The sequence below is a fragment of the Phodopus roborovskii genome, unplaced genomic scaffold, assembly GCF_943737965.1.
Source record: "Phodopus roborovskii unplaced genomic scaffold, PHOROB, whole genome shotgun sequence".
In the NCBI taxonomy this organism is placed as follows: domain Eukaryota; kingdom Metazoa; phylum Chordata; class Mammalia; order Rodentia; family Cricetidae; genus Phodopus; species Phodopus roborovskii.
In genome coordinates this window covers 36,839,386-36,983,564 of record NW_026126407.1, presented here as the reverse complement: position 1 = coordinate 36,983,564, position 144,179 = coordinate 36,839,386, and the positions used below count along the sequence as shown (strand labels likewise).

General features: G+C 35.5%; 1 protein-coding gene across 2 annotated transcripts; it reads right to left on the bottom strand.

Moving 5' to 3' along the window:
- Nucleotides 1-31,851: 31,851 nt before the first annotated feature.
- Gabrg2 (gamma-aminobutyric acid type A receptor subunit gamma2) lies at nt 31,852-111,134 on the bottom strand. Of its 2 annotated transcripts, XM_051180933.1 has the most exons (10): nt 111,021-111,134; nt 87,186-87,337; nt 85,646-85,713; nt 83,176-83,396; nt 80,847-80,929; nt 78,198-78,335; nt 40,817-40,969; nt 35,704-35,909; nt 33,543-33,566; nt 31,852-32,188 (listed from the first exon to the last, which is right to left on the bottom strand). In XM_051180933.1, the coding sequence occupies exons 1-10, from the start codon at nt 111,122-111,124 to the stop codon at nt 31,913-31,915; spliced, it is 1,425 nt and encodes a 474-aa protein (XP_051036890.1). In that variant the 5' UTR covers nt 111,125-111,134; the 3' UTR covers nt 31,852-31,912. The 2 variants fall into 2 exon arrangements, with proteins under 2 accessions (XP_051036890.1, XP_051036891.1); XM_051180934.1 differs by lacking the exon at nt 33,543-33,566.
- Between the last annotated feature and the right edge of the window lie 33,045 nt (nt 111,135-144,179).

The following is a 144,179-nucleotide window of genomic DNA, read 5'->3' as shown; positions in this document are numbered from 1 at the left end:
AGTCAACAAAACACCAAATAACTCTGTAAAAAAATGGGGTACAGAACTGAAGAAATAATTCTCAATAGAGGAAATCAAAAAGGCTGAAAGACACTTAAGAAAGTGCTCCACATCCTTAGCTGTCAGGGAAATGCAAATCAAAACAACTTTGAGATATCATCTTACTCCTGCCAGAATGGCTAAAATTAGAAACACCAATGACAACTCATGCTGGAGATGATATGGAGAAAGGGGAACATTCCTCCACTGCTGGTAGGAGTGCAAACTCATACAGCCATTTTGGAGATCAGTATGGCGGTTCCTCAGGAAAATGGGAATTTGTTTACCATAGGAACCAGCAATCCCCCTGTTAGGCATACACCCAAATGAGCCACATGCAACAAAGACATCTGTTCAACTATGTTCATAGCAGCACTATTTTTAATAGCAAGAACCTGGAAGCAACCTAGATGTCCCTCAATTGCAGAATGGATAATGAAGATGTGGCACATCTACACAATGGAATACTACTCTGCATAAAAAAATAATGGTATCTTGAAATTCGCAGGCAAGTGGATGGCACTTGAAGAAACCATCCTGAATGAGGTAACCCAGTCACAAAAAGAGGAACATAGTAGTCACTCCTATATGGATTTTAGACCTAGATCAAAGGATCACCAGCCTATAATTCACACCACTAGAGGAACTAGGATACAAGGTGTATTCTAAGAGATTCATATAAAGTCCCTCACAGAACCAGGAAGGGACAAGTCCCCGAGAGTACAGGGGAAGTGGGGGGGGCAGTGAATGGAGAGAAGTAGGAGAAAACGAGGGGGAGGAAAAGAAAACATGTGTGACCAGGAAGATTGAGCCCGGTTAGGAATAGAAGACAGGAGAGAGAGAGAGACAGAGAGAGGGCGGGGGCATAAACGAGGGAGCAAATATTGGTTTGAAGATAAAATTGAACACAAAGAAAGGTCTAGAGAACTACAAGACTGCTGCAAAATAACAATTTGAGTTTCTGTGGAAAGGCTACCATAAATGCCCTTCCTGGATAGTGAGATCAACAACTAACTTATCCATGGAGCCCTCAAATAATGCCTGTTGGAAACAGGACCAAACACCCATATATAAACCCTGAATCGAAGTAGAACCCAGATGCAGATGGAGAGGACAAGACCAGGCGGCAGAAACCATAGAGACAGCTTACCTGAACAAGGAGGAGCTAACAGGCCCCCAGGCTGATAGCTGGGAAGCCAGCATGGGACTGACTCAGGCCACTCTGAATATGGGTCTCAGCAAGAAGGACTGAGCTGTCTAAGGGGCCTCAGACAGTGGATCCAGGATGTATACCTGGTGCACAAAAGGACCTTGCAAACACATTCCCCATGGAGGGATAACTGCCTTAACCTAGAGACAGGAGAGAAGCCCTAGTCCCTACTTCACATGACCTGTCAGATCTACATGCCCCCAACTGGATGGCATTGCCATACATATGGAATTGGTGTGGGGGGATGGGAGGGGAGTGTGGTTAGGGTGCATGTGAGAGGGCAGAGAGTATAAAAGAGAGGGAGGGAGAGGGAACAGGGATCAACATGTAAAATAATAAATTAAATAAAAAAAATGCTTTGACTCCAAAATTTAAGTTCAAGAACAAGTTAATGGGGAAAAGGATTTCTATTTTTATTTCCACAGAAAATGAAAAGCTGTGGATTCCTTCCAGACTAATGTGGTTTGATCAAACCAGACCTCCTGAAACAGAGTACCGGGTGATCCTACATTCAAAACTTCTGGACAAAGCAGCCTTGCAGACTACAGCCAGGATTTCTGCATCTTCTTAGAATCCCCCATGACAGCGCCCCTTACCAGCAGGAAGAAGTTTGGAAAGAACAACGCCCAAATTCCCAAATATTGTCTATAAATATTTGTTTTCATTTAAATGGACATATATATATATATATATATATATATATATATATATATATATATACTCTGTAAAAGCTAGTAGCTAGTAATTAGATTTGGGTTTATAGTAATAATTTAAGTTGTTGCTGAAAAGTCAAGAGGAAGTGGCTATTAACAATATGCAAGGGAACCTCTGGCATAGAAAATGGAAGGCAACAGTAATTGTAGCTATTACAGTACCTGTAAGAGCAACTTGTTTCATGGTCTCAATGTGTGTTAAGAGCATAGTACACAGAAGCAGCTACACTAACTTAGAAGGTAACACACAGTTATCTAATGAGATAAATGCTTATGAGTTGGAAAAAAGCTAATTTCAGCACAGCCAACACATGGAGTGGTTCCTTGGAGGCACTACAGGTTGGAGCAAAAGAATCCTGGCTCATCGTTCACTGGTAAAAGTTGCCCTTTGAGGGGATCATTATTTTTCAAAGCCACTGGCCTAAGTTACAGTGATTTTCTGTGAGGGCTGGTAGATAATACATGAGCTAACAGAGTGTGGAATAAATATATTCTTTCATTTTGAAGAAATTCTTTTCACAGAATCCACCAAGATGTAACGGGAGCTAAGACCTTAGTCTTAGCTTTTCCTAGTACACTGGGAAATATGGGAGCTTATTCCAATGTATTCAGTGAAATAATGAGGATTAAATCTAGAAAACCTCATGTCCCCTCATATCAAACTTAATTCACATACTTACATTGCCATTAGTGATGGAGAGGATTGTATAATATCATGGATTAGATATTTTCTCACTCTCAAAGAGTGCTAAAATTAAAGGTTATCCTAAAGTTAAGATTGAAACCATCAAGAGGTGGCAAATATAACCTGACACTCAAGGTAGGGTAAGAGGTGAAAGCCAGTAGACACAAGAAATAGAGACTCACAAGCCTGGGGTCTACTCTTCAAAAAAGCTTCTTTCCCTGGGAGTATCACTTCAGTCCCAAAATCTTGAAAAGAATAGGGTTTGCATTTTGTGCTTAAAGAAGAGTCAGGTCAGTTGAAGCTTTCTTATTCCTAAATGAGAATCACTGAAAAAATTCCTTCACTAAACTTGGAAATTTTTTCTGGTTCCTGTGTTACCATCTTTCTGGCTTTGAATTACTTTTGCAATATCTTCTTTTGTCTGTGATAAAGAATGGTTAGCTTCACAGCAAACACAGGATGAAATGAAAGTTTTAATGTTCAATTTCTTCCACAGTGCTATGAGTCACCAAACTTGAAATCTCTTCCTGATTTCTTCTTGTTGCTATTAACATTGAGCCAGCTGTGTGTCTTCAAGAATATTGTTTCTAGAGGTACTTGCTGTATGGTGTGGTGGTATGTGCTTTGCATCCTATTCCCCATTCTGAGTCTGTCTTGTCTTCTCTCCTCCTCTGTTTTTCTTTCCTCCAATCTTTTTTAAAACTCATTTCACATGTATATGACTACAGTAACATTACAAAACCTCTGTGTGTCTCCATTAATATCTACAATGAAGAGATTAATAACAATTTTACTTTTTCTAGCGTGTCATTATTAAGATCAAATGAAATCATAAGTGCATGTTTATTTATAAATTGTGACATGTGATCACAAGACTGGATAGCATCAACATCATTCTAACAGAGACTACTGTAGCAACCAGGAAGCACAATTTGTACTTGATTAATTCACATGTCATTGTGATAAAGCAACTTTGTTAAAAAAATGTTTTTCTGTGATTGTTCTCACATACTAGCAAAGAGTGAGAAAATATCATGTTCAAAAGAATAAAAGAAAAATGACATAAGCAAACAAAAACAAGGCATTTTTCTTAACTAACATATTTAGATTTCCCCCTGGCTATGACAGCAAAAGCTAAAATTTTTACAAGTATTTAGTGTGAAAAATATCTTTTGGTATGTGTTGGTTTTCCTCGGGGAATTTTAAAAACTACTTGGAGAATGCAGGAATGAACAAGTCGAGGGCTTGAGGATAACCTCATCATATTTATAAATTTCATGAATGCTATTGAAACCATCCATAATATGGAAATCTATGTCTGTGGCCCATAGACCATCTCTGCATTCAGCAGGGCCTTCACAGGTGCATCCATGGATATACTTCCATGCTATCAGCTGAGCCAGAATGGAGTATCTTGGACCTGGTGATAAGACAAGTGAATGGCTTTTACAGCTAGATGACAGTATAGTCCAATTGTCATGAGTCAAAAGGGTCCATTGGCTAGTTCTCTGATCATCCTCATTGGAGCTTTAATAGATAGAATAGAGACTGATTTGCTTCTATTAAGGAGGGCAAAATGGAATTAATGGGATGTGACTCTCAGATGATCCATAAACACACTGTTACTATTCTCTTTCCCTCCTTCTCTATCAGTCTCCTCCTTTCCCTCTTCTTCCTCCTTCTACACACCCCCTCTTTTTCCTTTACTCTGAGGAAAATAAGTCTCCATGATATAAGCAAGCTTGTAAAAGTGTCATGGAAGGAACCGATGCTCCCGGGTTGCAAAGATAACAATACTGTGTGCAAGATTAGTGTAGCCCAGTGTAGACACAAGCTTTGAATGAGAACCATTCCCATAAGTTAACTCTGACTGCTAATAATGACAGGCTTTGTGATTCTTAAGCTTCCTGCACTAAATGACTACATTTGGGGAAAATGTTTTGTGTAGAGACAGATAATTAAAAAGATATTGTTATAGGTACATAACTGTCTATGTAAAAGTCACATTGAAGTAGGCAAACAGAAGTCATTTCATCATAGTCAGATATCAACATACCACTGAATCCATCACTCCCACAAAGATGAACTTTTGTTATTTCCACCATTGCCTAACTACTAACTCAGCACAAAAAATAGCTATAATTCCAGTCGAAAACAATATTCTGTATCCATATGTAGTAACATACATCAAAGAGAAAGAAAATAGCTTACTATCCTTGGATTTTACTAGACATGGTATCAAAAACCACTTGGTCTTCTATGAGAAGGAACATATTGCCTTTGAGAAGATACAGTGCATTCCAGGGAAATGCACTCACACCATATGCAGACTCTGGGGACAGGAATGGAATTGAACTGCTGCCTCAGATTTGACCAGCAGCATTACAAATCACAGCAGCCTTTTTCTAGAAGCATGCTGGAAAAACAGTGGAAGGAATTCTAGACCTTTGGAGCCACATATGTTGTCTTCTGAGGACACGTGGTGCATTTCATGTCAGTGCTGCTGCCTACGGGTGACATAGAGCAGAAAAACTGTGACTTCCCAATATTTACTTGACAAGAAAGCTATTTCCAAGATCATCTCAGTGCTGATTGCTCAGTCACTCATCCGTACCCAGCAGAACATCTGTCAGAACTTGTCACTTTTATTTAAGAAAGGATTTGACACAAAGACATCCTATTTTAATCATGCTTATGTCTGATTTGACAGTTTTAGAATATCTCATCCATGTGTCCACTACACCTGTTCAGAGAGATCACTTATCAGCAGGCTTTTTTCCTTGGCCAACTTAGATAGACTCACACCTTCTTTTACCCCAATTTCTAAAGAACTAAAAAGTGTGCATTGAAACATCACAGTTTTTTAATTCTCTGAGGATTGTGTGAGAAAACACATTATAGAAACAAATGTAATTTACTGCTGGAAAGGAAAAAGATGTCAATGTAATGTAACACAAAGAGATGCAGAATCACAGAGAACTGAACCTTGAATGGCTTATTTCCTCTTGAAAATAATTTCTTATTGTCTAAGAAATGAATAGTATTCATTCAGTTTTGCCCACATTTACACACCACACTACAATGTAAATTAAATGGTATATGGCTGATGATGTGTAAATTGGATCTCCTCGCCTAACAACATAGTCACCATTTGTAACTAATGACTATCATTTGTGATTCAAGGTAATAGTATCTTAATAGCCCTGCCAACATGTCTAACACATTACAGTGTGCATATGGCTCCAAGATTTTACTTATTTTATATACATTACTACATATAACACATTCAACACATGAGATGTTAACTCTTTTGCATAAGTAACGAACATGTCTCAAAACAAACATCTTACTCACATTTATATTAAATAAAGTTGTGTTGGGAAGGTAGTCATTTACAAGACAAGTAGGTAATTATGAACAAGTGTCTTTGGGTTATGGAAGCAAAACAATGTGCTTCATTATGGTGAAGAATAATGACCAGAAAAAAATAATACAAATGACATCAGCTCACAAAGTCTCAAGGAGCTGCATTCTCAGTGTCTAAAGAAAGATGAAATGACTGACATCCAAGTGTAGGAACACCTACACCTGGTTTAAACATTTTCCTGAAATCTAACTACCTGGAAATCCTGAAGAAATTAATTTTATTATAATCATCTACGAACTGAAAGGAAGATGTTATTTGTTCTCAACACTCTTTTGTAGTTTCATCTCATTTTTTATTCTTCTTTATAATTGTGAGATGGAGCTGTGTTAACTTCAGTCCAAGGGAGTTATAGTAAAGGACACCAGTGGCAAAACCGGTGTTTCTCTAATATTTTGTTTACTTTAACTGATAGTAGAATATCAGTGTAGCTTCTGTGTAAGCTGACTGTACAAAGCTGTCCAAGAATGGAATTTTGCCCAATATCAATTTTTCAGCTTTCCTGTATGTTTGAAATTGACTCATAACAAAAAGTTCAAAAGCAAATAGAGTGTTTTTTCTTTCCATCCACTTTCAAATGAAACTGCAAGACATGGAAGAAATCCCAGCACCAATAAAAGACTTCTGGAGAAGGAGAAGAAGCACTTTCATAGTGTTAAGATAAAGAATTTAGGGTTTTGCATCAAACACTAATTACTCTAGTATAGATGGAAGATAAAACATCATTTACTTATTACAGTAGTCTTCCATTTGTCATCCCCATGCTAATGTGACCATTGGGCATCCTGGTGTGTTTCATGTATGTTGGACCCACTCCACACCCCATAGCAATAGAAAATGACTTCTGCTGAACAACTAAAAACAGAGGTAATTCTCTTGTATTCTTCAGAAGCAGTGGTCAACATATACACTCTTCAATCACAGGCAATTTGTCAATGTCTAGAGCAGTTTCAGGTTTCATAAAGGGGAAAATAACAAAAGGGATTTCTTTTGCTAAACAAATTTCAATGCAGGCACAACCACTCAACGTTATTCAATCCAAAACACTGATAGTACAGAGGTTAAAAATTTTTGTTTTTTTAAAAAATGGTAATATGACAGATGTAAAATATTGATCTGTATTTTATGTAAAAGGGCCCAGAAATTGTACCAAGTCTAAGAGTGGGAGAAAGATGGACATAAAAAATGGGTTCCCTTATAAAAGAATTTCCTTTATTCTTGGGAATATATATGTATTGTATTTTATCCACCCTCACTTCACACTACCAATTCCTCCAGTGTCTGCCTCCAGCACATGTTCCTCACAACTTTTAAGCTTGAGATGGGGTACTGTGAAAGAAAATGTTTCTTGATGTATCTCTGGATACATGAAGTGAAGGACACTTCACACTTTCCATTTTATTGTTGGGATAGCCTGTGGCAATAAGAAGTTAGCAGGTAGAAAAAAAATCTCTTTATATTTATCAACTGTGAACATATGATACTAGTCATATTAGAATGATAGTAGTGACCATTATTGTTTGATTAATAGTGGCAACCTGTGTATGCACTGAATTTCAGAAAGAAAACAGTATGAAATTGATACTATATTGTTGGATGACTTGGAATTTGTGAGAAACATCTCATTGTTTTAAGGAAGAGATCATAAAACAATTTGTGACTCATGCTAACCCTCTAAAGGTACTACCACCATGTGTGAATCATTGTAAGGCTTTCTGAGTTTCTGTACACAGTGTTGGTGTACTGTTTCCTGGTGTTTGGGGTTGTTGGTTTGGGTAGCATGAAACTTCTTTTATCTCATTTGTTAAATTAGTAAGCTAGACAGAGTTAAAACTTTCTTACAGAACTAAGTCCTATATAATTATATGGAATGTGTGAGTGAGTGAGTGAGTGTGGGTGTGTGTGTCTGTGTGTCTGTCTGTCTGTCTGTCTGTCTGTTGTCAGGATAGTTGGCATGCAGGAGTATATTTATGATCACATGCTTTTGAAAGTAGCAACTGCTATGCATACCAATTCATGACAGTTATTGAAAATTTTATTTTTTGATTGATTGGAGGGGTGAGACTATTTGTAAAATCAGATATTTCTTCATGTAAATATACCAAAAAGATGAAATTTTATGAAGTCTTTGGCAGCATCTTAGTCATAGTGAAATAAAGTATTACAATGATGTCATGATCAAAGTTACTATCAATTGGCATCTTTATATGGAAATAGGCTTTACTGCACAATTTTTGTGTGCTGCTTAAGTGTGACCACTTTGAACTTTTTGATTCTTGAAGTAAGGGACATAAAAAGAGATTACAAAGGCACACTGGATACCCATATCCTTAGATAGCATACATGCCATTTTCTGGGATATTTTTATTCTTACTTATTTTGGGTAAAGGGTATAACCCAAGACACTTAAAATAGAAGTAATAATTTGATTTTGGGCAGTTTTCAAATACAAATTAAGGCTTCATAAACAGTTAATATATTAGATAAATATCACTTTTGTTTTTTTTTTTTTTCATGTAAATGGTACATGAACATTCTTTAGTTCCCAGAATTCCAGGTGATGTTTTTGTAGAAATCAATTGTTTATAAAAAAAAATTAAATGCACTAAATCTTTAGAAAATCTGATGAGCAAATAATAGGACTCGGCAGTTGTATGATTTTTTTTTCTTTCTTTTAAAGTGTTAGGCAGTAATATATCAAATACAAAATACTGACCTTCTGTATCTGTTGGCAAAGAGCCCAGAATTGATACCAAAATTAAGACTGGCATAAAGAGGTGAAGATAAAATAGCAAGGTTTTACACTGTGCCCATAAGAACTCCTCTTTAAAACTCCAGCTAATTTTGTATTTTATTAAATGGAAACTATTTATTTCAATCTTTCTTTTCATTGACACTCTACATGAAAACACTCCTTAGGAACAAAAATGTTAATACTTGTACTACTTTCTTAAAACCATTCAGAAAATTATTATGTACACAGAAATTATGAAATATTATATAGGGTCTCACTATATAACCAAAGACTGTATATAGACTTGGCTGAATTGAACTCACAGAGATAGGCCTTCCTAAATGCTGGGATTGAAGGCATGTACCACCCTTCACGGATTATACAGTGTTCATTGCTAAATTTTAAATCAACATAAAATTTACATAATTTCCCCCTCACCTCAACCCCTTCCACATTTACTCCCTCTCCTTCTCTCATAAATTTACAACCTCTATTAACTAGTTTTCACTAAGTAATCAACCCTGAAATAATCAATATACAAATAACATACATACTGAGCATCTTATATTTATATATTACGAATATAGGTATATATGCATTTTTATATTCTTAAACAGATATTTCATTGGAAAGCATTTAATAATGGTATAAAACAGAAAGCCCTTGAAGGAGTGAAGATATTCTTAATAATACATTCAAAATAGGGCAACGTGTACATTACAGTTTTTATAAGGTACAACTTAGAAACTCTTATGGAGGAGTGATAAGAAAATGGGGGCAAAACCAGGCTACAGAAACACACAGAGACAGATGACCTGAACAAGGGGGAGCTAACAGAACACCCCCAGACTGATAGCTGGGAAACCAGCATTGGACCAACTCAGAACACCCCTGAACATGGGTCTCAGTTAGAAGGCCTGGACAGTCTAAGGGACCTCTGACAGCAGAACCAGGATGTATCCCTGGTGCACAAAATGAATTTGGGAGCACATTCCCCATGGAGGGAGGCTCCCTTAGCCAAGAGGCAGGAGGGAGGGCCTAGTCCCTACTCCAAATGACTTGGCAGATATTGTTGATCCCCCCAGGAAGGTATCACCCTCCCTGTGGAGTGCAGGGTGGAAATGGGATGGGAGGTGGGTAGGGAGGGGCATGGGAGGAAGAGTAGTAAGGAGAGGGAACTGGGATCGATATGTAAAATTAGAAAAAAAATAACAAAAAACTTCTTAAGCCATTGAGTCAATGTTGTTGAATGAGTTACAATTCCAAATAAAACAACTCCTTCAATATAGTGTTAAAAACATGAAAGAGCAGACTGGTAAACAGAAATTGTCTCTTCCTTATTCATCTAACATTGTTAATGTATCCATGTTTATTAATAAAAGATTGTGTACTCTGGGCCCTGATCCAGCTGCTCCTGTCTCCTGACCCCATCGAGAGCACCCTTGGAGCTCTTATACACCCCCACCCATCCCCACCGCGAGCCTGCCACCCCTACCCTTTTCCCTATGCTACGCAAGGGCCTGTCACTCTGGTTGAGCACTGGGACAGAGAGTGGAGCCAACAGTCCACACTCCTTTGGAGACTTCTCAGAGCAACTCTGAAAAAAGGAGACCTGCCTTATCCACATGAGACCACCCGTAATTTCCACCAGCTTGGTCTCTGACACCCACCTCCAGTCCCCTGCTGGAGTCCCAGGCCCCTCCCTCTGCAGGACCTATCTCTACAGGACCACTGTGAGTTCCTGCTGGCATCTTCTACTGGATCCTCATCCTTGACTGGGTCCCTGTCTGCAGAGAGACCTCCTATAGAGCTTGGACTACACAGAGCTCTGACCCACAAAAGCCCACCGGGGAAGTACCATAGAGAGAAGGGGAGACCCTAACAACACCTACTGGAAGAAGCTATGGGAAGAAGATAATACAAGAAAACACTGAACAACAGAAACACAAGCATGACACCACCAGAATCTAGGGAATCTATACCAACTAGAACAGAACACAACAATAAAGCAGAGGAAGCAAAAGGGAACGACTTAAAAAATTACCATCATAAAAATGATAGAGGCCCTCAAAGAAGATGTGAGAAAATCCCTTAAAGAAATGGAGGAAAAAACAAACAAAAAAGTGGAAGAAATGAACAAATTCCTTAAGGAAAGTACAGAAAGCCAAGAAATAACAATTAAGCAGGTGAAGGAAATGGTTCAAGACTTGAAAACTCAAATAGAGAAAATAAAGGTAACACAAACTGAAGGAATGCTGGAAATAGAAAAGCTGGGCAAAAAATTGGGAACTACATACGCAAGCATAACAAACAGAATTCAAGAAATGGAAGAGAGAATCTCAGGCACAGAAGATAAACTAGAAGAAAAAGATTCATCGACCAAAGAAAATCATAAATCCAACAAATCCCTACCACAAAACATCCAAGAAATGTGGGACACCATGAAAAGGCCAAACCTAAGAATAATAAGCATAGAGGAAGGTGAGGAAGTCCAGCTCAAAGGTGATGAAAACATATTAAACAAAATAATTGAGGAAATCTTTCAAAATCTGAAGAAGGACATGCCCATGAAAGTACCAGAAGCATACCGAACCACAAATAGGCTGAACCAAAAAAAAAAACACCCCTCGACACATAATAATCAAAACACCTAGCATACAGAATAAAGAACGAATATTAAGAGCAGCGAAGGAAAAAGACATGTAACATATAAATACAGACCTATCAAAATTACACCTGACTTCTCCATGGAAACCCTCAAGGCCAGAAGGTCCTGGATAGATGTTCTTAAGAGAAAAAGGATGCCAGCCTAGGCTACTATATCCAGCAAAACACTCAATCACTATAGATGGAGAAATCAAGATATTTAATGATAAAACAAGATTTTCCCAATACATATCGACAAATCCAGGCCTACAGAAAGTATTGGAAGGACAACTCCAACCCAACGAAGGTAACTATGCCCACAAAAATGTAGGCAACAGATAATCCAACTACACCAGAAACCAAGGATAAAGCAGAACTAATACATTCACAATACCATTGCCAACAAAAAACCTAAATCAAACAAGCATCAACAATCAATGGTCCTTACTCACCCTCAACATTAATGGTTGTAACACACCTATAAAAAGACACAGGCTAACAGAATGGATACGAAGACAGAATCCATCCTTCTGCTGCATACAAGAAACACATCTAAGATTCAAAGGTAGACATTACCTTAGGGTAAAGGGTTGGGAAAAGGTTTTCAAATCAAATGGAACCAAGAAGCAAGCAGGCATAGCTATCCTAATATCTAACAAGTTAGACTTCAAACCAAAATTAATCAAAAGAGATGAAGACGGTCACTTCATATTCATCGCAGGAGAAATCTATCAACAAAAAGTCTCAGTTCTGAACATCTATGCCTCCAATACAAAGTCAACCACATTCGTAAAAGAAACACTACTAAAACTCAAAGCTCATATAAAACCTCACACACTTATAGTGGGAAACTTCAATACACCACTCTCAACTCTAGACAGGACCACAATCAGAAACTCAACAAAGAAACAAAAGAACTAACAGAAGTTATGTCTCAACTGGGATTAACAGACCTCTATAGAACATTCCATCCAAACACAAAAGAATATACATTCTTCTCTGCTCCACATGGAACTTTCTCTAAAATTGACCACATAATAAGTGGCATAACAAACCTCAACAAAAACAGAAGAATAGGAATAGTCCCCATGTATCTTATCAGACCACCATGCTTTAAAATTGGAATTCAACAACACCACAAATAGCACAAAACCTGCAAACTCATGGAAACTGAACAATGTGCAATTGCACCACACCTGAGTCAAAAAAGAAATAAAGAAAGAAATTTAGACTTTCTAATATTCAATGAGAATGAAGACACAACATACCTAAACTTAGGGGACACCTTGAAAACAGTGCTACAAGGGAAGTTCATTGCACTAAGTGCCCATATGAAGAAAACAGAGGATAGTCACATAAGAGAATTAACAGCCAACTGAAAACCTTAGAACAGAGAGAAGCGAATTTACCCTGCAGGAGTAGACACCAGGAAAAAATCAACTTGAGGGCTAAAATCAACAAAATAGAAACCAGGAAAACAATACAAAAAATCAATTCAACGAAGAGTTGGTTTTTTGAGAAAATCAACAAGATAGACAAACCTTTATCCAAATTAACTAAAAAGCAGAGAGAGAACATGCACATTAAAAAAAATCATAAATGAAAAGGGGAACATAACAACAGACACAGAGGAAATCCAGACAATTTTCATGTCATACTTTGAAAATCTGTATTCCACAAAAATTGAAAATTCAAAGGAAATGGACAAATTTCTGGATGACTATCACCAAATTTAAATCAAGAACAGACAAACAACTTGAATAGACCTATAACCCACAATGAAATAGAAGCAGTCATCAAAAGCCTTCCAACCAAAAAAAAAATCCAGGGCCAGATGGATTCAATGAAGAATTCTACCAGAAATTCAAAGAAGACCTAATACCAATACTCCTCAAACTGTTCCACAAGATAGAAACAGAAAGTTGATTGCCAAACTCTTTTTATGAGGGTACAATAACCTTGGTACCCAAGCCTCACAAAGACACAACTAAGAAAGAAAACTACAGACCAATATACCTGATGAACACCAATGCAAAAATACTCAATAAAATACTGGCAAACCAAATTCAAGAATTCATCAGAGAAATCATCCACCATGACCAAGTAGGCTTCATCCCTGGATTGCGAGGATGGTTTAACATACAAAAATCTATCAACGTGATCCACCATATAAACAAACTGAAAGAGAAAAACCACATGATTATCTCCCTAGATACAGAAAAAGCCTTCGACAAAATTCAACACCCTTTCATGATAAAGGTCTTGGAGAGGTCAGGGATAACAGGAACATACTGAAACTTTATAAGAGCAATATACAGCAACCCAACTGCCAACATCAAACTGAATGAAGAGAAACTTAAGCCAATTCCTCGAAAATCAGGAACAAGACAAGGCTGCCATCTCTCTCCATATCTCTTCAAGATCATACTAGAAGTTATAGCTAATGTTGTAAGACAACAAAAAGAGATCAAGGGGATGCAAATTGGAAAGGAAGAAGTCAAACTGTCTCTATTTGCAGATGATATGATAGTTTACATAAGCGACCCAATAAACTCTACCAGGGAACTCTACCAGCTGATGAACACCTTCACCAATCTAGTAGGATACAAGATAAACTCAAAAAAATTAGTAGCCCTACTTTTTTCAGAAGACAAAGAGACAGAGAAAGAAATCAAAGAAACATCACCCTTTACAATAGCCACAAGCAACATAAAGTATCTGGGTGTAACGCTTACCAAACAAGTAAAAGACTTATATAATAAGGAATTTTTGGCTCTAAAGAAAGAAATTAAAGAAGATACCAAAAAATGGAAAGATCTCCCATGCTCTTGGATAGGTAGGATAAACATAGTAAAAATGGCAATCTTGCCAAATCAATCTACAGATTCAATGCAATCCCCATTAAAATCCCACCACAATTCTTCACCGACCTTGAAAGGATAATAATCAACTTTATATGGAAAAACAAAAGACCCAGGATAGCCCATATACAATAAAAGAATTTCAGGAGGCATCACCATTCCTGACTTTAAGCTCTACTACAGAGCTATGAAAGAGTTCTGAAAACAGCCTGGTTTTGGCATAAAAATAGACAGGTAGACCAATGGAATCGAATTGAAAATCCTGATATTAACCCACACACCTATAAACACCTGATTTTTGACAAAACAGCTAAAATTATACAATGGGGCTAGGATAGCATCTTCAACAAATGGTGCTGGCACAATTGGATGACGGTGTGTAGAAGAGTACAGATAGACCATGTCTGTCGCCATGCAGAAATCTCAAGTCCAAATGGATCAAAGACTTCAACATCAATCCAGCCACATTGAACCTCTTAGAAGAGAAATAGGAGGTACCCTTGAACAAATTGGTATAGGAGACCACTTCCTGACCATAACTCCAGGGGCACAGACACTGAGAGAAATAATTAATAAATGGGACCTCTTCAAACTTAGAAGCTTCTGTAAGGCAAAGGACACAGTGGACAAGACCAATCAGCAACCCACAGACTGTGAAAAGATTTTCACCAATCCTATATCTGACAAAGGGCTGATCTCCAAAATATACAAAGAACTGAAGAATATAGTCAATAAACATCAAATAACCCTATTTAAAAATGGGGTACAAAACTGAAGAAATAATTCTCAATAGAAGAAATCAAAAAGGCTGAAAGACACTTAAGAAAGTGCTCCACATCCTTAGCTGTCAGGGAAATGCAAATCAAAACAACTTTGAGATATCATCTTACTCCCGCCAGAATGGCTAAAATTAGAAACACCAATATTGACTCATGTTGGAGAGGATGTGGAGAAAGGGGAACATTCCTCCACTGCTGGTGGGAGTGCAAACTCATACAGCCATTTTGGAGATCAGTATGGCAGTTCCTCAGGAAAATGGGAATTAGTTTACCACAGGACCCCGCAATCCCCCTGTTAGGCATACACCCAAATGATCCACAACCACGCAACAAAGACATCTTTTCAACTATGTTCATACCAGCAGTATTTGTAATAGCAAGAACCTGGAAGCAACCTAGATGCTCCTCAAATGAAGAATGGTTAATGAAGATGTGGCATATCTACACAATGGAATACTACTCTGCATAAAAAAATAATGGTATCTTGAAATTCGCAGGCAAGTGGATGGCACTTGAAGAAACCATCCTGAATGAGGTAACCCAGTCACAAAACGAGGAGCACAGTATGTACTCACTCCTATATGGATTTTAGACCTAGATCAAAAGATCACCAGCTTATAATTCACACCACCAGAGGAAATAGGATACAAGGTTTATTCTAAGAGATTCATATAAAGTCAGTCAGAGAACTGGTAAGGGACAAGTCCGGCAGAGCTCAGGGGAAGTGGGGGAGGGCAGAGAATGGAGAGAGAAGTTGGAGAAAACAAGGGGGAGGAAATGAAAGCATGTGCGACCAGGAAGATTGATCCTGGTTAGGAATAGAAGACAGTAAAGAGAGCGAGAGAGACAGAGAGAGAGAGAGAGAGAGAGAGAGAGAGAGAGAGAGAGAGAGAGAGAACATAAAAGAGGGAGCCAATATTGGTTTGAAGATAAAATTGAACACAAAGAAAAGTCTAGAGAACTATAAGACTGCTGCCAAATAACAATTTGAGCTTCCGTGGAAAGGCTACCATAAATGTCCTTCCCAGAGAGTGAGATCAACAACTAACTTATCCATGGAGCTCTCAACTAATGCCTGTTGGAAACAGGAGCAAACACCCACACATAAATACATAAACTGCCTTAATCTAGAGACAGGAGAGAAGCCCTAGTCCCTACTTCACATGACCTGTCAGACCTACTTGACCCCAACTGGATGGCATTTCCCTTCATATAGAATTAGGGTGGGAGGGGAGGGTTGTTAGAATGCATGTGAGAGGGTAGAGAGATTAAAAGGGAGGGAAGGAGGGAGGGATGGAGGGAGGGAGGGAGGGAGAGGGAACTGGGATCGACATGTAAAATAATAAATTAAATAAAAAAAATGCTTTGACTCCAAATTTAAGTTCAAGGACAAGTTACTGGGGAAAAGGATTTCTATTTTTGTTTCTACAGAAAATGCAAAGATGTGGATTCCTTCCAGACTAATGTGGTTTGATCAAGCCAGACCACCTGAAACAGAGTACCAGGTGATCCTACATTCAAAACAGCTGGACAAAGCAGCCTTACAGACTACAGCCAGGATTTCTGAATCTTCTTCAAATTCCGCATGACAGAGCCCCTTACCAGCAGGAAGTAGTTTGGAAAGAATAATGCCCAAACTCCCAAATATTGTCTATAAATGTTTGTTTTCATTTAAATGGACTTGGTTATATAAAATAGATAAATAAATAATTTAAAAAAAGATGTGTACTCTGGTTAAAGTAAAACCAATAGCTTTAACTCTGATGAAAGCAGTTGAAATGTGATTTCACTCCTGAACTCTAGTCTGAAATGGCTTTACTCAGTGGAATTACATTTAAGCAACACTTTAATGGCTTAGATCATCTGGTATTGTATTATTTGTACTAGAACAAATTCAGTCATCTTCCAGCAGTTAGCCTTTGGTGCAACACTCTCAATAAAAGAATAGTTCTCTTAAATAGGTGGTTCTTGCAGACTCTACAAGCATCAAAAGACAGGCAAACAAAACACAGATAGTCTTGCACATCCTCACGGGGGTTTCAATTCCATTTAGGCATTTTTAACAGATAAATAACTGAAACAGTGGAACTCATCTCTCTAGGTGACTAAGGCAAACAAAGATGAGAATGGAAACTGTTTTGTGGATGTGTAGCAACTGGAATGATTACACATTCCTACAGGGGCTGTAAAATTCTACACTGTAATAAGCTAAGTTATAGTGGTTTGTTGTAAAACTAAACATGCCTCTATTTTGTGAGTTCCATCACTACCTGCCTATCCAAGATACCTGAAATGTTATACCCACAAACAACACAAAATCAATACTCACAGCGGATTTGTTAGCAATTGTCTTAACACAGAAAAAGAAAGTTTAGGTAGCTGTCACAGCAGCATGGATAAACAAACAGAATTTTATTTACACATGAATATTTTATTCATAAATATAAAGGAAAATGTACATAACAATAAAGTTAAATATCAGATGTATTTTACCTTTTGAAAGAAATTCATAATAAAGAATTCATGTTTCCATTTGGAGAACATTCTAGAACAGACACCACTTACCTATGCATACAAATTTAGAACAATGATTTCTTTGGGGCTATTGATGAGAAGGTCCTGTGAAGAATCATTGGTAAAGTCTGTGGGAGCAGTTAAAATGGTGTTGTTAGTTCCCATTTATTTGAGAATCAGGAATGTTATTGCTTAAACTTGCCTCTATTCCTTGGTGATTTTTGCATATTTTCTTGGTGCTCATTTACAAAATAATTAAACACCTTACACATGATCTTTTTCTTAACACTAAATCTTATAATGAATATCAGCTTTATCAATATCTCTGTAGATATTGATTAATCTCTCAATTCTTTTTGTTAAATATAATTTTACTATTAATTCTTTAGTAATTTCATACAATGTATTTTGTACATATATTTTGGTAGTATTCACCTCTAACTCCTCCTGCTACCTCCTTCCAGATCCACTACTCCTTTCACAACTTTGTGGTCTCTTTTTAATTTTCTTAAACAACTTGTCAAGCCTAATTTCTGTTGCCCATCTACTCATAAGTCATAGATAAAATATTACCCACCAGAACATGGTTGACCAACCTACAGCTAGACCCTTAATGAAATCTGACTCTCTTTCCCACAAAAGCCACCAATGTCAACAGCTTTATTAAGGAGTTAGTGCTTGAGAATGATGCCCAATTACTATGAGCATACTGACTAGTTTGATCTTGTTCAGGAAACCATAGCTGCTGAGTTCTTGACTACAGCAATCCAGTCATAGTATGTGTAGAAGAGACTGCCTCAATCAAGTCTTCCTAAACAGCTGGTTCTTTTGTTCTTTCTTATACTTTTTACCCTATGAGCCCTAAGCATCCGTTAGAAGAGGGATGATACAGGTGTCTCATTTGTGGCTGAGTATGTCATAGTCACCTTTTCTCTGCCAAGAAAGGTGACCACTTCTTAGTCCCACCATTGCTGCACAAAGAAACATCTCTGGTGAGGTTTTGAACTGCACAGATTTATGAGTATAAAGATACAAATTCTGACAGATGTATGATACTACAAAATAATAGTAATAGACTCACCCCTAGGGCCTCTGAGTTCTGTACCTCTAGGTTCTTGGCCCAATTTGTAGTACCAGACATTTAATTTTGTAGTTCTTTCACTCAGTTAGTTAAGTTTATTCCACAGTATTTAAGTTTGAGGTTGTTGTATGTGGGACTGTTTCCTTGATTTATATCTAGGTCTGCTTGGTTTTGGTGTATAGAAAGATTACTCATTTGGGTATGTTAATATTGTATCCTGCTAATTTGTTGAGAATGTTTATTGGTTCTAGGTGTTTCTTGGTAGAATTTTTGGGAGTATATCATATGCAGACTCACATTGACTTAGGGTTTCTATTGCTGTGAAGAGACACCATGATGACAGCAATTCTTATTCAGGAAAAATATATAATTGGCACTAGGTTACAGTTTCAAAGGTTTAGTCCATTATGGTGAGAAACACGGTGTACTGCAGGCAGGCATGGTATTGCAGAAGGACCTGAGAATTCTTTGTCTTTTTCTACAGGCAGCAAACAGGGAGTGAACTGTCTCCCACACTGGGCATAACTTGCACATAAAGGAAACATAAAAGTCTACTCTCACAGTGATACACTTCCTCCAACAAGGTCACTCCTACTGTAACAATGCTACATCTCCTAGCAGTGGCACTTCCAATAGGCCAAATATTCAAACACCGGAGTCTATGTCGGCCTTAGCTATTCAAACCACCACACATGTCATCAATAAATAAGGGTACTTTGGTTTCTTTCTTTTATGCTTATAACCCTTTTATTTTTCCAGTCTTATTGCTTTAACTAAAATCTCAGGTACTATATTAAATATGAGTGGTGAGAGTGGACATTCCCACCTTAAAAGGAATGCTTTGCGTTAATTTTTTTTTCCTCCCATTTAACATCATGACAGGTATCGGTTTGTCATAAGTAGCCTTGTTAAATTGAGGTAATTCCTCACAAATAGAAGTAATCCCTTTATAGAAAGAGGCACATCCCTCTATCCTAGCCTTTCTAAGATTTGAGTGTGATTTCTTCTTTGAAGATCTGATAGAATTTAGTGTTGAGTCCATCTGGAATTTATAGTTGGATATTTTATTACTGCTTCTGCCATATTGTTTGTTATGAGTCTGTTTAAAATATTTACTTCATCATGACTTAACTGTGGTACATAATATGTAACCAGTAATTCAATATTTTCAGATGTACAGTGGAATATTAAATTTTAAATTATGAACATATGATTATTATGAGTTTCCTAATTGTTTGTTGTAATGTTTCTCTGTTCATCTCTTAATTTTATCGGTTTGTTTTCTCTGTCTTTTGGTTAATGTTATTAAGGTTTTGCCTATTTCGCTTTTCTTTTCACACACATACACATAGTTAAAAATACAGTATCTACAATTTAAGTAAACTGGGGTTTTAATACTTTTACTAAGTCATTCAATATATCCTATTAAAACCCAAATGAGTAAACCCCACCCAGTTTCATGTAGTCAAACACCTACCATACCATATAGCCTCAATGAAAAAAACAACATCAATAACAAAAGATTCACTACAAATGCTGAAATAAAAGAGTTTCCAACTGAAATCCCCCTTATGACTTGCTATTGGATGATATCCCAGTTCTGAAGTAATATATTCACTTAAAATGAAAGGCATTTTCTTATACAAACTCTTCAATAAATCACAACTCTTGTACATTCTGCCTTTTAATACCACAAGAATACAGCTCTCTCTCTCTCTCTCTCTGTCTCTCTCTGTCTCTCTCTCTCTCTCTCTCTATATATATATATATATATATATATATATATATATATATATATATTGTTCACATCAGTAACTCTCCTTTGACGGCCTGTAGCATTTTCTTAACTGGTGTTCCTATTTTAGGTCATGGCCTCTCCAATCCATTTTTCACAATTCAGTCTCAGTGAATTTCAGAAGTCAAATCTGATCATGTCACTTTTTTAGCTTATTTAAAACCTGCCAATATCATTCTACTGCCTTGAGGATAAAGTCTTACTGCTTAGTAGGGCATGCAAGGTCACTCATGAAAGAGAATCTGCTTAAATTCCTGGCTGATTCTGTCAAAAGGATTTCACTTTATTCTAAGCTCCAAAGATAGGATACTTGAGGTCCTCAAACATGCTGCATTTTATTTTAGTTTTAAAAAAAAAAATTAAAAGAAAGTAATTTTCTATTCCATTGCTTTGTGCTCCCAGGAAGATACATATGTTCCTCTCCCGGAAAATTTGCACCCTCCTTGTTACTTATCCTGTCTGAGTCTGTGTATTATAGCATGATTACCCTTTGCTAAGCAAGTAAACTATTTATATGTGAGCATATACCAGAGAACTGGGGAAAGATAGGGACTAGAACAGGAGTAATGGAAGAGATATAAGGAGGAAGTACTGTGAGACCCCATTACAATTAGAAGGCACTTGGGGAGCAATGTAGAAACCTAGTGCAGTGAAAATTGCCTGAACTATACCAGGGTGACCCTAGCTAGGACTCTCACTATTTAGGAATACTCAGACTGAAGTGGCCAACTTTTATAACAAGGCAAGTCTTCCAATGGTGGTATTGGGATATCAACCCAGCCATAAAACCTTCAATCCACAATGTGTCCTGCCTGAACGATATGCTGGGATAATGGTATAGAACTCTTGGGAGTGACCAACCAATGACTGTTCTAACTTGAGACCCACACCTCATGAGAGGAAGCTCGTGTACAACACTGCCAGGATAGCCAGGAACTGAAAATTGGATGGTCCAGAGACCTAGATACGGTAGAACCAAATACAACTGGCAAGAAAAGAGAAGAAAGAAAGATGAATGAAATGATTCATAATGTTATTTTGCTATGCTCCTAGATCAATGCCTTCCCCAATTATCATTAGAGGCCTCCTCTGGTAGCTGATGGGAGCAGAGACCCAAAGCCATACATTAGGCAGAGCTCAGGGAACCCTGCGGAAAAGTAGAGAAAGAATTGTAGGATACATTGAGGTCAAGGATACCAGGAGAACACAGCCCACAGAAGCAACAAGCAGAGTTCATAGGTGCTCACAGAAACTAAAGTGGGATACAGGGTGCATACATGAGTCTGTGCTAGGTTCTCTGCAAATATGTTGTGATTGTTTAGGTTAGGGTTTTTGTGGGACTCCTAATAGTGGGAATGGAGGTGTCTCTGGATCTGTTCCTTGCTCTAAGGAATGCTTTTTTCCCATTGGTTGCTTTGTTTAACCTTAATATGGGGGTTTGGGTCTAGTACTATTGCATTTTGCTACACTGTGTTGAAGCGGTATCCCTGAATCCTCTTTTCTGAGGGAAGAAGAGGAGCAGTGTATCTCAGAGAGCAGAAGTGGGAAGTGCACTGAGAAGAATGGAGAGAGGGGAGCCCGAAGCAGGGATATAATGAATGAGAGAAGAATAAATAAAAAGAAAACAGGGGAAATCAGATAATTTTCTCCTGCTTAATAATTTTAATTTCTTCCCATACGTAATCTCATCTTTCACAAGTTGGCTCTCAGGTAAGTTCCTGTTGTGGTTTATTCTCCTACCATGAAGTTCCTCTTCTTTTCTTCAAGAAGGACATGAGCATTACAATTATCATAAAGTTGACTGCTCATATTATTTACTGACTTTTACCACAGTTAATAATTCAAAGGTAGATAACTTGATTCCTTTTAGCTTAGTTTTCTCAGAGTGAAAATATAAGGGATGGAATCAATGTGAATATTTTGAATGTGATTACAGGAAACACTAGCAACAGTATAGAGACAGAGAAGAAATAGTTGCCAATAAAGAAGTGTTTGGGTGTGTTTTAAGCCCAGGTATGTGAAGCTTAGTATATTGGGGCATGACTGGAGTATTTGTAAAATGTGTGTCTCAGAGTTGCTCCAGCTTAAATAGGGTTAAAAGTTCAAAATAACACAAGTGAACAATTTTCTACACCTAACTGTAGCAGCCTCAGCTTACTGGTTGGAAACAGGTTAACTGTGTAGGTAAATAGCTATTAACTCCGAGACACATTGAGCTTAGGGTATCAGCAGACTGATATGAGCTCCTGCTGCATTAGCAGTGCTAACCTGTGCAATTACAGGTATTCAAAACCATTTAATAAATAAGGGAAAATTTAAATTAAAAAAAGACAAATTTTATTTTATTTTATTTTTATTCTTACTACAAGCATTATTCTAGCACCTGATGGTACATAGGTATTTTCAAGTGAATAATTAAGTAGTACATCACTTAATAAGGCACAGAGCCTTGAAGGCTCATATATATATGTGTGTGTGTGTGTGTGTGTGTGTGTGTGTGTGTGTGTGTGTATTATAGACACACACACTAACATCCCCCTTCCTCAAACATAAGGATTTACTATCTCCCAGAGGCACCTTGATAAGGAAAACACTGGTTTTAATCCTTGATTGCCAGCCCACATTAGTGAAGAACACTTTTGGAGCACTCTTTCTTCAGCTTCACAGACGAGTGGCTGTGAGTAATCGCAAGAGGGCTGCCATGATGCGATTTGAGGGCACTGCTCCTAAGGGAAGTTTAAAATCACACTGTGTGGTGGTGGAACACAGATTAGCTGGTGTCACATGGGATCCACCAATGATGGAAATGAAACACAGCTCCAGTCGCCAGAGCTATTACCCTCTGTATTCCCATGAGTTCTTTCTGTATTTTTAAAAAGAACAAGAACTAAAAATAGAGGCTTAGGTGTGGGAGAAGTTAAGTCTTCAAATAGTTTCTTGAATGTCATGTAAAATGAGGACTCCTGTGGTAGGACAAAGGAATTGTGTTCAAACACCAGCAGAAAAGTGACTTTGGAGAATTAATATGTGGTCTATTTTTAGTGCTTTTTTTTGTTTGTTTGTTTGTTTTTTGGTACACTTTCCATTTCTCGAATACTTATTTCTAGAGTGACCATTTATATAACATATTTTTAGATTTTTATTTATCATAGGAATTTCTAACCTAGTTCCATACTTCTATTTTAAAGATAAAATTAATATCTTATATGGTTGTGAGCCTATCCTTTAACGGCTGAGCTATCCTATTTTTTTAATATTGTGCTTGCCTGAAAACTATTAAATTTTTATGATTCACTGATGAAAAGGGGGAAAACAATCTTTTTAAAATTTTTCTTATTATTTTTTTCTATATCACATATCAAATCCAGTTTCCTCTCCTATCCTCCCATGCCACCCCACCACCCCCCACCCATCTCATTCTCCATGCACTCCACAGGGAGAGTAAGACCTTCCAGAAGGGATCATCAAAATCTGTCGTCATTTGTAGTAAGGATAGGCCCTCCCTTCTGTCACTAGGTTAAGGGAGTATCCCTCCATGGGGAATGTGCTCCCAATGTCCTTTCATGCACAAGGGATAAGTCCTGGATCCACTGTCAGAGGCCTGTTAGACTGCCCAGGCCTTCTAAGTAAGACCCACGTTCAGGGGATCTGGGTTGTTAACATGCTGGTTTCCTAGCTATCAGACTGGGGTCCGTGAACTCCCATTTGTTCAGGTCAGCTGTTTCTATGGGTTACCTTAGCCTGGTATTTTTTTTCTTTTTTTCTTATTTTATCCTTCCCATGCCCCCTGACCCCTCCTCCCATCCTATCCTACCTGTTCCCCACTCCACAGGGAAGATGATACCTTCCAGGAGGGATTATCAAAATCTGTCTAGTTATTTGGAGTAGGGACTAGGCCACTCCTTCCTGCCTCTAGGCTAAGGGAGTATCCCTACATGGGGAATGTGCTCCCAAATGCATTTTGTGCACCAGGAATACATCCTGGTTTCACTGCCAACAGTTCCGTTAGACTGTGCAGGCCTAACTTTGACCTATGTTCAGGGGGTCTGAGTCAGTCCAATGCTGGTTCCCAGCTATCAGTCTGGGGGTCCATTAGCTCCCCCTTGTTCAGGTCTGCTGTCTCTGTGGGTTACATAGCCTTTTAAGAAAGCCTTGGTTCCTATATATTGTGTATATATTCTCTGTGGTATACATTTATCCTGTCAGTCTCACTCTGAAAATATTAAAGACACAGAACAAGCTGCTTACTTCAAATGACTCAGCTGTTGTCACTTTAAGATAGCGTGTGCCAGTTAAAATGCAATTGTCTTTATATTTAATTGCATTTGTAAAAATAGGATTTTGCTTTTGCTATTTTTAGCCTTGAACTCATATAGAGTTGTGCTCTTAGACTCCCAATGACTCAGAAGCTCTGTCTTTCTTAAGTCTTGTGATAAAAAATGAGAAATGTTGGCTCAAAAGGTCCATGACTGGCTAAAACAGCTCAAGGCTGTGTTGGCCTGCAAACCTCTGACTGAATTGGCTGCCTTGCTGTGGGACTAGCTAGAGAGCTGTGGCTATTAACCCACATTAAATACATTTATTTCCTGTCTGAAGCTACTTGGAACTTTTTCATGTTGAACAGAAAACTCAAAATATAGCATAATGATGTCTTATAAAATTTTTTCATAAAGATGTCTTTGTCTGTATTTTATATGTTGGCATTTTGCATGTGTATGTGCCAGTGCATCAGGTATTTGGTGCCCAGAAGGCCAGAAGAGGGAAGCAGATATCTTGGAGTCAGAGCTACAGATGGTTTGGAGCTGCCTTATGGATGCTGGGAATCTAACTCAGGGGGTTCTAGAAGAGCAGCCAATACTCTCCATTGCAGAGTTCCAGTATTTTAATACTTGTTTAACTTTAGAGTTCTATTGTGCAACATGGAGGGACTCACCCTTGCTTACTGGTCTGTATCCAACTTGACAATCCCCCTTTTTTTATATATTGTAGAGTTTTGAAGACCGTATACATATGAGATACTTTCTAAAAGCCATAATTCTTGATGCAGTAACAGTAAAATTGAAAATGCCATATATACATATACATACATACATATATATGCCAGAAAGTGAAAATAAAAATTATCTATTTTTATTTTACATATGGTAAGTTTTGGAGAGGTTTGCAGGGTGATTTCCATTTTCTTCTCTGGATATTCCTGGAATCAATCCTCACCATGTAGCAATAAGAAGACTGAGTCTGACCCCTCTGGGAATTATTTCCCTGCTTAAAAATGGCTGCCTTTATCTAGAGCTAATGCTCCTAGTGCATGGCTTCTGTTCTTTTTAATCACATCTAGGACTCTTTTACATAAGTTTTCAATATTTATTCAGTATTTTTAACTAATTTGTGTGGCACGCACGTGTGTGTGTTTGTGTGTGTGTGTGTTCATTCACATTTGTGTATATGTTTTTGCATATGAGAAAAATATGTAGATGTCATAGGAAAACTTACAAAACTTAGTTTTCTCCTTCCACCAACTGGGTCCTGGGTTTAAATTTAGATTGTCAATTTGTCAGCATTAGACTTTACCCACTAAGCCAACTCACTGGTCTATATGTGTATTCCATTCTAGTGATTTTTCATCACTAGGGTGCTGCGATAGGCAGAAGAGTGGTCCCCAATAAATGTTGATATTTTAATGTCTAAAAAATGGTAACTCTGAAACTATATGTGCTAAAATTCCAGTTTTTAAGCATAAGGAAGAATTCGGGGAAGAGGAAATTATTTTGGATTTTCAGTGTGGGGTTATAAAATCACAAGTATTCTTCTAAGTAGGAGCCATGGTGTCAGACTGAGGGATAAAACAAAGGCATCATTTATATGACATGTTTTTTCTCTGACTTCAAAGAGGAACACTAGGCAATATATAGCAGAGGACCTAGAGAAAGGAAGGAAAGTTTCCAGAATAAATGTAGCCCTGTTTACTCATCTCCACATTAGCCAACAAGACTGCTAACCATCAAACATGACCACTTGAATTGGGTTAAGTCAATTTGAAACAATACATTAGGAAATCAATGTATTTTTACAATTGAACTCATGATAGTGTACCATCTCTTTATTGGTTGCCTTCATCTTAAAAAGTAATCCCTCCATTGATTTTCTTAATATCCATTGGAGTTACCTATTTTCTGTCAGGTCTGTAATTAAGAAATGATCATAATTTTTGTTTAACAAAACTCATGTTCATAAATATATTCTAAGGAATAGAGTCTATGGGAAGCACACATAATGCCTGACAAATGTGTTTCATGTAGCATACTTTAATTATAATGACAAATAAATATGCCAAATTTCCCATGGTAGAACTGAATAATAACAACAGAAATTCAGAAACTGTCTTTTACATGAACTCATATATGCATGTAAAATTATACAAAACTACATATATGCATGGTGCCCACCCCATATATATAGATATTCATATTTTGATCTAGGGTTTTATCACTTTATCTACTTATTTAAACACATGCAGAGAGAAGATAAAATACATGTTCTGTGGAGAGATTACCTGTAGCTAGTGAATCAGTAATACTTCTTCACATTTTGTAAATTTGCTATAATTCCTCAATAATAATAAGAAAGGAAGTTCTAAAATGAGTGATAAAGCCTCACAAATAACAAAAATGTGTTCAACAAATACTTTGGTGCATTTATTCACAGACAGAATATTGACTTCTTCTACTGTAACTATTGTGCATAGTTCCATTAGGATTATTTGTGTTTTACTATTTATTCCCTCTGTCATATTCTTGATGTTTCAAGGCAAGGCATACCTGTAATTGTTCCCTTCCTGAACCCAGTGCCTGGAATGAAGCTTGTGGTTGTGTATATACTGAAAGCTTTCTGCTGAACTCAACCAACTTCTACTTCCAAATTCAGGAACAACATTAGACACAATGGAAAGAGTAAGGCATGTGATCTCAGTAGTTCACTGAAAATAATGAAGTGACCATGGTATAGATCAGTATTCTACCTTCTACACCTTTGATAAAAATCCATAGTGACAGAACATAGAGACAGCGCTCCTCCCTCCCTCCCTCCCTATCTATCTATATATCTATATCTATATCTATATCTATATCTATATCTATATATATGGGTGTGTGTGTGTGTGTGTGTGTGTATGAATGAATGTATTCATATCATACCGTACAGACTGTACCACTTGGTAAATTTAATTTGATATTCACCTATAAAGTTTACTGCTGCTAGTCAGTAGGTAACACTGAGACAAAAGAGAAATGCAGACTTTATAAAGAAATATGTCCTTAGTTGAAGATAAGGCATTGGGTAAATATCAGAGAAGACCTCCATGAAAACAATCCTGCCATGACCCAAATATGAGAAATGGATATTTAAATCAGATGCAGGAAGACACAGCAGGGCAAGACAATGACATGTGGAGTAAGTTAGTGCATATCATCAGTGAATGCTTCCATTATTTTATTCTCTGAATTTCAAAGACCTCTGAGAAAATAGGACACTGTCAGTCACTGAATCACGGATCATCAGGTCCTATGTTCCTATGTTTTAAAATTTGGAACCATGAATCTTCAACCTATATTTCATCATTGTGTGTGTGTGTGTGTGTGTGGGTGTTCTCAAGTGTGTGTGTATGGGGAGCACATGTATCATGGTGTACATGTAGAAGCCATAGATGACAATGTCATTCAATCCCCACTCCCCACTTTCAACATTTTATGACACAGAATCTCTTTATAACACCACTGAATATACTGGAATAACTGTTCCATAACTTTCCAAATATTCTGTCTCTCTTCTCTCTCACCATAGTATCCCTAGGATACGAAATGTGACAGCTACTGCATCCAGCTTTACATGGATTCTAGGGCTATGAATTGAAGTGCTCATAGCAGTTGTTTTCTCCACTTAGCTAAATTTCTGACCTCCAACATGTGCTTTATTAAAAAGAATTGTATATCATATCCCCGTTAAAGAGAACCACACTATACAGCCTCACCTTAAGGCAGACTGGATAGCTCTCTCTTATAAAAGGGCTGATTTGATTGGAGTGGAAGGAATTGAACTACATGTGTACATTGGAAGTGAGAAAAAAATGTTTGACTACCCATTAGGTATCATTAATTGAGGTGGCATTATTATGTCTAATTCATAGTTTATAAAATAATGGCTTCCAACAGGGGTCTGACTCGGACCCCCCTGAATATGGGTCTCAGCCAGAAGGTCTGAGCAGCCTAAGAGACCTCAGACAGTGGAGCCAGGATGTATCCCTGGTGCACAAAAGGACTTTGCAAACATATCCCCCATGGAGGGATAACTGCCTTATTCTAGAGATAGGAGAGAAGCCCTAGTCCCTACTTCACAGGACCTGTCAGATCTACATGACCCCAACTGGATGGCATTCCCCTACATATTGTATTGTGGTGGGGGGTTGGGAGGGGAGGGTGTTTAGAGTGCATGGGAGAGGGTAGAGAGGGCAAAAGGGAGGGAAGGAGGGAGGGAGGGCTTGGGGGGAGGGAGGGAGGGAGGGAGAGGGAACTGGGATCGACATGTAAAATAATAATAATAATAAAAAAAAAAAAAAAAAAAAAAAAAAAACGCTTTGACTCCAAAATTTAAGTTGAAGAACAAGTTACTGGGGAAAAGTATTTCTATTTTTGTTTCCACAGAAAATGAAAACATGTGGATTCCTTCCAGACTAATGTGGTTTGATCACACCAGACCGCCTGAAACAGAGTACAAGCTGATCCTACATTCCAAACAGCTGGACAAAACAGCCCTACAGACTACAGCTAGAATATCTGAATCTTCTTCGAATCCCCCAAGACAGCGCCCCTTACCAGCAGGAAGTAGTTTGGAAAGAACGACGCCCAAATTCCCAAATATTGTGTATAAATGTTTGTTTTCATTTAATTGGACTTTGTTATATAAAATTAAATAAAAAATACTCTATATGCATAAAAAAAATAAAATAATGGCTTCCAAATGCTAACTTATTAAGCAGTGTGTCAGTGATACTCTAACCCCAACTTGGAGAACAGTTTTTTACTTCAAAAGTACTGCAGTGTAGATGAGCTTTACCAACTTAACACTTTTGTCTTCCTTCTTCACTCTATCTAAAACATGCTTATCTCAGTTTTTTTTTTTTCAGTGTCAACATAACAAAACACTTTCTCAGCACTAGCAACACTGTTCACAAATAAAGCTCATTGGAATTGTATTTACAGAAATGAAATTGGAAAGAGACGATAACCCTTGAGAGAAACAGGAAATAGTTCAACCAGACAACTGAGATGCCACCATGGATTAGAATGCAACATATTTATTGGAAAAGTCCATATGTTAGTCAATTCTCTTGTGAAAAGGTTTCCAAATACATAGACAGGGAGCAGCTGATGATTAAGATTTGGATGATGTATGATACATATCCATATTGCCAATATTATACACATGTTGGAAAGCTAGCTTTATGTTTTTTTTTCTCAGTATCCCTACTGCAGAATACATTTCAAGTTGACAATAATAACGTGTTTTTCACAACTGGATTTTGCCAACAACTCTTCCAAAGAGTCAACAATGACTATTTTGACATTTTGAAACAAGAAAATAACCATCTATTTACATCTGGTTGAGGTTAAATACTAAATCACTGGTATATTAAAGTTTTGCAAAACCAGCAGCAGAATGTTTTCAAGATTCATCCAGATGAATTTTAATGACTTCTTGTGGTTTTATATTAACAACGACACTCACTTTGTCTTTTTATCACCTATAAAGTTACACTAACTATGATTTAACTTTGATTCAAGTCAGTGTTTTCCTTAAAGAACTGACCCTATGGTACTACATCTTTTAGAAAACTAATGATTCAGCATTATCATATTGAAGTCTAACTCATGTCTAAAGCCAGGCCATCATTCCACTTAGTTGTTATGGAGCAAAATGAGCCTACATTCAGAGACATAATGTCCTGCATGTCAGCAATTCAGTGCCATTACAGTTTTTAATTTAACCTTCAGTACATTGTTTCCAAGCACAGGATACTACATACTGTATACCAGTCAGGTATGAATTTTGCTCATACTGTCATAGGTTCACAAGCAGAAATTTTATAACATGTTAAATTGATTCTTTAAAAAAAAAAAGCTGGATAACCAAGAAACTATATGCTCAAGTCAATTGCATACATATGTGTAGAAGGTAGATATTATTTTAAAATGAATACAGACTTTGCCTAAAACAAAATTTTGAAGATGGATAGAAAGGCTGCAATTTTTTAGATTGTCTATTTCTACAGATAATTCATCACTTGCCAAAAGCAATGTGAGAAGATGAATTGGTTGTCTTGGGTTAGAAAAGTATTCACCAGACTAGAGGAGGGTGTGTTGCTTGCAGCCATATTTGATGAGCACTAACTATGTGCCAGGCAAAATGTAAGATGTTGAGAATCTAAAGAAGAAATGACAAGTACTCCTCCCACAAGGCGTTAGCAATCACTAAAGCAGATATTGAGATGGAGAAATATTTCTTTTAAGAATCCACATCTTCAAAGAAAGGAAAAACAGCAGCAAGCACATATATTTACTTTATAGGCTAGTGATGAAGTTGGGCATATTTAGAGCTGTCAAAATTAATCAGCCTAAATTTTACTCAAAGTTTTAATGTCTTATAAGACTAACATAATTTGGAAACCTGAATTTTCATGCATGAGGGAGAAGACAGTGAACCCCCTCCAATTCCAAGCCCCAATCCTTGTAATTATATTAATATATTCTCATATAGCCCAAAGACACAAAATAAAAGACAATACTATATAATGATCATTTAGTTCATTTACTTTGGCTCTAAAGAGATGCATGCACTAACCTTGAAGCATTCTATACTACTAAAATATTTACATCATTGTACATATAATATGCAGGATATTTTCCTACCTTTGATAAAGGTATAATAGAATTCTAATCTAGACTTTTCTATTGTGAATGTTCACAAATGAGGGAGGTATTCTAATTTGTTCCAATTTACCACAGCTTGACCTCAAGTGAACACAGCATACAGCTTTGCCCATTTTGTACTAAACCGTATGGGAATCAAAGACTGAACACTGATAAACACTCAGAGATTTCATCGTTTCCATCGCTCTTGCTCAAAGTATTCCGCTTGGTGTAATAGTCTGTGTTCTAACTTTACTTTGCCTTGCAGGTTGAAAGACAGTGCACACCGAAGTTCAAATTACAATAACCAAAGGAGAGTTGGCACAGATAGTATGGCGTTATACATACTACTAGGACAGAAAGAACAAATTAAATGACCACGTAGGGGATTATTTCATTGAATTTAGAAAGGACATTTTCTTTCATGAGATTGATCTAATAAGACCCCTATCAGTGAAACCCATACCTCTTCACAGATAAAGGTAAGAGACCCAGTAAACCAGGTTGAACAAACAGAAGGCTGTGGGGAAGAAAATCCGAGCATAGGAGTCCATTTTGGCAATGCGAATATGTATCCTTCCATGTCTCCAGGCTCCTGTTCGGCAATCTTCAAAACAGCAGAAAAAACTGGCACAGTCCTTGCCATCCAGACACTCGTAGCCATATTCTTCATCTCTCTCTTGAAGGTGTGTGGCATTGTTCATTTGGATGGTTGCTGATCTGGGACGGATATCAATGGTAGGGGCCTGAGACAAGGTAGGTAAAGATTAGAGATTCAAGTTAGCTACAATGGAGGGATGTTACACAGTTTCTTCACAATGTCACCAATGAGATGATGAATCTGAAAATGAGTACTCAGGAAATTTCTTATGACATTGCGATCTACAATGGTAAAATTGAACTCAGAAAGATAGCACAGTTGCAGGTATCAGACTCTGAGCTTAAGCGGTGCAGCTGGAAACAATACCATCAAGCTAATAGCTACAGCAAAAATATTGAACACCAAAATAACTCAAAGTATCAATATTTAAATCAAACTACATGGAATCTCATTCTATTAATTATTAGATATGAAGCTGGTTACATGAAGCTGGTTAATGGTACTGCAAGTGAGTAAAATAGAGAAATAAAAGTGCATTGGTTTTTAAATCAAATTGCATGTCATGCTAATTTATAGGCAAATAGGAATCCATTATAGTGACCAAATATACTAAACAGCAAATGTTAATAGACATGGAGAAATAAAGAAGTTCATTTGTTTTATATCACAAAGATTTAATTTATATATTAAGATAATATAATTTGTCTAACACTCACCAACTTAAAGATTAAAACTAATTATCAGTGTTTACATACATCAATTAAATTGTGAGTTCAAAAATAATGTCATTGCTTGTCAAATTTTCAACAAGATGAACTGCCATTATCAAAATAGTAATCTAATATTCCATATTTGACCAACAATAAAATTAACCCAAAACTCAAGGCTTATTTTTAGCTTTTGGAATGTATAAATATAAATCACAGTTTATAAATTAGTTATTAGGGAGAATAAAAATCCCATTTCTATATTTCACAGAGCCAATAGGCCTATTGATCATATTGGAAAGAAAGATTTTAATTAAAATCTTGAAAACACAGTTTTCTTATTATAAAATTCTTAATACGTAGAGATTAAGTTCATAGCATGTGTTTTAAAACCTCATTTTAATTTGTGTTTACACAGTTAAATTTTTGCTTTAAAAGTATAAATATTCTTTTAATATATATGTATATAAGAAGTATATGTGTAAATTATAGACAGTAAAATGTATTTCATTTACATCTGAAGAGAAACAGTCCATTTGGGCTTTGGAATTATAGAGTCTTGTTATACGTGATTATTATTGGCCTTGTGGTTTTGAGATGAGTGTAGAATCTATATAGTGTCTGGTTGCTGGATCAATTTTAGAGGTCTATAGAATATTCTCCACCTTGAGTGTGCCAGCATCTATTAGACTACTTAAATGCTTACTCACAAAAAAATAAAGCACCATGGAAAGCATTAATAGTTAATTCAGCAGTTGCATGCAGTGAAATTTCCATTCCAAAACATTATACCTTGAAGGAAAACATCCGAAGAAGCTTTGGATTTGTAGACAGAAAAGAGAATTGCAATTTTTAATAGAAAGAAGAAAAAGGAATAAAAAGAGAAAGAGAAACAAAATAAGACAAATTAAAAATACATTTTGAAAACGCAGTAAGTAAAGTGAACTGAAAGCATAAACATAGAAGGTGGGCTCTGAGATTGGCATAATATGTATATCTAAAATTAGAGATGACATTTTGTGATTGGTGGTGATTAAATCCTTAACAAATTACCCACAAGTACATGACTGCGCAGGCCAATGCTGTTCAATTTCAAGGATACATCCTAGTGAATACTTTGCCTGTAGAAAAACAGTATGAATTTTGTAACTGCTGTTAAAGAGGACTTCATATGTGAGTCCTGACAAGGAAAGTGAAGAAAACATTAAACAAGGAGATGCATTTTCAGCTGCTTAAACCTTCACCATCTAGACTGCAACTAGCTCTTATGAATAAACAAATTGATTTAAAAGGAGAAAATGCATAAGAATCTCCAGTAATTATATTTTCTTGTTTTCTTTCATCTCTGTCTGCCTTCTGTTTCCTTCTTCTATTGCCATGAACCTGAGTTAAAGAAACCACTATTTCTGTCTCTGTAGCAATTTCCATTCTCAATTGATAAAGAAAGCCAGAGGACTTTTGGAAAGAACTTTAGACTTTGCCTAATAACCTGTCTCCCATCCTCATCAAAGATGAGTATCAGTACAGCCATCTAATTTGAGAAAGAGAAATTAGGAAATGAAGGAGAGGGAATAAGTAGAGAAACAAAATTTAAAGCAAGAAAATTCAAACAAGAATAGGGAAAAGTGGAAAGGTAGAAACAGAACAGACAGGGAAAGGAAGGACCACACACAGTACAAGAAGTATTTGGGAGATTAAAAGAAAGCAGGTTTCCTGTTTTCATTAACCAAGGATACTATTTTATTTACCTTATTACTTTCAAATAAATAGGTCATTTGTAAATATCTTCAGTAATTTCTGGAGGTGCATCAGAATATGAGTAAGATCCAACTAGAGTTCTCTAGTCACTAGAGTTCTCTAGTCAACCCACAGTTCATGGCTAGATAGATAGCCTCTCAGAACAAAAACCAGGGCAGGGTGTCAATTCAAGAAGGTAAGGCTTTTGTCAATCTCTCAAAATGAAATAAACTTCCCTTTCACGGGGGTTCTGAGACCCAGACACTAGGTCCAGATGGATAAGTAGGCATCTATATGCTATCTTCATCACTCATGATAAAAGATAATGCCTTTACTTGTTTATATTTAAGTCTCATTCTCTCATTTTATGGTTTAGTACAAGTGGAACTTATCTTACCTGTTTCCAAATCAAGCAGTCACCAAAAATAAAAATTCAGGTTGTCAACTGTACAATCTGTATCAATTTCCATTACCATGTACCAAGTTTAAGAAATCTCATATGACACTTTTGTATTTTTTAAATATTTTGTTGGTTTGTTTATCTTCACTATAACATTTATTTTTCATATCAGCCTTATTTAAAATTTGTTTTTAAGATATCCATCTAATTTTATTTTATATAGTAAGGCAGAGACAGGTAGTAACTTGCCATTTGTTTTGAAGGAAAAAAGATACATGAAGGTATGCAACGATAAGAAATTTTTAGTAGGAAAATGCATATGTGTGCATAAACACACATACACACCTACACATATGCATACACACATACACACACACTAAGTTATTTACAAATTGATATGATAGGTAAACTATTAGAAGAACATAATAATATTGGATACCTTTTGTATACATTTTAATTAAAGCATTGTAATTTAAAAATATTATAGTAATCTGGACAGAAAGATGAAAGTCATTGACACATAAAATGATAACTCAAATGTATACCTGGACATTGTTTTAGTCCCCTATATTGAAGGCAATTTGCAGTTATTTTGCATAAAGAGTCTGACTTTGTGTATCTTGGAACTCTACCCTAACTAATGATCATAAATAAACCTTTGCATTCTGGTCAAAAGCTCACTTATTCTTTTTCCATCATGAAGCTCAATGTGCTGAATGACAGTGTGCAGGTCAGCTAACCAATCCAAACCCAAACCAAACCCAATGACCTTTCTTCATAAATAGTTCGGTTGTCCTTATTGAAAATGATACATACAGGGTTTTTCTTCTTTTTGTCTTTGTCCTTGCTTGGTTTCCGATTGCTGACAAAATAATGCAGGGTGCCATACTCCACCAGAGCAGAAAACACAAAGATGAAGCAAACAGATACAAAGAGATCCATTGCTGTGACATAAGAGACCTTGGGCAGAGATTTCCGTGCTATGGTGCTGAGAGTAGTCATAGTCAGGACAGTGGTGATACCTACAGAGAAGAGGCACAACAAAAGAGATCACATAATATCATCATTAAGGTGAGTATCTGAGGCACCATACTAGTAATATCTCTTCTATTCAACATCCTCTGGAAGGGAGGAATAACTGGAAAATTGGAGTTATTTCAACTCTATCTAAAATATTGCCTCTCTTTTAGGCATCAATTATTTTGATTGTTACTGAGTACATAATGGGAAATGTTATAGAAGTGGATGTGAGTGCTTTGTATTTTAGTGAGAGGAAACAGCATAATCGAGTTAGCAAAGAAAGTTCTGGTCTCATTTTCTGATATATACCATGGAAAGGCAGGTATATATCAGCATTCACATAGGATGACCTTTAGAGGCATCCATACTCAAAACTCAGACAGCATTCACATAGGATGAACTTTAGAGGCATCCATATTCAAACCGAGCTTCCAGGGTAAAGGGAAATCAGTGTTTTGGATTTAATTAATTAAAAGCAGGATCTAAAGAATGACAGTCATGTCTATTTATGAAAATTTAGACTGCCTGCCATCTGTAGAGAAGCAATGAGATCAAGGTGATGTTGGTGACATAAAGTTGTATTAATTTTACAGTATACATGTAGTATGGGGCATTATGTTTCTTGAACAAGGGGAAACCTTTCAAAATTACTAAACTGGAGACATGGGTCAGTGCATAAGTAACACCATCTAATTAAAGTTTGCCCAATAAAAAATAACTACCTCTGAAGTTACCAAAACTACCTAGAGCTAGTATAGGGTACAAGTGAAATAAAAATGTGGACAGCCTGACATCAACTGCTTTACACCATACTACAGTTTTTTTAACTTCTGTATGTATTTAGAAATACAAGAAAATGTGGAGAATGAAACTCCAGGGAGCTAGGAGTTATTTCATCATCTTGATTTGGTAAGCACTGCAATTCTGGGAGCCTCCACCATATTATAAGAGGGAGAGCCTTCTTAGGATTCCTATTGGTTTTGGTAGTGTTAGATTTAAAGTTCAGCATGGAAAAATAATGGTGAATCTTATCCATGTGTGTGCACATTCAGTAGTGTACTAATGTATGTAGATGGTATTGTGTTGAGGATTTGGAATGTTGTTCAAGTATTCATGTGTTACCAGTCTTCAGCTTGACACTTTTGGTGCAATATTTAGTGACAGGAGAAGAAGTTGGGACATTGGAGGTGATGAGATATTAAGATGACAACCCCATTCCCTCTCCCCAATTTCCATCTATCCTCATGGCATAAGCAGACTTATTCCTTTATGAACTTCAACCATGATGTGCTCTGGCTCAGAACAACAAGGTCAAGTGATCACAATCTAAATTTGTGAAACTTTGAACCAAAATAAGTCTTCCCTTCACATTAATTTACTTATATACTTGTTACATTGATGGAAATCTGACTAACACAGAGAATTGACTTCAAATAAAGTTTCAAGTATGGTTATATATTTGTGTTTATTTTGGAGATGATCTACTTCCTAAGCTAAAAGAAACTAATTAGGTTGGGTACACATTAATTCAAATTGAACTTCTTGATTTTACCTAATTGCATCTCATATTTTTGTTGAGAATGTAAAAAACGGAATTGGAAACTGGGCCTTCATTTTCACAATCAGGCCTCAAGCTATACTTGAACTTCAAAAATGTGAAAAAGTAACTAATTTTGGTAGAGACCACAGATGAGTTCATTTTAGAATACCTGGCATGTGATACTTAAGTCAAAACAAATTCTAACACATTACTTAAATACTGATGTTATTTAGGACACAAGGAAGTTCATCCCAGCTAGTCAATGTGGATCTTGAGGTACTGCTTCCTATTTTCAGAGCTCTTCCTGGGGTCACAGAAAACAGAAAAACTATGACATTAGAAAGTAGGAACACATGGTTTTACCTGATTCATCAACAAGGTAACTTGAAGTCTGTTTTAAGCCCAGTTTTACTAGCTGAAGAAACTAAATTTCTCTTAGCTTAAAAAGAGAAGCGAGATATACAGCTTTTACTAATTCCAGTTTTAGCATTAAATTAGCTTCTTGGGAATGCCATCTCACCTCAGAATACTTGTGTGAAATATACAAACATGTATTTGCATCTTACTATGTACCCACTCTCACTATAGCCTCATTAAATTTCACCATCCCCCAGCTGTGTACCAAACCACATCCATGTGTTACAAGATCCAGAAATATGTCCGCAGAAAACAGCCAATATCTCTGAGTGTTGTCAGTGGCTCTGCCATCAGACAAGTCAGGTATAACTTCCCCATGAGAAGAAGTTCAAAATCTGTAGGTATTCTAGGTAATCAGATTTACATTTTGACTATAAATGCTAGAAAAGATTATGGAACTCCACAAATAAAAGTCATGTTCTGAAAAATGTGTACTTATTTGACTCACCTGGTATTAAGAAACAAAAGCCCAAATGTGGGTTAGGTTTAAGGCAAATGAAACAAGCACCTCATGGTCTGGCAGTGTGGAGTATTCCTTTATTATGTGTGAAGATATGTCAGTGTGATTGGTTAAATAAAAAAGTTAAATGGCCAATAGCTAGACGGGAGAATTAACAGATTCTCCTAGACAGGGAGAGCTCTGAGAAGAAGAAAGGAGAGTCACCAGTCAGACACACAGAGAAAGAACAACACATGTAGTAGGGGAGGTAAACTTCACAAGCCTTGGCAACACATAGATCAGTAGAAATTGGTTAATTTAAGTAATAAGAGCTAATGGAAAGCCTAAGCTACAGGCCAAGCTTTCATAATGAATAAGTCTCTGTGTCATTTTGTGTGTGTGTGTGTGATCTGGCAGCACAAAGAAAAATTTATATGCAGGGTGGGTATACGTTTCTTGTACTTCCAAAACATTCCTACATTCACATTTCAGAAACACTGATCTAGAAAACTGAGAACAAAGTTAAAATAGATACATGCTAAGCTTGGCTTCTGTCCTTTGATGATAAGTAAAATTCACCAAGTTCTCACACCTAGGACAAGCCCATGTCCAGTTTTCCAACGTGCAGGTCTGCTACCAACTGAATGTGTGACTTTGTGGGTATTACTTAACTTTCAGCATATCTGCATGCTTATCTCAGCTCTAAAATATGCTAATTTGTATATTACATCTTTTTTCAGTGATGGTTGAAAAACATAGTAATGGCACCAAAAACAGTGAGCTTCACTGGTCTATAATTGATCAAAGGAGAACATGCTTCCTGTCTTATGAAGGGCCTTCCTTCAACCTACTTCCATCTTTTTCTCTTCAAATGTTTTGTTGCTAGAAAACACTTGATATTGAGTGACTGAAATGAATTGGTCTCATGTTCATTAAAGATATATTGGTAAAAAGAATCCAGACTTCAAAAAGGAAAGACTGATTGAAATACTTGCCTTAAAATAATTTTTGGAAAATGGTATATTGAAATATATCAGAGCATTTGTTACACCTAATTATAAACATATAAATTACCTGAATAATTACTTAGGCAGCAGCAAGCTGGGAGATCTGTCCCATAGATGAGCAACACAGTTAAAATTTCTCCTGAGAAATGGTGACCCACCAAGTAACAATTTGCAATGTTAGGCTTAACATATTTGGAGCTTATTTCAATATGTGGCATTAGACATGATATTTGAATTGTTGAACAGAATTTGTAACACAATGTACTGCATATATCAGAAAAAAATCAAAATAACTTCATTTTGAAACAGATGGGAAACTAAATTGGGTTTATAAGAGGACAGATATGCAAATGTTGTCTTTTCCACAGTAATCACTTCTGCCCTCAGTTTAATAACCTGGTTCCAGATCATTTTATCAGAAATTATGAGAGTCTCTAACATATTTGAGGCTTTTCTCTGTTCAATGTGCTTTGCATAGAATATGTTACTTTAGCCCAATAAAACCCTTCAAGTTAGGAAGCAGGAACGATAACTGTTTTATGTTTGATGAAACCATGAATTAGAGAGAATGAGGTTGATTGCACAGCTCTATTCTATGTATGGCCAAAAATAAAGATCACTGAACTTGATAACTCATGCTCTGCTACTGCTTTCTCCACCACAGGTTTAGCAAAATATGTAGTACTGGTTTGCATATAGCTAAAGAATAAGTTTTCCATAGAATGACCATTCATTTTGTGAATTGAGCCTGCAATGTCCCTGTGAGATGATAACTTCGCTTTCATTTGTGGAAGTTTACTTTCATATATAAACAAAAGATGAAATTCTAAGACAGTTATCTCCATATTCTAAAATACTGACTAAACTGCAAGTAGGCATAAAAATAATTGTGTTCCCTAAACATGTCAAAAACTGTTTCCGAATTATTAATCATTTAAATTGCTGTTTTGGAAAGAGTCAATTTAGTTAAATATCATTGCAATAATTGTTCATGCTAGAATTAACCTGGAGTAGTGTGCTAGCAAAAAGGTAATAGTTGATTCTAGAAAACAACAGTTCCTGGGTTACTGTGCTTCCCTTTCCAAGATACTGAAAATACCACCTTGGCAGAGTTCAAATTCTTTTGTAATATCACTAAACAAATAATTGAGAAAGGATATATGTATTCATCACTTATGATTATGTGTGGAAAGGTTAAAAACCTAAAGGGAAAAATACAAAATTCATTTGAAATTATGTTTTTTGTTTGTTTTTTATCTTTACTTAAATTTATTATTTAATTATACTAAGAAATCTTATGCCAATTAAGAAAGAACTGTAGAATTAGTAAATATTAAATATAATAAGTAGATAACTATACTGATTTCCTTTAAAATAATAAAAACAAAAAACAAAATTGCATTTAACATTTGCATTCTTAGTGAATGCACATAAAAAGGAGAAATAAACAGTGATTTACTCAGGTATTTATCTTGAGAGACCAGAGCATCTAGAATTAAGTCTCACCTAAAGATGTTCTGGCAGGTACAGCATCCTTATTGATCCAGAAGGACACCCAGGATAGGACCACAATAAGTGTACAGGGGATGTAGGTCTGGATAGTAAAATACCCCATTCTTCTGCTCAGATCAAAATATACAGACATAACCACATAGTCACCTGGAACAGAAAGACAGAGCTATTCAAACACCATGAAGTGCAGTCTTGCACATGCATTTGTTTCCATAGTTGACTTGAGGACTAAGTAGAAAGCTCTTTTCTAACCCCTTTGGCAAAGCACAATAATAAAATTATAAGATACAGTCAAGCCTGAACTCATGTCTAACTTTCTCTCTCTCTCACTCTTTCTCTCTCTCTCTCTCTCTATCTCTCTCTCTCTCTCTATATATATATATATATGTATACGTATACGTATACGTATACATATACATATACAGATATTTACATATCTATCCCGAGGCCCCTCTCATCCCATCCCAATCCCCTCCCCCAGTCCACACGGAGAGTGATGCCTTCCAGGAGGGATCATCAAAATCTGTCAAGTCATTTGGAGTAGGGACTAGGCCCTGCCTTCTGCCTCTAAACTAAGGGAGTATCCCTCCATGGGGAAAGTGCTCCCAAAGTCCTTTCATGCACCAGGGATACATCCCTGTCAGAGGGCCCATAGACTGTCCAGGCCTTCTAACTGAGACCCACTTGGCTACTCTTTAAGAAACTGAAGACACACCCATCCCCATGCTTTGGCAATTCTCAACACTGAAATTTTAGACAACTCTCTGCCTTGTATGTTGGTATCTTCATAACCCCCCCCCCCCGCCATCTCATTTAATCCTGACTGAAGAATAGCTCACCTGGCTTTCAGTGGGAGCACCAGTACCCTCATGGTTATCGATGAGTAAAAATTATTCTGGAATTATGCACAAAGCTTCAAAGGCAGAAAACTTTTCAACTCTGATAACTCACTTTTAAGTAACTTCCTGAGGCTATAGTTCTTTGTGTTGATTTATTTGCTACTTGAAATAATATTTAATAAATTAATTTCTTCTCTGTATTTTCCCTGTATTTTAGTATAATAGACACCAGTCTTTTTCTTTCTCATTTTTGTGGTCATAACAAAAACAAATGTAAGCTTATTTCTTTCATATGGAAAGGTGAAAGAGAAAGGAATTTTCTCTTTAAATAATCTTTGAAGATACATTTTCTCCCATGAGTTTTCACTACATTTAGACATACTTTAATTAAAATTTAGAAATTGTAAGATTTTAGATAAATCTGCACAAAACTTTAGTAACTTCATATTGTATAAGCAAAGGAGAGCCTACACTTTTATGTAAATAATCTGACTCCTCAAAAGTGAACTTTAATTTTGTTCAGCATTAACAAGATTATTATCTTGATTTAATTCTCCAGTTCCCTTTAGGCCAGGGTCTAACCTCTCATAGTTTGCTTATCTAACAGCCTCTATTATAAGGTAATGGCTTTTGCATGCCTTCATTTCTTGGCTGCAAACCCTAAAGCTTTTCTACCAAAGGATTATGGATTCAAACTCCAGACCAAGCCATTTAAAAGCAAAGCAGCTTCACACAGACAGCTTGCTGCCTGTCTTATCACCAAGGCCACATCGTTTTTTGTGTGATTCAAAACTCTTATGCTGAGGAGCAAGGAAAACCTAATCCTCTTAAAGTGATGCATCAGTGACTCCCCAAGTCCCAAAATGCTAAGCAAGTCAAAGATGGTGACTTCAGACTCTTCAAATCTAACTGTTCTATTGATAAGACCCAATACATGATGCTTAGTCATAACATTTGGCAAATTAGTCCACACCTGCTTATACATATCATGGAAAGACACAGACTATAATTTAAATGCATGAAACATAAAATTTGAATTAATAAACACTAGTATTAATTCTTTTTCTCATTTCTTAAGAAACTTCCTATGACTGTTTTGAGAGGACAAATCCTCAATGTCAGTGAAAAATGAGGATCTATTTACTTTTTACCTGTCAGATGAAAGCATTAGAATTCTGTACTTAGTAGATGTTTGGCCTATTCTTTTATGGATGAAGCTATAATATGTCCATTCTGAAAATCTTAATGATGTCATGGAGAGGATTTGCCTCTTTAGAAGCTCTGAAGTAATGAGAGAAGTTATTTCAAGTTGCTGGTAGTAAGGTTTTGCTTCATGTAAGCACTGGTTTGAATGGCTGGCATGTGGTTAAACACTTTGATGGTGAAAAAAATAAAAACAAAACCAAGAGTTTTAATATGCCTCCCCATTATTTTTCTCTCATTATTTTTAATATGTTTACATATAGTGGAACCAAGCATATCCTACTAGGTTTACAGTACAGGGAAATGATATTTTACTCTATTATCCTTTCAATAGTGCCTTCCTTGCCAACAAACATTTTTCATCATGATTGTTCAAAGAGTATTCCATTAGTTGCATTAAAAGTAAAGACTTGTGTGATGTCACAACTGGTCCTATGTTAAAGGTATTAAATCGAGGGAAAGTTGCTATCTCACTAGAAGCCAGAGAAAGGTGAGGCACACAAACCTGCCTTTACCACCTCATTCCACACTGAGATCCAAGGAAGGGATCACTCCAAAGGAAAATAGTTGACTGATTGACTAACTTGCATTAAATCTGTCCTTGATGCTAACATACACATACACACTATTTATATAAATTCATGAATCTAAATAAAACACAGAATAAATGAAACACAGACTAAATAGACTTCCTTTAAAACACATAGACAAAATAGATCGACTAAAGTAGAAAAGACTGAGGAGACATCATGAAATATAGAGAACATAAAGAAATAGAAACAAGTTCACTGTTTAAAACTTAGAACTTCTAATTATAATGAATTCTTGTGAAATGCAAAATGCTACCCTTGAATAGACTATTTTCTAAACAAATAAGTAATATCCAAAGTAATATCTTTAATATAAACAGAATCCCCAATAGCCACTGAGAAAAGAAATTATTCTTAGATCTATATTTTCTCAACTATATAACTTGATTTTTAAGCTATTCATTTATCATTGATAAACCCTTTTGTGTTCTCCAAACCCCAGCTAAATAAAGTTAAATATTTTCATTTCATACTTTTGTGATTTCTCTACCTTTCCATCATCTCCCTTCTGGATTCCTAAATAATCTCCTCTCACACTTTTACTTATTTCAACTTTCTGATCATCCACAAACCACCACCATCACAGTGCTCATGGGTACATGCACACACACACACACACACACACATACACACACACTCCACAGAAAGTCTATATGTGTGCTTTATAGAATGTTAGCCATAATAAATATAACTTAAAATTTATTTAAAAGAAAAGAAGTAGCTGGACAGTGGTGTTGCATGTCTTTAATCCCAGAACTAGAGAGGCATAGGCAGATGGATTTCTGTGAATTCAGGCCAGTCTGGTATACATCAAAGTGAGTTTCAGGACAGGTAGGGCTGTTACACAGAGAAACCCTATCTTGGAAAATCAAAACATAAAATAAAAAAGAAAGAAAAGTAGTGTGTTCATTACCTAAAGCACAGTTCACATGCTCAGTCCTACAAATGGCTAGCAAGTAGGGATTGTAAATTGTAGCAACTTCTAGTTAATACTGATCTAGCACAACCTTGTCTCATGCCATTCATACTCTCCCATCTTATGATCTGCTTGCTAGATGTACTTCATATTTTTCCAAGGGGATGCTTTTCTCCCCATTGTTGCTGTATGTCACACATTGTCCTTAACTTCTAGAAGCGAGCATTGTCCTCTAATCATGTCATATACAAACACATATCTTGGACATGATCAATAATCACGCATTGATATCAGTACACACTGAAAGTATTTATGTTAGATTCTAAGGCTTCACACTCTGCTTCCTCTGAAGCCAGCCTCATGTGTTTCTTCTCTAATTAGAGTTTTTGTAATTCCTTAAAATCCTCATCACATTCTGGGAATTCTTGTCTTAAGGACTGGTAATAAGAATGTTTTGATACATCTGTATGTCTCTATCCTCATGGAAATAAATCCTTTCACTTATCAACTGACGATTAATATACCTTGCCAGCTGTAAAAGTCTGTATAGGTTCAAATGCCCTCAGAAAGGTCTCATAGTAATATATCAGTAATGTTGTAATCAGGAAAATCTGACTAATATAAATTATATGTCATTGAATTTTACTCTTTGGGAACCTACCACCCAGCTCCCAAATAGATACATGGAGATTAATTCCTACTTATGAATGCCCAACCTTAGCTTGGCTTGTTTATAGCCAGATTTTCTAACTTAAATTAAATACAGTTTGCCTTTGGGCTTTTTATTTATTCTAAATACTTTTCTTTACTCCTTACTCCATGGCTGGCTGTGTGGCTGGGTGGCTGTCTCCTGACATCCTCCTTTCCCCCCTTTCTCAATTCTTGTACTTTCCTTGAGACTAGATTTCTCCTCCTATTTATTCTGTTTGCCCGGAAGCCCTATGTATTTCTCTCACCTGCCTACCTGTTGAACATTTGACTCTTTATTAGAAAAATCAAGTGTTTAAACAGGCAAAATAACACAGCTTTACAGATTTAAACAAATGCAACATAAAAGAATGCAATGCACCTTTGCATCATTAAACAAATATTCCACAGTTTATACTAGTATAACACATTTTAACTAATATTCCACAAGATGTATTATGATTAAAATTTGTCTATCAAGTCAGTGGGAGATACAGTTTATCTTTTTTTATACTACAGTTTATCCTTATCTGCAAAATCAATGTGTGTTATAGAGAAGGAAAACAATATTATTTGTTAATAAATAAATGCTTTACTCTAGGAAATTTTTGCTGCCGCATAGAGCTTTGAAACTACCAAATTTTTATTTACAAAGAAATGTACAATTAATGCCTTTTCTGTGTTAGTTGATAGACTTAATCACTTATGATGTAGATACAAAATCACAGTGAGCCTAAGTCATAATACATGCTGGCCATGAAGAAAGGAAGGAAGGCATAGACTCTATGCACTATTCAGCCTATTAACTGGATCTATTTAGTGGAGAAGATAACAAACTGACTTGGTTGCTTAAACTACTGGTATTCCAAGGTAAGTCTGATAGGTGTGTTTTGGGGTTTTTCGTTCGTTTGTTTTTTGTTATTGTTTTGTTTTGTTTCTTGTTGTTTTATATGTTTGTGATACACTGATCTCATTAGTCTTTCTCTTTAGCTTTGAATGTTAAAGCAAAAGAACAAAAAGAACCTACAGAGGAAAAATTGAAAATTAAAAGTATAATTAATATAAGTTTTCAATGTCAAGTCTGCCTTTTCAAGACTCCATCCGAATCTCTGATGAGGACAGGAGTGTGCATTGATAGCGAAAGCAGGCCTGCTTAAATTTAGGCTTACCAAACAAGCCAAGTCCATTACTCTTGTGAGTAAGCTGTTGGTATATGACTCTCAGATTGGCAGAATGTGGAAAACAAGAAAGAATAGAGAGAAAAGGCAAGTAAAGATTGCTTCAGCTCACAAATAGACTCTCAAGTTTCAGGGACAAAATTTGCAATAGCCTTGTTCTCACCTGTAGACAAGGATGTTTCTGGTAAAATAATGTAGGTATTCTTACTTTCCAGATGTGACAGTTGTTTCAGCCAGAGGAAGAGACAATCCTGAGCTATCAACAGTAAACCATTAAGCACCCAGGAAATGAATCCCTGAGACCAAGGAAATTAAAAAGCTGATAGTGACATCAGTAATGGCTAAAGGGACACATCTGGTCATCTGGGGTGAAAATTTTAGTCATGTCATTAACTGGTACATGACATCAGACTTTTTGTAAAACAAAATTCTTTGAACCTCAATATCCTTATCTATAAAAGGAGAATGGTAATTGGGCTAGTGAGAACACGAAAAGAGCTTATCCATATATAGTTCGTGACTACTTCAAACACATAATGTAAGGTTCATTAATGCTAGTTATTTTGAAGTAGAGTAACCTTTTTAATGTTATTAAACATCATTCCTAGCTATAATACTGAGGTATAATAGACACCCTAGAAGTGTCTCTACCACCCCGGAAGATTAAACCTGTTAAGGTCCATGCATGAAGAAAGAAAGGACTTATCACTAGCAAAACCAAGACTCTTGTTTCCTAAACCATAATGCTTGCTGCATTTGTACCAGTGGTTAGTAACACAGAGACATGAAGGAGGGAAAGCAGGAAAAGCTGTGTAATAATTGAATGTGGAGTTCATTCATAAAATTAATTTTGGTCACTGGAGTGCCTAACTGCCAACAAAAGCTTCCTTCATTTACTATGGAGCCTTCTGCAATGAATATTCTATGTTATGAAGGCAGCCTAGGTCAAAAATGTAGAGAAAAAGGCCAGCCAAAGAAATACACCTTGAGCAGAGCCAGAGAAACACACTTTGGCCCTGCAGCCAGAACCAAAGAAATGTACCTGACACTGAAACCAGAGCCAGAGAAACACACTTTGGCCTTGGAACCAGAACCGGTGAAAGAAATACACTTTGGTTCTTAAGACTGATAGCTGGGACACCAGCATTGGACTGACCCAATTGAACATGGGTCTCAATTGGAAGGCCTGGGCAGTCTACTAAACCTCTGGTGTGTATTCCTAATGCATGAAAAGAATTTGGGGAGCACATTCCCCATGGAGGGATACTCCCTTAGCCTAGAGACAGGAGGGAGAGCCTAGGCCCTACTCCAAATGACTTGACAGACTTTGATGATCCCTCCTGGAAGGCCTCACCCTCCCTCTGGAGTGAACGGGTAATGGGATGGGAAGAGGATCAGAGGAAATGAGGGGATGGGAGGATGGGAGAATGAGGGAACTGGGATCAATATGTAAAATAATAATAATAATAATAATAAATTAGTAAAAGGAAAGAAAGAAAAAAATGCTCCCTATATAAACCATGTGGCTGTCCAGCTGCCTCCTTCCACCCTAGCAGAGGGCAGCCAATCTCCTGAATTCTTCCCGCCAAATAAATCCCTTGAGTGAGGTTTGGGTGAAGACCTTTTGTGGTGGAGCACAGACCACCCTGGGCAGAGCAGAGTGGAACAGGGCTGTAACATTTTCGCTGGGGAAACCTTTCCCTGGCAAAGCAAAGTTGCTGTACTCTGCTCTTGCTCTCCACTCTCTTAGGGAGCAGAGGTGAATTGTAATAACTTCACTGGGAAAGACCTCTCCTGGGAGAGCAGAGCTGGTACACTGGGGAAGCCTTCCCTGAAGCAGGGCTGTAAGCTGCTAGCTTATTGTGACCTGTGGTATTCCTTGGCTCCTGAGCTCCAGGATACCTTTCCAACTGAGCTATAACACTCAGCATTCTGTGACTCCTGAGTGTCCTATCCAATCCGCCCCAAACACTTACAAATAACTGTGTATTTTTCATTTAGAAACAAAGCTTTAGATGAAAGGAACTCAATGTTGGCAAAATCTTCAGAGCACCATGACTTCCCCAAGGCTCATACCATGAGAGGTGTGCTAATATCAGTTTTCTGCATTCCTTTCCCCAATATTTCTCTCTTTAATGCAATAGCTTATTTCTCAGGTTGTAACCCCCCCCTCAGATGCCTAGCCCAATATAGACCTTTGTAGAACAATTCTTTATTCTGAGCCTGCCATTAAATTCTAGCCATGAAGCCAAAGAGTTCATCCTGGGATCTATTTAAAGAAAATAACTCTGAGTTTTACATCTGTAACTTCAACTGAATATGTTTGTCAATGTTATCTGTCAGAAAGGGAGACGATTTACCAGCTAATTAAATCTAGCTTCTACAAACATCTGACTAGATATTAAAACATGTTTTACATAGGTATAGAGGACTTACCAGTATCACATCTAGTTCCAGGACTCAAGTACAAACAACAATGGTAGCAAGAGATAAGAATAGCAAGTTATCTAGACTTGACTAAATCATGGAAATTCCCACAAAAAAATAATGAGGAGACACAGGTTGCTATTGAGAGTGTTGTGTCAACTGCATTTGCTGACAGAGGGAAGCATTTTGGAATCTTTCAAATCAGTGTCCAAATAAGGTGCAGCTTCCTGAGGATAAATGTTTAGGGAAATAACTTTTATGACTTTAGTAGGTATGCTTCTTGATGAGCCATTGTTAAAATACTGTGGTGATGGCACATGCCTTCAATCCTAGCACTAGGTAGGCAGAGGCAATTGGATCTCTGTGACTTCAAGGCCAGCCTCGAAAAATAAAACTAAACAACAAAAATCATCTACATGTAATTCTCAGGAAAAAAAAAGAATAATACTCTCTCCTATTCTTGTTTATAGAAATATAAAGTGCATCAGGGAACACCATCAAATATATTCCCACTTTAATATAACTGAAGGATTTGAACTGGTAAAATCATGTTTGTTTGTTCAAATCTCATTGGGAATTACAGACTAATCATAAATCATAAAATAATCTTTAATGTATAGCTTCTCGTTGTTTTGCATAGGATGTGGCTGAAATGAACCTCCTATTTTACTCTTACAAAAGCCCTATTCAAGGGAAATATTGAATTCTAAATTCTCATTCTGCTATTGATTTTAACAATATAAAGGAATAATTTTAAATAATTAAAATTACTATAGTTGACTTCTTAAATAAAACTTGATGCTAATAAGGAAAAAGGGATCTAAAGAGGTATTTGTGAAGATCTGAGAAAGCATGCAGTCATTTACTTCTTGCTTTCTTCACAGTTAAACAGATACTAACAGAGGAAGAGCTCTATGCACTGTTTATTAGACATCATGATTAATTTGTCATTTGTGAGCCAAGAAACACAGTGAAGGGGTAAGCATATTATATGGGGTCATGACACAGAAATAACAAATTGCACCAGAAGGAGAAAATGCGTGGGAAGGAACACTCTCCAAATGCCCATGCTAGAGAACATCTGCAGCCATAGGGAGTCACTTAATCCATCCTCTCTTGAAATAAAGGCTCCTTCTTCAATGAAGCTGTTTATTATTCATCACTTTGTAAAAGAAAAGAACATAAGGAGGAGAAGGAGCAGGAGGAGGAGGAGAAGAAGAAGAAAAAGAAGAAGAAGAAGAGGAAGAAGAAGAAGAAGAAGAAGAAGAAGAAGAAGAAGAAGAAGAAGAAGAAGAAGAAGAAGAAGAAGAAGAAGAAGAAGAAGAAGATCTACTTTAAGAAAGAACTGGGTTTTAGTCCCAGATTAATCAGGGTCTATTTTATAATGTTAGGGAATTATTTTAAGTAACTGGAATGAGACTCAATCTGTTCTACTTTCCTCTTCTGTTCTCTTATTGATGAAGAGCTATTAAGATCTTTCCACACTACTTGATCCAGTTGTTCTGGTGTTTGCTGCCATTAGAGAGACTATGTATGTGAAGTCACAGATTAATGTGAAGGGATTTCTCTTATGGTTAGAATCTATTTCTGTCTCAGATATCTGATTGCCATCTTAAACAAGCATATTTATCTTGTCTACTTATTTCTTGAGTGAGTTAATACCAATAACAAAGCTGGGAGGAAAGATACTAAGCAGCCCATCTTTACTTTGGCTAATTTTAAAGCAATGGAATCAGCAACAAGATGACACTTGAACTCAGTCACAAGAAAGAAATGTTATTAATGATAATATCCCTATGCCCAGAAACTATTGTCTGGAGAAATAAGCATGTTAGTAGTAATGCTTTATTGTTCCTTCTCTCTCTCTCTCTCTCTCTCTCTCTCTCTCTCTCTCTCTCTCTCTCTCTCTCTCTCTCTCTCTCTCAAAGTCTGTTAGAAATTTTCATTTGAAGCTGGATTGATTTTTGTAACACAGGCACCTCTATTTTCCTAAACAAATGTCTCGCTGAGCTTGAAGAGCCTGATGTTAGCAAAATTCCAAGCTTTCAAAAATGATTTCCAAAGCAGTTAGAGAAGAAAAAAGGCATGAGTGTTCAAATCCTGCAAAAGGTCAAATAACAAGTTGGACCCCAAGATGTCAAATTATTTTTCAGGATGTAGAGCAAAATTATAGGCTTAAAATCTTGAACTTAGTTGGCCTTTAGTTCTAAGTATTCAATTTTTAAATTCTCCCCAACTCAGTGGAATTCTTTCACTAAAGAAGTTTTTTGGCTTGTTATTGGGATATGTTTAAGATAACTGTTAAAGACATAGTTTCTCCAGGAAAGAGCACACCAATTTGTTATCTAATACCAAATGGTTTTGCCCTGAAAACATGCATATAACTAAGATCATATTGGCAAAGCAGCTTGTTTGGCTTGTGTGTGTGTGTGTGTGTGTGTGTGTGTGTGTGTGTGTGTGTGTATGATGGGTGTGTGCATGTGTGCACACATGAACATAATCACAATTATTTAAAAAATAGGACATGGATTTAAAAGAGAGTAGGAAGGAATAAAGAATGCATGGCAGTGAGTTAAGGGGCAGGAGAAATATTACAATTATATTAAAATGAGTAAAAATTAATGTCACACACATTATACTGTGTAAATTGTGCCATATTTTTGGCAGTTGGTTCCATAAAGCTTAACTTCTCCCTATAAGGAAACCATTTTTTGAAGAAAGTAGAGGACTTAATACCAGAAGTGCTATAATCTAAGTCCATCTTATCATGTATTCCTGGGTTCATTTTATCTATTCTCTATAAAATGTCACAGATTCAGTCAGATAATAGATTCAGTGAAAACACTAAACAGACATTGATTATAACCTTAGTAATTTTGTGTCACTTTGATATTTGGTTCTGCACAAATATCTGTCAAATTTCACCAATGACAGCTCTGAAACTGATTATTTTTAAATGTGGAGAATAATAGATTTTACTTATTTTTAATCTACTTATTTTTTAAATTTGATATTGGAGAGTTATCACGTATGAAGCAGGAATAATAGCCATCCTTACCACATAGAGTTGTGGTAAAGATTAAAGACAATGATTTCTGTTGAGGCAGAGCAGTGTTATCGAACGAAATTGAATGTTATCATCTAAGGGTTCCTTTTACTCATGTTTACATATAACCTTAGAGGTATTTTGATCTTAAAACAAAGTTTTGGATTGGGTCTTCTCCTTTAGAATTACATGGAGGATGACCATCTTTGCATTTTTACCTATTTTGACAGAACATGTCACAGGAATAAATCATGGTCATTTATTTGTGTTCCAAGTTAAAACCCATTAAAGACCTTGGTAGGACTTTCTCTGTTATACTGCAATGCATGCTTGTACTCAAAGACAAGATTCCATTGCAGATGAAAAATTACAAGATCAGAGCCCAGTCCTGGCTTGAGGAAACTTCTTGTAAGGGGAGAGGGGATTTGCAGGTGCAACTTTTCAGGCTGACTGGATAGGTGAGATTGTATCTGTCACTCTTTCACTCCCATCAGACATAATCATCTCCTTCTGCCCGATAAATGTCTTTGCTATGTTAGATTTTAGGAATTTTAGTTTTTCTTGAGATCAAATAAAATAATGCAGAGACTGAGAAAAATATGTAACCTCATACATTTTCAGTTGACATTTGATTTTCAAAACTCAATGATGTTTGTGTTTTCATTTCACATGTCAGAGATTAAACTGTAGTGTCAATCTGTTTGTCTCATGGCTATAAGTGTCTGCAATTTCTGAAAGAACAGATCTGGAAAATGGCTAATATCAAACATTTTCCTCCAGAAGAGATTTGGCTAACAGTTTTTATTTTTATTATTATTATTTATTTTAGGCAGTATCCACTCTAAGAGCAACTTCTCAGGAGAAGGGTTTTGTGAATCATGATGTGTAGGCATCTACCCCACATCTTTTTTTCACTCTTACAGGATTCATATAGAGGATCATCAGAGGCCATCCATCCATCCATCCACCCACCCACCCATCCATCCATCCATCCATCCATCCATCCACCCACCCACCCACCCATCCATCCATCCATCCATCCATCCATTTATTTGGAACTGGTATTTGTTTATTTGTTTTTATACAGATACCATTGTTTCACCATCGAGAACAAAGGGATAATGTTCTGCTTATCTACATAAAACTTTATTTGGTCTCAATATATAGATAATTATCCATACTTTCTGTAATGATATTAAAATTCACATTTCATCCTGAATATCAGAGTGCAAAGGAAATATAGAGAGGAGAACATTCCCTTCATTTTACAGATTAGAAAGCAGAATCCTAAAAGAGACAGATATCTGCTAGCATTCACTGATCATACTAAAGATTTTAATTCTACAACCAGGTGTTTTGTTTCATCCAAAGTGCTTGCCTTTCCTTATATTATTATTTTAGTAAATAATATTTGAACTACAAAATTGAACCAAGGTTCATGCATTAAAATTTTAGTAGACTTTATCTTGCCTTTCCCCTGCCTAAGTTCCTGGATTAACTGCACAGTCAATGAGTCCTTGACGTGGAATAACTACTTGTATGATTTGCAAGTAATGAGGCAAAGGAGATCATCTAAATTAGAAAAGACTGTGTTAGTGTAGAGGAACTGATGTCTCAGCACAATGACAACGGTTTGTTGATGGGAATATATCTCTTTAGGAAGTATTGATGTCTGTCTTAATGAATTTGCAGCCTACTTGTAATTTGGTTTTTCAATAATGGAAGAACCGAAATTCCTGTCTTCCTTTCACTCAGTAAGATAAATTCTCTCTCTTTTCCAGCATTTGTGCATGCTGTAGGTTTTATATGTGCTAATGGAGATGCATTCCTAACCTATTTCTTAATATCATATTGAATTTAATTGCAAGAAGTTAATCCTTAATCTCGGGATATTTGTGAAAATCTATAGGCTTCCTATGGGACTAAAGAGAAAGAAAAATAGCTGCCCTCAATAATATTGTACAGTATAATATTTTTCCTCTGATGGGCAAGATATAGACAATACTATCTAATACTTAGATCCTAACAAAAACAAAAATTGTTTTCTTCTCATGTTTGCCAAGTATCAGCTTCTGTGGATAATTTGTATTTAATCTACCATGTCATCATACTCAAACTAATCACATTTGCAGAACTCATCTTTTATTAAAGTAAAATAAATTCTCATTAGACAGGCTGGGGCTGTAGAAGATATGTAATCAGCTAGTTCAAGGTTTGCTTTCACACACACACACACACACACACACACACACACACACACACACACGTGTGTGTGTGTGTGTGTGTGTGTGTGTACATGTGTGAGTGAAGAAGCAAACTTCACATAAAATTTCCTATGACTCTATGACTATGCTAAGTCATATAATAGAATATAAATTCTATATAATAGAATATAAATTCTAAATAATTTATTTAAACTACAGTCACTGTAAAGACAATTAAAAATATAAACAAATTAGAAAAGAGAAAACACTCAGTTTAGACTACTTTCATTAAAAATATTAAGGAAAATATAATGGCTATGACTGAAGAACTGGAGAGCTGAGAGAAGCCAGACTTGAAGGTACATTTGGTAATCCTAGCATTCTGGTGTATTTTCAGCTAAATACGAAAAAAGGGATTAAACTAAAGCAAGAGTATTTTAAGCTGCTTTGGTTTTGAGTTAAACTAAGGCAGAAGTATTTTGAGTTAAAGCCCAAAAGGCCAATCTTGCGTAGTAAGACACTGACTCCAAATAAGAAATAAACAATATCAGCAATAAAACCCAGAGTTTAAATGGGTATGCCAAGAATCACTAAAGTAATGAGTCACGGGCGTGGTCCATGCTAAAGGTGCAGGGAGGGTTCCCAGGTATGTACCACTGAATCTCACTTGCTGCTTCTGAATTTAAAATTTTCTAATTGTGAGATTCCATTGAAAGCACTGTACATGTTTTAATAGGGGCAATGTACTTGTGCATACAGTTCAAGTTACAGAGCACATATGGTCACAGAATTTGGGATTTTCCTACAAAGTTGTTTAATTCTTTCAAAGAGTAAATGAGGAAAACTGGACTCCTTTCTGTGCAAGCCTGCAGCCTGGAGAATTGGAAAGAAAGAGCCCATGTTCTGGAGCACACAGTGGATAACTGGAGAGGGGGAAGAGAGAGGAGCCATTGTGGTTTGGCATTGGGAGAAGTTGATTATGTACCTGCTGAGAACTGACCTCTGGGACAGGATTATTTTGCAATTGCTTCTGTTTCTCTCCCAGATGTGAGAAGGGAAACCAGGGCAGCTTCTAGCATTGTTCCCTGAAGAGTTGGGGTATGAGATTATGTAAAACAGAGACAAGCAGAGAGATGCCAGCAAACAGTGTCACCACACTTTGTCAGCCCTCCTCATGGGAGAGATTGACAGTGTCTCTCAGTCACTGCACTTTCTGGATGTGGGTTGAATGACCCAGATGAGAATCTGAGATGAAATCAATACACTCTCTCACTCACTGTATCTCCACCAAAGAGTAGGCTTGGGACAGCTAATCAGAGATTCTTGGCTTGGCTTACTTCCAGGTTCTGTGCTCTCCAGTCAGCCAAGGGCATGCAGGAAATTGGACTGGTACTTGAAGAAAACTGGCTTTCCCATTTCTGCTTAATTCACAGTATAGTAAATCATAAAAGCAAAATTTATATGTCTTTTCCCATTTCCCCATTCTTTTCCTATCTCTCTATGATCTCTGTCCCATGAAACAGATTTCTCTTTCATCGCCTATCCAACTTCACACAGATAGCCTGCTTATCTGAACAATGCCTGAGCATTCACCATGTCAGTTCATAAAAAATAATGTGGACATTGAAACTGTATTTGCACTTTGGTTCCTGGCAAGTAGGCAAATTCCCATAACTACTTGGAAAGTCACCTCTGTAGTTATTTATATTCAGCTCCCATTGTATGACACTGATGATGGGGGATTCCCTTCTGTATATATGTTTCTCTTATTGGTTGATAGGTGAGACTAGAAGAGGAGGAAAATTCTGGGAAAGGTAGGCAGAGGGAGCCTGCCTGAAAGGTAGCCATGTAGGCCACCAAAGGAGAAACAGGACTGGGCATTCTCCAGTAAGCCAATACATTCATTTATACAATACATACATTTATACATACATATATATATATAACATGGGTTAATAATTAAGACAGAGCTAACCAGTGAGAAGGCCCTACCATCAGCCAACAGTTTAATAATTAATATAGCATCTGTGTGCTTATTTGGGGCTGAAAAGTTTGGCAGGACCTGGCCGGATAAGAAAACCAGTAACATACTCCCTCCCTTCTGCCTGATATTGTGATTGTCATTTTATGGAGGATTCTTAGAAAGACAAGGTTTTGAACTACCTGGACAATTTCTTTCCTCAGAGCCTCCAAGACCACACCCTAAGAATATTTAGTCTCATGCACACTTAGATACCACAATTGTTTATATCTGTAGATCATGTCAGCTATGTTTGAACTCCACAATACTAACAATGTACCGAATTCTATAATCCTACAAAACCTTAGGCTTAGTCCTGCTTGGTAGTAAATCCCCCTTTGCTGTCTGTGGCAAGGTTAACAATTAAATGTTAATTTTACTCTGTCCAATCATTTTCCTGGTAAAATGTCTCTCCCCCTCTCTCTCTCTCTAGAAAGGTAAATCAACTAAATACCATGAAATTGAATAATTTTAAAAAAGATACCCAACAGGTCATAGAGGATCTAACTTCAGTTACTCATGGTATTCTTTATATCATGACATAACACCTTGCTCAGGAATCCCCCCCAACCCTACTGCTCAGGAATCTTATCATTTGCAACTAAATTTAAGAAAAAATGATTCCATAGCATCATTGACAAAACTTTCAGGTTTCATCTCATTGATCCTGAATATAGTGTACTGATGCTTAGCCACTTGTATATCCCTTATTAGAATAGGTAAACATTCCCAGTCTCCTTACTTATTTTACTATGGTATGAAACCAACCTCATTCCATTCCCCCATGGTTATGGTTACGAACATCTGAGGTTTTCCAGACTTACTAATTTGCATTTATATTATTAGATTTTTTTAATTATTAAATTTAATAAAACAGGCATTGGGTAATCATGATTTGTAGCAATAATACTGTTTCTCACATTGGACCATTTCTCTGGATAAAAAAAAAATGCATGAAAATTTTCTTGAGAACAATGTTTTCAGTACTGCCAACCCCATGGGCTTAAAATTAAAATTTACTTGGTTCTTCATTTCTTTACCCAACCCCCCTTTATGCATTGTATTGTAATGCTCATTGGTTTTAAAGGAAATTTAAAACTTAAAATAACAACCTGTAATATAATTCTTTGTCTAAAATGCCCTAATTTTGTTTTAGGTATTTATTGGCTTTTTCCCTTAGTCATTAAGTATGAGTGGTATTTGGGTATTCTTAGCACTTCCAACCCTAGATGGTGTTGAGGCACAAATGCTCTCATGTCTATATTGCTTAATCCAGGGACAGTTATCTAATCAAACTTAATTCCAATAAATGAGCATATAAGTGCTCTGAAGAGATAACATTATTAGAAGTTGACCATATGGTGGGAAAATAGGATATCTGGTCTCACTCACCAAAGGCATTATATTAGTAAAAGTGTAAGCAGTTGAACTGTCATAATGGTACTGTTCAGAGTAGTCACACATGCTGAAGATGGAGAAAGTATGCACTCAACATGGTTAGATCTTGGATTTGAATGGTGTGTGCGATTCATAAGAAAAAAAATATTCTGAGTGATTCAAGGAGGAGAACAGATTTCTAGGGTAGTTATGGGGCATGTCCTTCTGTATGCTGTGACTATATTTTTCTTTTGTTGGTTGATAAATAAAGCTGTTTCATCCAATGGACAGGAAAAATTTAGCTAGGTGAGAATTCTAAATAAAGAGACAGGGAGAAGGAAGAGGAAGAGCAAACACCATATAGCAGCAGGGGAGTCAAGAGACCTGAACATCACCAGTAATTCAAGGCCACGTAGAGATACACAGATTAATAGAAATATGTTAATAATTAAGAGAGAGCTAGCCAGTAAGAAGCCTAAGCCATTGGACAAACAATTGTAATGATGTTAAATCTCAGAGTGCTTGCTTTGGGGCCCGGTGGGTGGAGAGAAAACTAGTCCAGTGGGACTGATACAAATGAGAAAATCTCCTTCTACAGAATCTATTTAGCAGAAGTGACAATGCTCATTATTCCTCCTATATCCATTTTCAGCAAGACTTACTTTCATTCATCTGCCACTCATGATAATCCTAGAAGATTAACGGTAAGTCTTATAAAGTGTTTATCACACTTTCAAATGGTTCAAACAGGTATTCAAAGGCCACATGTCTTGTGACACAACTCTCCTTTAATATTTTTACATAATTTCATATCAATATATTCCTTTTCTATGTTTGTCGTGGGTTTATTTTGAAGATCATCACATTTTAAGCAATAGCATACCAGAAGGAATTTTTCTTTGTTGCTATTTTTCTTTAATAGAAACACTGATCCTTTGATGCTAGTGGAGAAATATCAGCTGTATCAGTTACTAGAGCTAAATACCAAAATAAAACTGAAAATGCTAGACCAGTACTGGTACAAAATACTTAGAACGTCATCAATTAGCCTGAGGCTTACAATAACAAAATATTTCTATACGTGATTAAACATTGAATTAGTGTTAGTTGAAATCTGCAATGTGCCAAGAGGTTTATTGGAACCTTCATCTAAACTCTATGTAGATCATCAATAAGAACTTCTCAATAAGCATACTAAACAGGAAAAGTTAATTTGTTCAGTGTAATGGCATTAAAAAGCAGTTGAGATAATATTTATTTTAGATTTTTGTTTGTTTCTCCATAGTTCATAGCCTTTTTTTTACTTCCAAATTTTCCTTGGATATAAATGAAAAGTGATATAGTTTGATTTGAAAGATAAATGCTTCTAATTTTTTTTTTTTATCTTTTAGTACTCAATTTGCTGATTGCTATTGAGCCAAAGGAACAATTTTCCCCTCAGCTCACACAATTTACTGCTAACTTTTTAATTTTAAAATGTAGCAAAGACCAAGACAAACATGGGCACTAGAAAGCATTCTAGGCAAAATTGGTTTGTTTGTTGTTTTGTTTTGTTTTTCATTCTTATAAGAGCTGAAAGCAATTATGTACTCTTGACTTTGCTATCTCTGCAAAGCTGGGAAATAGAATGCAGGGAGAATTGTAAAGAACTTTCGATAAATAGAGAAAACCAACATGTTTCCTCTACAGGTGAATGTTCTAATTTCTGAACAGGAACTTACAGCACAATGTGCTAAATGAAACAGAAATGCCCAGCATGTGCTCACTCCATCAAATGTCTTCAGCAAATGAACCAAGTTAGCATTCGCTGGGCACATAAGTACAGGCATACTTGCGTAGCATCAAATGGAAGAGAGAAAATTAAGTGAGTACATTTATTTTTTTTCAAACAACAATGTTTAACCATTATTAGAAATTCATATTGAATGTCTTTTATTTTTTGAGATTAAAATAGAATTATGCCATTCCCCCTTCCATTTTCTCTTTCTAAAACTCTCCATACACCCATCTCAGTTCTCTTTCAAACCCATGACCTCTATTTTCATTAATTGTTACTATATACATATTTACACACACACACACACACACACACACACACACACAACTCAGCTAAAACACTTGTATTTCACAAAGAACAGCCTGACACAATAACTCCAAGTGTGAGTTAATAGCATTCATCCCTTGGTGATAATGAACAGCTTTGTAATTGGGCCTAAGATTTCTCAACAAGTTGGAAGTCATGTTTGGTACTGGAAACTAGTCCACTCTTCAGAGCTAATGAAGACATGGATCTTTGGGGCAAACCTACAAATTACCACTTTAAAAATTCATCATAATTTCTAACTAAACCATTACAAATTTCGAACTATACTCTAAATATGTCCTGATATCCACAGATAATACTTATTTAAAGATTAATATTTTTTCATTGTTTTATGTAGACCTGATTATCTAATGTATGTTCATACACCATTTATGTACATGTGACTATAGACGTCTGGTAGGGTGTTGGAGTCCCCAGACTTAGACAAGGATATTCTAAATCATTATGTCAGTGCTGGGACACACAATGAGCTGTTATATAGGAGTAGCAATTATTTTCTAACTCTGTCATCTCTTCAAGCCTTACCTTTTTTGAAAAGGTGATTTTATCACTATTTTTAAGCAACTTTAAAATTATGTAATTTGATACAGTTTTTGTTCTCTTTTCTCTTGATGAGACTCAATTTTTGAGCTAATGTTTTTCTCTTAATTTACAAACTGTTGTATAATTGTCTCCTATTATTTCCTATTCCTGCTTGTTTCTCCTGTCTTAGTGGAGATTTTGAAATGAGCTGTGCTCCATTGGTTGTAACTGGCAACAAACATGTGCTCAATAGTTCTCTGATACTTTCTTCACTCTTCTCATTTTCTTTTTTCTGTTATGATTGCTTCACCTTCTCTAATCTTTTCTTCTACAGTGTCTAATCTTCAATTAGTTATACCCCAGTGTTTTTCATGCCATCTACTATAACTTTAATATGGAGAAGTTCAATAACTCTTAAACATGATAATGTTCCAGTTGAGTGTGGAAGGCACTAGTTATTGTAAGCAGGAAGAGAGGTGGGCAAGGTAGGCCACTTCCTACAGTGAGCTTTGTAGTCATAATTAACTACAATATCTCTTAAACACAATGATGACTATTGTGGTACCTTCAAATTATATTTCAAATATAAACTGAGGTAATATAAAAATTTAAGGCATTTTTAGGATAATGATTCTTTCATTCAGAAAAGTATAAGTGAAGTTGGCACACTCTGGAAGTACTTTAAGATGATGGGCTCTCGTGTCATAAAAATATGTAGGTATGTATGGTAAGTGCTTTGTAGATACATCACATAGACTCATAAAAGCTATTTAAAATTCAGCTAGACCCAACTCATCCTTATTCCACTGAACAATGGTCTACTCTATGGAAATTCATTTTCATGAGCTTATTGTTCATATGATGAACATAGGAGGCTGTACATAGATAACCAAAGTGCTGAGATGAGCTGAGATGAGCCTTGAACCACTGTCAGGGGACCTTTGCAGTATCCTGTATCTGTATTCAGGCATGCTTTGAAGGATCTAGAATTCTAATCTTTTATACATCAGCTATGTTCCTTGGGCCAGTCACTTTTTGTTTCTTAGCCATATGCTTTCTGTCTATCGAATGGCTGTATGACAACTCTATGAATGGGGTAATTGCAGACAATTATAATTGGTACCATGACTCTATTATTTAAATAGCAACAGGGGAGATTTCTTTCGTATTTAAAAAAAAAATTTCCACAGAACTTGTATTAATTCAGTGTTGTGTTAATTTGCTTCAGGGCCAGGAAGTTAAAAGAGTACAGAATTAGCCTTTCTGTATGAGATGATTGCATGTGCTCACCCACTACTTGCCAGAAATTCTTCACATATATAAAGTTGCTGACCATTCCTCATGTTAGTGAAATTCTGTAGTCAATAAGGCTAAAAAATAAGAAAGCTGGTTCATGAAAATATCTGTTAGCTGACCTTTAATTTATGTTCCTTTCTACAGCTAATACCTGGGGAGAATTATGGGTGTGAGATTGCCTGCTGAGTAGCCTGTAGCAAACCTTGGAAGCTTGACAAGCAAGCACCTCCCAGAAATGCCTGTGTGACCTATACAATGTTTCTACAGCAAATGGTTCCTTGGAGAATTCTTTATGTTCTACCCTTTTTCTTCATCACTTATCCCTCTGGACAAAACTTCTCAGGAGTCCATCACCCTCACAAGAAATCCTGCAGAACAGAACTTCTATGAACTTGATCTTTGTAAAGGTTTATATCTAATTTCAAATTAGTTTTCCTAATTGTTTTGAAGGTATTGGGCTAGTTAAAGAATTTTCTTGAGTCATGGTATCCTTACCTATGAAATATGTACAGTACTAACATCAACTCTTAGGTTTTTGTGTGAATTAAGAAAGCCTCCCCAGGGAAATTGTCATGACAGGTTGCTATACATATTGTTCATTCATAAAAAGAATTATTAAATATTATAATAATGCTAGCTATGAATTTTGAAAGTAAATAGCAATTATCCACAGAGAAGTATATAACTAGGTTTTCAGAAGAAGAAATAGGCATCATCTCTCTCAAGGGCAGACATAATACAGAGTAGCACTAGCACAAAGTTTGTGATTTCTCTTCCACAATGCTTAGAGACTAGATCAAGCCATGGTTTGAGATAAAATAATAGTGTTTTAAATCCGTGTTTACATCTCTTGGAAGAGGTTAATTTCTCATTCCTTCTATCCTGTATTCTTCATTGACTATTTTAATTTTGAGTCCCAAAAGATGTACAAGATTACTTTTAAAGAGGCATAGATAATTCTTTCTCATACCACTGGAGATATCAAAACTGGGTAGGGTGGCAGGTCCTTTAATGATTTTAGGTAAAAAGGCAATGATCCAGGACCATTCAAATCCTATTCCCATAGCTTTCTCTCTCTCTGTCTCTCTCTGTCTCTCTCTGTCTCTCTCTCTCTCTCTCTCTCTTTCTCTCTCTCTTATTTAAATTTGAAAGAAGGTTGTTTTACATGTCAATCCCAGTTCCCTCACCCTCCCATCCTCCCCTATCAACCCCACCAACCCCCAGCCCACCCCAATGTTTGAGGCAAGGTCTAAACTGTGCATAAGAAAGGGAAAGAACTGATTGCAGAACTCTAGGAGTAAGAAACAGCCAGCTACTTGCCATTTCAGTCTTTCTCAGCCTCCTTCCTCTGGAGTTTCAAAAATGATTCATTATTTTTATGTTTGCTTTGTTGTTGTTTTTATTTTTATGTCACAATTTCTTATTGGACTGAAGTGTATATTCTTTTGGAATCTGAACTGCAAAGTCAGACTTCATCAAACCATTAGACTTTACAGATAAGGAGAGGAAAATAAAAAAAAAAAAATGGTGGTGTTGCTTTTCATCTGGGGAACACTCTAAATATGCTACATAGGGTTCATATATCATTGCTTCACCATAGTTTCTCTACAGCTTTCTGAGAAAGGAATGCTATCGATGAAACCACATCTGGCTGGTGAAAATTCAATACACAAAGAGATAAAGAGATCTGTTTCAGTTGGGCAGAGTTAGAGGCAAAACCTAGGTCTGGAAGCTAGGATTAACACATTTACACTAGAGTTTTCTGTCAACACTACATGACATCACAATGAATAATTAATAATTACAAACAGTACCAAAAAGCCTAAACCACTTGTAATATCCTCCAGAAAGTAATCAATACCCAGACCTTCTCATCAATGCAACTGCTAGGCTGTATCTGTCATTGTTTTGCACTCTTAAATTTTATTTTTCATTATTACAATTTGCCTCACTCTCTCATGAAATAGAAACCCAACAAAGGAAATCTTCAAGTTCAAGAATGGGGCAAGAAGGGTAGAAGAAGATTTATTCTACTAGGATGTGTGAATTGAGTTTTACATGCTACATTTTGTGAGATATTTGGAAGTCCACATGCAAATCAATGTATTTGTCCAAACTTCATTTCTAAAATTCTAACAAATAACAGCATGTAAGATAACTCATTAGGTAAGCATGCATCTCCTACAAGTCTAGTGCCCAGGATTTGATCTAGGAATTCATGTACAATAGTTAGTTTTTATAGAATTTACAAAAGTATAGTCACCTGGGAAGAGAGACCCTCATTTGAGCAATTGCCTCTCCCAGATTAGCCCATGGGCAGGTCTCAGGGTAAATTCTTGATCTCTAGATGATAGAGAGGGCATCGGCCCAATGTCATATGCTATACCTGAGTACACGAGCATAAGCTATAGGGGAAACATAGCCGAGCAAGTCAGAGAAAGAAAGCCAGTAAATGTAATTCCTCTGGGACCTCTGCCTCAGTTTCTGCCTCCTGGTTCCAACTGCATTTCCTTTCCTGGCTTCTCTCAATGATGGATTTTTAGGTAAGTCAAATACCTTACCTCCCAAGTTGATTCTGGTCAATCATAGCAACAGAGAAACAAAGATAGAAGTAGAGAACTAGTATTACAAAGTTATCCTCTAAATTCTGGGAGTGTCCTTGGCAGTGCACTCCTTCTAGTAAACATGGGTCATATACTCAGTAATAATTATCATAAAAATAAATTTAAAATTATTTTTTAAATTATACTAAAGGAATTCAGCTAGGAATTCAAGTTTCCTACTGATTTACACATTTCATTTGCACTATATGGCCAGTTCATAAAGTATTATTAATCATATGAAACAAAAAATAAAACCCTATATTAAATTGGGTATATTAGACACCCAAAGATAGTCAGAGGTAGTAAAATATCAACTCAATCCAGTCATGGTAATGTATATCTTTATTCCCAGTACTCAGGAAGCAGAGACAAGAGGATCTCTACAAGTTCAAATCCAACCTGTTCTACAGGAGAGGGAGGGATACACAGTGAGACTAACCCTTACTAAAAGATAATAAATGATAGAATAAAATCAAGCAAAACCACCAATACTTTCAATCAGTTTGATTATTTCTCAACCACTAATCTCAAAGCCACTTTAAGGGACAGATATTAAAGAAACATCCTCCAACAGAGTCTTTTGCTCTGCTGTCTTAATGGAAAGTTACAAAACATGCAGAACCTTCAAAAATTATGACTCATTTTCCTTTTCTTGGAGACATTAAATATGCCACACAGTTTTCAAGAATTTTCATAAAAAATTTTAAAGAATATGTGGTGAAAAAATATAATTCTGATAACGATTATCCTTTTTAAAGATATTTGAAATATTATATGCATTTTAGTTACTGAGGTTACATCACTTAGCAACTCTAATTATAATTCTTTTCTATCTAATAAGCAAAGTGAGATATCAAATATTTGTTTGACTTGTCCAAATATATACTAATTATAACAAGTTTAGCTGGAACATAAGGCCCAGGTTTTCTTGTCAACCAAGTATTTCTTTATTGCTAATTTTATACCTGTGTTATCGTATCCAGAGTGTTCCCTTGAGTCATGGATAAAAAATAATTCTTAATCATACTGGGTGGTTATGGTGCACTCCTTTATGCCAGCATTCTGGATGCAGAGGCAGAGGCAGAGGCAGGCAGATCTCTGAATTTAAATTAAGCCTATTCTACAGAACAAGTTTCAAGGCAGTCAGGGATACACAAGGAAATGCTGTCTCAAAAGTGTGTGTGTGTGTGTGTGTGTGTGTGTGTGTGTATGTGTGTGTATGTGTTTGTGTGTGTGTGTGTGTGTGTGGGTCTCTGTGTGTGTAATAATCATAAAAGTATTTTACTTATCTTTATTTGTGATATGCCACAGAAAATAATTCAGCTATAGTACTCCAAATACTACCAACAACTTTATTATCATATTTAATAGCTTGCTACATTATGCAACTGGCATGGTGTACATTGGAAAAGTATTCTTTTTGTTATGCATATGAATATGCAAATGTGTATATGCAAGTATGTACGCTTGCACACACATACACATACACACACACACACAAACACACACACAGTAAGGGGAGGGTTCAAGCACTTGCTGCTTTTGCAGAGGACTCAGATTCAGTTCCGAGCATCCACACAATAGATCATAATCATCAGTAACTCCACATGGAGGAATTCAATGCTTTCTTCTGAACACTTTGGGCACCAGGCACACACACATGATACACTTGTATATGTGACATACATGCAGACAAAACACACATATACATAAAGTAATCTAAAATTTTTAATAATAAAAATAAAATAATATTCTATGGAGGAATGAATGTTAATATACATCTCACTGCTAAGTGTTTATTTTGCTTGAGATACTTAAAAATACTTTTGTTACACACAAGTATTATTATACCTTAAGGAGTTATTTTTTTTACAAAAAAAATTAAGGAATAAAAAACTACCAAGATAATCTGGCCTTTTTATTACTTTTGACCAGTAAATATTGGATTGTGTCTCACCTCCTACTGACAAGCAGATAATTCTAGTTCCTTTTTTCATGTTACTATTATTAATAACTGTAAAATTGAATTTACTATAGTAAGATACTTACAAACTTGCCTTTTGTTGTAATTAATAAAGCCGTTTAGACAGTTCAGCATGGCCATCCTACCCATCTTTATAATATGTGACCATTCTCACCACTATATGATGATATTTATGGTAATATCATGTATTCCTCCTACTTGTTCTGTCTGATATCTATTTTATATAAATAAGAAGTTCTTGATCAAATGATGTTTCTTGATCCCAACTAATCTGTTTGCAAGGGGATGACTCTGAGGCTAAGAGACATTTTTAATCATGTACCTAATTTTCTCTCATAATAACTTATAATTTCCTTTTCTGAAGGACAATTGACACTGGCTTGTGACCTTCAGATTAACAGAAACTGAAAATACCAGCAAATGACTTGATTCTTCTGACGTATTGCGAGGATTCCTCTTGTCTATTCAGAATAGATGAACACTATGAAAGTGTCTCCTGAATTGACAAATTATCCTAATAAGGATTTCATGAAAATGGATGAATGAAAGCATTACATGACCTGTGCAGGGGCCATTTATAGCTCTGAAATTTTTGTTTTGTTTTTTGTTTTTTATTTTATAACTTAATGTTTGTTTATATTTCTGGAACTCAAAATATCTGATGTTGTTCTTCCAAATTGCATCTTAGAATAGCCCCACTGGTGGTCCTTTATGTTCTCAGCATACACATCTCATCGCATGCATTTCACTCTTACCATAGGGTTCCTTTTTAGCCAACAGACTATCAGCCAACATGGCTTATACCTTTTAAAGTAGAACCTTCCACACTACTTTATTTAATAATATTCCCCTTTGGCAATAAAATGCCATGTTATAGAATAATAAAGAAAAATTTACATCAAAAGTTTTGTCTTTAAACCACAAAAACTTTGAATATTATTTCCTATTTATGATCTAGTCTAGTATAGGCTTAACAGTGCAGACTAGTTCTATCATGCTAGCATACACACACACACACACACACACACACACACACACACACATATATATATATATATATATATAGAGAGAGAGAGAGAGAGAGAGAGAGAGAGAATAAGAACTTGAGAGTTACAGAGACAGGTTTATAAATAGATATAAAAACATAAAAACATGCCAGAATTATAACAAGAAAACAATTAGGAAGATATGAAAATAAATAGACAGATCTTTCTGCAAACACAAGTTCAATAATTTCTTCACTTTAAATAAAAAATGACTTGCTCAAGGTCTTTCAACCATATGGTGGTATGATTAAAACAACATGCCCTAAACAGAAATTATACTGTTTTGCCCTATACCAGCTGTCGCATTGCATTGTAGAAAATAAATAATAGGATATTGTTGCAGATGCTATAGATTGTCTGAAAACTACAAGAAGACCTTGTTAATTGGCTATGCAAGACTGCAGATCAGTAATATGCAGAAAAACAGCAAGAAAGCTTTGAGCTGCTTACATGGGAGCTGCTAAGACAACACAATGGCTGTGGGCACAGATGGCTCTCCATAGAACTTCATGTCCCTATTTTTGTCTAACCTCCGTCTCCCATGAAAGTGAATAGCAAATGGAAGCTACTGAAATGGAAATCAATTTAACTGTTGATGTTAGATGTTTATGGTATATAATTCCAAGTATGAACTTGAAAATCAGACAATACTGAGAATGAATATTCTCTGGCATTTCCTTGAGACCAATTTCAATGCCTATTCTCAGACAAATTGTGCTTGTGTGGTTTTCTCATTTATTTCCTAATGTGAAGTAATTCTTTGTCTTTTTACAATCACACTTCTTTCAAAATGTATTTTCTGTCACTTGGGGATTTATTATATTTATTTTTTCCCTGTTTTAAATAACAGTATGGGTTGATATTGTTTTCCAAGAATCAGGGAACATTGGATCAGGAAGAAAGTCAATACCTTTGAGAGACAATGTTAACGCATGCTGATGATTTGGGTCAAATGGACTTTTTATACTCATCATGCTGATGCAGTTGATGACCCTTCTTTACCAAACAGTATGCCTGTGAAAATGTGGCTCATATATTTAAGATTTTGGAATGTTTGTTTTTCCTACCAACTTTCTCCTTTCCCAGTGTTTGCTGAAGTAAACAACATTGTATTCTGTTCAGACCTACTCAGTTCTCAGTTCTGAATGGGAGCTTGCTAAGTGTCACTTGCCAACCTCTATGACTATACTTTTTTTTAATTTGTATTAATTCTTTCTGAGGAAAACTATAATTGCCACTGATCATTGAAATGTTACATTTTGTAGTAACATAATTTAACTCTTAGTCACAAATATGCTAGCCAGAAATACCAACCAAGGAACTGTGTTGGACACTACAATTGTTTCACCTGGTTTTGCTATCTCTTTAATAAAGAGCTATTACACAGTTCATGAGTTACATATCATCTTTCATATGTGAGAGCTCTTCACCATTCAGCAGTGAGCAAGAGATATAATTGCAGAAAATGAAAGCATTTAGCTCTTCTAGTCTCACAAGTATAGGCAGATTAGAAACCCTGTTTGGAGGCTACAAACTCAGATGTATAATTTAAAATTGTTGTATCTTATTGGAAATGTTGTATTTCTTATATTCCATCATGCATAAATACCAGTGTCACTTCCTAACTCTTGTAGTAGAATAGCAATGGGGGAAAAAAGTTTGTTTGTTGGTCATGGGCAAAAAGTGAAATTTAATGAGATGGTACATCCTAGTGTATCCTTGTGTCATTCCAAGAATGAACTTCAATCAGCAGATACTTTTGTAGTGGATGGAGGCTGAATTGGAAGATGAGAGATAATCCACATCTATATTGAGTGCCTATGCTTATCGGAATTGATGTCAGTTTAGTGCAATTGCATCATAATTTCTTCCCAAAGCTCTCTCTGTAGTACTCTAGGTGGGTGATGGAACCTTAAAGAGATGACGCTCACCTAAGGAAACAGGGTCATATAGATATGCCCTTGAAGTGGCATTTGGAACCTGCCCACTTCTTTCTTTCCCCAGATGCCATGAAAAGAAAGCAATACTCCAGCCTGTGCTCCCACTATGGTATTCTCCCTAAACACAACTCAAGATAACATAGCTAAGTGGTCATGTACTGTAGTGTGAAAGTGAGTGAAAATAAACGTTTTCTTGTTTTAAGTTGATACTCTGGAGTATTTTGTCACAGCAATTGAAAGCAAGCCAGAGCTACCTCAAATAAACTCATGTGCTCATGTGCAACCCCCCCCCACACACACACAAAAAGTAAAATTCTTTCCAAGCTCTTATGAAAGGCAAAGTGTGCTGAACTTCATAGTAATTTCCTTTTAATGAAAAAAGGGAAAATTATGTTTTTGTCAAGTATTTATTTTTTGGTGTCTTATATGCTTAAAATTTTTATATGCACAGTATTGAACAGCATATTCTATTAATACAGATGTAAGACAAAGGATTCATTCCTTCACAGAAAATAGAATAAAAAGAAGCAGATTTATTTTTAGTAAACTATTGACTCTGTCTCCCATGTTTTTTCACTTATACATTGAATTTTAAAAATATGTTGTTGTCTTATATTAATTTCACAGCAGCAGTTATCTAAGAGACATTTGTGAGTTTTATGTACTTAACACTAATATGTACTTAAGATTTTAACTGTCTTAGAAAATGAGGCAAACAAATTCCCATACTCCAACCTGGTTAGTTTTCTACTGTCAAAACAATAGTTCATCATTATATTTATTTTAAATAGTAATCATGAAAATGTTATATTGTATTTATTCAAAATATATTTTTCTTCAAGGAACAAATTAATATACATATATTGGTTTCCAGTATATCTTATGGATGATAATATTTCCTTAGTCAGTAATGTATAGATTTTTCTAAGAAAATAACAATATCACATTAGCTATAAAGATATTTTGAGAACTTATAGAATAAAATTAAATTAAATATATTACAATATTTCCTTTTTTGAAACACAGTTACTATCCTAGGGTAGAAGGTGAGAGCTTTACATGTTACTAATGGTCATAAATGGTCATAGGAAGTTTTCCATCATTCATGTACATACTGTGATGTAAGCCAGTGTTAGCCATGTAATGCCAGCCATTGTAAACTCATCAATCAATTTCTTTTTTAAACCAATCTATCTCTTCATAAAATACACTAATAAGTAGCATTAATGAATGAAAAGCTGTAAGTCTGGTAAATAAGTCCATTGGATATCCTTGAGCAGAATACATATACCTCTAAGTTTTTGTCTACATTTACCAAATAGTAAAACAAAGATTATCATCCTCTCAGAGACTTGTGGAAGTAACACTGTATTGTGCACAATTCCCAGATGTTAGAACACAAGCAAATGATAGTTTCTGGTCATGTTTTATCTTCCTGGGAGGATGCAACATCTTTTCACCAAGATAAAACAAGCAGAAATCACACATGTCACCTTGAATCCAAAAAAATGTCTTGATTTCATGAGACTTCTAGAAGCACTTTCGCTTCACCTCTAGAAATCTATTTCCAGAAAAATTCAGGATACTATCAAAACAACATTGGGATTTAAAATTCAAACATACTGTATAGTCCAGAATTATAACTAATAGAAAATTAAATATAATTTTGTCAACTTAAAAAGGGTGGGGGGGAAGACCTGCCATTTACCTTAAACTCAACACCTACATATCTACAAGTTTATTTGCATTTGATTTGTTTTCAAAATAATTCTGAAAATATGAAAAGGAAAACATCCTCAAAAAGATTCCACCTATGAAGAAAGTAACATTTACACATCTGAGGGTTATCCTAGGTTACAGCAGGAGCCATGGAGTGCTCAGAACTAGGACTTAGAAACATCTATTCAAGCACACTCCTTTTATAGACTAGGAATTTTCATTACAAGGGAGGAACAGCTTGACAGGCTGTTCCAGGACAACAGTAAGTTACATTATTTAATATTTTTCCAAAATGAAATCAATTTTAATGTTTTCAATTGAAACCTAAAAATAAAATAAAAATCTATTGTTGCACAGTCATTCACCAATTTATTCTAAGATAGTATGTTACTATTCAAGTACTTTGGAAATTTTAGTATTGATTAAAATAGATCCATGACTCATTAAATTTCAAAAACACCAAGACTACAGGACCAGTGTTATTTCAGCTCATTTTCCATTCAATTTCATTCTCTCTTTTAACTTAATTAATAAATGAAAAATCTTATTGACTTTTTTCTTCATATTTTATGTCTTGACTCTCCATTCAATATTTAGTTCACTTCAATAATCATTTGCTTGTGGGTTAAGAAGGGACAACAAATCTTATGATGGTCTAACGTCTGCGTATTATACACAATATAGTTTTATTTCCACAGGTCACTGAGGATAATAATCACTGTTTTTCTATTGGATAAATGTAGACAGAAACTTGCAGGCTTATATATTCTGCTCAAGGATACTCAATGAACTTATTTACCAGAGCCATAGCTTTTCACCCATGCCACTCTTTTGGTTTCTTTACTTTCTTTAGGCATCTGAATTAACTTTAAGTTGGGAACATGGATTTGTATTCAGATTGTTTCACCTGTAAATGTAAATAAATGTATGTAGAAAAGGTTGAATTTGAAAGTCATGTCAAGTAGAGAAGTTGAATTAAGAAGAGATGGTAGAACAGGTCATATATGTGGCTAGCTCATAGAGAACAGTAATGAATGGCAAGAGGTGATATACAAGGGTTGAATATTAAGAATAAATAGCAGATAATTCTAGATAGCAAGCAATCAGCATGAACTTTATCCATAAACCATTACTTTAACATTGGGGTTTATGTATCATAACGGAAAAAAAAAATAAAGACAAATTTAATGGTGCATATTTTAAAAATTTTTTGCATGTATGTATGTATGTATGTATGTATTGCAATAGAAATTTAGGTACGATACATATGTGCATTAGTTGTTTTTCTAGTTTCTGTGATAAAATGAAGTTAACTAAGGAAGGATTTATTTTGCCACAAAACAGGATGGGATGGTGCTGGTTGCAGAGGCTTTAGGCAGCAGATCCCATACATCTACTGTCAGGAAGCAGAGAGTGATGAACACCTGAGTTCAGCTCAACTGCATCATTCTTGTTGTTGTTACTCAGTCTAGGACCCTAGGCCATGGGATGATGTCACTCACATTTTTGTCCTCCCACTTCAGATCACTCTAAGTCTGAGCTCAAAAAGTAGGTGAAGGACAACAAGGTAGAGAAATAATCACTAATCTTTAACTTTTGATAAAAAGTTATGAAGATGCTTCATGAAAAAGCTATTTCAGCTGTGTTAAGAACAAAAGTGTGGAAGGTTCAGCCAATGAGTGCTATGATGATCTTTTTGGTTCACTATGAAGACTTGTAGGTCCCAAGAATTAATGTCCTCTATGAAACCCTTTGTTCATGATTTCATATCAATGTATGAACATGGGGACCAATGATCTTCTTCACACACACACACACAATGGAGAGAATTTGATGACCAAATTCTATGAGTACAAATAATATGAGCATAAAGAACCAATTGCTGCTTTAAACACTGAACAGAGGGAAAATATATCATTGAGTCCTGCATTATTTATTTTAACTGAAGAAGCAGATATAGTTTTATCAAAGTAATTGTCACCTTTAGTGGCCTGAAGGGTAAGGATTGAAGATAAAAGACACTATGTAAAATAAGGCAGCAGTTATGTTTTCACGAGATAATAGAGTTTAGGGAAGGAAGCTGTTGATATTTTAATAACTAGTTATGGTTATCATGGTAGCAGTAGATTTTTCATGTCTTTTGTGCTTAAGAGGAAAGCATTCCTATCTAGAGCATCATCTTCCCAGTGCCCCATTTTCTTCCTTCCTTCCTTCCTTCCTTCCTTCCTTCCTTCCTTCCTTCCTTTACCCTTCCTTCCTTCCTTTCTTTCTTTTTCTTGTTTTTCAATGTTAAATAGAACACCCAACTTCATGTCTACAAGCAATCCCATGACAGCGGTGATAATGAGTTCAGATATGTGGAGTGATTTCTAAGAAAATCACTTGAATACTAAGAGGTGAAGCTAGTCTGAGATGTGAGTGGCCAAAACCTAAGAGTGCATACTTGTCAATGAAGATTCCAAGTGGTTTTGGTGCAAATACCAGTAAAAACATTAAGGAATTCAGGAATTTGTTTAAAATTTAGAGTCATGGAAATAAGATGTTGGTGGAGCCTGTAAGATGATGTGTGGTGAAAAAAAGTGAATCAACTACCCTGGATTTTAATTGATCACTATATGCACACTGTGGTACATGCATGCACACAAAATGAATGAATGAAATGTGTTTTTTGAAATATTGTTCATGAATTAAAGTCCTGTTATAGAGAAAGAAAGTTGAAATTGGATATGAATAGAGGATAGGCAATATTTTATCCGGTGAGTTTAATGACAAGCTTAGAAACTACAGAAAACAGTACTAAAAGTGCCATGAATATGTTTTTCTTAAATATTAGAAATAATAGTGTGAGTTTGATTGAATTTGCTTCATTTTTGACATTTGCTGGGCTTTATACAGTGGGTGAATAACAGCATCAGCAGGGGAGCAAAGTAATGTAATAAGGAAAAGCACGTGTCTCTGAGCAGACACATGAAATTGCACTCAATCCTTACAAATAAATAAAATCCTCAAAGACACTAGCCATGATATCAGCATTATTGCTAATTGCATTTAGTACTGTGATTTGGGGGATTGCCATAAGCTGTTTGCAGAGATAGGGAATTCTGTTGTATGCTGGTAGTGTTCAAGAAGTTCTGCTGCTTTTTGTTTAATTTGCAAGGCACACAACTTAGAGGAGAGAGGCTGACAGCAGGGACATGCCTTAATAAGCTGCCGACATAGTCCAGATAAGAACAGACAAATTTGTGAACTAGGGCAGTGGCAATGGTAACAGAAAGGAGGGCAGTTACACAAGAGATTTCAGAGGCACCAGAGCCTTCATGATTCATTACGTGTAGGAGGCAGAGACATGGCTCGGAGTGTTCATGACTGGCTCATGGGGGCCATGGTGGTATTGCTGCCAGATAATGAACCATCAAGAAGAGATGGGGCATGGAAGGAGGATTGTTAGGTCACGATTTGTGATGATAAAGTGACTGAACTGACATTACTCACTAAGTGCTACACTAATCTACCACCTGGAAAATATTTTCCTCCAAAGATGGCACAGAGGCACTGGGAACAAATAAGAGGACTCAGGAAAGTAGATGTGAGAACTATGAGGAAGCAATGACTTAAGTAGGGAGGAATTCTTTCATGTACAAAATTTTCCATCTTATTGATAAAAAGGAGGGGTGTAAGCTTTGGTGTCAGACATTCTGCCTTTTCTTCCCCTCTTTCAATATACTCAGTTTAGTGAACACGTACTTACATACTTAAATATACATAATATTACCTAGCATATTATATTTTACAGTAACTCCTGTTCATACTAACTGATTCAGGCTTGCTACCTTTGCTAAAATACAGTAAGCTAATTTAAATAAAAATAATAATGATAATAAGGCTCCAGCTTCAGCCATGATGCGCCTGGAGCCATTCTTCACAGTCTTCCCACACAGTTTCCCAACATTTTACAAATGAAGAACATCATTAGATTAGTACTCAATGTTCATCTCCAAAAGCTTGGTGTCATCAGCTCTGGAAATGAGCTGGATGCTTTTGATGTTAGCATGACATCAAGCAGGAACATTCTAGCTTTGATGTCATTTTTCTCCCTAATTATTCAATAAACCTCCTCCTCTACCCAAAATTATAGAGAAGTCACTGGTCTTGGAGCTGCTTTTGATGGTATAGACATGAATACTTTGTTTTGGAATAGATTTTCATTTATTGATACAATTTAAGGTCAATTTTGTGATAGCTATATATCTCTTGTTTAGGTATTGTGTTTATATAGTTCATTTAAAAATGTAAAGTATAATTTAGTTCAGATTTTAGATAGTTACTTATAATAGTCAAAACTTATAGCTAGGTGAGTTAGGATTTCTAAATATGTAGAGATGTATTTGAGATGAATAGAAATTCTTCAAACCTTTCAAAGACCTACAGAATATGACATTTAAAATGGTTTAGGGTTTTTCTTGACAGTGAGACATAAATGCTCCTGGCAATACCACCTGCACCAGAAAGGAAGAAGGAAGATGGACATTGAAGAAACCTGGACTGTTGACTTTATGCTGGACATGCAAGACCTATAGAAAAGTGACTGCTGATTAGAGATGGACATTGCTACAGAGTTCCTGCTTAATGGAAGAGTCTGCCAGATATTCTATAGGGCACAAAGAAAAGTGACTGACAAACTGCCAATACAAGAAGACAGTTTAAAGTTTCCTGCTTTCCTGAAGAGTCTGTCAGCACACTATGGCCTATGGGCTGAGGATGGAAGATTACAGAAGAACTTTGGGTGACTGGTCAGGCAGTGAGTTGTCGCTGTCATTTCTAGAGTTTATATACTATCCTTCTGTTGTTTTTGAAGGAGTTGGAGACAGATAGTTATGGTTACAGTTTTCCTTAGTTAAGCTTAAAGATAAGTTACATATAGGACTTTAGACTCACAAAGATAGAATACATGATGGAATATTTTCTTAAATCTTACTAAATGTTAATGAACTAAATATTGTTAACTGTGATTCTTATTTGATAACTGTTGTGTTATATTTTGCTATGTTAAGGTTAAAACCCTTCTCTTTATTTAGACAGAAAAGAGGAGATGATGGGAGATGTCATTCATTAAATATGTTTCTCCTACTGGTTAATGAATAAAGCACTTTTGGCCAATAGGAAAGCAAGATAGACGGGGCTAGGAGACAAGGAGGATTCCAGGAAGTTAGAAGGAGGAGTCAAGATGGAGAGGCTGGGGAAGTGAGACGCCTGCCCCATTCCCTGGTAAGATTAGAGCACGTGGAAGTACTTATTTTTTTAACAGGAATGGGTTAATACTTAAGACAGAGCTAGCTGATAAGAAACAAGTAACTGGCCAACAGCATTATATCTGATACAGAGTCCTGTGTGTTTTTTGGGGCTGGCGCGGCGGCGGGACTAGACCAGCGGCGGGCAGAAAAATCTTACTCCTTACAGCTTTTGACCATGCTATCAAACCATCAGTTTCATAATGCATTCTATTTCATGTCTCATGGCACCTTCCATTAGTTTTACATGGGATTTTCTAGAAGTTTAAGGAATCAAATTGTTGAACGCATCATGCTGTCCTCTTGACCTTGATGTCAGTTTTCAATTCAGGCATTATTTTCAATGAGGCCATTGAAACAGAAATGCACAAGAACCACATAGTTTTTTTTTAAAGGAGAACAAGGAGTAGAAAGAAGTGGTAAGTGTGTTTAATCTAGCCACCACACTAAAATTATAATGAAGTTGCGTTTTATTACGAGAAGTTATTTTATCAAATCTAGCATTCACCTTCCCTATAGCTTCACTGTGATTTCCTTGAAGAGATTATATTATCATGGGACTTTGGTAATTTTTACTATGTTTAAAATGATTGGATCAGTCTCTTCTGTACCTTTGTCTTAACAAATTCCCACAGGCAGTTTCCAAGTGATGTTGGGGGGGGGGCAGGGTGTTATACTAGGAACTTATGATGCAGCATCAGCCTTCCTCTACTGCCGTTTGTACTGAACGTCTTGCTGGAACAAAATGAATAAACAAAAAGTGTGATAGTCATGAGTTTGTGGATGCTATTTTAAGGTGCTGGTAGAAATACAGAAATGTGAATGTACAACAGAAATTAATCCCAGTTTCTCTTTTTGGAAGAGGTAACCAGCCACTGGAGATTATATTTGTATTACTTTTATATATAGTAAGCTTTAGTGCAAAGGTAGTCTTGAGATTTTTCTTTTTACCCTTGAACCAAATGGAAAGGGAAAAATGTTCCAGTACATGATGATCAAGGTCCCTGTGAATGAAGGGACAGAAGGCCACCTTTCTCCATACACTCAAGCATTGCTTCAACCTCTTTGCTTTCCCAAAACAAAGGAGTCTTTAGAGGTCAGTGATGGAAGAGGTGCAAAGATCAAATGGTTCTAGCTTCTGTCATGTTGACATATCCAGCACATACTTCCTTCAACCTCCCAACCTCCCAATCCTTCTTAAGCAGTTCAACCAAGCAGGGACCAAATATTCAAACATGAGTCTGTGGTAGCTATTCTTGTTCAGATTACCCTACCATTAAAAGTCATGATACTTCGTATAAAAATATTGTTCTTTAGCTCCTTTTACTAATTTAATGTCCTGGCTATGTGTACTTAACAAGTGCAGTTTTAGGAGCTCCAGAAATGTCCAATCATTTTTATGAATAATATGTATAAATATATGTGTATAGCATATACACAGACTCTCAATGAGTAGTAATATTAATATATATATATGTACATATATATATATATGAAATAATTGGTCCCATCAGAATTTCAGACTGATGCAGTTGTGACTGGAGACAGTTGTGTACAATATGCAAAACATATTATCTTATCCAGTTTTGGAACCAGTATAAAATTATTAAACTGAACAGATATCTGAACACATCAATCCAGGTGCACATTTGACCTCATAGCAGTTGTGACAGTGACAGAATGCATAAAGACTATGCAAGCTCCAGCCAAGAAGAAATCCCAGCATTCAGATTGGAAGGTAAATACATAATCCTTTAGGTAAAGATCTATTAGCATTTGTTAGTCTCTGGTAAAGAAGGATTAAATTTTTGTTTTTGTTTGTTTAATGACAGAGCCTCTGATAGAAGAACCTTTGTACAACAGAACAAACCACAATTCCAACACAAGTAGTGCAACAGAAAAAGGATGAAAAGGGAAGTAAAAATAATAATCACAAAATTGTATGGGAAGGGGCAAAAATGTTATAAGAGTGCATGAAATTCTCAAAGACCTAACAAAAGTATTTTTTTAATTCAATTACTGGAAAGTTAAAAAGTCCTCATTTACTTCATATTCTCTCATGATTATTTAAATGTTTAAATTTCAATAGACTAAGAAACATACCCTCTAAAAGGACTAAATTAATTTACACCTAATAAACATTTTCTTTTCACGAATAATTGCAATTCAAGAAATTAGAAAATCAATTACTAAAATATTTTAAATCCAATTTGTTTTAAGTTGATAGGATACATGTATATTCATCTATGCTACTAGAATTCCAAATAACATCTTGTCTAAAAAATTAGTCTGCTGCTTGGTCTTTCTGAATATCATGCATAGAAGTGCATTGAAAAGCTTTCCAAATTGCAAGTGTCACTTAAAATTCTTTTCAAGAGCGACATACCAGAAGTTGTCTTCACTACTTCAGTGGTATTCCTCAATCCAACAAATGAAAACTGATACAGCCTCCAAGATCTTGTATCTCCTACTTCAACAGAACTGCGCTTCCATTGATAAACAATTTCTTCACGTGGATAACCATCTATCATGAGATGTAAATGACACATTAAATGCAACAGTGGATGGCCACAAGTAGCAGCTACTTCCCTTGAACAAGCTGTAGATGCTAAGGGGAACGGCACTCTAAGTCATAATAGCACCCCACACTGAAAGGTACTGCTTTATGGAAAATTAACAGAATAATCATACCAGGCTGAAAAAGATAGAAAGTCAAAACTTCTTTTGAAAAATCACTTTTAATTGTGTGGAATTTAAACAATAAATCATTTTCTAAAGGTTATAGCTGTGCCTTTTATCACCTGAGGTAATACAAAAGTGTCCAGTTCAAAATGAAGATTAGAAATGTAAGATAGTGCTTCATAGTGAAGACTTGCCAGTAGTTCAAGATTCTGAGAGTCTTGGAACAGACATGGGAAACAATGAGAAAGATGCCATAAACATATTTTTCCAGTTCCTAATATCATAAGCATTTATACTATCAGATATTAAGTTGCTCAGTCTCTCTTCCTTCCTCCCTCCCTCCCCTGTCTTTTGATCTGGCATTAGGGAATATGGATTTCTAAACAAGGATTGCTCATGTTGGCCTTGAATTCACTACCTTCTGCCCCACCTTATTACTAGGATAACATGGCTAGAGTATGGCAGAGGGCAAGGAGAGGAAATATATGATGGTATCAGTATTTAGTTTGGACTCTGTTTAAAGATAGAAATTTAAAATTGCAATTAGCATGTACCAATGACAATAGGAACACACAAAAGAGCTTAGGGGAATAGAAGATCTTCACAACAAATAGTATTGCACTGAAAATCAAAGCAAAGTAGTGATTTTAAGTATGGTTTTCATAGCTATCATAGGAATTTTTAACTCTTTTGTAAAATAATTCTTAATGGAGATTATTATAATTCCTATATAATGAGCTTATGGGCAGTGAGTATGTCCTGAATGAACAATATTATTATGAATTAACTGACGACTGTCCCTTTCTCAATAAAATATGAATATAATTAAAAGCAAGGCTAGTACTAAAGCTCAGTTTTAGAATGTTTATTTAGCCTGAAATAAGGTCCTGGTTTCACTCTCTCATATGGCCCCCAAATAAGTGGGTACACGAATGAATAAGTAAAAAATAAATGTTTAACTATTTGTACATTAATAACATTAGATGAAGGTAACCCTTGACTATAAAGTATGATTTCCCATTTGAATTAAATATTCTGTCCTTTATACTTTAATTTACTTTGGATGAATATTACTTTTGTAAAAGAGAGAAGGTCGATGACATCTACAGAAAAGCTGGGGACATATGTAGCAACACTGTGAATGGGGAGAGCAGAGCGCCATAAGGGAACACTGTGAGAAGGGCAGTGGTGACTGCTTTTTTGTAGCAGTAAGTGACATTACACTGTGTGTGTGCTGAGAGGGCAACTGTCAATTGAGATCTCATGGCACAATTATTTCTAGTTTTTGAGTTTCAACTAACTCCAAATAACAACAGCTATACGTGATTGTAAGCTATCAAGGTTATTCTCATTAAAATTGAAGGAAATATCAACTTTATAATTGGACACATTTTAATCAAATAGATAGACATGACATTTGATATATAATGGAAAGTTTTCTAAGTATGTAGTGTGTACATATCTATCCTTGGAATTGATGATATGATGAACTGATGATTGCTTCTTTTATAATTGGTCTTTTAAAATTAACAATGGTTATTAACAATGATTATGACTTTATTCATCTTAGGAGTTTCTATGACTCCCTAGAAGAAAAATGTGTTGATGAATGTATATGTTTAAAATCCATAATTAATTTTTCATGCATCCAACTACCATATGAAAAATAAGGCCATGATAGATAATCTAAAGAAGATGATTAACAAAAAGGAAACCAGTTAGAAAACTGATACCTGTTTTGGTTTCAAATGCCTGCAGAAGTGTTCATGTTTAGTCAGTGGTACACTTGTCAAAGGTCCTCTAGATATGTTATATTATCCATTGAGAATAATAACAAAAAGTATACTTTTATTGTGCTGTCATGCCATGCATTTAACATATACTGACAGAACAGTATTAATGTGGGATACACCTTGTCTAAGAATGTGTTATACACTTTTCTGTGTCCACTGAAGGGAATTGGAAGTATAGAATCAATCATTGTGCCCTTTCTATTGAGTTCAGGTCTGGTCCTAAAGTCTTCTCATCAGTGACTCTAGACATAAATTCAGTGTCTGTTTTCTAAAAGTTTCCCACTCAATGAATACTTCTGCAGAGATTGTCTTAATTGGCACAAATTTGAATTACATTAAAAAGATTTCAGGAGGTGAGGAAGGGTAGGAGAAGACAAGGGGGATGATAGAAGCAGTGGGAAGGAGAACTGTGGTTGAATGTAAAGTGAAATTTAAAAATGGAAAAAAATGTTTCAAAATACATAACATAGTCCAATGTCACTCTGCAACTTCTATGATTCATTATATTAATTAATGAGGTGATCAGAATGACTGAAGGTGTAGTACAGACAATTACTTACAACTGGAGAACTCCAGGGGGCAGGAGTGTTCATCCATTGGGAAGTTGTGTAACTGCAACTGGCACTCAGCATCAATTGTCAGCCTAATTAGAACCACAAAAAACATAACAGAGAAAACTACTAACATCATTTCTAAAATGCACAATATGACATTCTGATTGATAACACAGCCTGATCCTTAGTGAAAACATTTCTGAGATCCAGACAAAAGTTATTTCTAAGCAAAAAAATTCACCTCAACTCTATTTATTCAAAATATGTGATTAGTTGTTTTATATTTTTCTTATTTATTTTTACAAGTTAATTGCACACATTGGAGATTTCTCAGTCGATATATTTAACTTATTTAAGAGAACAATCTGTTTTAGGTACTTAAGATCATTTAATGTTTGCATCGAAATGAATGCTGACAGTTTTCTGAACTTAACAGTTAATTAAAACAAAGCCTTCTCCTGGCAAGAACTTGCTGTTTTTAAATTACCATAGGTGGGTTTTAAAATACCTCTGTTGTGCAACCGACTTGCGTGCACTTTTACAACAGAACACCATGAAGCCATCAAATAGTATATTATAGAGAAGGGAACTATCTAAAACACACACAAGAAAGAGATGCTAAATGCACATACACTGAGCAATTGCAAAAGCCTTAACCAATGAGTTTCAGTTGGCAAAGGATTAAAGCTTCGAGATTTGGAGTTTCAAGCCCTAGACTGAGATTCAACCAGTTTGAATCAAAAGGTGATACTTTGATCACCTTTGGAGATGCGTGGAAAAAAGTCACCCTGCAATGGTGATGGTTGATAATTTTCAAAATGTTCAGATCTGTGAGCTGAATTTCTTACAACTACCAATACCTCTGCTGAAGTGATAAAACTGTTATTTTATAAAAACTTAATTTAAAAGACTTCCCAATTAGCATAACTTTTAATCGGGCATATTTAAATTTTTGTGGTATAATAAAGCAATTAATGATCTTGCAGTGCATCTTTAATTGCCTATAAAGCCTGGATCAAGAAAGCTCTGTTAGGGCTCTGTTGTATTTGAGCTTACTCAAGGTCACAAGACCAGGAACAAGTCACAGGACTTGGAGTTAGGCCTATCCTTCTTCACAACAGGAGACTTTAATCACAGTCTCTTTATGATTTTTCTTTAAAGAAAAGCTTGGCTTTATTCAAAATTGAGATTTTAATTAAATTTGTTTTTTTATTAGAATTATCTCTCAAAATTCAAGTGATATTATTACAATCAAAGATAGATTGCAGTTTTAAATACAGACTCAAATATATATATATATATATATATACATACATGTACACATAGCTTAGATATCTGTGTACACATACAGAAGCTAAAATCATCTTTTTCTATATAGACATTGTCTCAAGCCTTAAGTATACCATAATTGGCACTTTTAGGAGGCTTCCATAATTAAACACTACAGTGCTTCCTCAAATTAATAAAACTCAAAGATGACTACCACATTATAAAATGATAACAAGACCTGAGCTAAGATGAATGATTGCATATTTCAAAATCCAGAATGAGCTATGACTTATAATACTGACTTTGATTTTCACATTTCTCATTCTAGTAATTACCTTATTAGTGATTTAATAAATTCCCAATGACTTTAAAATTGTCACAATGGCTTACTTTTGCAATTGGAGCCATTTTTCTCAGTAACTGATCTAAATCTGGTTAGATCAGGCCATTTTAAAATAATATTAAATAGTATTAAGAATAATAAGACATAAATATACTTTACTGATACTTATTATATGCTAAAATCTAGAGGTTTATAATTTAATTTTTGAAAATATACAAATAAATATTGCATCTGACATATTTATGTATCACGATTTGTGGTTGGCCTTTTACCCATCACTCTTTTCACATCTACGAAACTTGTGGGGTAAGATTCTTACCTGACAACCAAGAAGTATAACTGTAATTTATTCACATTAATGAACTGGACATAAATTAGTGGGAGGTAGGGAGAAGTGTTTACAACATCGGGAATGGAGGCTAATTCTTTCCTAATAATTTATATCTGAGTTCATTTAATTTATGTGAATAGGAAATATAACAAGGGAAACATGTTTCTTATAGAGAAAAGAATTCTGATATGAATCCTAAAACTAAGTCCATTCTCATAATCCTCCAGTAAGTTCTGTACACAGAAATGCCCTAGTTCACATGACAGAAAGATAGAAAACAAACAGCCCTGGGCTTCCTTCCCTCCTTTTCCACCCAGCTTTCCTTTTTAAAAACATAGGGCTGATTTTGTTCCTTTATTGTCAACAAGTGCTCCTTTCCCCTCAAATATTACCTTAAGGTATAGAGAACTCGACCATCATTCCAGATTCGCAGCATCCTGTTGGGAGTGGTGATCCAATGAGCATCAGCCTTTTTGGAGTTCCTGAAGAAAGTGTCTGGAATCCAGATTTTTCCCACCATATTGCTATTCAACCGGAGAACTTTAATGGTACTGTTAAATTTCAAACGTCTGTCATACCAGGTTTGGGCAAAAAAAATATCAATTGTATATTCCTGTTTTAAAAAGAACAGAGGATTTAGAGTGTTTGGTTTGTGTTTCTCGGTCCCTGCTTATTGCCAGCACGAGGCAGTGTTGTTTGGGTTTTAAATAGTCCAAAAAGAAACAGTAGCTTTGTTGACGAAGTCACTACCATATCTGTCTTAGACATCAGTTTTATATAGTTTTCATTTCTGTGTAAATACCTAGTCCGTGAATTCCTTCCCACACTTGTAAAACGGGGAGGCAGGTCATTATTTACTGATGAGGAGTGAAGATAGGCACTGTAGGGTGCCTCTGACCATTGTAGGATGCCTCTTTGTCTGGGATACCAGTAGCAAACCTTCCAACCCAACCCACCCCTCAGATATTTCTAAATGTCTTCTAAGAGATTAAGTGTTCCAGGCTCTTGAATTCTGGGGACTTTGGTTTCCCCACATCAGTGATCCTGGAACAGTTGCCTCATAATAAAAGAAGGGTTCTAAATACCCCCAAAGGGTCACTCTTATAAAAATACAAACTATGCAAAACTCCTTATCCCTGACAAATAACAAACACTGAAAGACAACTTACTAGAATTTATGATTGTTCATTTCCTTTTCCCTTAAGGATAAAAATAATTAAATAGCTTACTTAATTATCTATGCAATGATTTTATTTGTGACTTACTTAGAATAAAGCTATTTTATTAAAATATTAGTCGTGACTCATATGCTGAATTTATAACTCCCATGGAATGTGTTCTTAAATGTAATAACAACAAGTGAATTCATTGATTTGCCTCAAGAGCCTATCAACTATAAGGGGGTGACTTCAGCCAAAAGCAAGAAAATAGTACATGAAATTCAGAGACAAAGGGATGGAGTCAGAATATAGACCTACTGTGGCTGCCATATTCATAGAAATTCTTGAAAAAATTATTTCTGTATTATTTGGGTTTTGCTATCCTCATTTAAAAAAAAAGAAAAGAAAACTACTCTTAATACATGACTATACCTTCAAGGTCTATGACACTTGGATTCTTTGCCTTTTGACTTTGTCATCAGTATGACAGCTGTTGATTTAAAAAATATATCCTGCTGCAACTGCATGTATGTATACCTGTGTGTGTGTATGTGTGTCTATCTGTGTATGTGTCTGTGTATGTATGTGTATATATTTCTCTGTGTGTGTGTGTGTATGTGTGTGTTTATCTATTTCTGTGTGTCTGTATGTGTGTGACTCATGAGCAGTTCTTACTCTGGGTCAGTTCTCTAAGTGCTTTTCACTTGTCAGCTGATTTATAAACCACATTCTATCAATAATCCAAGGAATCAAGTCTGATAACGATAAGCAATATCTTAAATTACATAGTGTTCTCATGGTTTAAATAATAATCTCTTTGCTTTGTATTACTTTATATCTTGATTTCAATAAGATTGCTTTGAAATAGGAAAAACAGAACAAATAAAACCAGCTTAGACTTCTTAGAATATGGAAGAATCAGAAGGGCCCTCCTATTTTTCCAACACCCTATTTCCATTTTATGTTGAAAGCATGAGGTACCAGAGAAAAATCGCTTTCTCAGGACTACATGCAATGTGAACATGTGTGTCTCTTGCTGCTGCCACTCTGTTCTGTATTCTTGTCTGAACCACTTGCATCATGTCTCGCTGACAGACAACAGTGTACTGTTTATGCCCTGCCACCCTGTGCACATTTTACTTCTCTGCTTGAACTTTTTTTTTTCTTTTTAAATGAAGGAACAACAAATTTTATGAACTATTTTCAAGTAATTAATCATGATCTGAGAAATAAAATAATGTAATATTTATGGACATACTTTATTGCCAAACAAAATAAAATGAAAATATAAACGTGTAAAAACATCATTTTGTGAAACTAAGGAACAGTTCCCAGACTGTCACTCTGATAAGTAGCTAAGTTTTAACTTTCAATGTACTGCCAGGAAGAACAATCTAAATTGCTACTTACAGACTGTCTTTAAATATTTAGTCTGTGTCAGAACAATAAGTATGTAACAACTAAAAATTATTTTCATGATTATGTATCATTGATTATTGAATCAACAGTATATCACACCTAGATTCATTCATTTCTTACCATGTTTGGTTTTTATGACAAAAGTCCTTAAACATTTAAGAACTTTAAGTTCCATGAAAAATAACAGTTCTTAGGATTGTCTTTTCTTTCCAAACTCTTAATTCCATTCAATGTATTTCCTCATCATTTCTAAGCTAAATAGAAATGAAATTATGTAACTCACCATATTGATAGCATTCACGGGGCCAATGCTGTTCACATACATATCTGTGTGAATTAATGTTGGTTTCACTGCAAAGAAAATCACAGTTCTGTGTTTTTTTGTTTGTTTGTTTTTACGAGGAACAAAATTGTATTGCTTTAGTCTATTTCTTATATACTTACTTAGCTACATTAAAAATGATTTGTTCTGGAATAATTTAGAACTAGTCAATATGTTAGATTTTCATGATGAATTTTTCAAAGTAATACGTCTTTTTAATCATGTTGTGTCAAAAACAACTGTAGTAGTTTTTGGCTTTTCTTTGTCAGAGTATATGAAAGTGAAGAAATCAAAACATGTTCTTTCTGTTTGCTTTTCTATAGCACTGATCAGATATCCTGAATTTTAGTATATATTCTCTCCAAGCTTAGAATCTATATGTGCCTTCTGTCCACACTTGGTAGATGTATATAGAAACACTCTTAATGAGTCACAGGGGAACTATGTATTCAAAGTGCAAAGTAGACATTACAATAAAGTAACATTGTTCTTGCTTATTCTTTTACCACCACTTTGCCCTCAAACTTCACCATCCAAAATCAAATGAAAATCTTCACTAAGGACCAACTGGATTCTGTAGCTGTGTAGATAGTAGAAGCAAACCATCAGGAAGCCCATTACACACCAATCTGTTTGATAGAACTGATATTAAAAATAGGCAATATAATGTTCAAGATCAAATACATGTGATATATTTCCATTTAATATTTAATAAGCAGAAGATACATAACCTCATTCTGGGCTTCAATTCAAGCATACCTGTCTCATCTTTATTCATTTTCCTAAAAAGTACCATGCCCAAACTCTCTGCAGCAGATGGAATTCTTCATCCACACTGACATCCACACCCTTGCCTATCTGTAAGGGAGGTTACTTTGTTGTCTCTTGACTTTGGGGTTGGTGACTCTTATACGGACAGATACTGTCTAGACAAAAGTGAATGTGACAATTCTAAGCCCAAACAGTAAATCTCGCCATATTTCCCCTTCTTTCTTGTTCTTTTCTATTACCATGAAAAGGAGAAAAGGATTCACACAGGTCTCATGCTGATTCTGTAGTGGAATGACAGACTATCAGACCCAGTTTGGCTTAGTCTAGGTTAGTCCATCCACCACTATGGTGCCAAATGCAGGTTATCGCTAATGGCACAGAAATTTTATCTGGGTGTTACATAATTATGTGATCCTAATATCCTCTCTGCTATTCTTTACTTTTCTTTGTTTTCTCTCTGCTGTTATTTCATCCAAAGATTTTTACAAAACAATAGCAACTTTAAAAAATAGTCTTTCCAATATCTAGGAAACTATCTAGCAGTTTCCCAGCTTCACCATTGCTAATACCAGGCTTGAATGCTGTTTATATAACTTTTCTTTATGTTGAAAATGATATGATGATAATTTAATGCATTCTGGCTCTTTCAATATAATGATGTGTTGTCCTAATTAATTTACTAGGGCTGGTGTATCCTCTTTAAAGCACAGAATCCAAAAATTCCTCATACCTCCTATATCAGGTCGAAGTTTATTGTCATACCCTTCCAGTAGGTTGTTTAAGATGACAGTGACATCACCCTCAGGAACTTTTGGAGTCAACACCCATGTTTTATTAGAAGCATAATCTTCATAGTCATCATCTGATTTTTGGCTAGTGAAGCTACAAAAACAAAAATATTGGTCACTAAACACACAGATTATACCTGAGTTGACTTCTATCACAAACAGACAGAGCAGAGTAAGAATGAAGCAGGCTTGCAGGGGTATAGGAAAACAGCCAAAAATTTATCTGATGGTTAATATAACCTGATGGCTAATCTAACCAATTAAACTGTGTAGATGGAGATTAAAATACAATAAAATGCTTCCACTAGTTTTACAAAGTACTTTGTCCTCCTGTCTAAAATAAGCCACGTGTTACCTTTTATTTTTTGCCTTTCCATATTTGTTGTTCTTTTCATCCACTTGCCCAGCCTCAAAAAGGACATTTTGAAAGATTATGGACTTGAGATATTTAAATTACTGTATGGCAGCCTAATGATTCAGCCATAATGTCTCTTTCTTGCTCCTTTGAGAAGTTAACTTACTTCAACCTATTAATGAGTGATAATTAGATTCACTGCTACAACCCTCAGACAGGCACCCTTTTCCCCCAACTAAGCCACCTAGGAGAGTTCAGGATTACTGCCTTCTCTTCCCCCCAGGCTGCATGATGTGAATTTTCTCCACTTTCTTGCACTGAAGGCTAGAGTCTTCATTTATCTTTAGTTGTTAAGAAACTAGTACTATGAAGAAAAATGTAGTTACAGACTTTAATTCACCCTTTGTCACAGCAATATTATCTAAGCTGGATGTACTGTAGTCATATGAATAAAATTGATTGTTTTGACTGTTCAAATAGTCTCAGGACATCTTTTCAGTCAGTATTATATGCTGACATCAGTTGGGAAATGCTCACAATTGGTGTAGAAGTGAGGGATGGATATGGAAATGTTAACTCTGTGATTTATATCTTCCCCTGCTCCAAGATCTAAGTCCTCCCCTTCCACCTACAAAATTACTGTATTTTTTTTTCAGATCTAGGAAAGTATTAATTCCTGCCAAACCCTCCCTTTTCACTTTCAATAGCACTCTAAAGTCTGTACTTTAGAATGAAATCTGAGGAGTTTGGAAATTTGACATAAATATTGACGCTCCATGTTTAGCTTTAGTTTTATTTTCCTAATTATGTTACAGAATAGATATCATTGGGTAGCAGATTAGCACTTTCCCTTGAATGAATATATTGCTTTTAGAAATTTTATTATACTTATTTATTTAAAGTAAATTTCTTGGGAGAAAGGAAGTGTGCCATGGCACACCTGTGGAGGTCATTGTTGCAAGACGTCTGTACTGGCTGAGAAATGTGTTTTTTCTTCATGTCAAATTTCACCTTTCCTCATTCATATCAATTACTGAAATACTTATACATCCAATGGAGAAACAGTAAATAACTTTAAATATATGTACATGTATATTTATACATAGGTACATATCATTAGAGATGTGTATGACTGTCATGAGCTCGCAGCAGCTGTGGTCTTCTCTAGAAAATCAAGCCAACCAAAATGCTAGCATAGATAGGGGAAGGACTATTGAGGTGCTATTGACAATAGATAACTGCTGAGGGAGAAGCATTATTGTTTGGTGATATAGCTGCTAGTAGCTTGTCTATGCTCTAGTGAATGCCCTCATATCCATGGGCACAAGAGTAGAACTAATTATAATTAGTAGGTAATATGTGTTAAAAAGAAGTGAACATAAAGTTAGTAGGAGAATGTATGTGTATGGGAGTTCCAGAATGAGTAAAAAGTGGAACTGGTAGGTGGAGATGATCACATATTATAGTATATACAGGTAAAATTCCAAGAAATAAATTTTTGGAAGTATAGAAATGATATAACTAGAATATATTCATCTATAGAGGAGGGGAGAGGAGAACATGAAGGATCAGGAAGACTGAGTTGGGAGATGAATAGAGGGAAGTATGAAAAGAGATACCTTAATAGAGGGAAGGATTATAGGTTTAAAGAGAAATCTGGCACAGCTATATAAGTACTGAGTCGAACTCCCGGAATTCAGTTGTACAGAGGGAGGAGTGATGAACAAAGGGGTCAAGACTATGCATACCTGAACAAATGGGAACTCATGGACCCCAGCCAGAGAGCTGGGGAGTCAGCATAGGACCGAAACCGTGGATGACAGCTAGGAAGCCTGGGCAGAATATGGGGCCTCTTGCAGTGGAACAAGTATTTATTTCTGATTCACTAAAGGACTTTGGGAGCCTATTGCCCCATGGAGTGATACTCTCTCAGCCTAAATACACAGGGGATGGTCTAGCCTACCCAAATTATGTGACAACTTTGATGATCCCCCATGGAAGGCCTCACTCTCCCTGGGTAGTGGATAGGGGAGTAGGATGGTGGGGGTTGAAGTCGTTGGGAGAGTCGGTGGGGGAGGACGGGAGGATGGGCGGGATAAGGAACTGGGATTCATATGTAAAATATTAAAATTGCAAAAAATAAATATCAAACAAAATTTATTAAAAAAATAAAGTACATGGATAAAGCATTTATATTTTGTGTTTTAAGAGCATAGGAGTTCCAGATAAGCATTCCTTCTGGAGTACCTATACTGGATATGGCAGGCTGGCAGTAGTTCAACCACCTCTCCAAAGAAAGGCCTCACTGCAGCCTAGACTAGATCTCTGCTAGGAAAATGCCTCTGGGGGCTTAGTTCCTCATTTCACCAAAGCACTGTTAAGCACTGCCTAATGGAGCTCTAATCCCATGACCCAGATCTTACTAGTGTGTGTGTAGTGGGAGAGGGGCAGGTAGCTTTCTAGCAGAAAATGTTCAAGTTATTAAGTTCATGAAGAAAAGAATATGCGTAGTCCATCAAATGTAATCATGATAGAATTCTATTACCATAACCATTCATACAACATTGTAAGTGCCTTTTAAATATCTCTTCTCTCTCTCCTCCCTTTCCTAGCAGACATATGGATTCTGTTTTCTTTAATATAAGAAGAAGCTGATTTGTGCTTTAATTGGTGGTTTATGGGAAATTCTCATGCTAATAAATAAATATTCCAAGCACAGTGAAATATTTCTACTATTTTTATTGTCTAGCAACTAGATCAAAACTTCAGTTAATATAGAAATAAAATAAACCTGCTCAGAAGGAAAGATACTTCCCTGAACTTAATTAATGATTTTCTCAATGTCATCTCTTTCCTACTGATTGTTGAAGCGAAAAAAAATCTGATTATTAAAATAAATCCATCCTTGGTACTTCTATTTCCATACTTCAGAATGACTAAATAAACAATGAAAGAAGTAAAAATCAACACAGAAATGAAGAGTATGTATTTAGGAGACAGGTAAATCAAGTTTACCTTCTATATTAATTCTCACTTTAACATTTGAGAAAATTTATTCCAACTTAGATAACCACAAGTTTTCACCTTTAAGCATGAGAGATCATCCATGCCCATCACTGTTCATGGGTAATATGCTTATTTAGTGTCTGGGTCTATCATGATTAATGGGTACAAACATGTAACTAAAGATTGAATCCAAACATGCTGCTTCAAGGCATTTATCTAACATTTCTTCAGAAGAACTAAACACAGATGTCTTCCAGGAAGAAAAATAATGAGTCCCTATATTATAAATAAATGAGGTTCGGCTTCTCCACAGCTCTCCCAGCTGAGTTCTAAATTAAAGGGGATGATGCATGATCTGGGATCATTTCCAGATTTGTCTAAAAATTAAAAGAAGTAAAGAAAAGAAATAGAAAAAAGATGCAAAACAACTTCCCTCATTCACAGTAGTCTGTATCTTCTTTAAAGGTGAAATGTCTGTATTTATGGAGGGCAATGCAAAGATGATAATATCTGACCAATAAATGAGGCATCCTATGGAATTTTGAACATGCCTGGGCACAAGCAGACTCATAGTGATTTAAGGAAATCCATTTAACTGCTGTGTGGCTTGAAAGCAAACAAACTGGAAAATTTGAGTTCAAGAACCAGTCAGAGTCCCCTAGGGAGGATTTAGAATTATTATTGTCTGTAGTACATTTTAGTTTTAAAAGACTTCCTTATAGAAGAATTGAAATGCGATCAAAATTATCCTTAATTGATCATTTTTTTTTAAATCCACTTAAATGAAAATATCTGAGGTACAGTATCCAAAAAGCTTAGTCTTCTCATGTCTGAAACGCTTAAAGAGGTTGCCACAGGCCATCTGCCCAAGAGTTTTGGACTAGTAGCCTAATGATTAACAGGGGATTTTCTAGAAATACTTAATTCTGAGATCCATATATAGTCATGAATCAGGCTCTTTAACAAATTCCATAATCATTGGGATTTCTTTATAAATTTATGTTTCCAGATCTATCCCTAGTGTGTGTACTTGCTTTTTTTTTTGGAGCCCATTTCTTTGCAGAGATATCTTGCTCAGACTAGACATGGGGGAAGGGATTTGGTGCTACCTCAATGTGGTGATAGGAAAGACTTCATTGACTCCCCCATGGGATGCCTTACCCTCTCTGAGGAGCAGATGGGGATGGGATGGGAAGGAAGATGGGGCAACAGGAGGAAAGGACGGAGGTGGAACTGGAGTTGGTATGTAAAAAAAAAAACAAAAAACAAAAAAATCATGGGCAGGATGGGTCAGGTTGGTCCACAGAACTCCTATTCTAGGTAGGAGGGAAGAGACCCCTGTACTCTAAATTCTACATGAATGACATAATATGCCTAACCAAAATGAATGAATGAATATATATATATATATATGTATATATATATAAAACAGTTAAAGAACAGAGATCCAACGGAGATCCAAAAATTAGAGAAAGTCATGTTCCCAGTTTGCCTTAGTCATTTGAATCTATATCTCTGTGTTATAATTACAGTATTTATTTTATTTCTGTTTTTATACATTTTTATGTGGTCTGATTAAGCCATAATCATAAACATTAACTTGTCTTAAAACTGATAATGAGTTATTTAGGAAAAGGCCAGGCTTTTTAGAAAAAAAAAGTACAATTACATAGAAGACTCTTAATACTTGATTTTAATGTATATATTTGGGGTGTTTGTTATTAAAAACTAGTTATTTTATGGAGTTTTATATTTTCATTTATGTCATATTATAACAGATTTGCTAAAGCTCCAGATTAACTGGGTAGGGTTTTTTATTATATCTTTCCAACACAAAATAGCAAAGAGTTGGACAATAATTTAAAACCATTGTTGCTTCATTGAGTTGTCTGTAAATTCATTGATAGTCACATCCTTATAGATACACTCTACATTTTTCTTTCCCTAACATAGGTAAGGTAATTAAATAAAATAATAAAAAAGAATAACATTTAGTTTCATGCTTGAAATTTATTTAAACTGCCAGTGCATTTTAAAAATTGTTTGTACTTCTACTCTGTTGGTACTGCTTGCAGGTTTATTTTATAGATACAACGATTCACTTGCACAATATTTTACATGTTATTATATCTCCCCCAGATCATATATATAATAGAAGTTATAATTTTGAATCATTTCTATTAAAAATTCTTGTACATGGAATGTTTTTCTCTCTTAATTTTATCTTCGGGATGAAGAACTATCTCAGCCATGAACTACCACATATGGCTTTACACGGGCCCTTGAGATCTGAATTGATGATCCACTGAGCCATCTTTTTAGCCAAGGAATAAATGGTGTGCATTGAGGGGGTGCACACTTGGATTTCCCCTAGAAGTAACAATAGTACATATATTACAGATTTGTTGTTTTATAAAAATATTTTTAATAACTTCAATGTGTCTCTCATTTGTTCTGTAAGCATGGTGTCCCTATAACTACCATCTTTCAGAAATCAAGATACACGTTCACAATTATCAGTAGGCACCTTGAGATGCCCGAATCTCAACATGTAAGAGATCAATGAGCTGCAAGACAGAAGAATTTGTATGAAAGTATCCTTTATGTCAGTGGTTCTCAACCTTCCTAAAGCTGCAATCCTTTCAAACAGTTCTTTTTGTTATTTTCATTGCTACTCCCTGATTGCAATTTTCTTAGTTATGAATTGTAACATAAATATCTGTGTTTTCTGTTGGTCTCAGCTGACCCCTGTGTAAGGGTCTATCACTGTCCAAACCCACAGGTTGAGAACTGCTGCTCTATGTGCAGTCATCAACGAGACACCAAATAGATTATGCAAACTAAATAATTTTTCCAGCTCATTTTCCCTTAGGAGGGTAAATGAGTTTATAACTGAATTGAGTGAATAATATGGCACCTTCAAGTCAAAATTAATAATATTCAAATTTCGTAAGTTTGACATTGTAGTCAACAAGGATTTGGTCTGCCCATACTGTGGAATAACAGCAAGCTTGCACTTTAAGATAACAGATGTGATAAGCTGCCCCATTTGGAGTTGCAGTTGCTTTTGGAATGAAACACATTTGTAGACACAAGACAGCTCTATGAGAAAGTTACTTCCAGAGTGTGTATCAGAAAAGGGAGGAGTTACAGAAAGTTCATTAAAAGTAGAACAGGTGCATGTATATCCTAAGGGTGCAAGAGAATCAATACAGAAACCTGGGATCCTGAACTCCATCTCATTTTCTACACTGAGAGCTCTTGAAGGGTATCTTGCCTGCTTTGAATAGTGGATTTGAGATAATGGCAGTTTATTTGTAGAGCCTTCAGTAGCTTGTGCTTGGCCCTCTCTTGTAAGGCTTTTGTGTAACTGACTTACAAAGTAACTGCTGAGAAGTTCAATGAATGCCTACTAACTGTGCATGTATGCAGATCATTCTGAGAGCAGACTGCCCAGCTTGGAATTACTTTCTTAGTTCATATATAGCTCAGTTGTTTCATTTAGGTTTGTATCTATTAATAAATGTTTCACTTTGACTGAATCAAAATCAAACATATTTTCCATAATACATAAAATATGTATTAACAATGTGTCACAAATAATGGTATCAGCTGAAATCAATCTTTACTACAGCAGTCAGAATCTCCAAATTAGTTTGGAAAACAGGAGCACAAATAATTATTGCTGAGGTAGGGTGGATTTCAATGTGAACTGATGTAATTTTTAAATTGTGAATTAAACAAACAACAACAAAAAGACCCACAGGTTCAGGCTGAGCATGATCGTGCCTGTATTCTCAGTACTCAAGAATCAATGTAAGAAGATTGAATGAGTATGAGTATGAAGTTAGTCCAGGCTTTGTAAGAATTCTAGACTATGTGAATTACATAATGAAAAGTTCTCTCATAAATATAAACAAAACAATAACACCATGAAACCAGACCCTTTTTGTTTGTCTCTGTCTATTGTCTTGCATACTGTTCAAACGAACACTTGCTTTGATCACAAATAGCTGATTAATTCATCACAGAGATAAACACTGACAAAAGTTTGTTTTAAAAAGAGAGGTTGGTGCTTTCCCAAAGCTCTCAGAAAGTCTCACTGTGTGTATCAAGGATGATATACAGGAAGCCAGTATTTCCAACTAGATGGGGAATTAATCCTAGGATTTCAGTTTAATTATTTGTCCCTCACTGAAATCAAATTTAGAGTTAGTTTTCCTCAAGGTGTGTGTCTCACTTCTATCAAAGGAAGATTGGAGTGCATGGAGCAGTGAAGTAAACCATCAAGGCAACAGCAATACCATAAAGAATAAAGAGTTTCAGCAAAGGACAATCAGCTTGTGTTCTGGGATTACTACCATGAGTCCTTTACTTTGGAACAATCTTCTTGTTATGGCTTGTTGTTATTTTGTATTAAATGCTTCTCAAAACTTGTGTGATGACATTGAATGCCATTTGATTTCATATACTTTTAGAAAGAAAATATTTTGTGATTATCTATAGTCAGGGGCATCTGTATATTCTACAATGAAGTCATTCCATCTTTAGTTTTATTCAACAAAGATATGTATGTACTTATCTTCTAAAAGGCATACATAAATACAGTCAAAGACCACTGTGTTGGTCAGTGGATATGCCTATAACCCAAATTGACAATATGATATCTTTATTCAATGAAGTGCTAGATATGAATGAAGTTAGCAAAGTACAGTTATATACAACAAAATAATTTGGAAAATTAAAATCTAGACAAAACATGTAGTACATACAAACATACATGCAAATGCTATATAAAATTTAATGTCAGAAAAAAGCCACTATTATGTTAAAGAGAGGATGGCAGTTAATGGAGGCAAGGGAGAAAAGACAGATATTGGTAAATAATGAAGGTATTTCTTGAGTTTTAGACAATATTTTCTTTCCAAACTTGTTTGGTAAAGACATATTATTTCACTGTATAATATTCCATCTAATTCTAATTGTACCTTGTGCTCTACTTACATTTTATTTCATAACAAAGGCAACTTAAAATAGCCAGATTTAACCACAAAAGTTAGACCTAAGAAAATAATACTCCCATAAGCTGTTTCTGACCTCAGTAGAATTTTCCAAAACCATCCAGGTACTTGCCATTTACTAAGATCTCCAAACAACATTGTCTTAAAACTTTGAATGGATCAATAAGAGCACTGCTATTTGTAAAATTATTAAAAAAATCATAAGTTAATTTCTGCTTAATGTTTTTATGAAACCATTAAAGCTAATATGTAGATGAACTACCTCTGTTACACTTCATTGTCTACCAGCCACTGACTTTGTTATTAAATGCCAACCATTTCTGTATGTGAAAATGCAAATGTTGTATGTGACATAAGCTAAAAATAGGTTTTAGGTATCAACAGCACACAATGAAAACCATAACAATCAACAAATTCTAAAGGCATTTTTACCATGATATTTATCTACTAAGGTGGAAAGAAAAGTGTTGGTATTAAATATGGTTAGGAAAAAATATAAATGGATATGGTATGGTTTTACTTATCTATTTATTGATAAGAAAACATGGACATGTATGTTTAGGAAACTGATTAAAATCATTTTCTTGACAGTTGTGCTGGGGATCAAACCCAGAGTTTTCTGCAAGCTAAGCAAGCACTCTACCAACTTAGCAATATTCCATCATCAGTCTCCAATGCTTGCTCTGTTCTAGTTGTGGAAATCAAAGGTCAATTTTAACAATAGAAGATAGACAAGACATAAAAGATAGAGTCATAGAGGGGTGTGATAATATACACCACTAGGAATGATTCCAAGGAGGAAGTAATGTATTTTTCTTTATACAAGCTATTATGGTACCCAGAACTGCATGCTGCCACTCTCTCTGTAATAAATGTTCACACAGGATCCAGATAATTCATGTTTAATATTGTATGCTAACATAATTTGTAATGCTTTATAAAAATACAGGTACTTAAGGAAAATCTTCTTAGATACTTGCTTTACTTATCAAAGGCAAAGTCAAAATGTGGGTATGCAAGTGATTTTGACATATTGGATAATAAAGAGTTATTTTAAAAAATGAGACAGTGCATTCCTAAACATTTTAAGCTTCTTTTCTTTACTTTTGCTTTTGGAGTAAATAATCACTTGGGAATTTTTGTTATGCAACTCAAAGTAGATTGAAAATGAAAAATATAATTTTTAAAATTTGTGTCATATAAAGACAGTTACAATTTGACTTAAATCTTTGAAGTCATTCTGAGAAAATAAATGTCACATAGATATAGTATGAAAGGACATTAATACACATATTTAGAGAGTTTTACTGTTTTTAATTTCCTTTCAGTATATCTAATCATATTTGGTAAACTCTCAGTTGTATGTAATTGGTATTCAACCATTGTTTTTAGTTTGCTAATTTACTTTGTGAAAGAACAATAACAAAATCAACTTGTCTGATAGTCAAAAATCTTGTAATAAAAGCTTAGTAATGCTGTTTTTGTTTTATTGAAATTAATTTGTAGCTGTCTTCTATTATGAAAGGTGGTACTAATTGTCTAGTTTTAATAATTTTTAATTGAATTTACTGAAATTACAAATTATACTGAATTTCATTTTGAAAATATTCAGTAAAAAATGGGGTTGATATATGGTTTGATTGTTATGAGAACATGGTAGTCTTCTAAAAGACCTGAGTCAGATTCCAAAACCCACATCAACCAGCCACAACTGCCGATAATTCCAGGGAACTGTAAACCTCTGTCATCCATGCCACCTGTACTCACATGAAAGCATAAACACACACACACACACACACACACACACACACACACACACACATACGCTAAATAAATAAATAAATAAATAAAGCACCAAAATGTATATTTAATATGTAAATAACTAGGTGTCACTTAGTTATGAAATCATGACAGTGGCTGAGTTTCTAAAATGATGCTTTATAGGTTTATATCTTCTAATCCTTCAGTTAATCAGCTCATATTTAAAATTCATGCACAAGACACCCCTGTAGTTAGACAGAAGGGGGTGTTATGTGCAATGCTGGTATCAAACACCTCTCTTCTATTTGTGAAGACAAATACTTGAACAAGTACAGAAAGGCAACACTTATTATTGCAAGACAATCCTAAAGCATTCTCCTAGCAAGAACATGACTAATCTGTCTCTCAGTGGATCCAACTTGACATTAAGGTTAAAACTACTGAAGTGTTTCTCTCTTCACTTTTTAAATCTCAATGTTTGGGGGAAAATGAGCATTTCTTCTAGAACATGCACTATTTTAAAAAGCTGACAAAACTTTTGTTTCTTTTTCTACAGAAGATTAAATTCAATTAAATCATTCATATACGCATGTGCAACTTTCATGTGTTTACAACAGAACCATAGATGGACAGGATGACCTCTGTGTTCTGCCAAAGTCTGTGAATGAAAACTAAAACTGTCTCAGGTTTAGCGAAGTCTGAAGGTCACTGAAAGCAGGTATATGAAAAAGAAGGTTGGCATATTATTTTATGTAACATCTACATATATTCAGATACAGAGTTAAATGTATCAAATCCAAAGGCATTCAAACAAGATTACATGGATGTCATCATCTAAAAACTTTGTAGTGTTATCCTATTGTGGTTGAAATGTGCATTTATCTAGTAACTACTAACTAGCTCAGAGTGCTAAATTATGTACTTGATATTTCACAAATTTATATGACTTTCCAAGAATCATATTTTCCCTTAAATTTTATCTCAGCTTCTGAGGTTACAACAATGAATATTTTATTATTAAAATATACTTGATTTCTAGTAAATTTGTTAGAGAGCTTAAGTATTTATTATCAGAGTTTATGTAGAACATTATATTCCTTACTACATCTGTGTGCAGGTTAATTTCTGCAACATTAACAGAAAGCCCTGTTGTCAACAAGAACAAGAGAGAACTTGTATGAGCTAAATATGAGTAACAACATCCTGAGCACAAAATTTCCCCAAATATCCTGTTCTAATGCGCAAATGGTTTTATGAAGTTTAAGTTTCAACATGTTAAGTCCCCATGTTGATTTCATTTAGCAAACAAATTTATAAGAAAAGACAGTTTATATACTTCATGGATTAATAAACTTTTATATTTTACTATGTCATAAGAGACATTAAGTCATTGTGAATTACTATATTGTAGTTATAAAACAATAGAGCTGTATATCAGGGCATTTGAAAATGCATTGGTGAGACTCACATGACCAAGTGGTAGCAAAACAAAGAATCTCTGCTCTCAGCTTTCCATTCATTCTATTTTATGGCATCCTTAGCATTGAGATTTGTGGAGCTAGTGGCCTATTGAATCAAAACTCTCAAAAATTTTAACTTCACAGTCAAGAGGCCCTGGGCAATGGATGACTAAGAAGAGGCATAATATAGGCTAAGAAAATTTTGAATCTGTATTTGCAAAAACTGCAACTTGTCCAAATCACAAAGTTTTAATCACACAGTCTTTAGCAGAGCTGTATTTTACACTTACTACCATCAGTTTATACCAATAAATTTTACAGTTCAGAAATTAAAAAATACTTGCTAACTTTTCCATGATAATTCCTTAAACATTTAAATCAATCAATTAATAAAAATACAGTTTTTGTAAGAGGAATTATTTGCCATTGTTCAATGCTGTAATTTTTTATCACCATAAAACTAAATCTGTATAAACAGATCATTTAAATATAAAGATAATTTTGTAACTGTTATAGTTACACTTGAAGTAACTGAACCACTATGAGAAATAGCAAGTGATTCTTGGCCTTGTTTGAATATAAGGAATGATAAGATTTCTAAGAAGGAAATAAGCCAACAGTCAATATCAATTGTCATTTACTGAATGTTGGTGTATGAACCATAGAATTCATCATTCTTTCAAGGACATACATGTGTCTTCTTTAAGAATGATACTGATGGCATAAAGTAATCTCTCCAACCTACAAGCCTTTACCCTAGCTACAGTGTGGATTTCTACTAAGGCTATAAGGCTATGCACTAGGAATTAGCTTTCTGCTTCCCAAGTCCTTTCTTCTAGCTTTTCTAGTTCGTTTGCAATGTGTGGAACATCTGAATTCAGTTTAGTGCTAAAGTCATATCAAAATTCTATTCCCATAAGGTGTTAGTAATTTCTATTATTCTAAACATTCTAATTATAAATATGGTGTTTTCTTAATCCTCTCATAGTTCCAACTTCTCTTAATTAAAAAAAAGAAATCACTATATTTCTTATTCATTGTCCAGAATCATTTCTCCTGACCACCCTATGAAAAGTGAATTTCCATCATTTTATTTGTAATCACATCAAAACCTTTAGTCCTGTTACTTTTAATATTTACTGTAATGTTAAAGGTTTGTTGCTGTTGTCCATATTGTTTCATTGTATGTTTCATGTCTACCTTATCTCTGAAACACATATGACGAAAGGGGTTTGTCCAGTGTGTGTGTGTGTGTGTGTGTGTGTGTGTGTGTGTGTGTGTGCATGTGTGTGTTATGTCAAAGATAGGAGCAAGAAAGTACTAGAAGTGTAGTAAATATTTATTAAAGGCAGAGAACTCAGGACATGGAATGATGAAATGGATTGATTTTCTTGAATATGGTTTCATTCCACATTCATAGGAGCACTTAAAAACTCACGAAGTTCAGTTCTAGAACTTACGACACATATTTGGTCACATCTGCCCAAGGGAACATGAGTGGAATCTTCAAAATGTAGTTGTTTGAAAAATTATTGAGGAGAAAGCATATCTTAGTTATACATCTTCTTTGTGTCAGGAGAAATAAGTGAAACAGGGCAGTACACAGGTATAGCATTAGCTATGAGTAAAGTTATAAAGGTCGGCCTATAATGTCATCCTATGTAATATACCACTATCTTTTAAAGGTATGTTTTTATTATGCAATATAAGTATTGTAAGAACAAGTGTTTAACATGTTCAGCCCTGTCTTTAGCTTCTGTCATGGTATCAGAGTAGATAACTCATCTTGAAAGTAAACAGAAAATCAGAGTTCACATTTTAGTTCATCAGAATAAGTATGGAAACTTTATTTTCAACCTTCTGCCTTAAATGCACTTGAAGTTTTTGATGTACTTTATTGAGACTTAACCATCTGCTAAGAGTTTGCTTGGGAAATTACTTAAAATCAGAAGTCAGAGAGAATTAATTGAATGAAATTCTTTCACTCCTTGTGCATCTGCAAGGGTATCTTGGATGCCTGCTCATCAGAGAAATTGTGCTGTGAGAACAAGAACGGGTTTTAGCAAGAAATTCTCTCTTGGATCTGCAAAACTGTAAATGACCTACTTGCCATAGAAGGACATGGAAAACCTACAAAAACTGTAATGGAATATTGAATAGTTGTATATCTGTGGTTTTAGGGCATTGTAATTTTGTTTGCTATTTATTTAATTCTATGAATTGTGAAGTTGTATTCCTTTCCTCAATATTGGCACTTTATTAACACTTGTTTTCAAAATTATGATTAATTTTGTAAATATCATTTGACTTAAAGCCTCCATTCCAAAATATGAAATATGAAAGAAGTATGTGAACAACTCTAAAAATCTGCACTAACTTTTAGATGAAAATTTCATGTGGAAGATAGCTAGGCTCGAAGAAAATGGGAAATAGATAATAAAGTCTGATACAGTAAATGTAGAGAAAATAGAAATGAACCTCATGTTTAAAGACATCTGATTAAACTCAGTGTATCATACAAAAAAAAAAAAATTCTGCCATGCGGGCAAACACTCTCATTAGTAAACTCCCTGTGGCCAGGCAGTGGTGGCACACACCTTTAATCTCAGCACTGGGGAGGCAGAGCCTGGTGGATCTCTGTGAGTTCAAGGCCAGCCTGGTCTACAGGACAGGCTCCAAAGCAATACAGAAAAACACTGTCTCAAAAAACAAAACACCCTACTTACTAACTCAGATTTTCAGTTCTACTGACCTGTTGGAAATTAGTTTCCATTCATACTATTTCACCTACCACCTATGATACTTTTTTATAGCAATCCCAACAGATTAAGACAACCCTTTTTTTTAACCTTTGCCACAATGTTAAAATTGGTCTGAGTTACCTACAGCATGAGCTATGAATGATGGTATGCAAACTTAAGAGTTTGTTAACACATAGCATAGTGCATTTGGACAATGGTAGAACTTCATGGTTCTACAACTTGAGTATAACCTCATGAGAGTCTGCAAGCTAGAGCTGTTCAGCTAAGCTGTTTATAGCTGTATTTCTTAAGAAAGCTAAGAAAGACATACCAATTCTGTACCGCTAACTTTTGAGATAATTGGTTTTATAGATGCATGACTATTGGAAACTGATACAGTGTAAAGCTGTGAAATTTGAAGTAACTTTCACTGTTTTGCACTGGAAAACTATTCTACTAATTTATTATTATATTATATTATCATTTATTATACCACAACTATAATACTTTCAGCAAGAGAAAATAAAGCACTATCTCAAAAACACTTAGAAAATAATGCAGATGACAATGTTATCTCATTAACTTCAGTCCAGGCACACCATGGAAATAGCTGAATACATTAAAACTCAGGAAAAATGGTAACATCATTGTATCAAAAAGCATCATGTTGAATAATAAAATAAGCATCAAAGAAGATACATTGATATTTAATTTCACTAATAGTAATTTCACAATAGGAAAAAAAATCTATGAGCACATAAATCAAAAGAAATACAATCAAGAAAATTTCATCTAACTATTCATTAAATCCTAAACAATTTACTTGTTATACTGTGCTGTTATTGAGAATAACTAGCTTAGGAGTTCTTCTATAATTATGAGTGAATTGGTAGGGAGAAAACATGGTGTCAGAAAAGTATTTTGGTCCTAATGCTGTAACCTAGGTGACATGATTTCCCACCTATGATTAGATCTATGAGGCACAAAGAAATTGTGAGTTAGTCATGATCACAAATAGCAAAATATCAGCTTGTATTTTTATCTTTCCTAATACCCTGCAACCATTAAATGCATCTATTCTGACAAAAAGAGACTTGACTGTCAAGTTAAAAAAAACCAAGTTTGTCTTCAATAATAAACTCAGTTATTTTGTTTAGCAAATGAATGTCATTAGGCTGATATTATCTACTAGAAAATAAATATTTGTTTAGTTTTTATTTGGGGATATTATATTTAGGGAGGGGTCCCATGATGTGGTATATATTCTTGCTAGATTTTTGTCCTTAACATTATAGTCTCTGGTTCACAGAAGCAATATACTTAACTTAAATAGTCCAGGCTTTAGGGAAATTAAAGTGCCCCCCTTTTTTCTTACCTCATTTCAGGTAAGAAAAGGGATGAAAAATGTAGAAAACAAAATAATTAGAAAATTAAGAAAAGTATCTTTTGCAAGCTTGCAAAATTTTGAGTTTAATAGGGGAAGACAGGATATTATCTTGGTACAGAAACTTGTATTTAAGAAAGAACATAGACCAGTAAATAGACAACGACCCCACACTACTAAGGGAAGTAATAGTCACAAGTGTATTTACCATTCACTGCTTAAAGTAATCATATGAGGAATGATAACCTTCCTTTTTTACATAAAAGTGACTGTGACAGAATTTAAATAAGGTGACTGAGGCTAATGATGTACTTAAATGGCTATCTATATATATGAGTGTCTGACAAAATATAATTCAGTAGTTTGTCCACTTAAAGACTATACTACAGGGATGGAATTATTTATCAATAGGTAGACATGCACGCAGAAATGCAAATTTAAGTGATCGTTTCTTTATTTGATAAATGATATTGAAAAATTTAAAAATTATTCCTTTTATTTCCTATTATCTCAGAAAATATGATCTTAATGAAGGTATGTGCCTGCCCCACCAGTATATGCCCCATAACAATTTGTTTTATTAGATAATGAAAAAACAATACTTTAATCTTTTTCATAGTCTCTTCCTCTTAAAGTGTGGTTACAAACCAAGGGGAAACAAACAACAAAACAATATTTAAGAAACACATCCTAAGGTATGATGTAGTTTTATGACAGTATTTGACCATTTATATTAAATTAAGAAAACCTCAGAAAAGTATACTAATAGGAGATAATAATTAATATATATATATATATATATTGCCAAGTATATAACCCTAAGACCTTATTTTATATTATATATATATATTAATTATTAAATATAAACACAACTATATCTTACTCATACCAAATTTTGTATGGAGTGTGTTCACACACACACACATGCACGCACACACACACACAGGGAAGTTCTTGGAGCAGAAACACACTAATAGGATAATTTTTGCAAATTTAGTTTTTGAAAAGTTAGTGTGTGTGTGTGTGTGTGTGTGTGTGTGTGTGTGTGTGTGTCTTTAAATAGTTATTTTCTAAATACTAAGGGAAAATAGATTTAGTACATTTCAGGAAATGTCTACTTCTTTAAAAACAAATACCATTAACTTGTAATTGTGTTATATGTACTAGAGAATTATACTTAAAACTGTGAGGAACAAGAAAGAAAATAATGTCAGTATACTAAAACCTGTGGAACTAGGTATTTGTATATGAATTTCAAACATTTGTGAACCTCGGGTTCTCTATTCTGTGTTTCTACAACACTAGAAATCCACCATGCTCCCTTAAAGCATCATATAGCTCTTACGAATAACATTTATCTGATTAAAGCTTAATGATTATTTGTATACATTTTTGGTTATAACCTGTATCCACCTGCATAATATTGAAACTCTATGAGAACAGAATCTGTGGCCTCTGATACTCCATCATTCCACATTCAAATACTAAAACAAATCTCACTCAAATACTGTCCCTTTTTAAATAAAGAAAATGTTTATTGTGTTATACTATCTTTTTTTTTTCTTCTGTTTTTCAGATATGGTCTCTCTGTTTAACTTGGGCTGTCTTCAATTTCACTATGTAGACCAGTCTGGCCTTGAACGCAGGGAGTTCTTCCTGCTCTGCATTCTGTGTGGTAGGATTAGAGGTGTGCGCCTATATGTCTGACTGATTTTGCCTGAAGAATATTTACTAACCATGTATTTTAATTACATTTTTGAGAGCAAATTATAAAAAATACTGAAAACTACCAAAAAACACAAGCCATCTATTGTTTAATTTCCCCCATCACAAATATATATTGAACATTGGCATGTTATATTTACTTTATTTGAGACATTCATGCAATTGCCTGAATAAATTACAGAATTAACACTTTCTATATACACTATTACATATACTTGTTTCTGTAGCTGAACTTGTTTTCATGGCAGGGTTTCAATAACTACAAAGGATCATTTCTTTAAAAAAACATCCCTTGTTTTGCCCACTGCTATGCTATTTTCTGTTCTTATGGTTTTCTTTATGAATGGGTGGGAAGTATAATGTTTGTGCTACATATTTACAATGAATATGGTACTTTATCTATGCACAGCTGTACAATGATCTTATAATAATATAGAATAATTACCATATTTATGCTCTCATGATATAATACTACAGGGATTAATATGATTTGGAGTTAACTTTTATTTTTACCCTAAGCCACTAATATGTAACTTAAAAGGGCCTTTTTCATTTTCTTTTAAAGGACATCCAATCTCCAGTATATGGAACAAATGAAAAAGGAACAAATCCCCAGGAATGCAATGTGAAGAGGCCTCTTGCATTTCAAGATAACCTATGTGTTGTCTAACACTAAGAATTACTTTTAGAGAATTGTACTTATCCAGTGTATTGTGTATACTAGGAATGCAACATATTGGAAGCTTGGTCTTCTCTGAAGCTTCTATTTTAAGAATTCCAAGGGAGGTCTTTTAATCTCCTTGCTTCTCAGTTATGACAGGTCTTTTAAGGAAAACGTGGGATCCTCATCACCTAACTATCAAGTCTATTGAGAGTATGAGATTACTGATATAAGAATTGTAGTTGGAACCAAAAAATATAATCAATTCCTTTGAAATTACAGACCCCATAGCAAGACTAATTGAGTAAGCTCTACCATGATAGAGGTGATTAAAAATGTCATCCTTTAATATCTACATATTGAAATTTTGTTTCCAGACATTGACAAAGCAATGTTATTTCTTATTTAATATTCAGTATTATTAAGTAAATTTCATCTTTTGCTTTTCTAAGAATTTTGTAAGAAATTTGAAGAACAACACAGCAAATTGTTCTGTGAATTTCCTAAATGGAGGGCAAAGACACTTTAAATATTGATGGCATTCCATAGTAGCTCCAGCTTATTCAAAGAATTGCAAATTAAACTATTTCTTTCTTACATGTTCATCACCATCAGGGAAATGTGTTTTCCCAAATACAACTGTAATTTGGTGTTTGAACCATTGCACTTAGTGTGTTCTTAAATGTATAAAGTCAATAAATAGAAAATGTGTCTAAGCATGTCTGCCCATAGAGTACAATGTGATAGCTTGTAATGGTGATATAATTGGTAAATAGTAAGATATAAATAAATCCTCAGAAAAATTTAGGTTAAATATTTTAACTTATCCCAGGGAAATTTGAGCTAAGATATCTTTTCTAGAATCTGTTATACTTGACATAGTATATTGGGTTTTATTGAAATGGAACTTGCTTATAATATTTCAAAATCAATTTTACCAAATTGATCACGAAATCCTGATCAAAAGTTCTAATTAAGCAGTCTGGAAGTTCAACCAGAATGGATGTAAAAACAATAAGGATTTGGATGGATATTCCATGATCTGTGGTAGTTGTTTGTTTCAGAGGTAGCCACCTGACTGGGGATGTGGCTGAATTACTGTGAGGGCTTAGCATGCCCCATGTTCTAGAAATTACCCACACCAGGATGCATGTTGTGCAGACATAGAGGAAAAGAAGGCATCTTCAAAATCAACAATGAATAGACACTGAAATCTGCTTTTGTCATATGTGTAGATACAGTGAACTATATATATTTGTGTGTATGTTTGTGTGTGTGTGTGTCAATTATATCTAATCTTCACTATGGCTTGGTGAAGCATTCATTATCACTCAGGCTTAACAGACTAGAAAATAGAAGTATAGACTTAGTGGTTTGCTTAAAGACCACAGATAATCAGAAGTAACCCTATGAGAATCTTTGTGGGTTCATATAGCAAGATATGTGTGCTTAGTGATAAGCAAATATTTTGCATGTACCTAGTAAGTGTATGAGCATGTGTGCACATATAACCTAACTGGTTTTATTTTAAAGCAATCACTAATTACCTCTAGTGTTATTGGTTTCAACTTACCTGCCTCTGTTCTTGTAAGTGTGGTAGCTTGAAAAGATGAGTATTGAAGTATTTACATCGTGTTCAAAATTTTAAACATTCATGTATGACAGACTAAGGTAGTATAATCAACAAGGAACCCTTGGCCTTGTAGCACAATATGAACACCGGAAGCAATGTCCCTATAGTCAGTCTTGACTTACTTCCAATTTGAATGGACTTATAAAATATCTAAACAAGTTTTTAAAATTAAATTAAATGTTGGTAAATTATTTTAAACTAAATACAAAATGAATCTAAGATACAAGAAAGACATTTATATAGCTAATTATTTAAATAAAAACTTAATTTTTAAACTGGTGTGCTACACAGCCTATTACACAACCTATAGCCCAGCCTGAATTATACAAAGTGAAACATCAAAAGCAAAACAGAAAATGATAGTAAAATCCCATCTCGCTATACAGGTGTTTGGTCTACAGTGTGGTGGGGAATGGAGTCCTGGAAATTCTGAGTCATACTTACAGGTTTTTTTTTTTTTTAACCCGTTCAGGTAGGTGCTTAAGACATACTAACTAAAATACTATGTTGACACCCAAAACAATTGTATATGCTTATGAAAAACAAAAGTAATTTCTATAGAAAACAAGGAAAATCATTTGTAAAGATGTAGAGTAACAAGTTTGCCAATGAAGATGAACTATGCAAACAAATTGGTTATACTGAAAAATCAGAGTATTTCTTTTATGTTGATGGTTGTGGTCTGCAAAAGTTAAAATCAGTAGAAAACATAATGTGTCATTACAAAATTTTCAGATTCTCAATATTCTGTCTGAAACATTTTTTTGTTCAGCAATAGCTAAGAACAGAAAATAAATATAAGCAATAATATTGGAACTCAATAAATACATATATTCATATACATATATATGTGACAATAATGAATTGAAAAAGAGGTCATAAATTTGACATAGGGAAAAGAGAAGCATATGGGATTGTTTAAAAGGAATTGGGGAAAAGGGATAAATATTTAATCATATTATAATCTATAAATTAAATGAAGTAAAAATACTAAAACTACTATTTTGATAAAATGTTGTAATTGATTATAGAAAATTCAGTCTATTTCTGCTCAATATAATTCTTTGAAATTAATTATCTCTCAGACTAAATATAGTATAAGTTTTGCTAGTCAAAACAAAATGTCACTCTTTGAATAGCAATTTCCTACTATACCCAATTATTTCTGTTGTATTTTAAAGCTACATTGCCTTTAAAAACTCTGTGACAGAATGAACATATATTAAAATAATTTACCAAACTTTAAAATGTTTTTGAAAACATATTTATCAATATATGTATTTGTCATATATAAGATTTGTGAGTTTACTAGCATAGACATTTATGTGGGCATATATGTTAAAATTCTTAAAGAAGTTATATATATAATATAAATATAATAACATTTTTGTAGTCTTAAATTTTTTATTTAAAGGTATATACAATTAGAAAGTTTACAGATAAGAAATTGATTTTCTGTGCCAAGATGAATAAAATTGTAGGAAACAAAATATTCATGAATATTAACTAGGGCAATGAGTAAACTTTTCTAAATAGACAGACAACAGGCCTTTTTTAAAGGAACTCTGAGAACTTCTTAAAATTAACATTTGTAGACTTCATTCAGACCTCATGACTCAGAATCATCCAGTGTGTGGTTTAGGAATTTCCATTTTTGTAAGTCCCCAAGTGATTCTCACAAGTTGTAAACAAGATATATGACAGTGGAACAAATTTCAAGTTTAGGAAATTCTCACTTGAGGTATAAGCTTCACTCTGGTATCATGTTTTATGTTTTATCCTGTTTTATAGAGATGATCTAGTGAATTTAGTCGCTTTATAACAAGGAAAGCTTATTTGGAGTTTTATATATTTAAAAAATTCCTGTTAAAGGTCTCTTTTCTTCTACAATATTTAGTACCTTTCTTACTATTTATTTTACAACATGAATATTAGGATCGCATTTTTTTTCCAACAGATTTATTGTAGGCTGCATCTTTGCTCCTGCTTTAGAAATGAAATTTATTATTTTTCTCCATCTATACTCAACCATTTGGACAGATCATCTACTGGACTACAGCAGACGAAACTCTGACCACATCCACTGTACCAAACTGCAATGTGTCCTTGCTATATCAGTACTGTGAGGATACAAAGATATGTATATCAGAACATTTTCATAACACATAAATGATAATACTATCATGTCAAATAATAAAAGTAATATTTTGAAGTAAAATAGAATGCTTTGGAAGTGAAATATATAACACGCTCAAGCAGTTAGTTACAAACTGTTTACTAAAATGAATGGAAATAAGAGGGTAAGATATATTCTCTTATGCATGGTCTAGATTTTATTCCACAACTTTCATGGTTTGCAGAAATACAGGAAGAAGTACTCTTGTTCTGAAAACAAAATTTGCAAACTTACATGAAATGTGTAATAGAAAGTGTGTGATGATTTTGATTAGAAAAATAATTTAATGGTTCTACTCTGATATGATATATGATACCAATTCCAATAGGTGTTCCTTTCTTTTTCTGGAATACTTCTCCAGCTTGTGGTCTTTAATAAAACTATCTATACTCAATATTTATTGTTAAGAAAAAAAGAAAAGAAGAGTGAGGAGTGGGTGGGAGCTACATACATACTGTCTGCCTACATCTACAAAGTTGATTTGGCATTTCATTTTGCTTTCATCTCTTCTGTGTCCAAAATTGATATGTTCCATCCCCAATTCTAGAGAAAGAAGGTCAGAGAAATGTATAGATATCTGCAACCAAACTAAAAAGTAGGTAAACTCTCAACCCTTTGAGCTTATCTCTATCCACAACTACTACATTAACTTCCATGAAAACTTTGGAATAGTGTCTTGATATCGTTCATAGATTTATGTCTTTATTAGGAGGGGGAGATGGCACAACAATGCATTATTTCAAAGTGGAAATAGAAAATGGCATGTTATGGAAAGAGTGGACTTCTAGCTTTCTGTTGGTTCTGGTTGGAAACTACAATGTGGTAAGAACTACTTCTGTGGTTAGAAGCATGGAGCACTGTGCTGGGTGGAGGGATTCTACTCTCATAGGCTTGTTCAAAAGAGTTCTAAATGAGCTACACAAAAGACATTTCAGGAAACACTCATGCTCAGGAATTTTATGGCCCCTCCTCCCCCTTTACTTGTGCACTCATGCATACTTCATGATTTTAGCATTGCATTCATTTGGTTGAGCATGTTTTCAGCACTGCAGCCAGGCCAGCTCTGTTCCAGATACATCCTCTAAACATTCATTGAACTATATTCACTACCATATATGCAGTAACCCCTCTCTCAACTGATGATGAGAGTAATAATAATCAGTGAGGTCCCCAGGCTCCTGAGCTATGCCTTGGCCTTCTGACTACATGGATGTCTTGTACATTTAGGAATACTCTATGAGGTTTGACAAGCCTCTTTCCGGGGGGCCCTCAACTAGACCGCTGTCCTTGGTGCTGAACCGTGAATGCCCATCTGGGAATCCGCTGCCGGGTCAATGGGGCTGGATAGAAAACCTGGCTGACTGAATGCTCAGGTGCAGGACCAAAGACTGTAGTGTAGAATAGAAACAGCTCTACCCCCGCCCCCAATACTCCTCCACACAGACTACGCTGGTGTTCGCCAGGACCCAATTTGTATATTTCTCCTTCAGACCCCCACCCAAATGCCTTCAATATGGCCTCAAATGCCGGCGTGTGCGAACACACACAGCCCACTTCGGATCAGATTGCAGCAAAATTCAAATGTTATTCCCAGAACACAGACTCTATGAGGTGAGCTTTAGCGCTCTGAAACAAAACACAAACAAATACAACCTAGTTCATTAAAAAAATAAACCAATATGTCTTTCCTCTCTCATCCGTCTCTCTCCCACACCATATATTCACTCTTCCCTAAATTATAGAGCCTAAATCCCAAAAGAGTGTCACGAATCTGGTGGTCTCTCTACTTCCACAACACTACCTCTCCCCCACATCCCTGTAGAGCCAAAGGACGCTGAAAACGGCCCATCTTACCCCGGGTAGAGCGATAGCAGAAGCAGAATCCACAGCGTCATTTTCTGTGAAAATACAGGAGAGTAGACTGTGCTCCCAATGCTCCATGTATTTGGCGAACTCATCGCTTTTTTTTTTTTTTTTTTTTTTTCTCGCCTCTGGGATGCAGAAGAATCCCTCCCCTTTGTATTATTATTATGCTGATGATTTGATGCTAGCTTCCCCCACCTGCCTCTAGTAGGTCCTGTCACTCAGGAGATGTATTGCTACCAGCTTTGAAAATTAATATTCAGGGGGCAAAAATAAAGATCAGTACAAACGCTCGCAGATACCATCAAAGCGTCAGCTCAGGCAGCAGCTTCCAAGTCTGGGAGGATAATATAATTGAGGCGGGGGGGATGGTACAACCAGAGATGCACACGGAAGCAAATGAGAGAATCAGAAAGGCGCTCACATTCATGCTCTGTGCGCTCACACGAACTCCCAGGGGTCTGTCCTTTTGGGTTTGTGTATGTGTTTGCTCTTTGATTTCTTTCTTTCTTTTTAGATGGGGCTATGCTCTGTTTGTGCGGTTTCTGTTGTATATTTGTTTAAAAGAACAGAAAAGGAAATCACTAGAGGCTCTTAGTGATCAATTCGTGTAGATTAACTGTGAGGTCAAAGTGGAAGAGATGTGAGGCTGCAGCAAGAATTCACACATGCGTTATTTCTTGCCAGCACTTTTTAACCCTTTCCTGCACTGGCATGCTAAGATTTTCATTCATGGGGGGGGTGAAAAAAAAGAGAGAGAGAGAGAGATGATTCAGTCTGTCCAGAAACAGAATTACTAGAGAGAGGGTTTGTTTATGCCAGATTTGAGGACAATTCTTATTGTAAAATAATAGAGTCTTAATTCATGATTGTATAGTTGGGGGAGGGGAAGCAGGCAGTGAGAAAGGGGTAGCTGTGCCCAGTGAACTATCCTTTAGGGAGAAAGTTTTCATGAATTTAAACTGAATGAAAGCATGGGGAAAGTCCTGTGCTTCTCAGGACCTTACTCCTTCCTTGCCTGTCATCCATCAGTTGGAATGCTGACTAACACAGCTGCATGGAAATAGCTGCTTGAGTAAGGATCACAAAATAGGGCCCTCATCTGCTTATGCCTGTATGTACCTGTGAGCAAAAACTGTTTGCGATCTAGCAATGTGCAGACACTCCATTTCTTCTGTATGCTAACTTTCGTTTCCTTAATTTTGTTTTTAGGTAGCTTGGAAGAAATCTTGTATTGACTTCTTTTTTTCTGGACCAATGAGCAACAACGACTTTGGAACCCTCTTACTCCAACCTAGTTCATCGATCACACAGGAAGTCCAAACCCTCGTATCCTGGAGAAGAAAGTGTCACTTTGCTGACCACTTCCTACAGAGTCAGTGTTGAATATTCAAGATGTTCATTAAAAAGCACAGGTGAAGCAATTGCCATGACTCTTCATGGAAAGTGCCAGTGAGTCATCTCTAAACCAAAACGTATTCTAATAAAAATCATACTATACAAATGGCACTTGAGTAAGAAGTTTGGGGGATGGGAATTGAAAACAAAGAAATCCAGTTCCATCATTACCCTTAATGTCTTAGAAAAGCAGAAAAATAAAAAAAAAATAATGATGGCTTCAGACAATGACTTAAGTCCATGAGATGGAAAGCTGCATGGCACTAGCTTTAAGCATCATTATTTCATGGTATGTGAACAAAATCCAATTAAAACAACAGCAGCATTCACATGAGGTCAATAGATTTTTTCCACTGTGATATCAATAAATTTAAATAACTGTTTGCTAAAATGGTCCCATTCCTAACTGTAGCAATAAGACTAGGGTTCCACCTCACAGCTATAATTTTAATTTATACAGAGCATAGGCAGTTTATAATTACGTTTTAGTAGTGGCTATATCTAATTGATCATAGTTTTGTAGAATAGGGCTTAAAACATATTTTTAAAATATCTACCAAACAACACCCAAATGACGTAAATGAAATAGAATGGCTATGAATCACTAAAATACTAGAAACTATGCCCATTAAAGTGACTATTATTGTTAGTTATTAATATTCATGAATGTTTGGCCTTATCTTACGTTTGTCCCACTAGCTCTTATAACTTAGTTTAACATGTTTTGCTTCATCTACGTTTTGCCTTGAGGCTTTTTACCTTTCATTTTGTATGTTCTAATTTTTCCTGCTTCTTCCTTATCTAGCTGGCTGGCAGCTGCCTGACTGGCTTTATCCAGATGTCTCCCTCTCTTTCTGCCTCATTCTCTCTCAAGACTAGATTCCTCTTACTACTTATTCTCTCTGCCTGCCAGTACCAACTATCCCTCTACTGTATAGCTATTGGCCATTCAGCTTCTTATTAGACCAATCAGATGAAGACAAGGTGATATAAACATAACACATCTTTGCAGAGTTAAACAAATGCAGCATAGACAAATGTAACACATCTTTCCTTAGTAAAATAATATTCCAAAACACATATTTTATTCTTTAGTACTTATAAAATACATTATTTAGTAATTTATTTTGTAATCATCTTAACTATTATATTAGGTTTGTAGCCATTACCTAATAAAATGAAGCTCATTTTTATTATAAATTATGTGTATATACATACATGTAGATGAAATTGTATTAAAATTTGAAAAATATAGAAAGTAGAATGAAGGAAACTACCACTTATATCCATAAGGAATTATAATTATTGGAGTGTACTTAATGATTATGGCTGCTGTTATTAGTGTTACATTTTCAATTTTTTTTATTTATTTATTTATTTATTTATTTATTTATTGGTTTTTCAAGACAGGGTTTCTCTGAAACTCTGGCTGTTCTAGAACTCACTTTATAGAGCAGGCTGGCTTGACCTCAAAGAGATCTGCCTGACTTTTCCTCTCAAGTGCTGGTATTAAAAGCATGTACCACCATGCCATAGCCCAATTTTATTCTTTTTTTTTTCTTATTTTACATATAGATCCCAGTTCCCTCTTCCTTCCTCCCTTCCTTCTCCCCTTCCTTCCTCCCTCCCTCTCTCCCACCCTCCCATTCACCCTGACCACTCTCCCACCCACCCCCAATCCACAGGGAGGGTGATGCCATCCAGCAGGGGTTAACAAACAGTTTTACTTTTAATTTGAAGCAGTGATCATAGTTTTACTGTTGTGGTTACTATCTCCAGAAGGAAATTATGAGATTCAATGTTATGGACCAGTGGGAATATCTGTAGAAAACAAAAACAAAACAAAACAAAAGGCTAGTGGTGCAATCCTGATTATCTGAGTCAGATTCCTGGAATGCCACATAAAAGTCAGATGAAGTGGTGCCCTTTTGTATTCCAGGCATTTCTAACATGAAATAAGACACAGAGACAAAAGAATTGACCAAATATTTATGTGTGGTGATATATTATTCATTATTTAATAAAGCTTACCTGACTGATCAGAATGCAAACCTAATTATAGCCATAGAAGCTGGGCAGTAGTGGGACACAAGTTTAAATCCAGAACTCAGGAGACAGAGGCAGATGGATCTCTGTGAGTTCAAGGCCATCCAGGGCTACATGAGAGTGAATCAGTCTAAAAGAGTAAAAGAGCTCATGTCTTTATTTGTGGAACTAGAAAGGAATATAGGGAAGAAGCAAAGGGTCTCATGTGAGATTCAGTTTCCTGTCACAGGGAAGACAGGATCTCCATTTCAGCCTTTGGAGAAGAAAGAACAACTGGCTGGCTATTTTGTTTCTCTCATCTTTAACTTGAACTATAATATCAGTCTCTGGTTCTTTTTTTTTTTTTCTATTTGTGCTACTTTTTGGGAACAGATAGCCTGGATCAAGTTGTATGAGGGCAGGAATATCCAGAAAGACCGAATCAATAAGGTGGAGAAAAACTAACTCTTGAAAGTTATCCTATCCTTTCCCAAAAGCAGTCTTCTGGGCTATGTGTGCTATGGCATATACATGTGTGAACTCATGCACACATACACATACACATACACACACACACACACACACACACACACACACACAGACAGAGAGAGAGAGAGAGAGAGAGAGAGAGAATAACTAAATGAGTAAGTAAATTTCAAAATTAAAAGTTGGGCTGTAGAGTATCTCAAGAAAAGTTAAAATATATCACTAATATTTTAGTTCTGGCAATAACTTTGTAGATGATTATTCTTTGGATGATATTTGTAACTATTTGGGAAACATTAAGTGAACAACTATGTTAAATATTAGAAAAATGGCTAAAGTTGTCTGAAAGAATAAAGAAATTAAAGTAGAATTCAATCAGAATTGAATTGTGCCAAAGATTGTGGCTTTTCCCTGGCAAGCTTAAATTACCACTTATTCTCAATTTTTCCCAGGATTTCCTCTTTGTAGTCCCACATTGAAGAAAATCCATCAAACCCCAGAAGTTGAAGATAGCTAGATAAAGTACAATCACACTGATAATTATCAGAGGACTCCCATGAAGGCATAAATCGGGGAGGAAATTAGAATATTACAGCAGAACAACAGAAAAATAATATTTCACATATCAAAGTAAACTCCACTTAAATGATTGTTTCTGTGTAAGAAAAGACTAAAGGAATTAAAGGGCCCAGAAAACACAAAACTGAAAGATTGAAAATGCAGCATCAATATGAGCTGCCATTCTCTGTCGCGAAGTACGGCAACTGAATGCCACCAAATGAAGATTCTCCATCAGCACCACATGGTTCACTCCAAATTCTAGGGCCCTGACCTTTCCAAGTTCTAATGAAATTCGGATTTGTCATATGAGTAATGACAAAAATGACACACTTTAAATGGTTCAGAGTTTATTCTCCACTAGGTTATGGTGACTGGTGAATAAATTAACACTTACTACATCAAAAATCATCATTCTTCAGAGAAACAGCATACCAGAATCTTTTTCACACATTATGTAAGACACCTGATACACAGTAAAAACATAAGCTGTACACAGTACAAAACAGTAAGTAATAGAAAATGCAGTTACACTTTGTTGAGGTAGATAAACATGAGATGTCCTAAATATTGCAACTAGAAAATAGTAGCATTCAATCAACCATAAAAAGTAATTCCAGGACTTAATGAAAAGTATGATCATAATGTTTATGATATGTTTAGGCAAATGAATGAATGACATATTCTCAACAAAAAAAGGTAATTTGTTTTAAAAAGATTAAAGGGAATGTCTGAAACTAAACTTCCCAGTGCCCAGAAAGAAAAATAGTAGGCGATATACAACAGGGGGATGTTATTTGAGGAAAATTAAAGAGGATGGAACATGATCAGTGAAAATGTACTTTATATAAACACTAGAAAAAACACTAAAAACAAACGCATAAGTGACTCAAGAATGGTGAGTGAACAAAGAGCTTCATACAACAAAATAGAGTGGATAGAACAGAGAAAAAGAAGCAGACAAATATTGAAGGCAACAGTGGCTACAAATTCCTCAGGTTAGTCATGAATATTAACATATGGATTCAGAAAACACAGTGACTCTAAACAGTTTAAACACAATGAATACAGCACCAGATATCTTCATATCCACACATACAAAATAAAAATAGAAAGCTAGCCCATAGATGACATATCAAGAATGGCTGTTGATCTCCACTGGACTGTTGGAAACCTACCAGTAACTACAAGCTCAAAACAGAATAATCCTCCTCCCCCAGCAACTATGCAATGTCCAGAGCACTTCAGTAAGGGATGTCAAGCACACAGCGAGGACCTAACTAGACTATGTCCATCACCACAAAATAAAAAGACATAAATTGGGGGGAGGCTTTGGGATGGACATAAGGGGATTTGGCATGTGGAAATCAAAGTAGATATGATTGTATTACATCATATACATGTATGACATGCTCAAAAATAAAGGACTTTAAAAAAATGTTGGCAAGGGACAGTGATGACATGTTTAAATGACTAAAATGGGATATACACATAAAGTTCAGTAAATCTTTCACAAATTAAAGAAAAATAAAAACATTTTTAAATAAGTAATGGCTAGGAGACATTGGCACAAGTATAAGTGAACAAAAACTAATGCTAAAGGCCTTAGGCAGAGAGCAGTGCAAGAGAGAAACATGGGTTCATAATATAAAAATATAACAGGAAACATAATATATTTTATAAAAATGTATACAGCTAATCATATTCTAACCATATAATGCTAACAAAACATCCCAGTATTGTTTTGTATTTTATATCAGACACATATAACACACCACACACACACACACACACACACACACATATATATATATATATATATATATATATATATATAAATGTAACAGCATCAGAAAGAATCCCAGACACTTAGTTAGATAAAATTACAGTGTGACACATTTCTTCATATCCTTTGAAGTGATAACGGCATGTCTGTGAATACACTTTGACAAGACAGAGATGAAAATTCTCATCCTTAAACACCACAACAAAAGATACATAAGAAAGATATATCTAAATGTCATTAAATTAAAATCTAACTCTAAAAATAATTAATAAAAGCCAAACAACCAGAAGATAGTAAGTACAATGTTTAATGGATGGCTCAGTGTCAAAGAGCACCATTTGTTCTTCCAGAGATTCCCAGTACTTATATAGTGGCTCACAACTATCTATAACTCCTGTTCCAGTGGAACTCCCAACCTTTTCTGGTCTCCAAGGGCCCCAAGCAATCATGTACTGCACAGACATACATACAGACAAATCACTCATATGCATAAAAATAATGGTATTTAAAAGAAAATGCTGACTATAAGGGGAACATAATGCAAGAAACATACATAAAAAGGTATTAAATGCCATATAAAAATATCTAAGAATGTAGAATTATCATGAGTGTGGTGGCCGGAGTGAGAATGGCTCCCGTAGACTCGTATGTTTGAAGGCTTAGTCACCAAGGAGGAGTATGGTTTGTGGGTTAGGCTTAGGATGTGTGGCCTTTTGTAAACAGGTGTGATTTTGTGGGGGGAAATGTGTCAAAGAAGGTGCCCATGCCAGGTTCTCTCTCTCTCTCTCTCTCTCTCTCTCTCTCTCTCTCTCTCTCTCTCTCTCTCTCTCTCTTTCTCTCTCTCCTCTGTGGGGGTCAGGTTGTAAAACTTTTAGCTACTGCTTCAGTGCCATGTCTGTCTTGGTGCTCCCACATGGTGACCATGGACTGACCCCTCTGTAACTCTAGCAAATGTAAAAACTGTATTTTACAGCTAAAATGTTTTCTTTTGTAAGAGTTGCCTTGGTTATAGTGTTCCTTCACAGTGCTAGACCAGTAACTAAGACAATGAGATACAAAAGATATTCTTTATAATGTTAAAATAATTGATTAATCAGGAAAACTTAAAAATAATAAGTTTATACAACTGAAAATGAGGCTTCAAAGTGGATGACCACAAAGGCTAATGGAGGAATCATAGAAATAGAGGAACACCCACAAACACATACAAACATGCACATTATTTTTTTAGATCACATGCTAAGTGCAGGATAGAGGAGTACAAACCATGCATTTCTTTGAGGTATTCATAAAATTAAAATCAGTACCTATAAGATATGCATAAGATTTCATGATCAGAATTTGCTGAGAAATTTATTGTAAGTAAAATAATCCAAAATATTTGAGTATTAATCAAAGTCCATCTGTATAACATGGCTCAAAGGGAAAGTCAGAGACATTTCTCATAAAATGAAATGAAAATAAAGCATATCAATATTCATGTTGTGGAGTTAAAACAGATTTTAGAGGAAACTTTTATAGCAATAAGTACTTAGAATATGAAAAGCTTCAACGTAATGATCAGAGCATACAAATTCAGAAACAAGAACATGAGGAAATTAATTCAAAACATAGATGCTGTAGGCTGTGCATGTTCTTGTTTAGTGGCAGAGAAAGAGTTTGTTCAAGTGCATGTGATAGATAATACTGTGAGATCTGGGCAGACAAACCAGGACTGCTTGAACTTTACCCACTCAAGGACTACCATAATCTCCAGTTACTTTCAAAACAGCTATGTCTACTTAAACCACAATGGTGGTTCACACTATGTAGAGAACAGTTTTATTTTATCTCCCAGCCCTTGAGCTTTCACACATGTGGTTGTCTCTGCATAATAATGTTCTCTTCCTAGCTATTTATTTCCTACTTATTTTGCAGATTCCATCTTAAACACACTTGGTTCCCTGACTAATGAATTAAGTTAAGTCTCCACATTAAGAATTATGGTTTCTTTTGCTCATAAGTGAGCCCAGCGCCTAGAATTTATTTAGTAAGGAATCTACTATTGAAGCTACATTTCTAGTTTCTTAAAATTTCTGTTATTTGAAACACAAATGATTTTCTCTATGTAGTTGCATAACTGCTTGCGTTTTTTATTTTTCCCCCAGCTTAGCCATACATTTCATGGTGGTGGAAATTATGAATAGCATTATTTAGATGGCAAAACAAAAATATCCTGAGTATTTTTTACATACAAATCCTACTATTTAGGTTATGTCCCATTCCTTAGTTTTCATGTAGTACTTGCACATTAAAGAAACTTTATGTTGAAATGATAATGCTAAAGATTATACAATGTATGTGTTGTTGCATAAGATGGCTGTACTATTTACTTTTTCTTCTTTCTAATGAAATAACTGGCAAAAAGTGATTAGATGAGCAACTATTTGGTTTTGACTTTAGTTGTTCTTATTTCATTTTATGTGTATGCATGTGTACCTACATGGATTTCATTGTACCATGTGCATTGGTGTGCTGGTGGCCACTAGAAGGAGTCTCTTCCCCTGGAACTGAAGTAACAGATGATTGTTAGGCACCACATGGGAACTAGGAACCAAACTCAGGTTCTCAGCAAGCACAGCATGAGCTCTTAATGGCTGAATAATCTCTCTGGGTCCAGGAAGCATTTATTTTAGGTCAAACTTCAGAGTAATGTAGCCCATCATAGTAGGGAAGGCAGGGAGATGGGGTCATGAGATGGCTAGTCACATTGAATCCACAGTGAGGATGAAAACTGGTTTTCTGTTCATTCCCTTCTTTCCCCTTTTACTTACTCTGTGGCTTCAGTCTACACTGTGCCACCATATTTAGATTGGGTCTTCAATTCTTATCAAAATATCTCTACAAAATCCTTCAAAGGCATATAAGAAAGTGTGTCCCCCACGGAGATCCCAATTCTAGTCAACCTGACAATGAAGATTAGCCATCATAGGAACACATGAGATTCAAGTGACCTTGTATATTGTATTTGAGTCTGAAGTTTTATTAAATAAATCAATAAAAGCAATTACTATGATAAATGTTACTTTGCAATTAGTACTTAGATTTACTGAATAATCCAATTTCACCAGGTGATAAAGTTGACCCCTTGCACTCAAGTGAACTCAAAAATTATTTTCAAACCTAATTCTCCATACAGTTGAATGAAACAATGTACTTTAAACTCATTTTACCAAATCATGTTTTATTAATTCATCCGGTGACCAACACAGTGACACACCACAAATAAATGCTGGGAAACACAGATATGTGTAAACTATATTTTCCCTTCCATTCCATTACCAGGTTAATTATTATGCTGCTTAATTATGGAATGTCTTTGTATCACTTTTAATCAAAATGATTTAAGGTGAAATATTTATTGACCTACTTTACAAATGCTATGACCGATTATGAGATTAATGATATGTAACAGTTTTTGAAATATCTGTAGTTTGCCCATGGAATTAAATGATTTAAGAAGTTGTATTCTAAGAGATTCATGTAAAGTCCCTCACAGAAGGGGGAAGGGACAATTTCCCCAGAGCACAGCTGAAGTGGGGGCGGGGAGTGAATGGAGAGAGAAGTAGGAGAAAGACAGGGGGAGGAAAGGAAAGCACTTGGGACTAGGAAGATTGAGTCAGGGTAGGAATAGAAGACAAGAGAGAGACAGAGAGAGACAGAGAGAGAGAGAGAGAGAGAGAGAGAGAGAGAGAGCATAAAAGAGGGAGCCATTATTGGTTTGAAGAGAAAACTGAACATAAAGAAAGATCTAGAGACCTACAAAACTGCCACCAACTAACAATTTGAGCATCCATGGAAAGGCTACCATAAATGCCCTTCCCGGATAGTGAGATCAACAACTAACTTATCCATGGAGCCCTCATCTAATACCTGATGGAAACAGAAGGAAATACCCATACCTAAATACTGAGTCAAATTAGAATCCAGATGCAGATGGAGAGGACAAGACCAGGCAGCAGAAACACATAGAGACAGCTTACCTGAACAAGGAGGAGCTAACGGGCCACCAGACTGATAGCTGGGAATTCAGCATGGGACTGACTCAGGCACCCCCCCCCCGAAATATAGGTCTCAGCAGTCTAAGCGACCTCAGACAGTGGGACCAGGATGTATCCCTGTGCACAAAAGGACCTTGCAAACACATCCCCCATGGAGGGATACTGCCTTAACCTAGAGACAGGAGAGAAGTCCTAGTCCCTACTTCAAATGGCCTGACAGATCTACATGACTCCACCTGGATGGCATTGCCCTACATGTGGAATTAGGGTGAAGGGAGGGGAGGGTGGTCAGTGTGCATATGAGGGGACAGAGAGGGTAAAAGGGAGGGAGGGACGGAGGGAGAGGGACATGTACAATAAGTTAAATAAAAAATAATTAAATTAAAAAAATTTTAATACTTTGCCCAAATTTTAATGGATCAATTTATAGTTGAGAATTCATTGAAAAAATATTGAATATAATTCCACATCCAAAAAAGGAGATACCATAAGAGAGGGAGCCATTATAGGTTTGAAGAGAAAACTGACTATAGAAAATCATGCAGAGACCTATACAAGGATGACCCTAATTAACAATCTGACCAACTATGGAAAGGCTTCCTTAAATGCCCTTCCTTGAAAATGAGATTGATGACTAACTTATCTGCCATCATAGAGCCCTCATCTAGTAGTTGATGGAAACAGAAGCAGCCACCCACAGCTAAACACTCAGCTGAACTCCTGGAATCCAGATGCAGAGAGGGAAGAATAAAAAGAAAATGGGTCAAGACAAGGCTACAGAAACCCATAGAGACAAATGACCTGAACAAGGGGTGGCTAATGGATCTCCGACTGATAGCTGGGAAACCAGCATTGGACGGACTCAGACCTGGTGAACATGGGTCTCAGAAGGCCTGAGCAGTCTAAGGGACCTCTGACAGAGGAACCAGAATGTACTCCTGGTGCATGAAAGGACTTTGGGAGCACATTCCCCATAGAGGGATACTCCCTTAGCCTAGGAGGCAGGAGCAGGGTCCTAGTCCCTACTCCAAATGACTTGACAGATTTTGATGATACCTCCTGGAAGGCATCACCTTCCCTGTAGAGTGTGGGGGGTTGGGCGGCATGGGAGAGAGTAAGGAAGAGAGAACTGGAATCGATATGTAAAATAAGAAAAATAATAAGAACAATCAACAAAAACAAAATTCACTTTAGGAACTATGTAATCATCTTCACTTTGGAAGAGAAGGAGGGGTAGGAAAAGAATATTTTAATGTCTATAATTTAACTTTCTTATGCCCTATTTTTCACCATCTACAAAATATAAGTAATACTGATAATGAGCTTGCAACCCATTACAAGCAAAAAAATAAAAATCATCTCAGTCAAGGACTAATGACAATGAGGAACAGATAACTAGCCCTTTGAAACACTAAGGGTTCCCTGTTGTATTGTGCTAATGGCATATTTACATAGATCTTATGCAATTAGTTTGGTGTGTATACATTTTTATATTACAAATTTGAATTATACTATAAACATACAACCTTTAAACCTTTTAATTTGATTTTTGTAGTTGTAGAATTTATAAATTATATTCAGAGCTCTTAAAAGAAAACACACACATACATGCATACATATCATGCATATCATGAAAGAACTGTTATAATCAATGATGAATTTGTAGCGCCTGTTTTGGTGGAAATTCAGAATTGTAACTTACAACCAATAGGTAGTAAAACACCCACTTTCCATATCTACTGTCTTTATATAAATTGACAGTATTGTCCATTTATGGCTAAACTCTAACATTAGGGCTATTATAATTTTATTCCAAATGTATATGCAAACCTGAAACAATTTTGGCATTACCAAGGACAGTTCAAGCACTCCTATGATTTACCTACATTCCAATTCCAGAACCATTTCACCACAATGTCAGTAATACAAATTATTAAATATATACCATTGTTCTTATGTAAACAATAACATAGATGAACTAAAACATAATTTATCTGCTAAGTAATCACTCTAATAATAACAAACAATTCTCTTCCATATCTTTAACATCTTAAATAATTTGAAATCTGCAAATATTTCTTGCTGGAGACTACACAAAAAACATGTTAACATCCAACAGCTATTCTCAGTCTTCCATAATCCTATAATTCCATTATAGATTGGGGCCTAATTACCCTTATAAATTAAAACTTTCTTGTACCAGGACTCCTTCAAACCTTAGCAAATGAGATTGAATTTCCTATACTTCCCTACCTGCCCCCTACCTGTTGTCCCACTCCTATCCATCTGTACCCAGGAAAGAAGTGAACATTCAGATTGCCCTGGAACAAATGACTTTTTATCTGAACTAAAATCATTCAGTCTCTACAACTTTTAAGAAGTAATATCAACATGGTCATATCACAGCCGGCATCTGTGTTGTCACCAAAGATTACACTGAAATCTGGGGTCAGAGCAGCAACCTCTGTCCTTGTTGGTATCTGATAGCCATACCACCAGCATAGCTGTGCTGATTTGAGTGACCCATGCTTCTACTTGGATTCAGGGTGTTGTCCGGGATCAAGCTGCTACCGAGAGACATGTGTAGGTCAGTGGTCTTGCTGCAGGTGGGGTCTGTTTTGATGTCTGTGGCCCATGTGGCCTCACAGGGAAATGGAAACCATGCATCATGGAATCAGAGTTCCATGCTGAGCCATAGGATAGATGGCCCTATCCCTTGCTGGATGCTGTATCAAGACAGCTGGCTCTGACCCTCATGGGAGAGCTGTGCCCCCACTCCTCACCAAAAGTGGGGAAGAGCTAACCCTGATGGCTTGGGCATATTGAAACTGGCTCTACTCCTAGTCTGAGGGGGATGTGTCCCCAGTTGCTTGAACTGACCAGCTCAACTACCACCCAGGCCCACAGCCAGGCCTGGGGTTCATCCACTCTAACATCTACACTAGCTAGAAGCTGCTAGATCTTGTCAAGGGATTAGGATTGTGGAATGACAGCCTCTGGATCTCCATGATTCTGGTAGGCTGCAGGATATCAAAGAGGTATTTGGTGAGAATCCAGTGATGGTGTTTTACAGAAATCAGAGGCCTTGAACCAGACCAGTTACTCATTGCAATGAACATTTGCAAGTAAAGATGATTAGACAAAATGATATGCTGAGTGAGAAATTGACTGTGGCTCCCAATGCAACCAGGAGGAATGAAGAAGATGTGCTGGACAGGTGGAAAGATGGAGGAGTGAAGTTTTGTTGTTGTTTTTTTTCTTTTGGGGATTTGTTATTTGCTTGTTTTCTCTTTGTGTTTGTTTTGTTTTGATTTGGTTTGATTTTTTTTTAATTTTTGTTATTGGGGGTTTTGTGATGCACGGGGATGATGTAGAGGAACTGGGAGGTGAACATGATGAGAAATTCCCAAAGTTTCAATAAAGAAATTATGTTTTATAAAAGAAGTAATATTAAAAATTTTAAAAGGTTTAGAACTAAAAATGGGCATATTTGATAAAAGAAATGTATATGTATATATGCTTGTACACAGACATCCATACAAATGTAAGTATCAGAAACCTAAATTGAATAGATCTCCTTCCTTCTCTAAGTTCATTTTAATACATATTACTGGAAGTAAATGCATTAACAATTGTGAAAAATACTTCAATATCACTCTCCCTGACATCAGCTATAAGAGTCTTTAATCTGTAGAAGTAATGGTTACCACATAACTGGAAACACTGGACCAAAATAACATGAAAATCCCAATTAAATATTTTAAGTACAGACAATTATACTTCCAATTGGTTACTTGTTATAGGCAAGTAGTAGAGTGACTTACTAGGACCCTGTATATGGGAAAAGGAAACATGGTAAGGAAATAGGCTCCAGGGTCCATAATGTCAGTGTTAAAGTGGTAAAAGGGATGGGCTCAGGGATGTGTATTCCCAGATCCTGTGGCAGATAAATAACAGTATTTTTCTGTGTGTCCTAAAGGAGACAAATCACCTCCTAAATCAGGAAGTTTGAGATGATTAGAAATAATATGCACAGTCTCATTTCAAGACAAGCATAATCATGGCCTTAAGGGTACATCAAGCCCCCCAAGCCTCATATCATAATTTAGCTCATTTCTTCTCCGTGTTACTATATTGTCCATTGCATTGAAAAGGTTACAATGAGTGTATCTAATTACAAGAGACTTGTAACTATTCTACTCATTTGTAAGGCTGCAGTATGCCAGAATGTGAAGGTAAATATAACAGAATTTTGGGGGCCTCTTAACAACAGTGAAGTTTCAAGAAGTCTGATGAAATGATGAATGTGAACATCCTCTGGAAGATAGAATATGAGTTTCTGCATCTGGCCCCTCTTTGAACCTAGAATCTCTTTTAGTTTAAGAGGAAATGTATTCCACTTTTGGTGTGTTAATCTGCTCTACTTACTGAGACATCCAAGACCTTACTCTTCTTGAGTTGGGGCTCATAATAAAGAAAGTTTCTGTAATAACTCCAGGCTATATTCAATAATCCATTCTTTACTTTCTTGTGGTGCTAGCAAATTCTGGGATGATGTTTCCCCTGTTCATAGTATTGCTTTTAGAGATAAATCATAGTGCTTGCCATTAGGATGTTGGAAGTTCATAGGTTATCTGTTTTCACAAGTTTCTAGCTGGAGAGGATATTTGTACCAGAGTGAATCATACCTGTCTTACACAGTGTCTCATTTAAGTCATCTGTAACAAGAGATTTGACCTTAAATTTTAGAATTGATGCTAGATGAGGTAAGACTTCTGAGATTATTCAATGAAGTGCATATATTTTACAAATGAGACTCTTAGTAGGTGAGGAATGGAATGTTAAAGTCCAAATACTTGTATCTTCTTGAAATAAATCTACTGAAGCTGAACCCGCAATGTGATGGTATTAGAATTTGGAGGCTTTCTTCTCTCTCTCTCTCTCTCTCTCTCTCTCTCTCTCTCTCTCTCTCTCTCCTTATACATAGTTACATTGTACTGTGTATAGTATACAATATTATCTAAATTTTTCAATTATATTCATTCATATACTATTTTATTATTTAAAATGTTCATAATGTTAGCTTCCATGTACTAAATAGTGGAGCTTTTAAGATGATCACAATCACAAACAAGCTTTTATGTGACAATTACATTGGGAGCTCTATAAACTTATATTTTAGAAAGGGCACTTGTGAAATATTTTGGTCAGGTATTTGCTATCATATTTAATGCTGTCTAGCACCTATTTTAAAAAGTTTAGCTGAGTTTTGCAGCTCTTCAACTTTTGAGTTTTACTTCATTTCTTAATATTATACATTTTAATGTGCATGTATAATAACAAACATAAACTTCATATTTTATATACATAATTACATAGTATTTTAGTGCATTTATCTGATTGGATTTTAATAGGCTGTAACTCCAAAACCATCTTTTTACCTTTACAAATACCTGCACATGTATGGAACACACACACATACACACACACCATACACACACACACACACACACACACACACACACACACACACACACCACACATACCACACACCTCGTGTGCCCACCAAAATAATAAAAAATAAAGTAAAAGACCCATAGAGTGGTAAATATAGAAATCTTTAACATGAAATAATCTAAGAAAAATCTATACTCTTAACTCAAAAATGCAATGTTTAATGCATTTGATACAATAGTATTAAAATTATTCCAAAAAGAGATTCTCTTAACTGGCACACAAAATGAGAAAATAATACAAACATATTTCTAACAGACAATGAATTGCAAATGGCCAATAAATATACAAAATAAAGATCTAACTACAATAGTAATCAAGGAATTGCATATTAAAACAATAATGTGATGCTATTATGCTCTTCAAATTGGTACCAAAATACCTCTGATAAAAGCTTGGATGCCTAGTTTGATCAATTATTCCTAAGAATCACTGATTCTGTGCTTCTGTGAATTATTCTAAATACATTCATGTAATACAGAATATGCAGGTAGAAAACAGACTCCAGGTTTGGATCCTCTTGAGGTATATATTTCCCTGTTCCTGTATACAGCATAAGAATGGATTGATCTCATAATGCATGCCAATCGACAAAGTGGAATCTGTATTTAAAATTGGGCAAATCAATCCATAGAATTACAATCTTAGCTACTTCATTCAACTCCTACACCATTAGGAAAGTATACTAAACATTATTATTTGCTCCGCATTGCTCAATGAACATTATCAATACAAGTATAAATATTTGTGTTGAAATGATATTTTAGCATGTCATTCTTCAATATATTCAACCTAATTCCTAGGAGAATAACAGTAAGTATTTTTACCTAATGCATCATATTGTACATTTTTCCCTATGATTGTTAGTTGTTTTTCCCTTTAATAAAAGCATAGGTAAATAAAAAAATAAAATTCTATATAAAATTTAACCAGCCTTGACACAGGTTCTAGAGTCCATTTTTATGTAATATTTTCTCAAATGAACATCTGAAAGAGTTATAGTGGCCAGCCATTGCTAAATAAGGATATAATAGTCCTCTTTAACCTTTAAACTCCTAGTAACATGTCATGACAAAGTAGTTTCTGTTTGTTTCAAACACCTAAAAATGACACATGCTGTAGCCTAAGAATAAAGAGCCTGACACCATCTCTGAGATACTGTTCATAGTAATATAAATCTTTGTAACAATTATAGATAATTATTACTGTAACTTTATTTTAAATCTTTCATTTCTTTTAATTCAGATATCAACACTAGTAATCTTTCAAATATATCCAATGTAAATAAAGCATAATTACCTATATATGAGATCTGTTATCTATCAGGTCACATACACATATGAATAATACACACATACCTTATAAAACACAAAGTGAAAATGGAAACAATATTGGAAATAACATAAACTCTCTTGAAAAGATGTGTGACTAAATCAAATTAATGCAATTTTGGATGCAATAGGGATCCTCTACTCAATGTTTCATTTGATGATGTAGAGCTTTCACAGCTTTTATTCATCCATTTGTGTGGAGCTGCCACAGCCCTCTAACCATCTCTAAGCAAGTGGAAAATAAGCAACATACTCCAAGTCAACCACTATTTGCTATCATATATTACCTAAATTTGAATGGCTGATTCAAAAATTCACTTGAGAGATGACCCACCCACATGTGCATAGTATAGTCTGGATGACACCAGAAGAAAGCTGTTTGGAGAAAATGAGCACAGAGAAACCCAATAGTATTATATTAGCAATGTGCTCATAATACCCATCCATTTCAACCCTGTCACCTTGAGTTGTTCCCTGTTTCTTTCCTTTGGCCACCTAAACACTATGCATGTTGAACATTCCACATCATTATCTAAAAATAAAATAATAATTGTCTACATCTATATTTACACCCTTGCTAAAGTCATGGAGGAAGTTTGCTGTGAGAATTAGCTTTCAAAATTCTAAGATCCCCCAAGGCAATAATAACACTATCAGCTAATTTTTTTTTAACCATTTTCACACTTCATCTTAATTTCATATGGAGTGTGAAATTAATTTTAATTTCATTCCATTCAGGACATTCACCTGACATTTCACACACTTTAGTTGTGTCTTTTTATGGAGATCAGGAATCTAAATCTAGAAAACAGGATGTGGATCTCACAATGTTTGTAGATAACAGAGAGAGGATTTCTAGATAGAGAAGAGTTTGGAAAGAATGATACCCAAATTCCCAAATATTATCTATAAATGTTTGTTTTCATTTAAATGGACTTGGTTATATAAAATAAATAAAAAAATGAAAAAAATTATGTGAAATAAATAAAAAAATTGACAAATATAAAAAGGATTTCTATATTTAAAGGAAACATTCTTTGTCTTGAATACAAAGAAAATATAATCTAGCCAATAAATCCAAAGAATACAAGACTAATTTTGGTGGCTCATGTGTACAGTTAATATCATCTGAAGAGCTCAAAGAAGGTTAACATACTTTGAAAAACATTTTTGTAATATTCATCAATTAAAGTATACTTCAGCTATGACTTCACATTGCTTCTGACATTGCCTGTTTTGTATTGTTATGATGGCATCTCAGAAAATGGGATCTACATAAAAAACAATATTCATTTACTCTTACTTATGTCTCCTAGGAAACTATGGTCATGGTACTGGGAGGTAGCTATGATTTCCTTCTTGTGACATTGTTGGACACAAGGAAGAATGACAAGAGTACAAGGCAGAATTGAACTTGATCTTTGGTTGTTTTATTTTAAATTTTATTCCTTTTTCATACCAACACAGTTTCCCCTCCATCCCTTCTTGCTACTTTCCCCAAACCCTCCAACCCATTCTACCCTCTCCTCAGAAAGGTAAGGCCTTTCACCATGGCAATTCAAAAAAGTCTAGCATATCAAGTTGAAGCAGGACCAAGCCCCTCCCCACTGCATCAAGGCTGAGCAAGGTATCCCACCATAGGGAATGGGCTCCAAAAAGCCAGTTCATGAATCAGGGATAGATTCTCATCACACTGTCAATGGCATTTAAATAGCCCAAGGTATATAACTGGCATCCACATGAAGAGGGCCTAGTCCCATGCAGGATCCCCAAATATCAGTCTAGAGTCCATGAGTTACAATGACATCCAGTCAGCTGTCTTTGCAGGTTTCCCCATCATGATCTTTGACCTTGACCTTCTCCCCCCTTGCTCATATAATCCCTCCTTCCTCTCTTCAGCTGGACTGCCTGAGTTCAGCCAAGTTCTTAGTTGTTTATCTCTGCATCTGCTTCAATCAGTTACTGGATGAAGGTTCTGTGATGAGAGGGTAGTCACCAAACTGAATGCAGGGGAATACCACAAACTTGATCTCTCATGATTACTGGAGTCTCTTGATGAAAGCAGAGATGCCACAAAGGAATAACCTTCCATTCAGCCACATCTTCACCCTGAACTTAGTTTACAACACATAAATACTGGGATGTGCATTTAAACCATAACAGCTCATCTACCTATTCTGCCAACACACAATGCTTTCAAATATTGTATTATGGGTGTTTGTAAGTTGTCTGCTAACTCTGCCTTCTTAGGAAATAGCATATAATAGAACAGAATGAAATTAATTTTCTGTCAGTTCCACAACACACTATTCCTGTGATGTAACCTCTGTAAAGAAAAAAAAATGACATAACCCCATGGTTGTGAAATAGTGTGTATACCATCCCCAATTAAGGAAAACTTAAAATTCAGCAAATACTTTTGTGTCCTTTAAATTATTCTGAAGTAAGGAAGCCAATTACTTTGTTTCACTTTCAAGTCCATGGGTTTCTTTGATCATAAAAAACATTGTGGAATTTTAAGCAGGTAGGATAAACTTCACAGGAGTTAATGATCTGTACCTAGTCAATCTTCATCCATAGCTAGACACAGGATGAGGAAATCATAATATTGGCTGTTAGTATTCAGGCATCTGTATTGGCCTGTGCTTGGAGTTCTGACAGGATACTCCTCTGCTGCACCCACTAAGAGCACCACCTGTACACATTCACTATGTTCCCTTTTAAAAGGGCACTACCCACCTTCCACCTCTTTCTCTCTCTCTGCTTCTCTGCCTGTCTCTCTCTATGTCTCTGTCTCTGTCTCTTCTGCCACACCCATCACCAGAGGTTAGTCTCCCCTCTCCCCTCCCCCTCTTCCCCATTCACTCTCACCCAAAAAAAGCCCCACCATCTTTCTCGCAAGGGCCACTTTTTTGAATTACAACATCGATCCTGGACATCGGAAATACAGTACCATAAAGAGGAAATGTCTTTGATTGCACATATATGCTATTATGGACATTGATAGATTTTTTTTATGCATATAGAGTATTTTTTATTTAATTTTATATAACAAAGTCCAATTAAATGAAAACAAACATTTATACACAATATTTGGGAATTTGGGCGTCGTTCTTTCCAAACTACTTCCTGCTGGTAAGGGGCGCTGTCTTGGGGGATTTGAAGAAGATTCAGATATCCTAGCTGTAGTCTGTAGGGCTGTTTTGTCCAGCTGTTTGGAATGTAGGATCAGCTTGTACTCTGTTTCAGGCGGTCTGGTGTGATCAAACCACATTAGTCTGGAAGGAATCCACATCTTTTCATTTTCTGTGGAAACAAAAATAGAAATACTTTTCCCCAGTAACTTGTTCTTCAACTTAAATTTTGGAGTCAAAGCGTTTTTTTTTTTTTTTTTTTTTTTTTTTTTATTATTATTATTATTTTACATGTCGATCCCAGTTCCCTCTCCCTCCCTCCCTCCCCCCAAGCCCTCCCTCCCTCCTTCCCTCCCTTTTGCCCTCTCTACCCTCTCCCATGCACTCTAAACACCCTCCCCTCCCAACCCCCCACCACAATACAATATGTAGGGGAATGCCATCCAGTTGGGGTCATGTAGATCTGACAGGTCCTGTGAAGTAGGGACTAGGGCTTCTCTCCTATCTCTAGAATAAGGCAGTTATCCCTCCATGGGGGATATGTTTGCAAAGTCCTTTTGTGCACCAGGGATACATCCTGGCTCCACTGTCTGAGGTCTCTTAGACTGCTCAGACCTTCTGGCTGAGACCCATATTCAGGGGGTCCGAGTCAGACCCCTGTTGGCTTCCCAGCTATCAGTCTAGTGGCCCTTAGCTCCTCCTTGTTCAGGTAAGCTGTCTCTATGTACTTCTACCACATGGTCTTGTCCTCTCCATCTGCTTCTGGGTTCTAGTTTGACTCGTGTTTATGTATGGGTGTTTGCTCCTGTTTTCAACAGGCATTAGTTGAGGACTCCATGGAGAAGTTAGTTGTTGATCTCACTCTCCGGGAAGGGCATTTATGATAGCCTTTCCACGGAAGCTGAGATTGTTAGTTGGGAGCAGTCTTGTAGTTCCCTCGTCCTTTCTTTGTGTTCAACTTTATCTTCAAACCAATATTGGCTCCCTCTTTTAGGACATTGATAGATTTATATTCCCTTGTGGTGGACAATTCATAGTGTGCCATCAAGCAACTTCATTATAATTAGTTTTGCACATCATTCCTGAAAAAAATAAGTCATTTCTCCATGGATGGAATTGTTTATACAGTTTAAACAGTTATGCAGTTTACACAGTTTATACAGTTATACAGTTTTCATTGGTCAAGAACATACCAGGTAAATGTCTACCTGAGGAAATAGAGTTAAATGTAGCTAGAAATCTTGATGAGACTAACTCTCTATGAGTGAAAGTAAATAGTAATTATATTAAATTATTTTCTATTATTATTTTATCAAACTTACTCTACCATTGGTATTTTACTGATGTTTTTGTAATTTCTACTTAGGATATTTACAAAAGTGTATAATTTCTAACTGATGATTAAGTATATAATCTATATAATTTCTAACCAGTGATTAGAAATCATATCCTCATTTTCTGTATTGCAGAAAGTATTTATATTCATGGACTCACATCTTAAAAGTATTAAAACAAACTTGGAAGTAGTGGCACATGTCTTTAATCACAGTACTTGGGAGGTAGAAGCAGGCAGAGCTTTGGGTTAGAGATCAGGCTGGTCCTAATAATGAGTTCCAGGACAGTGAGAGATACAGAGAAACCCTGTTTCAAAGAAAAATATTAAAAGAAAATTATTGTGAGGGTAAGGGAGCTAATTTACTTATGACTTATGTGCAAGTCAATTTATTGATGGATATATTCCATATTACAATCAAGGGGATTTCACTTATTTACCCCTGATTATGCCCTGAAATGCATACGACCCAACATAACAATGTGACAAGTCATCCAACATATATACTTAATGTAGAAAGAATACAATATTTTGATATTTATTTACATTTAGTATTAAAACATCTACATTAAAATGTATCAAAAATGATGATCTGAACAGTATACGAATAAAATCATTTATATCTTTTCTCCAAAGTGTGTGGGTGTGTTTGTGTATATCTTCTTACTTACTGAGCTACACTTTAGTCTTTAATCACTGTCTCTTAAAAGGTCTTGGGAGGTGAGTTTGCCACCTTTGTCCTGGAAGGTGGGGTTGTCCCCTTATGGAACATGCAGTAAGATGTGGCCTTAGAAGCAAATCATCCTTTACTAGATAGTAAATGGGACAAAACATTGATCTTGGAATTCCACCCTCCAAAACTGTAGTACATATATTTATATCCTTTATACATTATTTAGTCATAACTTTGTTATAGCATCACAAATAGATTAATGTATCCATTAATAAAAAGGACCCTATCACTTTCAAATAATAACAAACTATTAAATCTAAATCTACCTGTATTTGCTTGATGCCATATATGTATACATATATAACTTAATATTTTATTATATAAGGATAATTCTAGTGTTGATCATGTTTTAATTATTATGGTTATTTATATATAATTATCTCAGGCAGTATAATAGCAATTCAGTGATTAGTAATCATATTTGATACATATTTTGATTTTTCAACTTAATAGATTTCAGTAGATTTAAAGATTAAGAAAAGTCATAACTTTTCATGATTGAAAAAAATGTAGCTTAAAATATATAAATATATAAGTGTGTCACTTTAACTCTGCCACAACATATCTACAGAAATAGATTGTGTCTGATTCAATATTGCTTTTGACCATGTGTTTTGTAGTAATTTATTTTCTTAAAAAACCTGGAGATATAAAATTGGGAGTGTTATTTGAATATGAGATTAAGAATCTTTAGTTTCTTGGTTATCATGACACCTAATTGCTTTTTCCTCACTCCCACTTGGGAGTGTGTTGTGGAGGGAGACAATAACAAGGACGATTTCTCATAAATGATCAGAGCCAAAAACAAGTGGTAAGTTAACTGATGTTATATATTATGTCTGGCCATGAAGTCATGCTTGAGTCTTTGAACACTCCCTGGGGGAAAGCCATCATTATTAAATGCCATTTAAAGAGACAACACAGGCACAAATCCAGAAATATCTACTTCATAGTGTCCACAACAGACTTTATGTAAAAGGTGTTGAGAAAAGGTGCTGGATATTTGCACACAGAAAATCCAGTGTGGCCTAATGATTGCTCAGACAAAATAACAAAGAGGGATTCTGGTTTCTAAATCTTGCCTTCAGCAAAAAGGCCAGCACCTCATAAGACATTGTCAGGTCTTTTCTCTGTATAAAGTTCAGCTTTGCTTGAGAAATTCTGTCACTTTCAAAACCATGTAGACAAGCCAGAGGGCTCAGCCATGTTCAGCCACCCAGGCCTAAATTCTCACAAGGTGAAATTCTTTCTAATAAATCTCCAATAACACCTTGTCAAACCTGACAAGAAATAATTAAAGGAAGAAAAGGGAGCAGATGGCTCTATTCCTGCCTGTAGAGATTACATCACTTCAATTAGGAAGAAAAAGAAAAGATGTTCTACGCTTTTTGCTTAATATGAATATAAATATTATTGTAGTCTTACTTTGAATACAATCAAACAATTGATAATTACAATTCGCAATGATTTCTCTGTGTTTTAGCAGGCTTTGGCTATCGTGTCCTCCCAAAAAAGACTACCATACAATCATTCCATTTGGTGATTGTCTTTTCAGTGTTGGCCACATTTCTAAGTGACTCTGACCTGACATATTTGCTAGGTGTTTTAGATGCTATAATAAAGAATTTGAAAATATTAATTCATTTTTTACTTAAGTAAAGTGAACAGACAATAAATATAATATTATAAAGGAATTATTTTTTAAAATATGGTGAATTATTTCTATTTTATTTTCAGGCAAACATCATTTGGAAAATATTGGCTTACAAAGTACTGACAGTTTTTCAACTGAGAAAAAGTATGACAGTTATCTGAATAACTATCAAATATCCTAGCTACATGTCTATTGTTGGTCTTATTAAAGGTGGTATTTTTATGAATGTATTAAGAAAGAAACCAACAACTATCTTAGAATTAATATGCTATTTCTGCTAAGTAAGGTCATTTTGCTTATGCCATTGAGACACACATTTATCAGGACTAATAATGGCAAAGGTAGGCCTTTTAGTCAGTAAAGAAAAAGCAAGGGAAATGATTTTATTTAAAGTTATATTATTACAACAGCTAATTATTTCTTAAAAAATAATATCCTCACTATAAACAATGTTTGTTATTGGAAAGAAATCAACACATTCCCAGCTGAGGAACACTGTGGGAAATAGAAAGTAATTATGAATTTGAATTTACCCAAATAAAAACTCAATAAGAGTGAATGTCAGACTTCTTGGTAGAAAATTTTTTAATTATCAATCTCCAATATTTATTCTACAACAATGGTCTCTCTTGACCACTCTAAATTTTATCCCATGTCTTTACATTTTGCTAAATACACATGCACACCAACCATACATATATGTTTGTATGTATGTATGTATGTTTATATGTGTATGTGTCTGTGAGCATGTATGTATATATATGTGTGTGTATGTGTATGTGTGTGTATGTATTTAAATATATTTATCAGAACTTATCAATAAAGTTCATTATATTTTTAATTTTATTTGTCAGGCTACTATCAATTTTTCTAACTAGGATCTAATTATATTAAGATAAAGGCATTTTGGATCTTGTATAAAGTTTTCAATGCCCAAAGGAACTGCAGTCATCCATTTTTTTAATGAATTAATGAATACCAAATACATGAACAAAATAATGAAATTGATTAAAAGTGTTATCACACTTTCTAAGCTTGTAATTAACTAGTTTTACATTAATGTTATAATAGCTTCTAGTCAAAATGGCAAAAGTGATGATATCATTAATTTCAGATCCAGAGACACCTAGCTTAAAGCAGTAAGTACCTTGACTGTGACTAACTTTGAAAATTGTAAAAAGCTGGTCCCCTTTCATTTCATGCACAATTGAGATAACATTTTCATGATGCCTTGGAAAAAATAAAAAAAAATCACCTCTCTGAAATATTTGACATTTTTTTTATGCTGCCTGTATTAGTTACTCTTCTTGGTGCTGTGACAAAATATCTGACACAGACAAAGAATGCAGGGATTATTTGGACTCCCAGTTTGAAGGTACAGCCTGTCACAGTTGGGTAACATGGTGGCACGAGGAAGAAGCAACTCATCGCAGTGCTTCTGCAGCCAGAAAGCAGAAAGCTGAGTATTGTGGTTTAGTAAGAATCAGGAGAAACAAATAGGCCAAATAGAGTTTATTTAGGGAGAAATAACTTACAACATAGACAGATGAACACCAGCAGGTTCCTGGCCCCAAGGATGCCTCTGGATGCTCTCCTGTCCACGTATTGCCAGCAAGAGAAAGCTCCCGGGCTCCTCCTCAGACCTTGATCCTCCAGGTAACTTCCACCCCTGTCTTCACCCCTAATGAGTGTGGTCAGTGCCACAGATGTGGACAAAATTAATATCTCACTACAATTCCCCTTTAAGTCTAAAGAATAGATTTAGGCTTAATACAAAACAGTGAATGACAAGTGTGCTCTAAGAAAAGGAAAATCAAGAACATGCAAACTTAAGACCTACATATCTAGTCCTAGGGTGAAAGCATAATGGAGTTTACAATAGAGTTTTCCTAAGGTGGAAAGTTTAAGTCTAGTATCTAATATGTCTAACTAAGAAGAGTGAATAATAGTTGTGGTAGTTTAATCTTCAACCTCATCAAAGATCTGAGAGGAAAATAACAATACCACGGTAAACAGGAAGTGCAGCTGGGCAACTTCCAAAAGGTGCAGTGAGGACAGAAAAGTAGGCTATCTGGACAGTCACCCAAGGTATCACAGCAAATTGGTACAGCCAGTTTTAGCTAAGACCTAGAGTACCTTACAGACCATAACAAAAGCAGGGAGGTAAAAAAGACTTTCTTACCCTGATTTGGCAAGGTCCAGCAGTCTTCTATGTTTGTCCCTGAAAGCACATAGTACTGCATGTCCAAATAGTGGTTGAAGTGGGGACAGTTCTTTGCCCAAGACGCTATTAGCCGAAGCAAGGATGGACTCCAGAAGGAACGACAACAGTGTCCAACATATTTTCAGGAAAATGCATGGTGCTGTCAGAAGCGACAGTGTCTCATGTCAACAGAGTACTAATATTAAAGCATTTAAATGACATGTTCTTCATGTCTCTGAAGTGTTTTAAGATTAAGCATCTATGTCTGACTAATCTCATAAGTATAGGAAAGATGGGTGGATGGGTAAAGAATCTGTAATACTCAGAAACTTAGCAAAAAACAAACAAACAAACAAACAAACAAAAAAACTGATTGAAACTTCCCTGAGTAAAGCAGGAGCAAATACCTAAGTCATAAAATTATGTACTTATATATACATGTAAGTCCCTAAAACAGAGATAGAGTAGAAATATCTAGACCATAGGTAGAACTATAAAGGTCAGCATGATAAAAATATCCTAAATTTTGTCAATATACAAAATGTCTTGAACATAAGTATAAGTATACATACATAGAATATGGTAAGGGTAATGTACATAAAATATCAAAAATGGAAAGATTTTACACAATATGACAAAATATAATATACAATTTTTCTGGGAAGGGAATATAAACTTAATTTTACATAGGTTACCATATATAAGAATCTATAACAATGTAAGCTGTATAATAATAATAATATCTCACTATTACTAAAATAATTCACAAGAAGATAAGCTAATCTACCTATATCTTATCTAAACCATATCCTATAGTTGTCTAAAGATACCTGAGTCTAAGCATCACCTTCCATACCCAACCCTAAGTAACTAAAACAAAACCTAAAAAGATGAATATTATCCCTAAATGCCAAGAACAGGGAAAGGGGGTGCCAATATCTTAAGATTTCTTCCTGCCAAAATGGGACAATGATTACTCCATGGGATCCTATAGGAAGAATTTTTTTTTAGCAACCAAATTTCTTGACAGAACTGGCTGTGACATATATAGCTAATGTGTCAGGAAACGCTTGAGTGGAGTTCTATTTGAAATTCTGGCCAGGGTGTAATAAGGTGCACCATTACAGCTAGCTAGTTAGGAGTTGTCTTGAGTAAAATAGTCTCAAACTGGTTTTAGGGTGATGTCTGTAGTTCAAATGCATCATGTTGAGTCAAGTGGAAATAATGAAGTGGGGCCCCATCTTCTTTACAGAGAGTTCAAAGATTGCTGCAGAGAGGGTAAAAGGGAGGGAGGGAGGGAGGGAAGAAGGGAGGGAGGGAAGGAGGGAGAGGGAACTGGGATCGACATGTAAAATAATAAATTAAATAAAAAAAAATGCTTTGACTCCAAAATTTAAGTTCAAGGACAAGTTACTGGGGAAAAGGATTTCTATTTTTGTTTCCACACAAAATGAAAAGCTGTGGATTCCTTTCAGACTAATGTGGTTTGATCAAGCCAGACCACTTGAAACAGAGTCCCAGGTGATCCTACATTCAAAGCAGCCTGACAGACTACAGCCAGGATTTCTGCATCTTCTTAGAATCCCCCATGACAGCGCCCCTTACCAGCAAGAAGTAGTTTGGAAAGAATGACGCCCAAACTCCCAAATATTGTCTATAAATGTTTGTTCTCATTTAAATGGACTTGGTTATATAAAATAAATAAATAAATAAATAAAAAGAATTGTTAGTTTTCCTTGTGGAAAACTCAAACATTGATATCAATGTAAAGTGTTCAAGCTTTAAAGTATGTATATAGAAAAAGCAACAATACCACTAAAATGTATATGATAAAATTAGGATTTCAGAGAGAAAATTACATATAAGCAAATGAGTCTAAGAATTTGTTTTCTTCTGCCTTACACCAATTGGCTTCTTGATGTAAGGCACCAACTGTGAATTTAATCGTAACAAATGCTTGAATTTAGAGAAGGAAAGCCAAATCTAACTCCAAAGCCAGCATTAGTTTACATGAATTGGAACTAGAAGAACACCAGGTAGTAACAAGAAATAAATTTTTGTATCGAAATAGTTTATTAGAATGAAATATTTTTACCATAAATCAGATTCCACTTCATTAAGTGATTGTTTCTGCAGAGCTATCTTCTCTTCTGCAGGTAGGTACCTACATGTTCAGTGTCTCTTGGCTGTTTGAAGATGGGTGTTCTCTGTTTCCTGTAAGGACAAGAAGAGAACACTTCCCCTACCTTTGAGAGGTCTCCACACATCTCATGGGAACCAATTTGTTGGATGACTTGTAATTTTTCTTCATTAAGATGTTTGTCTTGTTCAACTCGGATCTTGATCAACTTAGATGGCATTCACAGCTTTTCTTCTCCTGTAGATACAAAAGGGAAACCCCTACCCCAATGTAGCACATCCTGGCTTCCATACCGAGGTCAATACATACTTGAAGTATACTGGCTGCATTAGTTCAGATTTCTTTTCTATTGTTCAGTGTCTTTCTGCAGCTGTTTTTTTTTATTGTTGTTGTTGTTGTTGTTTTTCATTAGCATTAAGAAAGTTTAATGTTAATAATGCATTATGTAATTTTTTGGGGGTGTCTTGTTTCCTCTGCCTGTTTATGGAACATTTCCTTTAAAGTATAATTGGATCTCTCAACTACTGCTTGTCCTGTAGGGCTGTATGGTATACCAGTTATGTGCTTTATGTTATAATACTCAAAAAACTGTTTCAATTGCTGAAGACATATGCTGGAGCATTGGTAGATTTTATTTATGCAGGTATGCCCATAATGGCCATCACCTCTAATAGGTGTGTGATAACAGAATCAGCCTTTTCAGAGCTCAGAGCAGTGGCACATTGAAACCCAGAAAATGTATCTATTGTGTGGTGCACATATTTTAATTTTCCAAATTTTGCAAACTGAAACACATCCATTTACCATATTTCATTCCTATTTATACCTTTAGGGTTATTGCCTGGTGGTAAAGGAGTTTGGTTATAGAATGAGCAAGTAGGACCTTCTCTTATTATTTCTTTAGCTTGTTGCCAAGGGATAGAAAAACCATTTTTTTAAACCTTTGCTATTCATGTGGTGTTTCTTATGAAACTCTGAAGCTTCTAGCACACTTCCAATTAACAATTCCTATGATCAATTTCATCATTGCCTTGTGCTAGAGGACCTGGCAGACCTATATGGGATCTGATCTGATGTGTGTGTGTGTGTGTGTGTGTGTGTGTGTGTGTGTGTGTGTGTGTGTGCCCTATTTCTGATAGTATCTTGTGACTGTACAAACAATGAAGTTAATTCTGTATTGTCAGGAAGAAATTCTGCTGTCTCAATGTATAAGAAGAATCTCTCTGTGTATTGAGAGTCAGTAACTATATTAATTGGTTCTGTAAAATCCATAAATACCATGAAGATGGCATACAATTCTGCCTTTTGTATAGAATTGTAAGGGCTTTGAACTATTTTACTTACTTTTCCTGATTTATATCCTGCCTTACCTGATTTGTTTACATCAGTGTAGAACGTAGGAACACCAGAGATAGGTGTTTTTCTTACAATGCATGGAAGGATCCAAATTGTTTTCTTTATGAATTTGATTCTTTCACTTTTGTAATAGTTGTTGCTGATCATTCCCAAAAGGCTACTGCATGCTCTCTCCCAATATACATTATCTTTCCATAAGAAGGAAATTTACTCATTAGTTAAAGGTATTATAATTTCTGCAGGGTCCCTTCCTGTTAGTTGGCATAGTCTTAATATACCTTTTATAATCAAGGCAGAGATCTTTTCTATATATTTTTTTAGTTTTTTATTCTGTTTATCTGGTAGAAATATGCATTCTAATATGGTATCTTTCATCTGCATCAAAATCACCGAAGGATATTCTCAAGATGGTAGTATAACCAGAATACAGTCTAATTTTGGATCCACAGGGTCCACATGTGCTTCTAGTATTCTCTTTTCTACCCATTCTAATTCCTTTTCAGCTTCAGCTGATAGTATTCGTGGACTATTCAGTCCTTGTCCCCTTTTAAGGCCATTTTCAAGTTTTTCAAATCATGCCCTTCTACTCCAATAATGGTTTGCAGTTAAGAAATCTCTCCTAGTAATTTTTGAAGATCATTAAGAATCTGGTAGAGATCTCTCCTGATCTGTACTTTTTGTGGTCTAGTTTCCTGTAGACCTATTTTATATCCTAATTAGTTGATAGAATCTCCTTTTTGTATTTTTTTGGGTGCAATTTGTAATCCCTAGTGAGGTAAAAACTTCCTTTACTTTCTCAAATATTTTTTTCCAAAATTTCTACTTTAGAATCATCCAACTATATATTATCCATGTAATGGTAAATTATGGACTGTGGAAACTGTTTACATGTTATTTTCAATATATTTCCAATATTTTTTGCACAAAATATTGGCACAGGGTTGTGGTGCTATTTAGCAAAATCTTCCAATGATATCTCTTCACTGATTGAGAATTATTGTAATTAGATTGAAGGTTTTCTTTGTTTCTTTGAGTGTCTGAACTTCTTTAATCATATAATTTTCTAGAGACTTCAATGCATCAATCTGTTTCTTGCTTTCTCCAACTATGAATGATTCCATGTTTTTAATATTCTCATCCTTAGATATAATCTGAATGGAATGTAAACTGTCTTTCAGAAACAATGTTCTATCTGCTAGCTTGCCATTATCCTCAGATATGGAACAAATTCTATCTGCCAGTATTTCCATCTGATGTTCCTTTAACCTTATTAGTAGCTTTGTAAGACCAGGAAGGAGCTTTTTCTGCTAGCATGTTAATGCATTGCATTGTTTTGTTTTGGTTATTGAGGCTTTGGACATAGAACAAATTCTGTTTTCTACTTGGTCATTTTTATGTTCCATGTTTTGTAATATACCTGTCAGCTCTCTATTGCCATCTTCAGTATTCTGATCCTTTTTTGCTAAGCATTCTATGTTTTGTGTTCTAATTTTACACTCTCCATTGTCATTCTCGAGATTTGAATCCTTGTTACTAAGTCTCCTATGGTTTATACAAGTTCCTTATTGTTTGCTCTAATCTCAAACCATTTCTTTAAGAATATCATATTAATGATGAAACCCATTGTTATTACCAAAAAAAATGTATATATTGGTTAAGCCATAATTCTCTTCTGCTAAAATTCCTTCTATATATGAAGTAAAACAATTCCTAAAGTCCTGCATTGTAAGATTATCTGCCATAGGTATGGAACAATTGATCTCACATATTATATCAGCTTAAATTGCAAAGGGTATTACAATTACCTTAGGTGTATTTCTGCTGTCCTGGAACTTTGATGCTTTTAGTTGTATATCTCAACTTGTGGTACACCTAGAGGTGTACCACCAAATAGCGTCCAGCAGCAGAGGATCCTTGTGATCCCAGTTCTGCATGGATGTGTACCACCAAATAGAGTCCCAACAGATGATCCTTCTAATCCTGGTCCCTGTAGAATAGCTCTTAACAAACTAAGGCAAGTGAAATTTTGTTAAATGAAGGAGTGAAACAAGCCTTATGCAAATTGCTGGGACTGCAGGGCTAACAGGTTTTGCCTCTAACTGGCACCACGGGACCAAAGGAACACACAAGTGGGGCAGGCGCCTCAGAGCTCTGTGTGAATGCAATGTGACAGAATGGGCATGAGATGAGCAGTTGTCTCAGGGCCATAGTAGAGATAAAGGAGTTGTAGGGAAATGTCTCACAAGCTGTGGTGTCTGCCTGGTTAGGCAAGGGACCTGACTGTTCAGGGATGGTGGGGGAAGGGCATGGCATTTGCTGCCAGGTGAAACCCAGGTCCTGTGAAAATCCCAATCCCACTTCTGACACCAGATATTGAGGTTTAATAAGGATCAGGAGAAACAAATAGGCTGAATAGAGTATATTCAGGGAGAAATAACTTACAGCATAGACAAATGAACATCAGCAGGTTTCTGGTCCTAAGGATGCCTCCGGATGCTCTCCTGTCCATGTCAATCCAGCAAGAGAGTGCTCCAGGGCTCTTCCTCAGACCTAGTTCCCCCAAGGCCCTTCGGCCCGTCTCTACCCCCAATGGGCTTGGTCAGTGCCACAGATGCAGACAAAGTGAATATCTCACTACAGATAAATGTTAGTGCTCAGGTCCTTATCTGTTTCCTTCAATACCAAGAGCCCAGTCTTGCAGATAGGACTAGCCAGAGATCTTCCTACATCAAATAACACAGTAAAGGATCTCCTTCACAGACACATGGTGATTCTCAAGACCCTCAAGGCAATAGTAAAGATTAACTATAACAATTGAGCTAGACATCAGTCTGGTCACAGGATGGAAAGTTCAGGCTATAAATCCATTACTACTAAGAGTCTGGGTTACAGAAAAGGAGGAAAAAGGATTGTAGGATTCAGACAGGTCAAGGAGAGAGGAATACTGCTTTACTCTGTGTGGATATATGTCTCTATAATTGGTTTGACTCTTAACAGTTGGAACAGGGACTGTCTCTGATTCTTCTGCTTTATCACCTTGCCCAATCTTAATGCATGGAAAAGTGCTTAGTCTTGCTGCAACTTGACATGCCATGTTTTGTTAACACTCATGGGAGACCTGTCCTTTGATCAGGAATTTGTGTGACTTGCCCTTCCTAATGTAACTATATTTGTTCATGGCCTTCTGCTACAAAGATGAAATGGAAGATTTCAGGCTGTTCTTTACAATTTAACTTCACATTTCAAAGTTTAGATTAAAAGTGGGCACATAAGTAAAAGGCAAGGAATTGCCACCATATCTAGGAAGGCCTTAACTATTTTCTTTTTAGAGACAATTTACTCATTACATTTTTGGATAATTTTAAAATCCTCTCCTACATACTGTATACAACACAATTAAACCAAGGAATATAATTTTTTCCAAGTTAGTACAATTTATTGCATACCATAATAAGCTCA

Coding starts and splice junctions, on each gene's coding strand:
- Gabrg2 (XM_051180933.1), bottom strand. CDS start 111,124: ATGAGTTCGCCAAATACATGGAGCATTGGGAGCACAGTCTACTCTCCT. Junction 85,714..87,185: donor ACTTCGACCTGATATAGGAG/GTATGAGGAATT, acceptor TTTTCTTTGCAG/TGAAACCAACATTAATTCAC. Junction 83,397..85,645: donor CCGTGAATGCTATCAATATG/GTGAGTTACATA, acceptor TTTTTAAAACAG/GAATATACAATTGATATTTT.